Below are 144,179 nucleotides of genomic sequence, written 5' to 3' on the forward strand. Positions count from 1 at the left end.
TGTTGGTGTGCTTTTCACCCTCAGTAGCATGTCAGCTCCTTGAGGGCAGGGGGAGCCATTTCCATACAGTGCCTGGTGAATGCTGCTGGATTGTGTGGTTCACATACCCACTGAGCTGAGGCTGCTCGACACAAGCCCGGTCTTATGTCTCTATCTGCATGATGCCTTTTTCTTTGATGAAAACAGAAGCCCCTCGTATTGTGAAAGAACCTGTTCTCATCTGCTTGGCATGAAGATGGCATGATTCTCTCCTGGACTTAGGTGAGACTGGTACTCATCCGTGGAGGACAGACGAGGGGTGTGTTGGCTTAGTCATGACATGACAACGTGGAGATGAGGAGAAAGCCTAGACTTTCTCTGCTTAGTCTGGGGCCTGATTAGTGGGTCTGCGTCTTCTGGGATAAGGGCAGGTCCTGAATGACACTGGCTGGCATCTTTCCCCTCATATCCACGTTTCTTCAAGTAAGGGGCAAGCAAACATCTGCATAAGTATTATTGCACTTTTTACAATCAAATGAAGGGAATGCTGCTCTTTTTGACCTCAAACACTGCTTGACTACCAGCCTTTAACAGACTGCAACAGTGCAAAAGTCCTGATTGTCTCTTGTAAAGGACACTGTGCTTGGATGTACCTGAATTTTAGAACTGGCATTGACTACAATACACATCCATAGAAATCAGAGTTGTCATCTCTACAACTTTATTTCTTAACTCATTGATGTTTCAGTTTCCTTCATTTCCTTTGGTCCTTAGAGGGAGAAGTTGGAAGCCTGGGGCCATGGAGGAAAAAAGCATTTTACCTGGATATAGTTTCTTCTTCCAGTTCTCAGTTGAAGGAAGGCTCAGCTCTGCTCACTCCTGGTTTGGGATTCTGTTGGAGTCAAGATCCAGACCAGTTTGCACCATTCCCCTCATTTGAGCTCATCACTGGCAACACCACGTGGCTCAAGATTTGGGATGTCAAGACACAAGACAGAAGTGTCAGCTTATGGCAGGATGTCAGCTTGGTGCCTTAGACGTTGCCTGCCCAGCATGAAGGTGGTCATGTATCCCCACCTCAAGAAGACATCCTACGATTCCCACTCAAGAACATGTCTGTTCAGCAGAGCTGCCTACTTTTGGGTTATTGGGGGGAGGGGGGGGGACGTTCCCATCTGTCTGCAACACAAAGCTCCCATTTCTACCTGCTGAAAGCTGGAGGTGCTCATCAGACTAACAGCTCATGAGCAGGACCTCAGAACTACTCAGTGGTACAGGGCATGCACACCCTTGTCTTGAAGGAACAACCTGAAGAAATGATCCCAGGAAAACACATTCAGGATGTTTGTAGGTAGCAATAGGATTAGCCAGGTCCCACCTCTAAATGCAGAGCAAGAACTGTAACCATTTGGGCTCCTCATGAACACTTCTAAGTCAGTTCAGAACAGCATTGGGCCCAAGCACACCAATATGTTGTGACAAAAGCAGTCAGCTGATTGTGCAGCCTGCCTTGGATCCCTATTGACTGTAGGATGCTAGCCAAGTTAATTCACCCCTGGATGTGTTAGTTGACTCTCAAAGTCCCAGAGGTAAGAAGCAGTGGGTCAGCATCGGTAAGAGCTTCCTATGAACGAATAACGTCATGGGCCACAACACGAAATAACAAGAACAGCCTAGGGCCTGGGGAGAGAATCCTGATCGCTGCGTGGGGGAGACCAGGGTTCAAGTCCCACTCTTTGCTGTGTGACTACGGCCCAGGCAAGTAGAGGAAGACCTGAGCTCAGTCAGGGAAAGGAGGATGGATGCCATCCTGAGATACCATATTGGGATGACAGCAGGATGATTTCAGGACTGGCAAGCTGACATGGTCCACCAAGCTTTACTTCTGCTTCCTCTCACAACAGAATTCTGATTAAATTATAAAGGAGGTACAGAAGAACACAAAGACACTTAAAACAAAACTTGAATTAACTTTATTCCCCTCATCACAATGTGTCTGCTTTGAGCTTCAAAGTAACCAAGTAAAAGCAAATCTCCAAATAACAAAACAAGGTGTCAGAAATCCAGATCTATTTTGTTTTTATTTTGTGAAAATGTTACAGCCATTTTTGTTGGTCTGTAAAAGAACCATCATCAGGGTCAAAAATGAGTTTTTATAAATCGAAAACAAAACCAAAAAGCCCCCCAAAAACAAAACATTCTACACTTTGGGAAGGAAAATCAGCAGTAACATTCTCACTGAAGGTTGTAAATTACATTTTTCTTCATAAAAGGTACATACTATTCCTCATATTCCACCAAAAGCAGTGGTGTAAGTTATAATTCTTTTTAATATAGATATGTATAAAACCCCCCAAGTGGGCCAGCTTGTGGAAGGAAGCACTTTCCCTCAAGGGCTGCAGAAAATTCCACATCATCCTCCTCAAGCTGCCGGGAGCAGGTAAGGGCATGTGTCCCCTACCCGCTATGTGTGAGCGCGTGTCATCAGACAGACCTGTCACCATTTTTAAATGAAATAAGGAGCACCTCGCTGAAGTCAGAGTGTTTCATCAAATGTTGGTGCATCCAGGGGAGGATATTGACCCTGGGCCAAGTTGTGCAATGGGAGTTGCACATACAAAGGGGACGTGTGTACACTGGGCAATTTTTAGAATAGGCTTTTTTCCCCCTCTACGTTTTCTTGTGTAAAGAGTTCAATAAGGTTATTTTGCACAGCGTCCTTCGTGCAGTTTCTAGAACTGCCAAAGGATACCAATTTAGCCCTTGAATGAACAGCATGCACAGGAGCTGCTCTGTTGGGACTTAAAGAAGGTGCCACTGCCTTGATATCAATGTAAGAATGCCATGTGTGGTGGTAGCAGCAGCAGCTTTGTGGACAGAGAAAACCCTCGGAGTCATAGAAAATGCACATTTGATGAAACATTCTTTACATCGAGAAACATGGAAATAAATATTTCCAGGAGGGGCATTCCAGTTTCTAATAGCTGTTTCCAGATCTATAACTCCTTTTCTAATTATTTAAAAAGCTCATCACAATTTACAATTTGCATTGTACATATTGCTGTTTAGGAATCTCAAAGGAAGTGCAGGTCTTGTAAAAGAAGAGAAACGGACAAATTTGCATGTGCCAGGGACCAGATTCGAGGGTTCTTTGGTGCAGTTAAGTCCAAATTCTTGGCGTGGAAAGAGAATATGTACCAATAAAAAATCAATTCTGCTGCTAGACATTCACAGCAGTGCTCGGTCTGCTTCACATTACAAATCTAAAACAGCTGTTCTCAATAAGCCAATATTTTTAAATCAGACATTGCCTGAAAATTTTGTACATGAATCTGGACCAGTGATGGTTCTGTACCCTCATGTTGTTGTGAAACATGACTGGAACTAGAGGCAAAGACTGGTTATTGCAAGGACAACTGCTCGCAATCAGCGCTCGCAACAGTCTATTCTAAACAGTCTTCTTGTTGGGTCTCTTGCCTTTCTTTAGAAGTAGTTTATTTTTAATGTAGCCACGCTTCCTCTTGGTAGTCTGAAAAGAAAACAAAAATGGGGAGTTAGTATGGACTGCTTCAGATCACACAGCTTACATTCTCTCCTCCACCTTGGTAGCAACATTAAGGAACATGCGGCGGTGACAAACCTTGAGTTAACCCGGCAGACCTGTTGGGACTACAAATGGGACATCTGATCCAGCCACACAGGAAACGCCTCTCCCTTCTCTGCTCCCCCCGCTCTTAACCCTGACCTTAGGGGCTAGTCTTGCATGAGGTGGCGTCGTACAACAACCTAATCTAGGGCTTTAGACACAGGCTGTGATTCAGGCACTGTGCTATGCCCTCCAGAAGCTTAGAATTCTACTGCCTTTTAATCTGATGTCTTCAGCTGGCTCTGGTCCCACTCTTCACCTGTCATGTGAGTCTTGAGTAAGTAAGAATTGTTCAGAGCTTTGGTGGTTCTTTCTGTAAAAGGGGGACACTATGAAGGCCACATTAATATTGAATGAATGTCCCAAGAAAGCAAAGGGCTCCACCTGTGCCAACTGTGAATGTGAAGGGGGGCAGAGTCCAGGCTCTTGAGGACACAGTCAGGCATGTCTAGAGTGCCACACCCCCACTGGAGTTTCTAGCATAAGAAAGCACATTCTGCCCAACCCTGGGGGCCAGGAAGGTGACATGCAGTCATTCTCCAGGGGATAGCTGTTGGACATGTGGCTCCCAGGAAACTCCTCAAGGCATTAGGTTAGTGTGCTCATATGTTTGTTTTCTCCTTAGAATGCACTGGAAAAGGCACCACACTATGTCTACCAATGCTGTCCCAAGTTTTGTGGATCCAACTTTTCTCAGCCTAGGAATTCACTGCCCCCTAGAATTTCTCACAACCATGGTCTGATGCCATTCTATATACTCAAAAGCATCTTGTGCCCACCTGAGAAGGCTGTGTCCTGGGTGGCAAGGCATTTTACAGGTCCCGTAGTAGTGGTCGGTATTTTATCTAATGAACACTAATTACTCCTAAAGCTTTTATGGAAGAGATGGGCCGTCTTATTGGGAAGATGGTTTATGCTTTGTCCCCTAACACTGGGAACAAACACTAGCTGCTGAGCTGCCTATGTTGATTCAGGTATGATCTCCAAAGTCCCTGAGAAACTGGGGTCATCAGTGAGCAGGAAGGCGCCCTGCCTTTGCCTTCTCACAACGTGGTACCCAACATGAGGCCTGTTATCACTGTCCCTTTACTTGGGGGTGTGGGAGCTTGGCTGGGGAAAAAGCTGGAAGGAAATTTTCCAAAATAAGCACCTGAAAGTCATCAGTTCCAAATATTGCCCCCCCCCTCCCCTTTTTCCCTTTCTTAACTGGAAAGAGGTGTGAGGAGATGAGGAAGGACACTTTTAAATGTCAGTCCATCAACTACGCCAAGTTCCATTTGGAATAATTGTCCATTTTATAAGTAATTCCTTAGTAATTAAGGGAAAACACACATACAATTTTTAAATGGGGGGAGCTTTGGATTACTGATTCTTTTTCATTAAACAAAGGTCATCTTTCCTAACGTAAATGGAACATCCAAAGCCCTCCTCCCCTTTAGTAAAGTCAGATGAAGGAGCTGGAGGTCAGGCACTGCCCTCCCACCCCAGCAGCTTTCCTTGAACCCTTCTCTGTCACAGGCTTCCAAGCTGGAAGGGACTGGAGGACCCCTGGAAAGGAGAGGCTCATTAGGTGCTCATACCCCAGTGATGCTTAATAAATGCTTGCTGATGGAGACTGCTAATGCCCAGAGACGGAAAAGGGATTTTCCCCAAATCCTCTAGGCACTGCTTAGTACTAGGAAGCAGGTGTGGGTGCAAACCCAGGTGTCACCACTCTACTGCTTTTCCCACCACATCTCCGGACTCTGAAAACATGGACAGGCCTGGAAGCAGAAAGACCCAAGTTGAAATCCAGCCTAGGACCCTTAGTGTCTGCGCAACCCTGGGGAAGTCAATTAATTTCTCTTGCCTCCATTTCCTCAACCCTAAAATAGGGATGATGACAGCACCTGCCTCCCAGCATTGTTTGAAGATCAAATGAGACAGTATTTGTAAGGTGCTCAGCACAATGCTCCACACATAATAGGTGCTACTTAAATGTTCCCTATTATTTATTATCATTCTAAGGATTTGAAGGACCAGAGACCTCTCATGAGGGTTAGCATAAGTACCTGAAACCCAAGATTCTGCAAAGAAAAAAAAACCCCATGATTTTTAAAAAGTAAATAAATCCCCGGAGGACACTCATTAAAGATTGTGGCAGCTTTTGATGAATTTAGAGCTTTAGCGCCTTCACTCAAGCTGTGGGACTCGTCTGCCATGTCCGATTCCAGGAATCTTAGAGGCTGTCTACCCCATCCCTGTCACTGCACATGTAAGGAAGAGGGAGAGCACATGTGTAGAGTCGGGCCCTCTGACTCCCAAACCTGCAAGTGTCTCAGCACGTTTGCCCACGGCCCCTCCCTTCAAATGGATAACGATCTCTGCAATAATCTTATTTTGATAATATCATTGTTCATATCCCTCCTCATTATAATGAGGTTTTTCAGTAATTATGGTTCTAGCCTAGGCTTCATGAGACGCCACAGGAGAGGAAGGCCATGCCCAACACAGAACGTGCAGCACGTCACAAAGAAGGGAAGGTTTACGTTTATTTCACAATGGAGGAAGTAACCCAACACCAAAAGAACACGGGTTTAATTCACCCTTCCATACAAAATATCACTGTTTAAATGATTTGGTATTTTAACTTTAAAACAGATTCTGAAAGAGAGATCCACAGGAAAATTATGGCATGAACTGGAATTCTTGGCATGAGGTTGCCGTCACAGCCCTTAGATAGCGGGCAGAACATGAAGGTTCCCAACAGGCAAGGCTGATGCTGAACATGGAGAGTGGGCATGGAGAAATGAGTCATTTACCAGTGCCCAGACACGCCAAACCTCCCCCTTTTAGGATAATTTCCTTGGGAACCCACCTTCTTTGACAAATACTTCTGTTTGGATAAAATGTTGGTTACTCTAGGCTTGTGGTCCAGGGTCTCCCGGTTCTGCAGCTGCTTCACCTTGTATATCCTAACAAGCCAGTGCTCAGATGTAAAGGCTTCTTCCAAATGTTTGAACTTAATGTCCTTGTTGCCAATCTCGGCATTACGTGTTCGGTCAAAACCTGGGGGTGTCCGAAAATCCAGCTGCAAAATATGGCACTCATGTCAGTGACTACAAGGGGAAAACAAACACCCAGGGTTGGAAATGTACGTTACTTTTGCCTCTGTCAAATACAAATACGCACTCATTAAACTCAAAGACCAAACCTACAACGAAAAATCCAACTGGTGATTTCTGTTAGTGGCCCTATCCCAAGATGGTGCTACCTCCTTAGGGCAGAGAAGTGATGACAGAACAAGATCTCATCCAGAGGGTTTTAGCCTTTTGGGCTCAAAGACTCATCTGACATTCTGGGGAAACCAATCTTCTCCCTGGAGTAAAATGCACAGGTAAACTAAGAAAAATAACTTTTTTTTTAAATACAGAAACTGGTTTGGAGAGATTTAATAACAATCTCTCAAAAATACTTGGGTTGGGACAGGCCCCTACGCTGGACTGACCTGGTCAGGGACATGCACAGACCGAGTGTCCCATCATGAGCAAAACTGGGGCTGGCTCAGGAAATTTTCCCCATAGGACCCCGGGAGGAATATCTAAGGACACCTGAAAAAAAGACTTTCAAAGGACATACAACCGAGTGACTTGTTTGGCTTCTACCAGATTGTCAAAGCCAAAAGAAGGTGGAGAACAAAATGCAAACACACCTGAAGGCCCAGACACCATTCTGAAAATGGTTGAAATGGGGTTTTAAAGTGAAATGGATCATAACAATAGTAGTTAATTAAGATCTAATATGTTAAGTATAATGCATCCCCTCAGTGATGTGGATCATCTGCTTAGTGACTCTTCACCTTGGCTCAGTGACCTGTGCATCTGGGATGCAGAGAAGAGTCCCTGAAAAATTATCTGCTCTCCTTTTCTCTCTGGACAGCTCAAGAAGTGGCCAGCCAGGGGCCCCAGGATGCCAAAGCTTCTGCAAGAGGTCACCATGAGCCATGGTGGAGAAGCCTTGACTGCCAATGCAGGGTCCCAAAGAGTCCTACACACGGGCAGGCCTTTAAACCAAGTCCCCTTCCGCCCCCCCCACAATTAGACACTGTCTCTGGTACAGCCGTCTCCAGGAACATGTCAGCAAAGTTGGCTTGGAGAATGGATCCTTTCTCAGGAAGGTCTGACTTCTCTTCCCAATTTCAAGTAAACGACCCCCAGGGGACAGAGGTCAGAAACACACCAAGGCCCGAGGTGACCTGAACCCTACTCTGCCATGGCTTCTTCCCTAGTGCACCCAAGATCACCAAGCTAACTCCTGAGTTCTGTGTCCTAAGTCTCTGCTCCTTCCCAGTGTCCTCTAAAGTCAACACTGACAGGAAGATAAAATCACCAAGATCCCAGACAGTGGACATGACTAAGTAAGCTCTGTGCCCAAGGAAATGCCCCACCACCTGGTGGTCTGCCTTCTATGTTTCACTGAGATTGAGAGCTTTTAACATCTGAGAACGCAGCTGTAGCCCCAGCATTCTAGTGCTAATCTGGGGAGCATCTATAGCCTCACAAGAGAACAAAGTTCCTCTAAACAGGAGTCTTTGCCAGGTTTCTGCATTGACAGGAAAGACATGGATTGATATTTAAGAGCTGGACAGAGCACATCTCACAAATGACAAGCTTGACTAGGAACAGACTAATTATACCAGTATTCAGTTTGAATTTCAAAATATCCTTCTTCCCCAACTAGAGATCACAAAATAATGGACAAGCCCACTCACCTGCATTTCTCCAAATCTATAATACGACATTTTATACATGAGGCAGTTCAGTAAGGTTGGAGACCCTGCCTTGTCTACCCGAAACTCTCCCTGGGGGGTGAAGTAGTCACTTTCCTACAAGGAAGAAGAAAGCCATTTTTATGTCAGCACAGTTAAAGAAATTAAGAGACTTCTCCATGAAGTTCAGCTCTCAGAACTATCCATAAATCCCTTTAAAATACTATCTCTTCAAATACTTGATACAAGATATTGTGTAAAGATTCTAGGGGATACAACAGGTCTGTATTCACATGTGTGTGTGCGTGTACACACTCTCTGTCCCTCTCCAATCTGAGGAGAGCAACTCCCAGTGATGACGCAGGAAAGGATTTCCACAGGCCACTTTGGCCTTCTCCGTATCGCTGGGCATCAGCACTGGTAGCGTCCTTCATGTAAAATCTCATAGGCTCAAGCACCACTTTCCAGCCATGCTCATTTTCTCCCCACCAAAAATCTTATTTTTTTTTCAGTCAGTCAACTAGCATTTATTAAGCACCTACTGTGTACGTCCAAGAAGTACTCTCAGCTGCTTCTCTACCAGCTGGGAGTGGGGGGTGGGGTGATCTCACTGCATATAGTCTTAGGGCCAGATCCAGACCCTGCCTGTTTTCGTACAGTGAGGCCTACAAACAAGTTGCTTTTTACATTGTAAAATACAATTAAACATTATTTAAAAGTATAAAAAACCGTTCTTGGCTGGTGGCAGGGGAGAGAGAAGTCCGGCTGGTGGACCCTTTGGTCTTTGTCTTTCAAAGTTAAGCAGATAATCCAAGAGAGAGACCTGGGCCAGTGATACAGCATTAAGACAAAGTCCTGCTGGATCCCGGCTCTATTCCTTTGGGTTGTACCACAAAGAGGCCACTGCAAGATTCTGCTCGAAGGCAGGAAGCAACAAGGCTCTGCCTTTATTCCCAGTTACAACACTGATGCTCAGCCTCAAACAATTCTAAGATCAAGACTTCAGCCCAAGAATATGCCAAATTCTACTTCCAGAGCTAAGCTAACAGTTCAGTTGTTTTCAATTGTGTCTAACCTTTCAAGACCCCACTTGGGGTTTCATGGCAAAGATACTAGAGTGGTTGGCATTTCTCCAGCTCATTTCATAAATGGGGAAACTGAGGCAAACAGCGTGAAGTGACTTTCCCAGGGTCACACAGCTTCTGAGTGTCTGAGGCCAAACCTGAACTCATGTCCTCCTGACTCCCAGCCTGGGACTCTATCCACTGTGCCACCTAGCTGCCCTAGCCTATTAAAGCTAACAGGAGAGGAATCTAATTAAGACTAATTAGTGTGAACTCCTTTTATAGCTATAGGAGTGTCATTAGTGCTTCCTGGGGAGTAATTTATTTATGGTGTGATTATGGTGACATGTTACAGTCCACACGTATCCTCCTTCAAGTGTCTGATGCCAAAACTCAAGGCGCAGCCTGACAGACGTTCAGAGGCAGGGCCCAGACCTGCAGATCTGGAAGTCCCTCTGCCAAGGAGAGGCACCACCAGCTCTGTGACTCAGAGCACTCACAGTGAGTGACTGCTCTCACTCCCAGAATAAAGGTGATACCTTCACCTAAGGCCACTTTCTAAGCTTTCCTTTTGAGTCAGCTCTTTAAATCATCACAAAGGAGGCTGGAGGTGGTCACACTTTCTCCTTTCTGGAAAGCTGAACCAAGTGTGAAACAAGCCTAAATCAGGAGGACCTGTGGAACAGTACTCCCTCAATGGTGATGGTCAGGTGGTCACACCATCGAGATGGGGAAAAACCCAATCTAAACCATGCCCCTTAGGTTTGCTGCCACAGATAAGGAGAGACAACATTACATTACCCAGTAAAGAGAGGGTCAGGGAGCAGCACAGTACCTGGCTTTCCCAAACAGGTGTCTGTCTGTCTCTTCATTCCAAAGCTTCATGGGACTGATTTTCTGAATCAATAACTCCCATCACCCTCCTATTTTCATTAGTGCATATGAGAATCAACTGGCCTCTTGACTAAAAATGAGACCAAATACGGGGCGTGACAGGATGGAGCCTCACAGACCGAAGAGACACGTGCACTGGACATATCATCACACTTGCCCAAAGATTGCAGTGTCGTAAGAAACAGACAGAGGGACAAGACCAGGCTGTGCCATCATGGCAGCAGCAGAGAAATATGTACAAGTCGTTACAATGCAGGCTTGGTCAAGGGAAACAAAGAGGACGGTGGTGGGGATTCAGAAGAAGAGATCACTCCCCAACTGAGTGATCAGGAGAGGGCTTCCTGGAGAAGGCAGGCTCAGTGTGGGGGGGCACCAAGGCAGGAAAACATGAAGCCTGTTAAGCAGATAGTGAAGAGATCCCTCCTGCCCCTAGAGTAACAGAACCAGGCTCGGGAAGGTTAAAGCCTTGGGGCCCAATTCTGTGAGCAACGAGAAGGCAGGCAGGGTTTTTAGAGTAGGGAGAGGGGCAAGGAAGGAAAGGGGTTTGAATGCAACCATAGCACGGAGGGAGACTGACCTGGCAGGCCTAGGATGGCCGCATGAGAATGGGGCAAGAGTACAGGTGGGGAGATGGCCACATGAGGCCTGATCCTATTCCATACTTTCAATGAAATGGTCCAGGCTTGAGGTAAAATGAAGGCCCTGTGCTGGGTAGGGGAAAGACTCAGATACAAGAGATTATAGAAATTGAACAGGAATCCCATGCACGTGCATGGAGAGGAGCCCGAGAGGACTGAGGTTTCAAACCCAGGTGATGGCCAGGTCTCCTCTATGTTGGCTCTTTATTTAGTCCTGGTCCTCACACAATCCTCCAAAACAGTGCTTTGGTACACAATGGGTGCTTAATAAATACTTGCTGCCTGACTTCCCAGGAACTGCCTCCGTCTGTTTTATTTCCTATTTCTCATTTTTCCTTACCCGAATGTCTTTCGGATGCTCCCCTTCAGCGATTCTGACCATCCAGAGAAACTTATTGATATCATCACCAGAATAGCCAATGACTCCTCCAAAAATAATCAAAACATAATCTACATCCAGGCTTCTCATGATTTTATAAGCTGCTGTTTCATTTGAAGACATGGCTTTCCCAACCTAGACCACATGTTTAAAAAAAAAAAAAAGGCATTTAGACCAGCTCCAGAGGACTCCAACAGTTGTCATGTTATTGTTCAAATCTCTCATCTTTTCAGAGTCTGACAGAAACTGAGTTCTAGGTTGAGAAACAATTCAGCTGCGTTAAGACTTAGACTGTCCCTTTAGGCATCCTCTGATACTCTAGATTCCCCTAAATCAGAGAAGCCTTGTTCTGGGAGATGGGTTTACTCCTAAGGCCGCCAAACAGGGCGCTTATCCATAGGTTTGCAGCACAAGGGTAATGGCAAGTTTCTTTGCTACATTATGTAGTGAGAACACAATCATTTCCAACATGCCCATTCTGCCTGCTCCTTCCCAAACTGACAGAAGCCAAGACAGTGCTCAGCCTTCCCCTTCATGTGAAAGGACAGAGAAACACCCAGAAGCAGGGAAGCTAAGAGGACATTTCCCCAGGATTCCCATGTTTCACTGTTTCTTGGCACAGAAAACCCTTACCAGTGCAATATGGCTATTATTCCACGTATTGTTGTCGACCAGCGTTGTCCTATTGGCCATCCCGGCGATCTGATAGCCATAATCCCACCAAGACATCACTCGGGCATGTTCGTCCGTGTTCTGCCTCAGCCAATAGTATGCTTCTCGGAAATCGTCCAATATATTCCTGGTGCTGAAATGAAACGGTTGTGCGCTTTTAGACAGAGGTCAGAATGGGACGATGGCCTTGTCACAATGCCCTTCCCAGGAGCACTGGGGTGCCTCTTGAGGCCCCGGCCTCCGCAACCTTACCCGTCATGGTTGTAAGAGGCCAGCACTATGCTGGGGCTGGAGTAGGCGTTACTTGTCACCCATGTACAATGAACCGCAAACATCATCAGCAGCATGAGCATGAGCATGGTGACAATACTTTTGATGTTGGGCCCCAAGCCTTCTTCAGTTTTCTCCTGCTCAGACACATGTTTCCTCACTTTTCCCGCCTGAGAATACAAAGAAGTATTTATACAAACTTATTGTGCCTTCTTGTCTACTAGGATGTCACCTTTACTTCTATTTTTCAGAAATTAATGTCAAAATAAGGCAGCTTATCCTCTCATTTCTACCCAAATCTTTCACTCCCCTCCTATAACTTTGGCAGAAGCTCTGGATTAGCTTTAAGATATGAAGCCCCATCCCCCTCCCCCAACAGCCTCAAAGCAAGATTCTATCCCATGCTATCTCTGCAGCCATGCGCAGATCCCTTTGCGCAGGCCCCTCTGCATGAGTGCAGTGCATTTCATCCTCTTGAGGAAAGGGGCAGCTGTTCAGCATATTTTAACAAGCATATCTCCATGACCTTCACATAACCCATTCACCTCCCAATCACTGCACACCCAAACCAAAATGTGGACTTGGCATTTATGGGGGATCATCTACCAAGAAAATGAGGAGCCCAGACTCACGGGCTCCATCTGAAATGTGCAGAACGGACTCTCAAGAAGAGCAGAAACATGCGTCCCACCCCCTCCCGCTTGATACTGATGTTCTGCTGGGAAGGAAGACCGAATGTATCAGCAGTAAGCAAGTTTGCCCCAGTCAATACAAAGCTCCATCTACTTCCCCCCAGACAAGCCCAAGGATATTTTCCATTTTTTTTTTTTTTACAAAGATAAAACTGATCTGCCGCCCAGGGATGATGTGGGTTAGGACTGAGTTACATCCCTATGCCAATCTGTGTGAATGGTGTGATCTCCACTACCTGGGCATTTCTATAACAATCAGTTTCTTTTAGATGGCCTACCTTGTCATATAAGTTTCCTGGGTTTCTTTTGTCATCCTCGTCACTGCTGTCTTCCACAGGTGGATTTTCCCTTTTGAGGTCATCCCCCAGATAATGCTCAAAGACATTGGAGAAGGCAATTGCAGAGAGCATGCAGACCACCGGAGTCAAAGTCAACATCAGGCGTACCATGACCCCGGCAAAGTAGACAGCACTGATTGCATAAAGAGCCACTGGGACAAGACAGTCAGAAAGTAGGAAACTCAGCTTTTAGACATTAGTTAAAAGACCAAAAATTCCTCCAAAGCATTCTTTGTTCTTCAATCACCAACACTGGCCAATAATTAATAGCCACTGTCATAAACCACAATTTGTTATGAAATTCAATTATTAATAGGCCTATGCCGTGATTCAGATTTCAGGGCTATTACCAGGGAGAAGGAGATTCCTTTCATTCCTATTTATCAATACCAATAGATTTCCTAAGGCTGTTATGCCTTTAGAGGAAAATGCACTTATGGAAGACATCATGAGGCCCAGTAAGTAAATGTCCAATCCCCTATGAATCCTCCACAGCAAACCTCTGGAGCAAAGCCTATTCCAAGAGCAATGAACAAAGGGAAAATAATGCCATTTATTAAGTGAAATCTGTAGTGTCTCAAAGTCATTATTGAGAGATTTTTTTAAACACATTCTGGTAGGTTGGAAACACCTGGATGCCACACGAAATCACAGAAAAGTGACTTTTACGGCCCAAGGTTGATGTGCCAGGTCTATGGCACCCTCTTCTTCAGAGTCATGAGTGGAACCCACTAGGGGACTTTCCATCCCTTGTTGTAGACTTAGGTAGGATCACAAACTGGAGATCTGAGAAGCTACTAAGTCTTAGCCCCACTCCCTCCACCCTGCCCCCCTTAACTAAGGCTCAGAGAATGAATGGGACTAACCCAAAGATTACCCCCATCTTGGTTTTCCCATCACCTGTCCCTCAGTCCCCACCCTGCCCAAGGACAAGCCCAGCATCCTCTATCTTGTCCCTATATGGTCTCTTCCAGTCTTGCTGCCTTTCAATGGAAGCTCTATACATCCTGATCAGACCTCAGGGAGATGAAGGCTCCCCAACCCTTGAGTCCTCAGATGCCATGACAGGTGTGCTTCCTTTAGAAGGGCTGCCTGGACACCTGGATTCTGCTGACTTTCTGTTTAAACATCTGGTTTGGAATGACACCCAATGACTTGTTCTTCAATGTTCTGTGCTATAACTTTTGATGCTGAAAATGCCTCTGCTCTCATCTTATTCTGTGATCCTCTGACTAAGAAAGTGCTTTGCTTAAAAACAGAACTTGCTCGATTTTACACAAGTATTTTTCCCAACAAGAAAGTCCAGGGATGTGCGGTAGCCTTATTTTACAAAGTGCCTGGTAACTATCACGGGAATCTCACTCAAGTGGGCATATTCTAAGTTGTGGACAAAGGCCTGGAGATTTAAGCTGGAATCTTACTCTCAAGCAAAGACCACAGAGCAATCTGCTCAAATTTCTAACATTATTATATAAATAAAATGAAAATCTGTTATAAGCCAAGAATGAAATAATGTAAAAAAACAAGGTACTTGAGACAATACTAGAAAAATGGTTAATAAATATGTAAAACATACGCTGGTAAACCACAGCCATTATCAGTATTAAAGCCGCATTAGTCAAAAGCCGTGCGTACCATGAAATTACTTCTAAATCACATTAAAGTCATTCTCAACTTAAGATCATCTGAAATTGTCTTGATTTTTATTACTGAGAGGGGAGCCACCCGGTCACTTTATGCTTTTAGTACTCATGGATGGTAATAAATTATTAAGTAGTACCATTTGTTCAAATATTATAGAATTTACTTCCTGCTCAAGAAGGGCTATTATATTAACTTCTGTATACCAATTCAATGCTTAGCAATATAAACAGAATTATAAAAATACAACTAATTTTAACACTGGATTTTTAATTTAAAATACCCAAAATTTAAACTAACAGGGGAGAATTTTGCCTAACTGTAGAAGATAGGATTTACAAATATAAACTTCAAGAAAAAAACCCAGCCAGGCAATTACTTCTAATCAAAGTATTTCTAAACATTTCTCTTACCAAATACTCTTTCATCGTTGATATTTTTGATACAAAACCATAGGCCTGCTGGGAAGGTGCATACAAGAATATGGAGATCAAAGAAGAAGGACACCCATGTTGTAGGCTGATGTTCAGACACTGAGGCAATGATTGGAATGTGTATTTTCGCATACCTAGTTTAAAAAAAACAACGCATTCAGTTTGAAATGCTCCACATCACTTTCCTTCTAGATTAAAGTATTTCTTTTCAGAGTGTCAGTGATTTTTTCTCACCTAAATTGCTGCTGAAGCAATGCTCAACAGAGTGTAAAGAGCTGGCTTTTGAGAAAGGGTCCTGGGACCCGTCCTGCTTGGCCATTTGACCCTGGCTGGACCAGACCTTTCATGTCCCCTGAGATTCTCTACTACTTGGTGCTTTGGAGGAGCCAGCCTGACTCAGTTCCTCTATGGGAGCTGCTTCTATTCTTGATATCACAGGTTTTCCTCCCATTGTATATTAATGAGAGATGGACTGGTGAGTTCCATCCAAACTGAGGAAAATCATGGAGTGCTCTTCAGGTGTATCCGCACAAGCACCAGGCAGGGAGGGGCTCTAATGTGCAATGAACTGGACAAATAAAACCTTGCCTAAGCTCCAAGTTCTGCTCCCTCTGTCTGCCTTTGAATAAAAACTCCGCATCTTACTAAGGGTTGTCCAATGACCTTCCTGTACTTTTTACAAGTAGATGCTAGAAGGGATGTCACAGTCATGGAAGAAAAAAGGTTAAGCAAATCAGTGCTGAGATTTACAGCACTACTCCAAAAAGAGAGTGCAACATGAACTGGACATGAAATGAATTAGAATAATTTCTCTACAAAAATACAAACCCAAGACCTGGTATCTTGTGGGTCACTGCGCAAAACATGAAGTCATCAGCCATGTATGTGGCACTTCTAGCTTAATAATTCCACTTTGGTCATTAATGGTGAGGAACCACAAGGATGGAGCAGCACATTAGACATGGTGCAATCAGTTTGAGAAATACCAACAAATCCCAGGTTGCTTCACCTTTTACAGGTATATCCCATTCCTGTTTGAAATAAAACTCTGCCACAGACTTTATTTTCAAAAAGATTAGCACTGAAAGTTCAAGCTTCCTGTCTCATTCTTAATGTATCCACCACTTCATCCTTCACCCAAGGCCTGTTGAGTCACAGGCACAAGAGGAAAGCTGTTCTACACATCCCTCAGACAGGAATTGTCCCTTCATGACTGAAAATAACACAGCTGAAAAAGGAAGACAGATTCCATCAGGAAAACAAGCCTGTTTGTCGAAGAGGCACCAGATATGGAAGCAGAAAATTCAGCTTCTAGTCTTGGTTCCTTCCTGCCTCTGGGCTTCAGTTTCTCATTTGGAGAATGAGGTTGACCCAAAGGTCCCTGCCACCAAGAGACCTCTATGGATCACTGAAAGAGTCTTCCAATAGTTACTTGTCAAAGAGGATCAATGACATCACAGGGTAATGTCTTGACTCGCTCATGAAATGGATTTAAGCTAAGCAGAGCTATACAAAGCCTCTCTCTTCCAGAAACGTCCAAGTCCAGCGGCAAAACAAAAGTCAAAACGACTGACAATGGCCCTGGTTCAATCTCTGAGTGAGCTCTCAGTGCTGAGCAGCACCTGCTGCAGCTTCCTTCACAGCCATTAGGACAAATTATTCTCATCTACCCACTCCACTAAGGGAAGCCTTCACATGCTTGGGGTAGACAAGCCCTTACCTCACTAAAGGTTGTGAGGCCCATCAGTAACCCTCAACCTGATTGAGCCCATCTGCCGAGATGGTTTTACTAAGGTGTGATCACTATGCATGCTTACAGCTTCTTGGAGCTGGATTAGTCAGGTAGACACCCAAGGTGGATGAAAAGCCCTGAAAAGGGCCCAGTAAGCTCACACCAGAGATGCTAGTCCTCCATGTAACTGATATGCAAGGGTTACACAGGCACTCTAGGTACATGTCTGAACAGTGTCAATAATCCATATTTCCTATTTAATTTAAACTAGGTATTGTCCAGTAACAATGCATCAAAAGTTAAAACCATTTTCCTCATTCACTTGTATCTTCTGGAAGGCAGTGGGTGGGCACGAACGAAGAGGCAAGCAGAAAAGGCTGGAGTTATGCCACAAGCTCTTTTGTTGAAATCAATATTGTCTGAATCAGAGGAATTTGGGAAATACTGGTCTGTAAGGTCACCACTCTATCTGAACCTTGCAATATGTGCAGTTAAAGGGACATGTTATCCAAACCGATGAATAAGCCAAAAAAGATTTGCTCAACAAAGACCTGCTACCACTTCTTTCGGTCATCTTGTACAATTTACTTCATGTTTACAATCCCCTCAAAGAAACACGGTAGAGGCATGGTTTAAAAATCCAAAAATGTCAAGGCATAACTAAGTTCATGTGGAAATGCAAAGAAACTAAAAGCAGACGTCTTCAGTGGAACTGTATTTATCCTCTTCATAACCATCCACAACAGTTTTAAATACTATGAAATTGTAAGAGTCCTAGCAACTGTACAAACACTCCCCAAGTCAGGTAGTCAATAGAAGTCCACGTGGTAGGTACACGTCAGGGAAGCAAGCTGGCAGCTCTTCAGAGCACAGCTGTTACCCCACATGTTCCCCAGTTACTCAAAGACAACACTCTACAAAAAAAGCAAGCTCCTGATCTACCTGGAGGTGCTGAGTGTAGCCAAGATAAATTTTCAGTCTCTCCTTCTCTTGAGACAGTAATAACTTTCTTATATTTCTTCATAAATGCAATACCTTAACAAATATCATGACATCATTTCCCCTCATCTTTACTTACCCAGTGTCCCACAGTGAATAAAACCTGCCACTCCATGGCGCAATATAACCTAGAAGAGTGGAAAGAAGAAAAAGACCCCCCAAAATATCAGTGGCTTTGAAAATTAATTATTAATAATATGTATATTTACTTTACTTCTAGAGGGTCCTAAGTCGTATGGCTGGGACTTCAGAGTAGTCAATCCCTCCACTGATGAAGATTGCGACACTCCTCACATTCAGGTACAATCTAGGTTAACCACCTGGTGGCGGCTATCCTTTCTCCATGAGGACTCAGTGAAGGAGACAAAGAAAGAGTGGTTGCAGGAGAACCAGGAGAGAGAAGAGGTTAAAAGGAGGAGGGGGTTCATCAGCATCCATGGCTAGAGAGGTCAAGGAGAAGGAGGATGGAGAAAAGGCAGAGAGCTGTCCTGGTGCAATGCTGATACTGAAATGGGCTAAGAAGAGAACAAGAGGAGAAAGAAGGGAGGCACCTCTAGTGTGCACATGGCCTTTTGGAGGAGTGAGGCAGAGACACAAGACAGCAGTTCCTGGGGGTGGAAGGGTGGAGTGAGGGGGTTTTCTGCATGGGGGAGACTGAAGATAAATAAGTGAGGGAGTGAGCATGATGAAGGAGGGCAGCACTCCTCTCCTAATCTACACGATGTTTCAGAGATGTCCGAGAATCACCCAACAGTCATGTCTTCTAGTCCTTCAAGGCCCTTCATGACCCATCCCCACACTCAACTGCATAGCCTTGGTTCCAATGTCTTCTTTTCCTGCTGTTCTTCCTCATTCTGCTTCATCTCCCACCCCCTTCCCTATGTACTAGCTGTGCCACATGCTTGGAACACTCACTCCTCCACCTTAGTCTTACACACAAACACGTTCCTGCTCTCTCTAGATATCTGTGCCCTCTTTGCAGGAAAAAAAAATATGCTAAATCCACCATGTATATATTCTGTACGTCCCTATCCTCTTCTTTAACAGATAAGCTTCTTGGCGTTATAGTGGATGGCCTATGTAGTCAGCACTAATCCCATGACTCTGGGCTACTCTTCTCTTGAAGTCCAACTCCTGGAAGCCAACTGTCATCTTCTGTTCCCTCCCGATAGAGCCCAAGATTCTGCCTCCTTCTCTCTATGTCCTTCCATGTCCCAGAAAGAGAAGCCCCAGTCCTCCTATGAGCCTGACACACCTCTCACCCCAGCTTTCCTCAGGTTGGCCCTGGCTCTGCCTGCCCTTGATGATGCCACACCTGAGCTCTCCCTCCCTCCACTTCCTGCCCATCCTTCTATGTTGGCTCATGACAACACCTGCACACACAGCTCTTCAGACGGATCTCTTTATCCCTCCCCAGGAATGGTTTTGTTAGAATTTCATTCCTGAGGTCTTCCATTCCCTTCTGAGCTGACTCCCCCCCTACAAAATCTCACATCTTAGATTCTGCTCCTAACTTTTCTCTGCTTTCTGAAAATGTAGGGCCCATATTAGACTTTTATCGGGCTTTCCACTCTTCTATCACCAATTCTAAAAATGTATCCTCAATTTCCCTCCAACATTCCCATCCATCATTTCCACCCCACCAACTAGTTTATTCTTTGTTGTAAGAATCAGATTCTCAGAATGAGATGTCTCATTGTCAGCTTTTTTACCTTTAGAAAAATGAAATGACTATGGCAAGTCAAGAAATCACAGCTAAATGCACGTACACAAAAAGTATCAATGAAGTTAGCATAAGAAAGAAAGCCCCACTGCATTAGCCATCTCTGATGCCAGTCTGAGTGGCAATGTGGTGGTTGGCCATGTAAGGCTGGGAACCCCAAGGCCCAGGTGCAAGTCCTGCCTCTGGCTAACGTGTGCCAACACTAGTAAGACCAGAAGTTGGAGGGAAGGTGGAGACCTGGATGATTGAGAGTTCCCTCATTTGAGCAATCCATTACCAGTGAAATGACAAGTCCAGGCCCTGTCCCTGTCCTCAGTCTGATGATCAAAATGCACAAAGAATGACCCAGGCTCAGGCCCACCTCCTCTGTCCACTTCCAGCATTAGGATGGTTGGGTTCCTGGGCTGCCCTGACCCTGGAAAAGATGGTGCTGCGAGTGGCCAGGGCTGAGACCCCCAGGTCCCTGGCCTCACTCACAGCCAGCCCGGCCCAGGCTCCCCTCCCTTCCTCGCGACCACTGCCTCCCGGGGCCTCTGCACCAGTGCCCTGAGACTTGCAGTTCGAAAATTCACAGACAAGCATAAATGGATAACAACTAAAAACAGTATTGGAACAGTGGGAATCAGCAATTTTGCACAGGAAGTATTGGGAGATATAGTTTACTGTACTCTTCCAGAAGTTGGGACAAAATTGAACAAACAAGATGAGTTTGGAGCTTTGGAAAGTGTCAAAGTTGCCAGTGAACTCTACTCTCCTCTATCAGGAGAAGTAACTGAAATTAATGTAGCTCCTGCAGAAGACCCAGGACTCGTCACCAAATCTTGTTATGAACATGGTGGCGGATCAAGATGACTCTGAGCAACCCTTCAGAATCTGATGAACTGATGAGTGAGGATGCATCGAGAGATACATAACATCTACTGAGGACTGAACATTGGACCCCCAAATTAGCTTAAGAATACAGCCCAGTATAGTTTTGTCCTAAATTAGGGGTATATAGAAGATCAGCAACTTTAACACTTCTGAAACAACACCATGGCATGGAAAAAAACCTTCACTACTCAGAAATGACTGAATAAAAATGCTTTTTACTATTTGCACCTTTTGCACAACTTCTTCCTTGTAATTTCAAATTAGTGTCTTCTAGTTCTGAATTCACTGCATCATGTGTGGCAAAAATGAATTCTAAGACCACGTACTTCAGAGATAGAATTTGATCTGTAAAAAGCCTTAAATCAGTATAATGGCCAACTCCATCCATCACCAGTTTTGTTCAAAATACATTTGGCTTTCTGTCCATGGGAATAATTTACTGAGACTGGTTAGCTGGCTGGTGTCAGATGCTGTACAATACCAGCTTTAATTTTAATAAACTGCTTGGCTGAAGCTATTTTATACAGATGAGGCTTCAACCTTGCAGCAGAATAGGTAATGAAATTTAATAAACTTTTTAAAAACCTTGGGAAAAAAATGCACAAAGAAGGAATGCAAACACTTTAGGCCAAGAGTCATTCCCCAACGGATAGTCAAATTGCATAAAGCTCCCTTAGAAATGCAAACTATTGACAATTAGTTGAAAGATACGGCAAATTACTAATGAGAAATGCAGAAAATAGGGGATGGGATGTGACTGAGGACCACAACGGCTCAGGAAAAACAGATGATGCTTCTGGTACTTTAAGGTTTTCAAAGCACCTGATAGACACATTCATTCTGTTACATTAAAAATAACATTACTGACTCCATTTTGCCTTTATCCACCATTTTGTGAAGCTAAGTTTCAACTACTTGTGAGTCACCTGATTTTGGAGAAGACAAGATTACTACCCCTCCCAAGGGTCACCCAACTTAAGAAATGTCACAAAACTACACCTTTCCTTCTTACCTCAGTGTTTCCCAATACCCTTGATCCTGAAAATCCTGTTTTTTTACTCCCTCTAAATCATATATTAATTGTGTAGAAAGGTTTGGGGTCCTCAACTAGCAAAAGCCTTGTTTTGCACCCGCATGCATTGCTAAATAAATTGTCTACATGAAAATGTTTCTTTCCCCCTGAAAAACAATGCTATAAAGCAGCTCTACAGAGAGCATCTCTGCTTACAGATGAGGATTCAGGGGGCTCAGAGAGATTCAAAGACTTGTCCACTGTCATCAGGTTCTCCTCCGTCCAAATCTACTGTTCATCTGACTATTCCAATAAGACTTCAACAAGTGCAGAGTTAACCTTAGTAAAGGGGGGGGGGGGGGGCCCTTGGGATGGGGCAGAAGACAGGATGGAGGATGACCAAGAGGTTTACAATAGTAGGAGAAATTCATGTAAATCTTTTCAGTGAATTACGAATCAAAGGGGCATGCTAAGAACCAAATGAGAGGCTTGAAAAGAGAAGTTGTGGAATACCAGTTGTGGAGAATGAGACTGACTAAGAGGTAAATTAGGAGATTACTGCTGTAGCAATGAAGGAAGAGGAGATGGGAGGAATGATTTAGGACTGATAGGGAAGAGTGGAGTCACTGATGGAGAGGCAGGGAAACAAGGTGGGGGCAGGAATGCTGGGGTGGGGTAAAAGCAGCCTAAGGGCACAAGGAGGCCAAGTTCAGTAACAGGAAGAATCCTGACTGATCAAACCCAGGGACAAAAGATGTTAGCCAGAAGCCTCTGAATTGTGGGGACTGAGGGAGAGGTCACGAAGGCACTGAAGAATTGAAGTATCTGTGAACAGGAGATCTCACTGGCCTGGAAAACAACATTGTTTGCCTGTGTTTGCTAAGAAGTGACACAAATTCAGTGAGACTTCTGATCTGAATCCAGTGAGATCCTAGAGTTTTCTTCTCCCCTTTTAGAGTAATAATGTCTCAATAGTTAAGAAGGACCAGAGAAGTATTCCTGGGCAAGAAAACAGAGGGAGAAGAGACAAATGGACAGAGAAACTTGAACTGTGCGCGGGGCTGCACTCCTAACATGGTCTCTGCAGACAACCAGCACCAAACAGATACGCAGAGGGAGAATAAGTCTGGGGGATCCAGAGCCTTGACCTGAGAAGGCAAGAGGGGATATACGGCAGCCCAACTTCGCTGGATCTGCAGGGAGGCCTGAAATTACAACCTGCACAGCCTGAAAGGGGGAAATGGACTGGCGTCCAGAGGGCCAAGAGCCCAGTCATGGCATTCCTCACTTTTGGGATCCTACCTCTTCCTCCTCTTTAATCCTGCCTCCTTGGAAATTTGCCCCAGGCCCTGTCCTTTCCTAGCTGGTCACTCCTTCCCTATAGGATTACCATCCTAGGAAGTGACCAGCCATGCTTTGCACTCACTCTCTCCAGACTCTAGCTCCTATTTGCAAACTGCCCCCTTCCCACTCCCCACCTCCACATTTACTTTCCAGCCTCCCTATGTGTGTAGTCTTGCCTCATTAACATCTGGCAATGAAGGAAGAAGAGATGGGAGGAATAATTTAGGACTGATGGGGAAGAGTGGAGTCACTGATGGAGAGGCAAGGAAACAAGGTGGGGGCAGGAATGCTGGGCTAGGGTAAAAGCAGCCTAAGGGTACAAGGAGGCCAAGCTCAGCTACAGGAAGAATCCTGACTGATCAAACCCAGGGACAAAAGATGGTAGCCAGAAGCCTCTGAATTGTGGGGACTGAGGGAGAGGTCATGAAGGCACCAAAGAATTGAAGTATTCTTCAATTGAGGATACCCTGAGGGTAGGGACTGTCTTGGTTGCTTCTGTTGGTATGAACAGTGTCAGATACACAGCAAATTTAGCACTTTCCCATTTCTCTACAGACTAAGGGGGCAGCTATGTGGCACAGTGAATCGAGCATCAGGCCTGGAGTCAGGAAAAAGGGCTGCTAGGTGGTACAGTGGATGGAGCACCAAAGCAGGGGTCAGGAGGACCTGAGTTCAAATCTCATCTCAGACACTTGACACTCACTAGCTGTGTGACTTTGGGCAAGTCACTTAACCCCAACTGCCTCATCCTGGGTCATCTCCAGTCACCCTGATGAATATCTGGTCATTGGATTCAGATGGCTCTGGAGAAGTGAGGCTGGTGACCTGCATAGGCCTCCCTCACTTAAAAACAAAGTCAAGTGCAAGCCTTGTCATTATTTCTCTGATGGCATGGTCTTCTTTGGCAATGATGAGCATACAGACTAAGAAGGATCCCAGGCCTATTCCTCTTCTAGTACCATGAGTCATGTGGACTCTACATCCTCATGGGAAATGGGGCCCAGCAGTGGGGGCGAGGGCACTTGATTTAATCTGGGAAAGGACAGACACTTTTTCTGACTAGGAAAGGTCTTGGCTATGAGCAAGCCTTTTTTTGCGTTAAATAAAACCTTTTCTACACCCTCCCAACCCCTGGAAAGAAACTTTGAAATAAAAACTTCTAGGAATAAAGAAGGGCTGGGACTCCTTGAAAAGGCCCTCCCCCGCCCCCCCCACTACATCTGGCATGTTGTGTTTAGTTCTAGGGGCCACGTTTTAGGAAGGCCACCAGATGTCAAAGGCCTTCCAGTTTATAGCATATGGCAGATCAATTGGGACATCACTGCTCTCTTCCATTATCACCTGAAAGGTGTACCAGAACTGTTCTATTCTAAGAGTAAGGAGTGGGTGTAGTTTCAAAGATTCCAAGTGATGTTTCATATCAGCTAACACTTTCAGCTATCCACAACAGGACAGTGGGGGCCAAACTGAGCCTGTGAGGGCATCTATTGAATGTGCCACAGATGCGATTCTTTTCCAAGGAAAGGTAGGACCACATGGTCCATGAGATCACTTCCAGTGCTGATGCCACTCACCAGTGTAAGTCAAGTAAATCACGCTCAGGAACACAGCCCCTGCAGCAAGGGACACTCCCAGAAAGAAAAGAGTCTGAAACTCTTGTTTTGTTAGTCTGTCTCTGAGATATTGGAGGAAGGCATATGCCTGGATCAGTGCAAAGACACCTAAAGAAAAGGGAAAACATATTTATGAGCTGGTGCCATCCCAAAGATTAGCTATTTGTTTCCTAGAGTAGTTTCTAGGAAACCCATTTAAAAATAACCTTTTCACAGAGTCTATCTATGGGTTTTAAAAAATATCAAACACTTATTTTGATCAAAATGAAGACTGCCTTTGGAATATGTTAACAAGTCCAGCTCTACCAGCTAAGAGAAGGAGACATCTCGTTCACTCATTCTGACCCTGCTCTCCAGAAAATCCTCTAAGAGCCAGACAGGTTCTTTTTGCTCCTAAAATTATTCTCATACCCCTCTCTGGATGTATATAGGTTACTGTCAGCTGAAAACCAGGAAAATAAATCATGCTTTTGACTGTACCAATCCCATTCCCCACATTGAATGCTTCCCCTCCTACAACTTTCAGTGAGATGCTAGTTAAGAAAATGTATATCAGAAAACTAAGCCCCTTAGATTTGCTTTGTTTTAGTAGAAAAGAAGATGGATCTTTGACAATCTGGAGAATCCTAAAGGGCTGATAAACAATTAACATTTATAAAACAAGGAAATAGTATGTTAATTTTTTTTTTTAACTAGAAATACCTGCTCTGGAAGCTAAAGCAATATACAAAATTGACTAGAATGATTTAAAATAAAGGGGCAGGGCAATAAAAAATAAATATATAAATTCTCTTAAAGAATTAATACCTCAAATTGCATAAGAGCTGAAATTAAATCATCTCATTGAATAAAAAATAAGTGCTATCCCCCTAATTATTCTGTATATTTTGCAAAATCTAGATTATCAAAAATCTAGATGAAGAAAAAATTAGTACCAAAGTAAATGTGGCCACAATAACACACAAGCCACACTGGTTTTACTGCACTTCGATTTGTGTATTAACAAAAAAATGTCACAAAATGACCATGTGGCCAATCGCGCAGGAGTTATGCTTCCCACCAAATGGACGACAGTCCAGCTGAAGGTGTGTAAATATGGCTGGTGGGGGTGGGGCTCAATATACTGTTTATTAGATCACTTAATACTGAAAGCATTCTTCTTTTAATGAGACCACCCAAACTAAAATTACAATTAAATGCTGTAGCCAAACCCGTTAAAAATGGGAATGTTTATCGAACAATTAATAAACAGGTTACACTGTACTAAGTGTTTGTGGCTATGAAGCCAATGCCAGGTACACACTAAGCAAACCTTGGATGAGGCTTCCTGCCATCCTGTCTTTTTTTTTAAGGTAGTACTAATTATTGATCAAGGGTTCAAAATGCAATCGGACTTAATGCACAAGAGAACATCAGTAATAAAAGTAAATCAGCATTTTTAAAGAAATGCAGCTCTATATGCCAGGCAAAATTCTCTTCTGCTTCAAAGTAATGTTTCTAAGTGAGGAGAGCTATCTTTTTCATCCTCCTAGTGTTTCTGAGCACAAGAGCTCCTGATCACATGAAGGCATGTTTTAAAAATCTGCACAATGGTAAGGTTTAAAACTTTCTAAAGGTTTAACTGGCAAAAAGTATGTTTGCTTAAGATGGTCATAAAGGGCTTCATTCTCTACTCTGGGTGGACACACTCCCTTGCCTTGTGCCCAGATAAGACCATCTACATGAGTTTATCACACAGTGTTTCAGGGAGCAATCCAGGGGTGGGGCCCTAACCTTGAGAGTGGCCAGAAAATGCCCAGGGGTATTTCGACTCTTCCTTCTAATTCAAGGATTGTCCTAGATCCAGTCATTTTATAGTATCAACAACTATAGTTCAGCAACAACTGAAAATCACAGTCAAAAGTAGGGGAAAAAAACCAATTATTAGACTCCCCAACTCCCAGTCTTGGGAAATATATTGAGCAGTCACTGTACACCACCAACCGCTCCAAAGAATTCTGCATCCTGTTAGACTGACAAGAATTTGTTCTATAGGACAGGTATACATAAAATTGCATCAAATTCAAGGAATAAGGGTTGCTGGTGAGGACGTGCACACTGCAGTTCACTGAGAGCTAAAAGTCAGAAAGGTGCCTACCTGTTGTGGAAGCTTTTCCTTTACAAATCAGCCAGGATAATGAAAGGTGTCAGGTAATTTCTCCATTGACTAATTTTACTCATAATTTTTTTTCCCAATTAAGAGGAAAAATGAACCTCCTTTGCGTACCTGCGGCAGCCATGTGTTCACTTGTCCTGATTGGCTGGAATCCCACAAAAGGTATTTGCATGGACAGTATCAGACCCACGATGTAGAAAGTGCTATATGCTACAAAGACAAAATGGGAAACAAATTAAATTATACCTAATGAGCATCACCAGACTCTTAAGCAGACACTTTCATTTTTTCCTTAAATTCTGAGGTGACTGTTTAGTTTGTTCATAGGATTTCTTTATACCATTTTATGTGACTGGGAGTTACTAAACAGTTATTAAATGATACTGGCAGTTTCCTTCCCTACACCAACGAAGTCACAGTTCTGGGAAGAAAAAAATTCTTCTTGACAAATACTGTGTGATTAGTGAATACTATATTAGAGCCAAGAAAATTCCTTCTTTCCAGCAAATTCCTTTAACTCTGAATTCTTCAGGGTTACTGTTAGCTGTCCTGTGAGTGGGGAGGCCGGGGTCTCTCTTGGCTACTCTGTAACTGTTTGACTGCTCTCTACCTCGGCAGGCTGCAGCTCCATCGTAAAGAGACAGGCAAGGCTTCACGTTACCAACCTCTCAGATGCCGGTCAGCAGGTACAGGGGGCACACATCTTGTCCTTTAGGAGCTAAAGCTATGGCCTTATCAATCCTAAACACCCATGTGTTACACCATCTTCTCACTCAACAGAAGTATAAATGTATAAAGTTGCTTGATTCCAAAAACCCCAGGATACTTTCTATCCTTTCAAACAACAAGTTATAGCACAGTTTCATTTCTGAGTTAAGGAATGTCAACAAGGTGTTTCATATTTTTAAGACAAAAATCTCTACAGGACACTGACCAATACAATGGTGAGGGAAGTGGCTCCAGTCAGCACCTTTATTTCTGCACTTTTAGAAACATCTAATGGGGAGCAGGGGAGAGAGGGAGGGAGAGAATTTGTAGCTCAAAAAATCTTAAAAACAAATGTTAAAAATTGTTTTTACAGGTATTTTGGGGAAAAACAAAATATTAAAATTTTTAAAACCCAATATGGCACTGAGTACATATGTCTTATATTTATAAAAGAGGAGTTTACAAAACAGTTATGTCTGGGATAATAATAAAGGGCTCTTGGCTCTACCCCGATGTTACTAAGCAGCTACTATTACAACCGTCAGGAGGTGCCACCAATTTCAGGTTCATCTATAATGAAGAGGAAGCATCTCCGAAATTACAATGCCTCCATTTCTACACACACTTGGATTTTTAGGACTGCACCCAGTCTATGAGGCCAGGTATACCAGCACCATCAAGTGCTTGGCAAATAAACTTCTCTCCTTATTTAAAACGTGCAGTGAATGATCCTGAACAGCATGAAAAACTACTAGACCACAGAGTAACTGATCCTCATTTTAGCCAAAGTGGAGAGGAAAGAAGCAGCCAGGCACCCCCATCTCTCAGGTCCTCTCCAGCTCTAAATCTATGGCCCTATGAGCCTTAGAAAGATGGGCAGGAATCCTCTAGGATTAAAATTCATAAAAATCCACACAAGGGAGTAGCTGTGGCCAGGAAGCCATTTGAGAAAGCATTCGTTCTGCTTGTCTGAACATTTACCGAATGCCTCCTTATAGCAGACCTGATGAACTGGGGGACACAGAGAAAATGAGCCCCAATCCCACCAATGCCACACGTAAGGAAGCTGAGACTTGAGGAAGGAAGAGAGGACACAGCCACCTACAAGCAACTGCACTACCAGGTGCAATAAGGAGAACAAAAATCACCCTCTAACGTTTACGAAGCACTTTCTTCAAAGCCCAGTAACAAAGTACAAATATGATCACCTCTATTTTGCAACTGGGAAAATGAAGGCTAATTTAAAGAAGGCTGAAATTATCTTCAGCTAGATCAGGAAAGGCTCTGTGTCGTTGAGAATCAGCCAATACACACAAAGTTCAACTGATTTGAAATAGTAACATGACAGCATGTTGAAGTCAGATGAGATTTCCTAGTGACAAGTTCAAACAGAAGGGAAGAGACGGTGTCATGGTGAAGTCTAGAGACCAATGATACAGTCTTAGCCCAGAGTGCCTCCATGCAAATGGGGGATCCAGGCACTGGGGAAACCAACACCACTACCTTTGATGTTCCATGGGACACCGAGAAAAATTATGCGAAATCCCAACCCTCTAAGAGTTTAGGAGCCAAGAGAGAAGTTTCTGTGGCTTGATTGTAGACACCAAGAAATCTTCTCAAGAACTAATGAGGCTTCCTGGGCAGCAACTTCCTAATGCTTGGACGGCTCCAAACGAGGAGCAGGAGATTCTCAATCACATACTTGGCAGGCACATTATCCCCAGCAGACACTGAGCATATCTGCTGAACTGAACAGACTAAGGTGGTTTGTTCTCTAGATGCCAGAAATGAGGTGACTTCTAGTATGTGTGGGCAGCCCAAAGCAGCGAGTGTCTGCCACTGCGAGCAGGGCACAGTGCTAACGTGGTCACTCCATCCCTTTTAGCTCTCAAGGGACAGACCAAAGTCCTGGGGCCCTCTTCTCGCCTCCCTCTATACTATTTCACTTAGAGATCTCATCAGCTCCCATGAATTAAATTACCATCTCTGTGTTCTCAAATCTACCTTTCCTGACTCAACACTTAAACTCAATATGCCTCAAACAAAATTCATTATCTTTCTCCCTCAACCCTTCCCACCTTCTTTTTCCCATCCTCCCAGTCCCTCAGGCTCTCAACCTAGGAGTTGTTCTGGACTCCTCACTCCCAACATGTTGCCAAGGCCTGTTGATGTCACCTTTGCAGTATCAACCTATTCCCTTCCTGTGACATATTTCTCCACCACAGCCCAGCTACACATAGAGATGATAACCATGATAAAGAACTCTGAAACCCCTCTATCTGATCACGATTTGCTGTCATCACGTCTCTACCTTGTGGCTCCCTGAAGACTGGCTTTCATCTTCCCTGTGGCTTCCAATCCCTCTATCACTAAGTGATGTGCCCAGGACATGCCCTGGAATGGCTATCCCCTTCTTCATCTTGACTCAACCAGAGTTGTTGTGATCCAATTGTTCCCTTGTCTTGAATCCCTGACTCTCTTTCTTAAAAACGTTAAACTGACCGCCCCCTCCCCCTTTCAGTCAATTCCCCCAGGTCCCTAATGTCTCCAAAGTCAAACAGGAAATCCCTTGTTTGGGCTTTTAGAGCCTCCAAAACCGAGCCCTTCCTACCTTTCCCCATACTTTTATTCATAGCATCTGCCATCTAAAATTTATCTATTAATGTCCACTGTATCTGACCATTTCTTTAGTACCTCCCAGCTTTCCTAAGCTCTGCATATCCCATAATGCCCAGTACATGGTCAGTAAAGTGAGGAATATTGAGGAGTCGACACAGCCCCAGGCCCTCCAAGGCTAGAAATCATGCATAAAAATAATCTAACAGGCAGTACATACTAAGGGCCGCCCAGGAGCTCCCAAGGACGTATCACTGTCCCTTCTTCACACATGCACCCAACAGGAAGTTAATATTACAACTCTATTATCTGGCTGCAAAGGGCCTAACCCACCACTGACCCATCAAGATTCCTGGTCACCAACACCCTTGGCTGGGCTCCTTTTCAATGAGAGCCTTTGGAGTCCCTGAGGAAGCTGCTCTTGATGTTCAGCTATCTCTTCTCATTCTTCAAATCAAGGGAACAGGAGCTTGTTATTAAAGTTATTAACTTTAAGAAAATTCACTATGACTTTGTTGTAAATCATTCATTACCTATCATGAAAATGTTACAACACTGCCATCCTGTGGAACTAGAGTAATTGGCATTCATCACTGCATTTCTATTTAGTATTTATTGAATGCATTCTACAGAAAGCATCACAAGGAAGATGTCTGGGAGTCACATGCTAGGCTTCCGTATTGTCTATTTTTTAAATACCATTTCTCCAATTGACCACAACTCCATAAGTGTCTACTAGGAATTTGTAAACACAATAACAATTTAAAAAATCCCCCCCCCCCCCTCACATACCAACCCAATCCTACCTCCACCCCAAATCCCATTATTCCTTATCAGAAGAATAAAGGAAGGGAAAAGAAAAAACAGCTAGCTAGATAAAGCTACAGTGGAACTGCCTGGCCACCAACCCAAGTCAAATTCTGTCCTCTTGGTAGCAGAGAAGATAAAAAGTCTGCCAAGAATTAGAAGCTTTTGGTTAAAATTATTTCCTGGGAGAACATCTGGCTTTTAATGGCCTCCAGTCCATGAACACAGCTGATTTCAGAACTCCACACTGTGGAAGCCTGGGGCACAGACCACCTTCCTGGACCTTTAGGTGCTGACTCCGGCTCTCCCTTGTACATTTCAAAATCCCAGACGAATTGATTACTGAGGAAAATGAAGAGATTAACTTTAATAAACTCTCTGGACATTCCAAGGAGACAGAGGGATAGCACCAAGTTGAGCTGCAAGGGGAGGATTCTGACAGAGGGAACAGTGTGAATGGGTCTGGTCCAGGCAACAGAACAGCCCAAATCAGCTCAACGGGAGGAATAGGAAAGCTGAGGCCACTGCAGGAGGGCTCAAATAGCTGTCTAAAGTGAAGGAATTTGAACCTGTGAGCAAGAGGAAGACACGAGGTTTGAGAGCAGAAGGTAATGTGATCCAAGCAGTGTTTTAGGCAGAGTAATCTGCCAGTGGCATGGAGGCTTAGCAGGAGCATGGGGTGGATGGAGACATGACCGAAGGGTGGCGGGGAGCAGCAGAGAAGAGCGGATCTAACTAGCAGTACCAGCTCAGAGGCTGAGAGGAGTAAGGCTCATCTCCACAAAATCCACACAGTTGCAGTCGCATCTTGTCTTCCCCAGTGAGAGCAGGGACAGTCTTCTATTCTGTTGCTATTATTATTTGTATCCACAACACTGCGCACAGGGTTTGGCATACAGAAAACACTGAACAAATGCTTTTTCATTCATTCACCATTAATAATGCATAGTGTTATCCATTATAGAAGGCAGCGAGGTGGCTCAGTGGAGAGAGTTCTGGGCCTGGAGTCAGGAAGACCTGAAATCAAATCCAGCCATATCCACTTCCTCATTGTATGATCCTCAGCAGGCCACCTAACCTGTTTGAAGAAGGAAATGGCAAACCACTCCAGTATCTTTGCCAAGGAAAGCCCATGGGCAGCAATGGCATCCTATGGTCCATCAAGTCACAAGGAGTCGAATAAGCAGTAGCAGAGAAATACATACAACTTCACCTCCAGATAAAACAAACAAAAATTTTATGAGCTGAGAAGTCTGCAAATATAAAAATGAAGCTGCCACAATTGTTTACTAGGTAGTGAGCACTTGCGTTAGACTGTGCAGTGCACAGTGCAGAAAAGAATACAGATGCTGGGGCCTGCACTGGGAATTTAGCTTCAATTGTGTGCACTCATTTCAATTTCTGCAGTAAGAATGGTGACATGTCTGGGAGGAGAAATCTTCAGTCTTAAGTTTCAGCTCTGTAACTACTTAGTAAACCCTTGCTAAGCTGAGGCTTGATGAAGCCACCAGCAAGGTACTGTGGAATAATCTGTGCATTGGAGTACAAGCTCTGACCAGCGTTCATCAAGCAGTTGAAATTATCCTATACGGAAGATATGAAGATGTCCATTCTTCATTTCAATTCTACAAAGATTGGGGAAGTCCCCCTGGTGCGTGGCTATTAAAAAACCCTAAAAACCCAGGGCCAAACCCTGACTGTAAGAAGGAAACTATTTAGGGAGGATATTCTGTCAACTATCTTTCAACATTCCTCAGATCTAACTTCTATTCAGGATGGGTGAGAGGCTAAGGCTCTGTATGAAATAAGATTAATGATACCCATAAAATAATAATCAATTAACTAATTAACTATCTAATTAGCCATCAAAGGACCACTGAATCTCTATGCTAATAATGGCAAACCACAGAGTTAAAAGAATTTCATTTTTACAGTTTTAATTGCTGCAAGACATAAACTCTACATTCAATCCATGAAAAGAGAGCTATGTTGGTGACAAGTACAAAATCTTGTTATCGTGATGGTATCATTCCACAATATTGATATGGGCCAAAGGATATGAACAACCTATAAAACAATTGCAAGTACGAACAACCTTGTGAAAAAATGCTCCAAATAAATAATATGTGGAGTGCACATCAAAATCCCGAAGTTTCACCTCACAGCCTGCAACTTATCAAAGATAACAAAAGATGGGAATGGCCAATGTTGGAGGGGCTGTGGGCAGATGGGCACAGTGAGCATTGCTGATAAGAGCTGTGAATTGGTACAACCATTTTGGGAAGCCACCTGGAATTAGGCAAATCAAGTGACTAAACCATCCTTATCCTTTGACTGAGAGATTCCGTTACTGGGCTTATACTCCAAAGAAGAAAGTCCTCACTGACATCAACATATTTATAGAAGCACTTTTTGGAAAGCAAAGAATTAGCCACAATTGAGGAAATGGTCAAACACATCATGGCTCATGAATGTTATCAGAATGTTGCTGTGCTTGTGAGAAATGATGAATGGGAGGAGCACAGAGAAGCCTGGACAGAGACACGGACTGATGCAGAACTACAGAAAACAGAACACAACAGACACAGTGACAACAACCACAGAGAGACCAGATTAATTAGAAGTGAAAGCTGCAGAATCATAAAGCACAAGCACAGCTTGAAACAAAAGACGAGAAAAGACACTATCACCCCACCCCCAGCAGAGGTGAGAGGTCTGTCTATATATTGATCACGTAGGCTGATTTTATTTTTATCTTAAAAAAATATTTTGCTATGTGATGACTATGGGAAGGGGAGGGGTACTGGGAAAAATGATGGTGATATAAAAACAAAAAGTATTTTTTAAAATAAAAACTTTTCCTGTGTGTGAGGGCAGAGGGCCTGGAATTTCCCAAAATCTTTTTTTTTTTTTGGTTGAAATTTGGGACAATGGCTGCAGATAATGCAGGGTAATTTTTTCATAATCTCTTTGCAAACCTGGAATAGCTGGAAAGAACATGTGACATAGTCAAGAGTCCTGAAACTTCAAGTCAACAGGATTCCTTACAGAAAAGGACCCCAAATGTACCCAAAGACCACCGTGAGGGATCATCTGCCAAATCTTTCACACAGCTTCATTACATACACATTTTATATTTGCCTTTCTCCTACCGAATGGTTTTTTGTACTAGCTTATACTATTGGAACCCTAAGAGTGCTCTCCACAGGAATCAGGAAGACTTGAGTTCAAATCCAGCCTGAGAAACTTACTAGCTGTGTGACACCTCGGGAAGTCATTCTTACCTTCCATTTGTCTTAATCCAGTAGAGGAAGAAATGACAAACCACTCCAGTATCTTTGCCAAAAAACCCCTACATACAGAGGTCCATGGGGTCACAGGGAGTCTGACATAACTCAACGACTAATAACAATAAAAACTGACGAGGTCCCCAGCACCCGATAGGTAGTTAATGTTTGGTGAATAGATTACAAATTGGTAAACTCATATCTATTTTAACATGTGTGGAATCCTGAATAAAGCCAGCGTATTTGTGGGAGGCTTCTAATTGTAATCATCAAGACATAATGCAAGTTACCAGAGAATTCATTCAAAAACACTACTATTTTTTTCTTTTAACCAATAAAATTACATTTCTCTCAATTCTCAGAATGGGAACTGACAATGAAATCTCTGACTGGGCAAATGAAGAGCTCCCCAGAACTTGGCTGTACTGTAAATTCTAGAAGCTCTCCAATGGTGACATGTGTGGAGACACAAATGTCCTGGAGGGTCCCTCTGCTAGGCTCAGAGACAACAGCCGTGGTCTATCACAGAGCCTCCAAAGGCCTCTGGACAAGTCACACTGTGGCAGAACCAACAGAAGTTCAGGGGAGGCACGCTAAAGTCCACTGTCTGGTCCTTACAGCCACAAATGGGAGGCAAACCAAGCACACAAAGATAGGAAGGATGGCCAGAGAACATGCCAATGAGGTGGCAAATGCAAAGGGAGGTCATGTCTGGCAGGGATGGGGGCCGTGGCAGATGTGGTGATACCCTGTCCATGTCACTCAGCCTCCAAGGCCTGCATTTTCACTGCTCCCCAGTAACCCCGGAGCTAGACGGAGTCTACACAGCCCAACACATCACTGTTTCTCCAGAGGAATAAGCGGTGCCCAGCATTCCTACGATTTAATGTGCAGAACGTTCAGCGATATGCTTGCTTTCTCTTGGTTGTTGCTTTAGATCAATGATTTTATTAAGTGTAGAGAACTTGGTGGTAGAAGTCCCCTACACTGATGATGAGCAAACTGTCTGTAATTTATAGCATTAAAAAAAACTCGCCGGAGGCACCAAGAAATCAAGAGCCCTGTTCATGGCTGCAGGACCCACACACCAAGTTTCTGATGCCAAGGTGGGTCTACCCACTACCCTACCAGATCTCTGTTACTGATTACTGTGAGCTCCCAGAGACCAGAAATCATACCATGTACTCCTCTATATCTTCCCCAAAGGGCCTGACACACTGCCACATCCATAATGAATACCCAACAAACATTTGTTCAGTGTGCAAAAATTCAAACAAGTGGCAAAACTGTGATCACACCAGGAAAGGGGGGAGGAAGACACTGGTCAAGGAAGAAAGAGCAGAAACAAACTGAAAGTAGTATATTGGATCCTTGCAATAATTAAACCTGATTGAACCCCAGTCTAAAAAAGTTACTAGACCCTTTTGGTCTTTGGAAGGACCACAATCTAAAAATATTTCTTGTCTCTACAACCAAAGAATATTAGGCTGAACATTCAGCTTAGGTTATCTTGCCACATATCTTTCAATGGTGGTTTCTTTCATAAGTAAATTTTGATTTTATGTGCATTCAAAACCTATGTTAGACTTTGTATTCTCCTTTTTTCTGTCTTAGGCAAAACTGCTGCTCCATCTGTAACATGTCCAATTCCTCTCTAGTCTCTTACAATATGCTTTGCAGTTATCTTACGTCGTGACCACTCAGCTTAGTAGAAAACAAGAGACAACAAGCTGGAAATAAAATCCCCAATTATAAAGTCAGGGTGGAATGGCAAGGTGAGGAGGGAGGAGGAGAAGCCCCCACCCCAGGTTCACATTCTGTCTCTGATCTATTTTGATGCCTGAACCTGTCCAAGTTCCTTGACCTCTAGTCCAAGACCACAAGAGGCAGGGCAGTTGTTAATATCGCACACAAACAGGAAAGCATGATGTCCATATTACTGATTTGACTTTCCTATTCACTCACTAAAGGACTTTCCATATACACTAAATCCCAACAAATGTAATCACGAAGCATTAGTATGGAGTAAAGGATTGCTACACTCACTTTGTTCTTTATAATGATGGTCCTCAATTAATAATAATGATGATACTAATAATAATACCTAACATTTTATACAGCATTTACTATTTGTAAAGCTCTAAGTACTTTACAAATATTATCTCGCATTAGCCCTAGGAAGTGAGTGTTATTATTGTTCCCACTTTACAGATGAGGAAACTGAGGCAGAGCTTAAGTGACTTGCCCAGGGTCAAACACCAAGTGAGTGTCTGAGACTGGATCTGAACACAGGTCCTCTTGACTCCAGATCCAGGGCTCTATCCATGGGGCCACCTAGCTACCCCATTATGAAATGTTATTCTAGGCAATAAATTAAATTTATACTGTAGGGAGCTCAGTAGTAAAAATTAGTTGTTACTAGTCAGAATCAACAAAATGGATGAGAAAAATTAAGACTATCACTCAAAGAAGAATTTCATGAACATGGAAAATACCTCCTTTGAACCAAGAAGGAACCAATGACATGTTTTAAACCAGGCAGTGACATGGCTAGATCTGTGCCTTCAGAAGATTACTGAAGCAGGTGTGTGGAAGGCACACTGGAAGCAGGTGCTTGACAGTCCAGGCCAGAGTGCTGAGGGCTTGATCTGGAGAGGGGCTTGTATGAGTGCACAGAAGAGACGATTGATGGGCTCCAGCCCACAAACCCAGGCAGCCAAGCCAGCAGAGGGTGAGGTCAGAACATCTCTGTGGGACTCTGAAGAGGAGAAGCAGGTTAGGAGCATGGGGAGGGAGCGGGGGGGGGGGGGGGGGGGGGGGGGAGAGTGGCAGCAGGAGAGCCACCTTTGACACATTCAGTCTGAGATGAGAAGAATATGAGGATCCAGGGCCATGCAAGTCGATGGAGAGATAGAAGGAAATAACACCCCTGAAGCTGAATGGGAACTAAAGAGGACGATGAATGAACAAGAAAATGAAGATAGTGGAGGATCATTAACGCAGATGCTAAAATCCCTCAGGAGGTAGAAAGGATTCCCGGTGGGGAGGAAGAACTCTGTAGATCAGTTACCAAACTCCATGAGAAAAGGAGGAAGTCACTGGTAGATGCTGTAAAAGGATCTGGCTTCAAAGTACTAGATACTGATGAAATGAACCTCTAAGGAGGGGAAAAGGAAGAGCATCCTACACCCTGACTCCACACTGGGCTTGGGTCCTGGGGCTTTGGTATTCCACAGTTACAGAATGGTCAAGGGTTGTTGTTTTTATCCAACAGCATACAAGGTGGTGATTGAGAGGCCTCCAAACCTGGTGTCTGAGAGGAGACCCTTACAGGCTCAGGGTTGTCTCGATGGCCTTGGGCTGCCACTTCTTTCCTGGGCTTCACTTCCCCCATCTGAAAAATACCTTGGAGATGCCTTTCCAGCTCAACACCCACCATCACCAATCTAGGCACTTGGGGTGATGTGGCATACAGGCCCTGATGGATTTGGGGAGTGGCGCAGACATTCCTTCTCTTGGTGGTAGCAGGCTCCAGAGAAGGGAGACTCAAGGAGCCTCAGCCTGCGACAAAAGGAGGACAGGTGGGACAACAGGAGCTGTGGTATTAGTGGACATCCCCAATTACTGAAGGTTTGCTAGCTGAACAAGTCTGGGCATCTTCTGGTCTCTCTGCTCCACACACAGCTAACACTGTTCTTTTAACAGATTCCCCATGTGGACAGCTCCTTTAAAGAAGCCAGGCTGGAGCTACCCCCCCTCTTCTCCAGGGGTGATGATTTTGGCCCTGCACTACCTGGCCTCTGATGTGACCACAAAAACAGGAGCTTGGGACACTTCCTGTCAAGAGAGAGCCCATTTCACTTTCTTCTATTAATTCAGTGTTTGTCATATCCAGCACCTTTCAAGCTTCTTTAAGTAGTCTGCAAGCTTTTGGATCCTGGCCTGAGATTCCTCTATACTTAGGCCTGAACTACACAGGCACTAAAGATAATGCAGAGTTAAGGAGCCCAGGAAATCCTGACACAGTCATCACTAGATGTTGCCTTAGTTTGGAGCTGAGCTGCTGAAGTGATCCATGAAATGATTTGCTGTTGCCACTGGTGCACAATAAAATCAACCCTCCTAACAGCCACTGAGAAAGTAGAGTCCCATCTCTTAATGTTCCCCAGCTTTGTTTATAAGAGTGTCAATATGGAGAGGTTTTCACTTTTCCAGTTTCCAATTCACTAAACAAAAATGAGATGTTAGACCTAGTAACAAGTAAATTGATGTTCATAAACTGTTTAAGAACTAAACCAAATAATAGCCAAACATTTAATATTCTGAGGGTTGGGTTTCATGGCTGGGGAGGAGTGGTAAAGGCTTTGCTAACTAAGTCAGATATTTCATTTGTTTAGGAAGCAGCGCTCTGAAAAGGAGGTCTAAATTCAAAGAAACAATGGAAGACCTTATGAGCAAATACAGAGTAAAGTAGAACTAAGAAAACAATCCAAAGAGCAGCAATGATGTAAACTCAAAAACTAAAATGCAGCCAAAGGCTAGGTCATTCTAAGGCCCCATTTTAGCCCCAGAGATGAAGAGATGCCCCACCCTGGAGTATCTGTGCTCATGCACTGTTCCTGTCAAACCTGGGCAGTACGTTGGGTTCCTTCTGCTTAACTGTGTGACAAAGAAGGCTTCCCCTGACCCCCTGTTGGGGGTGAAGAGTGGGGAAATTGGGAAATGACTGATGTCAAATATAAAAGGCAGAAACTAGAATGGAAAGAAAGGCTGGAAATTATTCTGCATAGGGTGATGCATAAACGTCATAGTAATCCCCCTCCAAAGGAAATAGAATATATTTCTCAAAAGCTAAAGCTCTGTTTAAGTAGGTGAGTGATGTTTGTGTCACTGTTTCCAAATATGATCCAAACAGAAACTTGACTGAAGTTCATACTAAGACAGTGGATTTGGAGCACAAGCTTTCTTTCACACCTAACTAGCCAAAGACCCATCCATCTGTGTTGTAGAAGACAATCTCAAAGGATAAATCAGCTTTCATTAATCATTCAGTTTAGTTACCATACTATGAAAATGATTCTCTTCTTCATACTCTACAATGGCAAGATTCTTTAGGATGAGTCAAGGCTCAGGATATGTCACCAAAGTGGAGCTTTTCAAAGCATCATTAGGTAAAATGAATTATGCCCCTCCCCCAAAGTAGCTGAAGCAAAAATGAACAGAATGTTTTCAAGGTTACAAAGTGTTTTCTGAGAAGTAATACTGTACATATTTTCTCTATTTGACAGGTAAAGAAACTGAGGCTCTGAGAAATTGTATGCCCTCCCTGTGGCCACATGGCTAATGTGCTGGTCGATTAAATTATCATTTAAGTGAGTAGGGGAAATTGTGCACAATCTGAAAGATATTAAGGATTTTTATACTACATATGCTTTTCAAGGGGTAAGAGAAATTTAATAGGACACACTGCAAATTCAAACCCCAACTCCTCTGAAAACAAATTTAATAGTTTGCTTGGATTTTTTCCTTAATGGAAGAGGCGTAACAAATTGCCTGTGAGATGCTCACTTTAAAGGACCTCAGTAAAAAGCACACGCGAATCAATTCTTAGCTGCCAAAGGTGGTCACTTACCTATGTAGACCCTCTTGCTATATCTCTGCATCAGCAACAGCACAAAGACGTGCAGTGGAATTAGGTTTATGATAAACACATAACCACCCCATGCAGAGACCTGGGAGGAAAAACATGATAAAATAAGATGACTGCAGAGTTCACTAAAACACTCGAAAATTCTTAGTTAACTTCCTAATGCTCTAACCAAGTAGCAAACAGATTATTACGAAATACTTGAAATGTGAATATTCTGCTGAGAAGAAGTTTAAGCAGCTTTTAATGGCCTATAAGTTTTGTTGAAGGCCCACATAGTCACCCAGTACAGAAATCCAAGGTATTTTTTCTTTTGTCATTAGACAACTCAAATTATGATTCACAGGTAATCTGCTTACAGGTATATACTTGAAGGGATAAAAAGAAGTGGGAACTAAGAAAAAAGATGGCAATTATTCTCACTTAAGATGAAAGCACATGTGAATTGCTTTAAAAAAAAAACTTACAAAAAACTTGATTTGCTTTTCATTTCATGGCAGATTACTGCCAAGAATACAACACTGTTTTAGAATGCTGCTGTCAACCACTTGGTCAACAAGAAGACTGTGAGAGCTGCGAACTGCGCCCAGATTAGCATAATCGATTGTTTATCTAGGAGGTATTTCTCCACTGCTAAAAAAGCAATTGAAAGCAAGATCCTAGTTTGAGCCTGGTCTTCTCTACCATTTTCCACCTTGACTGCCGGGGAGACAGACCAGTCTAAAGGAATCCTTTATGCACTTTCAAATAAACAATTTTACTACAATCTTATAGGTACAAGAAAAGGAGAAATGTGTGGCCAAGTAGAGGTCCAACCCTTTAATGAAGAGATAAAAATAGCCTGTAACCATCTGAATGATGACTAAATGGAACTTAATTTCACAAATTATGTGGTTAACAAACTCCTTGTTCACAGATAGAATGGTCAACTTTAACTCAAGCTGTCAAACTCCCAATACTCTAATTGTGTAGTTACAATTCATTACATGTACAAAAGGACATACGTACCTCATTATTAGCAAACTGATAATGCCTCAACCTTTTTTAAAAACTCACAATTAAAACCCCTAAAACCTAAGATGAGCTAGGAATAGTTTGATTTGATCAGTAGGCAAGCATCTTTGTGTCCCATGAGCTTCTGGTCTTCAGAATGATCACTGTGATACAGGACAACCCACCACTAGAATGAATGAATCCATCCATCCATCCTTTCCTCTTCACTTACTCAAGCACCACTAGAGTCTGAACCCTCCCTGCTGATGGCACTGATGACTACAATTGCTTTCTAACTGGTTTCCCAGGCTGCCTGTTCCTCCCTTCTCCAATCCATCCTTCAAAGAACTGTCCAGTGGAGATTCTCTTAACTCTCCAGGCTCAGGAGTCTCTAGAGGGTCCTTCTTGCCTCTAGGATAAAATACAAAGCTCCCCTCTCTTTGGCTTTAAAGCCCTGCCCAATTCAGTTCTAGCTCTCCAGGGGAAGCACACCATCCTCTCATGCTCTAGCCAAACTGCCAACATGTTGGCCCCATGAATGGCCTCCCCTCCTCCATATCAAATCCTTAAAGACTGAGCTAAGGCACATGAGGTCTAGCCTGACGCTCCTGGTCACCAATGTCCTCTCCCCTTGTTCTGCACAGACTTAAATAAATACATAAATGGGTAAATAAATGGATGAATGAATAAATGAATAGATATCTGAATATACAAATAAATGCTAGAATAGCATAGGGCCATGAAAAGACCTTGGGAATATTCTCAACGCATGGGCCCTCCTACATCTCGACATTTCACTTGGCTTGTTGCCTCTAATTTCTGATCCTGCATATAGTTACCTGGAGCAGTCAGTATCTGGTATTTTTCCATCCCCTTCCCCTTACATTTTAGAAGTCCTTTTTGGTCTCTCCAGGTAAGTATAATCTAATTTAAGAAAAGCTTTACTAGCTCTTACCTAAGTGAACTTCATTTCTGTTCCTCTTAAGCTACGGTTCAATAATCCACATAAGCCAGAAAGATATCTTCTGGACAAGCCTTATTCATTTCTCCCAACTGCCTTTCTCTTCTGAAACCCTGGCTTTTGGACAGCAGCTAGGGCTAAAAAACCAAATCCAAATGACACTGTTTCTACCCCATCTTCTGTGTATTCACTACAACCTGATTATGCTCAGGAGGTCCTGCTCCACTTCTTCTGGAAGTGTCATCCATCAGGATGCTAAGCATCAAAGAGGAGCAGCAGCTACTGAGTTTGACATGCCTTGAGAAGGTTTCCATCACTTCCAGGCTTGCACTCCACTGAGATGAAAGACATCCATCTTTTCCATTTTTGGCTGATAGCAAGCTATCTGGGTACTGCCATGTACTGCTTCCATCTCCTTCTTCTGCCCTGTGCCGAGAGGACTAGGGAAAGCTCACCGATGAGCATCCCAGGCACACAAGCAGTAGCTTTCTCCTAACAAGGACTCAGGGTCCCCTCTTATGCTACACTCTGCCCCAGTGGGGTCTTCCTGTCGTTTTCCACCTCCGTCACATTCTTAATCTCCTGCTATAGCTTAGAATTCCCCTGGGCCTCTTCAGATTCTTGACACCCCAATTTAACCATTGAAAATAAGAAGGGACACTTGTCCCTGATAATATGAGGGGTGCCGGGAGATGTGCCTTCATCGCCTTTCATTTCTCTTCTAGGAGGGAGACTAGTTTACATTTCTGCTGTCATGGTCAATGACCCATTATTTTATATTCCAAACTTCCCCATCTCTGCAGTGAGTTGCCAATAAAGCAATCCCTGCGCGTTGTCATGCTGGCTAGAGAGAGGGCTCCTGGCAGTCTTCCTCTTGGAGGCCCTTGGGGCAAGGGGTAGGGCCCCAGTCTCATTTGCTCACCATTGACACTTGGCATCTGCTTTCTTTATGCTTTTCTGGATAGATGGAGACCTCTATAGTGTTTCCCCTTGATAGAAAGAAGGCAGGAAGGGGTTTCCTTTCTTTCTTGGTACCCCCCAAGCTGAGCAACGCACTGCCCAGAGCCCACAATCAATGCTCAATAACTGCTTGATTAAGGAATACCAAATACTTTCTTGGTATAGCACAGTTGCCTAAATATGCTGAGAACAAAAACATCTCCTTACAGCTTATTTGGGAGAAAATTTCACAAGAATGAAAAGATCTAAGAATAAAAAAATTCCCCCTTAATTCTTTCAAGAAGTTCAAGTCACTAGCAAAATGTCAGAAATTCCCCACTTAAGATGAATATGCCTGTTTCGTTTGCTAAGAAGATTAAAACTTCATATTGAAACTCAAATAATGTCTTACCATATAGAAGTAGGATAAGCAGCAGCATATTGTCCAAGAGACTGACCCGGTTTTTACAGATTTCACCTAAAACAAACAAATAACAGTGAATTCAAACTAGAACACAAGGAGAGAGGAACAAATTGAAAGAATTTATGAAGGGCCTACTAAATGTGAGGCACCAAAGGAAAAAAAGTGAAAATTTCTACATTCAAGCAAAGTAGGGATTAGAAAAAGCACACTTGTGCTTCCCATTCCCACGGATGGGAAAAAGTGCTAACTTTTCACTGTAGAAGACATGGGTTTAGCTAACACAGTGATGCCAGTAACGCCCCATGAGCACCTCGGAGCTCATGCACTGGAAGGTGTGGACCAATGCAGCAGGCTCAGCCAATTTTCAAAAAACCACAGAGCAATTTTCTTCAAGACACTTTGACATATTGATTTTGATATTTCAAAAAAGGCCTTTCTTTTCCCTTTCAGGACTTCATTTTAACAATTAGTGTGTTAAATCATTTTGAGAATTACAGGGGCACTTTATAAATGAATGTCAGATGAAGTACAAACCTGGAAAGTCAACCAAGAAACTTGATTTTCCTCTTCCCATGTTTCAAATATACTACACAGCACAACACATGCTGTGCATGGTAATAAATGTCTGTAAAATGAGCATCGAGCAACAAGCACTCGTTACGTTCCTACTATGAGCCAGGCAAGGAGTGAGGACCAAGCGATCTCTACTTGCAAGGGCCTTTTTCGTTGGCTGCTGTTGTTTAGCTGTTCCTGACCCTTCATGACCCCATTTAGGGTTTTCCTGGCAGAGGCACACACACACACACTCTCTCTCTGTAGTGCCAATGTCATTCTTCAGTCACACAAAAGATTATTTTCTCTGTTTCTATGTTATAGAAGTGACTATACCATCAGAAAACGACAAACTTTCTTGAGAAAGTAGAGACTGTGTCAACATATGATTAATGCTTCTATATTAATGCAGTAGCTGGAAGCAATAACAGTTTTTTCATACTGCTTATGGAATTTCAGTTAATTTTTTTTCTTATCACAACAACCTACTCCCCCCACTCCCCATCAAAATAATTATATCCAGAGAGAATGCTTACAGTTACCTATAAAAGTCACACTGAAGCAGGAAACAGATAATTTGAAATCAGAGACTCTTGGTCACTATAACACATATGTAAAGATTTTCTATGAAGATGATCATAAAAGAAGTTGCAATTTGGAAATGGGTATGGGTAAAATCCCATTACAATGAACTAAAAGATACTTCCAGCAAATCTACAGTTGAAGAAACTGAAGCTATTTGGCCTATAAGAGAGGTCTTGGGGTGGGGGAGGGGAGGGCAGAGAGCAGTGTGTTAAAGGCTATGATAGAAGGATTCCCATTGAGAAGAGGAAAGGAATCCAACAGCAGAAAGAGAGATGGATTTGGAGATGGGGAAGCCAGGTTTCAGTCCTAGAACTATGTGTGACCCAGAATGACATCCTCACGGCTGTCTGGACCTCAGCTCCATTGGCAAAATGAGCAATCTGAGTTTCCTTCCAGCTCTGCCCCTATGATAGCTTATCCTGCTGAGGATGCTGAAAAGGACAGAATCTGATGGCCTCTGAGGACCATCTACAATACCTCAATTTCTACCAAAGCTCTATTTTCATGACTCATACCAATACGGAGGAAAAAAAAGCCCTAAAGCTATGTCATTGGAGACCAAGTTTTGGCCAGTCCTATCCATGATGAAAAAGGCTCCCACGCTAGGGCCTCGTGATGAGATGTTGCCAACTCTGCTCATCTGGGTGGTTCATCACGAGGCTGGTCCTGTCTAAGGGGAGATGAGCTGTATCACCCCCGGGAGTTTGTAAACGAAAAACAGCAGGACACCATGCACATCAAACAGGACAAGGTGTCCAGGGGCTCACTATAAAGCTTCAGGAAAGTGGCTGTATGTCATTCATCTGGTTGCTAAGAATTCTCCACCCACAAAATGTTCACTCTGAGTAGCTAAAATTCCATGGTCACAAACTCCAGGGACTCTGTTCAGCAGAAAATAAGTTTGTTAAAAAGAAAAAAAGCAAGAGCCCAAAGAGGCAATGACCTACTGCCTCTCTGAAGGAAATAAGGCCCCTCCACCAGTGCGACTGGACAGATGCTTGCCCTGGCCTCAGAGGGGAATGGTAAAGGGAGAACTCCAAGGTTCTGAAATTAAAGTGTCAATGGAGGATCTTGCATGCTTTAAATGTTTTAAAGAAAAGTGGACAGAGTGAGGATTGTTTTCATTATAAAGTAATAAACCCATAGAAAGAGCTTTACAATTTACAAAACAATTCAATATTTTCTCCATGTTACAAGGAGGAAATGGCCGTATCTTCTAACTCAAATATGAGCATTCTTTCTAACACACCAGGCCTGATCCTACCAATAAGGAAAAGTGATTTTAGCTGGATGGGAAGACTTCAAAAAGCCAGGGGGACCTGACCTGTAATGACACTTTCTATGTGAGTCCAGTACTAGGATGGCCAGGTGGGGCCCCTACTTCTGGGGAGGCTGAGGCTATTGGGTCAGGTCACACTGAGATAGTGAGTCTGGTGGAGGGAAGGGTCCTGCCTCAAGGTAGACAAACCAGACCAGCTTGGGAAAACGTGGTCATGTGGCTGAAGGCTCTGTGCAGAGCACTGCTGGTACTGGGCCCATGAAGGGCCTCTGCACTTCCAGGCAGTAACAGAGAGACAGTGAAGGGAAGGAGAGGAAGCAGCAGGAGAAGGAAGGGTGGCTGCCATGGTGAGATCCCTGCAACAAGGGCCAGGCTTCATCCTCTGATGCTGTAATATCAGGGAATTCCATTTCTAGGAATGGGCTCACTGTAATTTTACAACAAATCAACTTAGAGGCAAAAGCTCTTCAGAGTTTTACCTGTATGTAATCTATAAATAAATTTCAACAAATTGGAAACTATAATGAATAATTACTTTGATAAAACTGTTTAAAACAAAACTTAAATGATGGGAAGCAGAATGAAAAATCTTGCTCTAATATGTGACAAAGACCATTATGACTGAAATTGAAATACCATTCACAAATAGTACAACTACAAAAGTTTCAGGGCTGACCCACTGAAATTCAAACCAGAAAGAGAACAAGAAGGGCTATGATGCATCCCACTACCTGGAACAAAATGAAGGAGCTGGATAAGATGGCTTCTGCAGCTCTAAAGTGAGCTGTGAAATATAACCCCAGGAAGCAGTGAGGAAGAAGCATTTTAGGGCAAATATGCCAGAAGTGACAAGGATCAGGACACACTAAAGGAGAAGAAAAGGCTGCACAGGCTGCCATCGCCTTTGCGTTTGCCTGCCCACAGGGCCTTCTCCAGCCATTTACAACTCTTCTCCTAATCTACTGATAGCTTTCATTTTCCAGTTTCACAAGGTTGGTTTTGGGGGAAGGGAGATTTGGAGAGCGGCTTCATCCTTTCACTTGTGCTCAGTTTTGGGGGACACTGGGGACCCTGGAACATCAAGATTTTATAACATGAGATTTGGGTGCAATTAAGGTTAAAAATGGCTCCCTTTAGCAAACTTCTGGCAAAGGTAAAATACACAAAATGATGCAAATCAAGAACGTTATAAAATAAAATATACCACAAGCCTGTCAAGAATTGACCCTATTCAATTCAGCCTCATAAATACAACAAATTATTTTGCATAACTGGTTATCATTGCAAGAAATATGCAATAATGTAGCTTTAGCTATATTTTGTAATCTAGGAAAAATATATCTAAGACAGTAAACGTTTTTAGTATTGCTTTGAAGTTCAGTCTATATTCATATTTTTAGTTAGAACTGGGAGAAATCAATGGAGAGTAATGGAAAACTTCTGGGTAATGAACACTGATACAGCAAAGAGAAAAGCTAGAGAGCAATGAACATGAAAAATGAAGTAATCTTCATGCCTGTATTTTGAAGTTAAAAATTACTGAATTAAAGAGGTTTAGAAAAATGACATGTTAATAAGTGTTCCTTTGAGTTTAAAATATAACATTATTACTAAGAGTTTAGTGCCCATGAATTTTCTTAGGAAACTTCAATTCAAATTTCATTGGAGTTCTGAGAAAAGAGTGATACAGTTTTTTTACTTTCTAACTGACACATGAAGTACTAAAATGCAAGTTGGAATCACAGACAGTTACAGCACCTTAAACTCATTTTATTCCTTTCTCGTTCATCATCCATTCTGACTTAGTGATCTTTACTACTGCAGGTTAAATATTTAAATTGCTAGATTCTGTCAATTAGTAGAATTGCAAAAATTCCACTTGTTTCATGTTTCTGGAGTATTACAGTTTGGAGAAAGGTAAACTAATAGTGAAAGACCCAGCTACCTTTGACCAGGCCATTTCAAGCCAACTAGGGCATTCCCTGTGCTTATACCTTCTAGTCCATTTGGAAAGATCTCATGTAACAGCATTTTAAAGAGATGTTTTCATTGGAAAAACTCAGCTTAAAACCCTGTCATCAATATTTGAAGAACAGAAATATCTTAAATCCTTACTCCTAAAAAAGTTCATCTTCACTAGAAAGCTAAAGAATCTAACATTTGCATAGTGGGCAGTATGTAAATGTTAACAGCAGTATAAGTAACCAAAACAGAAAAAGATTAAAGAGGAATTTAGTTTATTTTTATCAATTCCAATTTAAATATAACCCATATTTATTCATGCACACTGCCCTTCCTCTCCCCTCCTTGCACATATAGCCTTTATTTGGGGCACCTTCCTACCAGAAGTGGTTGTTCTAAGTAGAATTTAATTTGTCCTTGCAAAGCAGACAAGGCATTTAGATGATAAAAATTATTAGATGCCATGCAGAAATGTGAACAATAATTTTAAGAAAAAATACTAGAGGTATAAACATGATAAAGGGACAAAATGACTTTTACTTGAGGAAAACATGATGATGTGTTTAGAAAACTCCAGTGAATCAGCAAAGAAACTGAATGAAATGATCAATAATAAAAAAGCATGATATGCACCAAGTCTCAAGAATTACTAGCATTTATATACAGTACTAGCAAAAAACACCATTAAAAGGAAAAATTATGCATGAATACAAGGATTTATATGACCACATTTTATACAAAAATAAAGCAAGAACTAGTCCCTATTTATGATTGGGCCATGCCAACATAAAAAATACTTACTAAATTTACAGATTCAGTGTTATGCCAATGAGATTATGACGGCATATTTCATTAAATTATATTTTGAAAGAACAAAAGGTCTATGGTCTCAAGGGAAATGACAAGAAAAAGACTAAGTATGGTTTCTCTTTGTGACAGCAATGTCAGGCCCAGGCACGGCTTTGAGATGGTTTCCCCACCATTAGTGCCAGACACTGTGCCATACGCGTGTGTTTCAATGTTCTCTTGTCATGTTTTTAATTCTGTGGTTTTTAAGAATGGATATTAATTACTCCCAGGAAACATACAGAAGTTATAGCTCTTAAAAAGTCCATTTCAATGACTGTGAAAGATACTGAAACGGCTGCTGGCATGGGGCAGCCAAGTGTTTTCATGATCATTCAAAAGTCCACAATGAAAGAGGATCAACTATATAAAAGTTTACGGTTAAATAGGATGGAAAAGTAAACAACAAGAAGAACAGACGAACTCCTTCAGTAAAGCTGATGAATGAGGTGCCCAAAGGGATCCTGAACGTGGAGGGGTTGTTACTGAATCTTTTAGTATGTGTCTGTAAGCTTCAAGTTGAAGGAAAATGGATAAGACCAGTTAAAAAGAAAAAACTGCTAATGGTTTCTATGAAGAAACAATTCTTATCATGAGCAAGACAATACAAAGCCTAGAGAACTGAAGGCTGAGAAAAGGTCAGTTTTTAGTGACGAAATCCACTTTTTCATTTAAAACTATACTGAAACCATAAGATCGTGGCATCTTCAAAAGGTAAAGAATCCCTTTCTCCAAAATTTTAGGGATCTTTCACTTCCAGTGAGCCAGAAAGTCTCACAATCCCCACTCCCCATGACAAACTCTGAAAAATACTGATACACTGGGAAGTACGATTGTCTAGAACTAGAAGGGAAGGGAACAAGCATTTCTCTACAACCTACTAGATGCCAGGCACTGTTCCAAAAGCTTTCCAATACTGCTTCCTTTGAACCTCACAATAACCCTGAGAGTTAGGCACTGTGCACCAGTGGCCTCCAGCACAATCACAGAAGTTCCCACACTGAGACACAATAGTGCAACTATCTCACATTATTCTACAGATCAGAAAAGGCTAAGAAATTTATCCAAAATATCAATTATGCTTCGATAGCCTGGGAATTCACTTAATTTGAAGTCCTTGGAAAACTTATCAATGCAAATCTTGGGAAAAATGGATTTTTTGGCAAAAATGTGATATAAGTCTGGTTTCATGACGGAGAATGAAGGAACATGTCAAAATTTCATGAACTCACTGCTAAATTGTGAAAAGTGATAGCAAAAATAGAAAATATTGCAAAACAAAAGATGTTAAAGGTGTAAAAACTGCTTTATCTCAATTAACTGTAGAGAAGCAAGAAATGAGAGCAAGTAAAAACTGGTGATCCAATGTCTGATGACCCAAACCATTAAATACTGTTAGCAGGACTTTTTTTTTTTTTTGACAAGAACTGGTGGGAAAATGGGAAAGTAGGTTGGCACAATTCAGGTTTAGACCAGTATCTTCTACCACTCACTCACAGTAAATCCAAACGGATGAATGACCAAAAAAATCAAAGTTCACATACAAAAGCTACTACAAAGAAGAGCCCCAGAGGGGACACTGTTTGCAGCTATCACTGGGCTTTCGCTGAGTCCAAGCTAAGAGGCATTGACCAATGGAACAAAGTTGGAAAGCTTCCAAAAAGGACTTAAGGTGGGTCTTGATGGAGGGGTAAGATGTGGTAAGGCCATGAGAAGATTATGGACAAAAGCTTGAGGAAAAACTGCCTATATTGGGCAATACTGGTTCAATCCACTTGATGCAAACAGAGAGTTCACAGAAGGCAACAGCAAAAGATAAGGCTGAGAAGCTTAAGTCATCGTGGGTCACTGAGCATCCTGAATGCCAGGGCAAGGAGCTTCATTTCCTTGGAAGGGACAGTGGCAGATTTCTGAGCTGGGAAGTAATGTGATCAAGGTGGTCCTTTAGCAGGTTGTTGTTGTTGTTGCTGTGTTTGTCCTTCATGCTCGAAGAGGACCCTGACATCAAGATGATGACATGACTTGCAGCTGACTTTGATTTGAGTGAGGGAGGGCTGAGCAAGGTCACCAACCTCACCTTTTTCTCCAGAGCCATCTGGATCCAGTGACATGATATTCATCAGGACAACTGGAGCTGGCCCAGAAAGATGGTCCTTTTGCAAGATTAAAACTCACAGTACTGTGCATGATGGAATGGATTAAAGGCTATATGGAAAAGGAAACCAGGTAGGATACTTCCACAATCAGATGTGAAGCAAGGATTGGAATGAGTTTGGGTTGGTAAGGCTAATGGAAAAAAATCAATCAATGCAAGTGGCACTGCAAAAAAGCAAGCTATGGGACATGGTGAAATGAGAGAGACATTAGTCAATGATGATTCTGGAGTGAGGATTCTATAAAGAGAAGGCGAATCAGAAGCAGTGCTGGCTTTGGCCCTAAAGACGAATTAGGATTTGATGTGTTGAGTTTCGAGGGGGAAACTTAGTAGCCAATGAGAAGTGCCAAACTGGCACTTGGGAGAAAGATCAAAGCTACAGATTCAGAACTGTTATCTCCAGAGAAGGGACAGATAAAACCATAAAACTGGATAATAAAGAAGGGAAAAGAGAGAAGAGACAACTGTGGACTCAAAAATGTCCAAATACACAGTCTTGGAGGAGTTAAGAATAATCATATCTAGTACTAACAGAAATATGAATTTTAGGAAGGGGATGTATAGTTTATAATAGCGGTTCTCAAACTTTTTGGTCTAAAGACATGTTTTCCACTCTTTAAAATCAAGAATCTCAAAGAGCTTTTGTTTACATGAGTTATGTCATTGACATTTATTATATTAAAAATTAAAGCATCTCAGTAACACTGTACAAATAGTTTTGAGCTCTCAGATCCCCTTAAAGGAATCTCAAGGATTTCCAGGAATCCTTGGACTACACTTTGAGAACATTCATCTACAAATCAAAAGTGGAAAAGAGGTCAAGGAGTATGAGGATTAAGAAAAGGCTTTGGCCATGATGGGGCTACTGGCCTTCTTAGAGAATGGGTATAATTTAAATATCAGTTAGAAGTGGTGAAGAAATAGAGAAAGCCAACCTGCAGAAAACAAGCTAACGGGAGAACAGGACAACCTGCAGGTTTTATTCTGTGCACGTCTATATAGGTAGAAGAGCAAGAACCAGTAGAGACTACAGAAATACTTAAAGAATTGAGACTGAGATCGAAAGAGAAAACGGAGGTGATAAAAGTGGTAAAAGGGATAAAAACTGTGATTAAGGCCACAACTAGAATAGTCAACCTTTTATAAACACAGCTCTTAACTAAATACAGGAAGGTACATGCTTCCTAGCAAATAGAATCCACCTCCTTGGCTGTTAGATAACAAAGTACAATAGAACAAAGTCACTTAGGCTTTTCTGTTTCCGCACAGACAAGCTGTGTAGTCAGTTTAAATTATTTGTTTAGTACCACTGCCACTATAATTGAATACTGAGATTATATCTACATTTAAGAAAACCCAAAGAACTTCTACATAAAATGAAGGAAGTGAAATACCATTTAGAAGGCTTGATAATTTCCCTGTGTCACTTCAGTGATATGAATTTTACCTGCATTAACTAGTTAGTACCTTTCTCCTGAAAAGACAGAACATGACAGTAGAAGAACCTCCACCAAAAACACACACCGAGGGCTGCAAATCTGTCTTTCTGATCATACATTTTAAAAATAAAAAAAAAGTAATACCTAAAAATACTCAAGTAAAAACCTTATTTTTGTGGTCTGAACATCTAAGCTATTACCATTTGACCACTAAATTTGTGGCAGCATGTTTAGTACTCAATACATGTAGTACATTTTCTTCAAAAAGCCAGTTTTCCCCAGTTTACTCCCACTACCTGAAGCAGTACCTAAAGGCCGCCTACCAGAAGTAGAAGAGCAGGCTCTACCTTGGGTCTGCCACTAAGCAGACAGCTGCCTCAATGAACTCATGTGCTAATCCTGGCTTCTGGGAAGGCTGAGGCATTCAGGACTTCTGAGCTCCCCTAAGGCTAAAGCCAATCAGGCATCCAGAATGGAGGGCCACTAGGTAGGTAGGTGGGAAAAATGGAGTAGCCAATGCACTCCCAGAGTGAGCTGGGTAAGGAAACAATCTCAATTAATGTATTAATCCAGGACCTTTTTTTCTTTTAATTTCAAAAATATTTCATTGTTTACTATTTGCTCCACTCATAGAGTACTTTCTGTTACACCAGCTAGTGTTTCAGGCCTTCAGCCACAAAGACTATGATGCCAAACTGCCCCGGTGGGATGTCAGGAATTTATGGACTGGTAGTAGATAGGGAAAAACTCCCTAAAATGGAACCCTCAAAGGGAGGTTGGAATGCCTCTAAATTTTACCACATCCAGTTTGAAAGAACAAGTTTTATCCTTCTAGAAAGTCCAAGAGAAGGGGAAAATGACACCTGACTATCTGAAGCTGACTCTTGGGAATAATTAATTCAGTCATTACCAAGTGTGAGTGTGAAATGAACGCAGCGCTCATGCTCATATAATACATATACATGTGAGCCCCTAAACTCTGAAGCCAAGCTCATGTTCTGAGGGGAAGTATCCAACTCTGGAGGATCCACACCTTGGTGATACTGGCATCATTTTCCCCTAAGCAGTGACTGAGGAACCAAGGAACAGAAGGATTCACAGGTTTTTACAGCGAGTTCAGGGCTACAGTCCCCTAACAGATAAGTTTTCCAAACAAACTTCAATACATCACTTCCAAATACCATAGCCAATACTTCTTGCAATTACTTCAGAACGGACTCAAAAAAAGCACCCAGAATCACCTAGATATGGATAAAGATCACTCTAATGACCCGCTTGGCAGTCTATATTACAAAGAAATGCGTGATAGCTGACACAGATGTTGCTACCGAAAAGAACTACCAGTTTTTCCTTAAAGACAAACACTTTTAACACCAAATCACTCTCACCAGGAAAGTACTGATCTTGAACACCAATTATGAAAAATTTAATTCAGATTTCAATACCGCTATGCCAGGGGTGAGGAACCTGCGACCTCAAGGCCACATATGGCCCTCTAATTCCTCAAGTGTAGCCCTTTGACTGAATCCAAACTTCACAGAACAAATCCCCTTAATAAAAGGATTTGTTTGGTAAAACTTGTATTCCGTCAAAACACCGCACCCAAAGACCTAGAAGGTCACATGTGACCTCAAAGACACAGGTTCCACACCCCTGGATGGCAGTATCAGCAAGGCAACAGCAAAACCAGGACTTCTGGGCCAACAGGGAGGGGAGTATTTAAAATAACTCCATGTCTACCCAACACGTATAAAATGCAAGAAGCCAACAATGCGTGTACAACTCTGAAAAATGTTTTCTCTGACACCCTTGAACAGTGTTGCTCTTCCACATCTAGATTCAGAAAGTATTCTACCACCCCACCATGTTCTCCCTACTGACAACTGTGGAACCTTCAAAGACATAATGAAATCATCAGAATGTAACTTCCTAAATTCAAAATTAATGTGTGTGTACCTGTTCATTTAACACCTAAGTTTTGTTTTACTCTCATAAAACTTGTTTAAAAGTGTTTTAACAGAAATTACAGAGCTGAAGGATAAGTCCAGACTATGATCAATTAATCAGCAAGTTTTTATTCACTACCTACATGAGAGGTACTAAGCTCATTGTTGTGTCAACACAAAAGCCAAACCTTGCCTATGCCCAAGGAATTTACATTGAAGACAAGCATGAGACACATGCACTGAGGAGGCTTCTGATGAAGGTGAGGAAAGGGAGTATTCCTAGTATGGGGAACAGCCAGTGCCAAAGCATGCGGATGACCAGGAGACTAAGGGTCAAGGGCAAGGCATGGCAAGCAGGCCATTCCTGGTGGACTTGTGCGTGCAGGCAGAGGAGCAGTGCTGAACACTGGAGAAGTGGTCAGCTGAGGAATGACACATCAACAGCTGGCCTTTTTTGATCTAATCATGCAGCCGTGACCCAAGAGGCTCCTGGTAAGCTCTCAAGCACATAGGGTCTGGCTCTAACCTCTTTTTCTTCAATACTAAATGCAGTGCCCAGCACATAGAAGGCTTAACAAATGCTTACTTAACATATGCGCTGGCTGATCTAGTCATACACTAGTTAGCCCATCACAAACATCTAACAAGCAGTACTTTGGTAAATGGACAAAACAACCATTTTAAAGAAATGCCATTCTTTCATAGTTCACTAGGGAAACATTTCAGTGCATGTATGTAAGTGCTGAAACCAAGAATTACAAGTCTTTAACAGAGACTTCTATTTCTGGAAAGGCATTTTATATGTCATTCTATGTAAAGAATATATAGTTGAAAGTTAAATAAATGCCACAAAGAGGAACTAAAGTAATCTGAACGAGCACTATTACTTGCAATGTTAGAAAACCTAAGAGATCAACTTCATTTCAATAACTGTTCTAGGCTAACAGCAAAACAAGTAGTGCTAGTTTCAAGAAAATGATCTGGAATTTAGACTCTGAGTCCCTGGCTCAAATCAGTGGCTATCTGACTACAGACCCCCCTTCGTGGACTATTATCAGCTAAGACACCCATCTTTTCCATTCCAAGACGATGGTGCAGGTAGAGTCCAACAGCACCAACAGGCCACTTTCTCTTCCTGAGCATTCATCAATAAACTTGGCTGACAGAAAAAAGAGACAGGGCTTGTGGGCATAAAACAAAGCATCAGGGATTACTTACCCATAAGTAGTACGTGAACTGCAGGGCAAAAATGGCTATGCCCTCATTATCAAAGGACCCAGCTACCGAACGAGAGATGTAGCCTGGCACAATCGCAATGAAGCAGGCCGCTAAAAGCCCCGCTCCTTGGTTCCACAGTTCTCTGGTGAGCAGGAAAGTAGAAATAGATGTAAGGCCGCTAAAAATTGGTGCGAGGAACACACACACATCTCTTATGTGAACAGTTATATTCAGCATATTTAAAATCCAATGAATAAGGCCAGCTGTCACCATCAACCCTGGGTAGACCTAGGGAGGAAAAAAACCCAATTAAGTAAAAAACAAAAACACAAAATAACTACAAATGAATCTATGTAGCTCCCTATTATTGTATTTTTATTTTATTGTTCTGAACTTTAAAAAGTTTTTTCATGTACACAGCAAAACACAAAGAGGACTATATATGAAACCATAAATCTCCATTCTATACAAGCTAGTTTTTTAAATTAATAGTTAACATTTCTATAACACTTTAAAGTTTACAAAACGCTTACAATTATTATCTCATTTTATTTTCCCAACAACCCAGGAAAGTATTATTATCCCAATTTTACAGCTAAAGAAACTGAGGCCAACAGAGGTTAAGTGAACTTGCCCAGGGTAATACAAAAGACAACAGATCATACAGAAGTGCATGAGGCTGAATTTGAACTCAGGTCTTCCTGACTCCAGGTTTAGCATATGCTGCCTCAGGGTTTCTTGTTTTTGTTTTTAATATTTCAAAGTACGTCAAATTACACAAATTACTTTTCAAAGCTGTCATGGTTGTCTAGGCTTCCTTCTGAACCTCTTCTGGTAAAAGCAATGTTTGCTGATCCCTTCTGGGGAGACGTCCCTACTGCTCACCTCCCATTTCTAAACCAAAGACAACACCTTTGTAATAAATGAACACAGCCAAGCAAGATGAATTTGCCCAGGGGCTACTGAGCCTCTGTCAGGAGGAAGGCAGCACTCTCTACCAGAAATGCTCCGGAGACATAACTGGCCCCCATTGTCCTTCCTGACACTGTGGCTGTTCCACATCTCCCTAGGATTCTCTCAACTTGTCTTTGGTCATTTCTAATGGTGTGAGACCCTCCGTGACGCTCGCAGACCACAATTTTTTCAGCTGTTCCCCAGGGTTTTTCTACTCCCCACTGCACCCTTTATCTTCCCCTGAGGATCAGGAAGGTTATGATCCTCCTGGTCTGGCTTACCTACTGAGCTCCATGTATTCTGCCCCAGTCTGTTAGGGGTTTCACCCTCCCCCAACCACTCAGAGGCAGAGCCATCCAAAGCCCAATCTACCCAATTGTCTTTTCATGTTTGCACACTGTCTACTTGAACCCCAATAATGAGACACAGCAATGTACACTCCCTTCTTCCCTTCTCCATTAATGTATTCCTTTTACCTTCATTTCTCCTTCTGTTCTTTAAAACTCTCCAAATAGAGCCAGGCCAGAACCAGGTCACCTTATTAACCTCTCCATCAAGACATTAAGGTTCTGAAGAGATATCTGTTTCTCTTCAGCCTACTGAAATGTTATTACCACTAATTATTATCATACATCCCTTTCCAAATCTGCCTTGCCAGGTTTCTTCCAAATCTGGTGTTCTTATTTCAAAATTCTGGTCCTTTCGTTAAAAAATGCTTCAAAGCCCAGGCCTGACAGTATTGGTATGGCCTCCCTCCTCCAGTGTCAGTTAGTTATTAGTGTCCCACTACACTGCTCTGTGGTCTGGTCAATCATCTTCACAATGGGAGAGTGGGGCCTCCTACAACACTTCTGTCTCTTTCAGAACTCGCTACTTCCCAATCAGCTCTTCCCTTTCCGGAGCAGTAAATGCTGAACCAGCCCAGCCCAGCCCACTGACAAGGGCTCATTCCAGTCCTCTTAGGCGCTAGCCCCAGGTGGCTCATGGTACACTGGCAGCCTCCGACCATTTCCAGACACTGCTGCAAGGCCACATGTTATCACATCTCTCCAGCTCTTCCCCAAGAACATGAAACACTTAACTCTTTGCTAAAAGATCTGCTAAAATCTAGGCAAGCTAGAGCTATAGCATTTCCCTCATCACTCTTACATAGTAAATCTGAATAACAGACACCTTCTGAATTTGAGTGGTCAATTCTTAATTACAGTAATAAAAGAACAGAAATTCAAAAATGTTACATCTGCTTCCTTTCAGTTAAGTTTTTCAGGAAAGCTGCTATCCAAGACAACACACAAATTCCCACTACGTGTATTTTCCTCAACTACATTGTACTAGAAATACTAAGAAGTAATATAGAAAACACAGGAATATAAGGCTAATATAATCAGCAAACTATATCATTGAAAAAAACATTTATGATACAAGTACTGTAATACTTATTGTACCCATACTTTCCCAAAAGACAGATTTAATAAAATAATTAATTGCTAATTTATAAACTTAACAAAAATTAATAAAAATTTTCTCATATATACTTACAGTCCCACCTACTATTCTTCCTAGTGGATACCATGCCCTTTCATCAAACCAATTTAAAAATTCATAGAACCCATGGGATGCAAGATGATGAGTTGATCTATAGTTGAACCTACAGAAAGAAGAGGAAAAGGCACATTATTTTCTTTTCATCAAAATATTAAATAGTTAAACACAGGAACACTAATCTTTATGCTCACTGAAGGGGGAAAATGCATCTATCTGATCAGGAGTTCTTAATCCAGCATCCATGAACTTGGGTTGTTTTTGTTGTTGTTTTTAATTTTCTTGAAAACTATTTCATCCTATTCTCTGCATTTAAAAACCATCTTCTCAGAAGGGGTCCACAGTCTTCACCAGAGTGACTGCACCAAAGGGGTCCAGGATATAAAAAAGATCAAGAAGCCCTGATCGAATACATAAACTTCATGTATCATTCTCAGTAGCCTGTGTTGGTCTCTGTTAGTCTCCAGTGTTTGGGGGTGGGGGAAAATGGGACAACAAGCCTATTCATCTATCTCAATTTATTAACAGGGAAATTTCATGAGAACCAGCTAATCATTTCTTCATTTCACCAGACTACATTAAACTACTCCCCACTTTAAGACAGATTTGCAAAGAAGTATGCAGTCGGCATACATAATAAATTTACAAAATTCTTTCAGTGAATGTCTTCAAAGGTTTAAAAAGATTTATGTTGTAGGTATCTTAAAAATGCAAAATCCTCAGACTTATTTACCAAAACCTTGTAAGAAAGACTTGTGTTTATTTTGTTCTATCCTCTAATCGTACAGTAGATAACAGAGATACAAGCATTAATCTCTTTGGCAAGTTAAACATGGCAGATAAATCAGATAAGAATCAAAGAATTTCAGAGCTAAAAAGGATTACAGATCACTCAGTACTCCTACTCCATCATTTTACAGATAAAGAAATTGAAGCAAAGAGGAAAAAATTAAGTTCTCTCCTTTTTAAGGAATGAAACTCATCTTTAATGAGTTCCATTCATTCAACAAAAAAATACCTAGTTTTGTTTTGAATGGGTCTGGGCATGGGGCGGAGACCAGAGAGTGAGACAAATATAAGTACACTTTAAGATTTATTTACTAAGGCAATATAATCAGTCCTCGTACTCTGTATATCACACACACACAATTCCATACAGACTACAGCAATTTAGACCTTGAAAAAGGCATCTGATTATAGCTCCCTGCCCTTCATAAAGATGAGAAAAAATGAAATTCAGAGAATTATAGAGTTGGAGATGCTGTTCAGGATCTGGTCCTATAGAAGGTTCATCTTGTGCAGAGAGCTCCTCACTTGGCAGCCGGCCAACTCCTTCACTCTCCTCTTACCTGCTCCCCTTTCAGCTTCTTTTTTGGTGTTATCTTCCCCCAACAGACAGTAAGCTCCTTGAGGATAGGGAATGCATTTCTTTTTCAGATTTTTATCTTCTACTTTAGCTTGGTACCTGGCACAAAGCAGGCTTTTAACAAAAACTCACTGACTACTGCTGGGGTACTAAAAATTAGAAAACAACCTCAGCTTTTCTAGACCTTTCTTCTGATTAATCAATTCACCAACATTTATGAAACACCTATGTTCCAGGATCGAGAGAGCCTATGGCTTGACACATAGACCTGCAAGTGATCTGCATAGCTACTTCAATCCACAGGATCTGATAAGGTTATCACATGGGAGAGAATCCCAGTGAAAAGGCCAATGGACACATCCTCAGTTAAAGGACGGAGAGAGATGATATCCCAGCAAAACTGTCTCATATAAAATACCTGTAAAAAACCACTTAAGTTACCAAGGGAAGAGCAGAACTGAGGATTTTCCTCCTAATGTCAGTGTCACCAAAAGCCAAGCAAGCACAGTTTCAAGTGAGCTGCTCATCTAGGGTGAGAGCTTTGAGACAGTCACTGATCTGAACGCTAGGAAATTCTCTGCTGCCTTTAGTTGGCAGTGACAGTGACAGCGCAAATGAGCTGGTGAGTAAGGAAGAACTAAAGAAACACGGACACCTGGAACTCAGTAAGTCCCTCATCTTCTGCCCTCCTCCCTTGCCCCTTCCCTACTGTAGAGAGGACCACCAACCTCGAGCGCATCCTGGGCTCCTCCCTCCTTCCTGGCGGTTGCCAAGGCCATTTCCGCTAGCTGTTGCCAAGGCCATCTCTGCTAGTTTGCACCTTGGTAGCATCTCTCCAATACGTCCCTTTCTCACCTGACACTGGCCCACCATGGTCTAGGTCCTCATCACCTCCCACCTTGATAACTGTGATAACCTGCTGGGGAGGAAAGTGGGGGCACAGAGTAGTCTGCCTGCCCCAAGTCTCTGCCCATTCCAGTCCATCCTCCACTCAGTCACTAAAGGGACTTTCCCTAAAGCGAAGGTCTGATTAGGTCATAGCCCTGCACCCCAATAAACTCCAGGAAATGCTCTGCTTGGTATTCAAAGCCCTTTATAGCCTTGTGTTAGTTCCTGTGCCCACCCCCAACCAGACCTGACATACTCTTTATTCAAGTGACACCTCCCACAAGATATTCCATCTTCTGACTGGGCATTTTCCCTGGCTTTCTCCTCTTGATTAGAATTCTCTTTCTCATCTCCACCTCCTGGCTTCCCTCAACTTGCAGCTAAAATCTCATATTCTACAAGCCTTTCTTGACTCTCCTTAATGCTCTACTATCTCCCCTGTGTTGATTAGCTCCAATTTATTGTTTGCACAAAGTTGTTTTCATGGTCTCTTTCATTAAACTGGGAACTTCCTAAGGACAGGGACTGTCTTGGGGGAGAGGGGCTTCTTTGTATTCCCAGCAGTTAGGGCAGTACCTGGCACATGGCAGATCCACAATTAATGTTTACTGAGTCGTTCAGATGTTAAATAGTAAAGAGGAGGAGAAAAACAAAACAAGAATCCAAAGAGATAAGCAGAGTCTAAGGCAGGCATCTTAGGACTAAGAAGCCCTAGCTTGTTATTTTAGCCAAGAAGCCAGGAAAAATTCCAAAGGCCCCTCAGAAAGGGAATTATGGGTAGAACCTGATCCTGAAGAAGGCCAAGTGTGATTACCCTGGGAAAGGACATAGGATACTTCTCTCTAAACTTGGTATAATGAGTGCCTGGGGCCTAGCCAAGTGATCTGTCCACAAGACAATTTAACAAGGACCGTTGAAGATGAAGTAACAAGAGGATAAAAAGAGACTGTGAAATGGGAAGAAAGTCCTGTAGGGGAGCTCAAGGAAGACAAGACTCAAGTAAAGGACAAGGTATTTTCCAAAGACTGGAGGAGGCTAGGAACCAGCACTGGGAGCTTGCAAATAATTACAGACAACCATCATGAAGAAAAAATGGAATGCTAATAACCACAACTCCCTTAAAGACATCAATGTGCCATGGGAAAGGCACACCAATTCTTAAGTAACGAAGCCTTTACAACTGCATTAATAAAAGAAGCAAAACAGACTGCATTAACTTTATAGCAGAAATACCTGTGAAAGATTCTGTCAGCAAGGCTGTGCAAACCTCACAAGTCAAAAAAAAACAGCACGTGCAGAAAATCGGAAAGAGAAGGCCATGGATCTGCACATGCTAATGAGGACAACACTGAGGCACTGACGAGACCAACTATTCCCACTCTTTGAAGGTTCTGAGTTATGGAACAGCATTCCAGATCATCCTTCCCTAAATTAAACTAAGACCATTCTTGGTGTTAAGAAGCTTTCAATCGAATGATGTTGGTGCCTCATCTCTTATCTCTATACTCACTGCAAAGGCAATAGAGAGTTTGGCAAAGACATGCATTTGCCAGGTTGACTATAAATGGGAGGTGGTGTGATGGAGTGGACAGAGGGCTGGGTCTTTGTGTCAGAGGACTTGGGTCTCAATCTTATTAGACTCTAGCCCCTACCCACAATCCAGAAAAATAACATCTCTAAAATTCAGTTTCCTAATGGGAGTTTTAATAATATTAATTCATAATTAAATAATTAATAATCAAATGTTAATTAACTAATATTAGGAATAATATTCCTAATATTACTAAGCACATAAGGTTGTAAGCAAAACACTTCTGCAAACCTCAAACAGCTAAAGAAATTCAAGTTATCTACCTCCCATAGAATTGAGTAGAATGAGACTTAGCTGGCTTCCTGAATATTACAAACTGATTTACACACACACACACACACACACACGTTAATACAAGGACAAAGAAATGTTGTCTAACTGGTTCTATCTTCAATGAAAGAACTGTTTCAGAACTATGTTTTCCTAACCAACTGGAAAGCAGTAAAAACTCTTCTCTTGGTGGACAATTACAGTCATCCATCAACCACCTCCCCACTGAGATACTATTGGAGTATGAAACTATTAGAGAAGAGACATTTAATAATTTTTGTGTTCAATAAAGTGCCAAACATGTGCAACATCTTGAGTTCAGTGTTTGGGGGTGTGATCCTCATTCTCAAAAACGTTAAGGCCTAACATGAGCAACTTCCAATTTCCAACTACCAAAGGTTTAGCTTGTAAGTGTTGCTTGCATGTAGAATTATGTTTAAAGAAAACACTAAGGGAGAAGTTGTGCCCTGACCTTCTCCCACAGTGGGAACAGAGCCCTCACATCCCAGAAAAACAAAGGTCATCTTTTCCTGATGAAGAACTTTGCAGGCTTTGGATTACTTCTTCCCCTTTCAATGTTCCCCCAAACACCCTGTTATAGGTCCTAGGAATTGGCTGGGAGAAACTCCTTCATAGCCCATGGACAAAAAGGATAAGTGAGCTGGAAGGATAGGTTTAACCTTACAAGAAAATACTGTGGTCCATTGTGAAACTAAAAAGAAAAATTAGAGTGTTAACAGACAGCGTAGTTTAACGGTGTTTACAAATCAATAGTGAACAACAGTGAAAATGATTTCCCTGAAGCCCAGAATACCACTACAAAATAGGTTACAGAATTTTCTAATGAATATTTTTGGAGAAAACGATCCTTCATTCTACTTTTCTAAGAAAGAGAAACAAATGACAAAGAAGCATACTCTCACCCTGTTTTCACTCAAGAAAGCAAGTGCTGGGGGTCAGATGAAGCCTGAAGGGGCGCTGGAGACCACTAAACCCCTCAGTTTTCAAATGATCGTGCTGAGGCCCAAGGAGGTAACAATGACAGCGGAGAGCTGCATAGGTGCTCAACAGCTGGAGGGACCCCATGCCTTATACCATTTGCCACTAGAACTACAGTTACTTCAACACAAACACAATTCCCCAAGATTAAGTATTACTTTATGTACCTCTCAAGAAAGCAGAGGGTAAAGTATATATGAAAAGATTTTTTTCTTTTACAAAGTTATATTAAGAGGCTTTTTGACAATTAAAGTGTTCATCTTCAGCAAGCTGGAAAGTTTAGCTCTCCAGAATGATTCATTCCCCAAAGCTTTCGAATAGCTAACATCTGAATGTATTATATGCCTGCAATAATTCAGCTTATTTAACAGATTCCAAAGTGAAAATGACAATAGGAAGCTTATAAAAAGTTCACAGGGCCTCTCACATGAAGGAAGGGAACCTTAGGTCACATCGACCCATTCCTCGTTTATGGATGAGACCAAGTACGATTCGTTGGGCCACTGGCTGCCTCTAACCAGAAAACATTCAGGTTAGTTCTCTCTTGGCTTGCAGCTGTTCCCACTTAAGCACGATTTCTAAATGGACTGATTTCTGAGAGGCACAGAACCTGAGGGATCCCGAACATTCTCTCTTCTCTTTTTCTTTGCCTCTGACCTTCTGATCCAGGTCAGTCCAGTCTATTAAATACTGACTAGTCTGCTCTCCAGGAGGGTCTCCAAAAAGGGATTTCAAATGGAATTAAAACAAAACAAAACAAAAACTAACAAACTAACAACAGATTTCCTACAAAAAACCCAGCTGGCACTTTTGAAACAAATGTTCTCCAGCTTTAATGAATGTGGTATTAATACACATATTCTTATCTAGAAACCCTCTACAGTTAAACTAATGAATTTCAATCTAAACCTCAAATCCTCAGAAATATTTCCTATTTTCTAAAGGGGCAAGGTTTCAAACAAAGTAGATTTACAAAAAAGAATCAGATTGCTTTTTCATAAAATGAATTATCTCAGGACTCTTCTGTATGGAAAGTTTCCATTGTGCATTTAAAATGAGATTCCATTTATATATACCTTTTAAAGAAGACACTGAAGTAAAGACCTTTAAACGTTATTAACTAGGTCATTCGCTACCATTCAGCCTCCTCTACTCTAGTTTCATGAATCCTTATTTGCAACTATCAGAAACATCCAGTAGAACAAGCAGCCACAGCACTTATAAGGCAACAACTACATGCCAGGTACAGTGCTAGGCGCTGGGAATACAAATATGATGAAAAAAATCTCTAAGATTACATTGTAATGAAGAAGACAAGAAGGCAAAGAGATGGTAAATAGATGATAGATCTCTAGCCAGATAAATCTATGTGTATATCATATCCACAGACCATGGTGCTCTGTGTGTGAGGGCCAGTTTGGCTGGATCTCAGAGAAGCTGGGGACACATAAAGAATGCTAGCTAGCAGGAATGGTACAGTCAGGTGAAGGCTCTTCAGAGTGAGAGGTGACATGGGCATATCTGTCAGCAGCAGGGAATGAGCAAGTAAATGAGGAAAGATGTAAGATTTGAGAGTAGGGATGAAAGTGGGGGCAATCTACTGGAAAAGATAGAAGGTGATAGGACTGAGGATGCATAGAGTGGGGTTTGCTCAGCAAGGAGAAGGGCCACCTTGTCAAAGACAGGAGTGAAGTAGAGAGTGAAAAAAGATGTCTAAGTGAGGTGAGATCATAGAACTCCAGGTAAAGAAGCTTAATTTTCAGTAAATTATGAGCTGCAGTTCTCAGCTGAGAGGATGGGGAAAGTGGTACAGTTGGAGACTTGAGGAGGAATGCTGGGAAGTGTTGGAAGAACTCTCACGGTGAGTGGGATAATGGACTGATTATGGAGGAATATCAGGATTTCCTTGCTGCAGCGAGGATTCATTTGAATTTATGTAATATAAATTTGTAGTGAAGCTATTCAAAAAAATTTTGTGATTTTCTCCAGCTTTGTTCTCATTAAGCTTTCTATAAATTTGCTCTTCCTTCCATGTCTGGCTCTTTGATGAGGTAATGATGTTGACAATTATCTTCAGCATAAGCTTTTAAAAAGAGTGAGTCTGATGAATACAGCAGGTTTTTAGGCTCTTCTGGCCTCCTCATTATGGCAAATGATTCATATCAGTTAAATTTCTATATGAAATTGTTGTAATTGGCATTATTCATTTCCCCTTTTTCAGCATCAATCACCTATTTTTGGAAGGTCATGACAAAGGTTAAACTGCACACCATTTTTTTTTTTATTCCTTCTAGAAATATCAATTACGATCTTTATTCAAGCAAGGTGGTGGTATGCCTGAAGAAAAGAAAAGGTGGACGGTTCAAAAACTGAGTCCCACAATCAATCCTAAGCCCTTTGAAATGTTATCAATTTCATTTCCTGGGATGCTATTGGGTATTCAGCATGTCCACAGCACAATCTTCTGCTTCTTTTCCTGAAGAAGGAATTCATGAGGCCTAGGAGCAGAGAGTAGTAGGAAGTGTAGTGCATTCAAACCACTGATCTTTCCCGCCTGAGCCATATTTACCAACGTATGTTTTACCATCCTCAGCTATTTGCATTTAAGTCACTATGTATCAAAGTGTACATATCAATTTAATCCAATAGATCTTTGACTTCATGGAATTTTTCTACTTCACCTTCTTAAACAGATGTTGGCACAGAAAGCACAATTATTGTCACAGTGCACTTAAAAAAAGCCTTATCCTGAGTACTGCAATGTGATACGAGTAACTGTCCAAGAAATTTAAGTTGCTTGTTGCCTTTGAGCATGCAATTAAAAAACTCTGCCTACTCCTTTACTTACTTTTCCCAGGAGAACCCAAAAACCTCTAAGTCATTCTTCCACTTAGTTGCAACAACACTATCAAAATTGATACTGCTCAGTTCTTCCAACAGAATAGCCAGTGACCAATAGTGGGCAGAGAGCTCATGTAAACCATGTACAACTGCGTCTGAGAACTCGACTTCTTTTCCCACAACTTGGTCACCAGCGCTGCAGAAGAAAGATTCCCATCCAAGACTGAGGACCATTTTTTATTTTTCTGCTTCCTGGGATGCTATGACCAAAAATTCATCACAATTAGGTATGAGTAAGGCTCTATTAAAAGTATTTGTCATAAGGGATTTTAATTACATAAATACTTGACACTCCCCTAACCAAGATGCCTTTGTGGATTTGTTCTTAAATCTTTACAATCCTCTTCAATTTTAAAAATGGTAACTGTGGCAAAACAAAGCAAAAAAAAATACATATAATCACAAGAATCACAGACTATTAAAATAACCAGGTTAAGGTGCCTTTTAAAAAATGTTACCTCTGACATGGATAAGCTTAAATGTTAGAAAACCAAAAGTTTAGGAGTCTAAAAGCCAATTAAAGTGACTCATTACCCAAGATCAGTCTATGTGTCCTATTTTTTTTTAGTCAACAACTCACCATAAGGCTGAAAAGAGAAATTTGTATACAGTAACAGCAATTTTAAGAACAATTTTGAGTAAGTCATTTTGACCGTTATAAATACCCAAATTAACTACAAAGGATGTATGAAGGAAGATATTATCTGCTTCCAGAGAAAGAACTGAGAAACGGATGCAGAGAATAATTTTACATATAGACATATTTGTGTCTAATGGTAGCCATCTATAAGGGGGTGGAAGGAAAAAAAAATTTACATGAAAACTTTTGCATATATTTAAAAGCAATCAAGTTATACGTAACAGATTTGCCATTTCACATGCAATCATCTTTTTTAAATTATACTATGTTATAGAAATGATTGCTTTATTTCATAAACTAAAAAAAGACAGATTGAAATTGAAAAAAAAAAGGCTGAATTATTCTCAAACTTGGACAATGCCATTAATAAAACAGATTTTAAAAAACAATTTCATTTTCTCTTTCAATCTATCCATTTTCCCCCTTTGCTGGTATTTCCCAGTGTGCTCAGTTCCCTTTCACCTTCCACAGCCAATCTCTTAGAAAAGGCTCTGTCCATTTCTGCCTCTACTTTTTCTCATCTCACTCCTCAACTCCTTCCAACCTGGTTTGGAAACCCACTTCTCTTCACTGAAAGTGCCTTCACGAACATCCCTGCCTCATTATGCTAAACCTTTTCTGTTTTCCAGCTTCCATTCTTCTCAGAACAGTCAAGTCAACAAGCATTTATTAAGCACTTCCTGTGTGTCAGGAACTGCTCTAAGTGTTAGAAATATAGCACAAGCAAAGCTAGCTCTTCTCCTCAAGGACATCCTAAGGGGGGAATGCATGAATGGAAGCTGAAAAGTGTGTGGGCCCAGATTTCTTCTCCATGGTTACTTCACTCCAGAGTTTACAGAATTTTGACCCCAACCACCAATTCTTCCTCCCTGTTTATAAGATCAGATCCTGGATAGAATTTCCTCCATGCTAGTTCCTCCATCTTTTATAAGAAGAAATAATCATTAATCAAATGAAGCAGTTATTAGTTGCTCTGCTTTTGCCAGGGAGACAGCTAGTTACTTGAAGTCCCCTGGAACTACATATCATGCAAGGCAAGGTTTGTGCTCTATGTTCCATCTTCATCTCTTTCTTCCTTCTAGCCAAGCTACTTTCCTACAATGACAAACTCAATTCTGGTTCTTACTCCAATGACCTTCAACTAAACACACTCCACCATGCATTCTCTCTGGGTCTGGATCGCCTCATGTGTAAAGCATCACTCTTCATCTTGAGCTCACTCTTTTCTAGGGAGCCTTTCCTGAACCTCCCTCACCCAAGACCATCTCACTTGTGTGACCTCAGAAGAGTCACTTAGCTTCTCTGGGCTGAAATCTTTCATCTGCTTTAAAAACAAAGGGATTAGACCTGGTCCCCACAAACTCAGTCTCTCTAGTGAGATGGAATTACTCTTTCTACACTCAGATTTTACTCTGCCTTGACTGATCCGCTGCTGCCATTATACATCAACTTGCTGAAGACTTCTCATATCCATCCCAACTCCTCCCGATAGAACACAAGGTCCTAAGGGCAGGGACTATGGCATTTTATTTTTGTATTCCTAGCAGAATGCCTTGGACATAGTAGGCCTTGGACAATGTTTGTTAAATCTGTTCAAATGGAATCCAACCTCAATAGCACAGGAAAGACCAAGACCTTCAGTACTTATGCCCATGTTCACCACAGGGAAATTTATATTAAGGAATGAAGCCAAGCAAACATTTCTGAAGCAACTCCTCAATAAGACATGATGGGGGGATGCCAGGGGAAGAGTCTGTTTTAAATAGTAACATTAGAAGAATGCTTTAAAATATTCTAAGTAAAAGGATGTCTGGTATTAGGGAAGGGAGACAGACAACTATATATAAAACAAGGTTTTGGAAAGCGTATTTCTATATGGCTTTATTTGGGGCACAAAGTATACACCAAATGTTTCCTCGAAGATACCCATCAAAGCATACTCGAAGCTCTTCTGAATTTCACAATCTCTGATGGGGTGTTGTTTTACTTTCTGAATGAAATTCTAATAAACAGAGGATTCATGCTGTATAGTACACTATAATATCTGATAGCCAACTATGACTGGTTGCTATACTGCCCACTCTACCTAACCTACCAATACACACATCTGAAAACTTCCTACTGTAGTCACAAGGAAAAGAATTTATTGTTGAACAAGTCTGGTGTTTGCAATTTCTGTCACAATCATGGAACCAAAGCCCATGATTTGGCACATATGCACACACACACATACACCCCTATGACATATTATCTCTGTGGGAAAGTGAAGTTTTAAGCTCAGTCAGATTGGTGTTTTGTGCTTCACTGTGTGTGACAGTGACACAAGTCACTTTCCCTTTCAGCTTCCATTTCCTCATCTGTAAATGAAGATCTCGCCTTGCTAGTTCAGTGTTGTTACGAAGCTCAAATGGGCACCTCTGTACAGTACTTTGCAGACCTTACAAAAACTCTTTACTGGCTAAAAGTATTATTAAAAGCAATGAAAGAATGGCAGAATAATCTAATTTTTAAAATTTAAGATGAAAAAAATCAGATAAAAAAGGTCCAAAATGAAAATATGTCTAGATTATAGGTATTCCTAAGGACAATTTTGGTGACAATCACACAGGAGGACATAATAACCATCTGGAAAAATAGGAGAGATTAAATGGATACTATGAAACAGGGACTTCATTTTAAAAATTCACAATAGGTCCACATTCATTGCTCATAGTAAAAATAAACTATAAGATATTTTGGTCAAAATATAATTAGTTAAAAATGCAAAGACCTAACATGGAATCAGATGCTATCATCCAGAGAGTAAAAGATCTCTCTAAAACTGAAACAGGTTACACAGTTGAATGTGAACAGTGTTTTGTTTAAGCATTTTCTCCTAAAACTGAAAGCTTGTGAGAATTGACTATAACGTTGTAAGAACTACCGAAGCAGGGGAACTGAGCCACCTGTGGGAATTCCTTTATAAAAAAGAAAAACTGGATTTCTAACTTGGGGATTCCTCAAGTTTTCTTAAAGCCAGAAACATTTTCATTAACTTAGATACAAACCGACAAGAGTAATCAACAGCATTATTTTATATTTTAAACCAGCGGTATCAAATGCTAATACAGAGGCCACAAAGCAGTACATAAGGATCCCCAAGAGGCTTATATTGACTTAGAAAATCATCTATTACCATTACCTCTGGTTTGCCAATCACATTTTGATTCAGTTTGGGCCCACTTAGGACTATTATAAGCTGTGTGTCTGACACCTCTGCTTTCAACTATTCCTTTTCATTTATCAATTAAGAAAATGCAAGACAAATTTTTTTTAAAAGGGTCTGAGTACCTATTATATGCAAGGCAAAGCTGGATAGGAGACAGACTAAGCAATGTATAAAATGATACCTGTAAACAATATAGGAATAAAGGCAAAAAAGGACAAGAAAGATCAAGTAAAGAAGGACAAGGGAAAAATCCCCAGCAGGTACATACTCTGGTGCCCATAGGCTGCTGTCCCCTCCCTCCTCTTTCACTGTGTGTCTCTAGGGAAATTGGGAGACCATGTACACTAGGACTAAATGGCTCCTGTGGCAGAACCTCTCCAAAACATCTTGTGCTTGGAGCCATAGTTGAAGCAGTCCTGAGAACTACGACAAGAAACACAACCGCACTGGCTAAATTATCAGTAACTAAAGTAAAGTAAAGCAATTGTGCTTCCTTAAACTGACACATTTTTACAAGATATTCAGCAATGGACAGAACAGAGAAAGTATTCAGGAAAGGGTGGGCTGCATGAAGGGAGGCCAAGAAGGATGGTCATCAGATTTGGCAATTGAGAAATTGTCTGTGACTTTCAAGAGGGAGGTTTCAGTGAGGAAAATGATGCCCTTGGCAGAAATGGACAAGTCTAGAGAAAGATGATATAATATCCCAGTGAAAAAAGAGCTGAATTAAGAATCTGAAGTCTTGTGTTCAAAGTCCATCTCTGCCACTAGATAGGCTCCCTTCCTGACTGAAATCTGTGCTCCTGTGAGGTCTGGATCCACAACCCAAGCCATCTAAGCCTGCTCACTCTGCTTCCAACCCTCCAGGATCCTGCCCCTAGCCCTGGGGCACCTGCCACAGGCCATAGGTGAAATGGGAAGGACAGAGTAGGCTGGACGCAGAGATGCTTTGCCTGGGCTGCTAGCAGGGGAACCTCATACCAGTGTGGGCACAGAAGAAAACAGGGGCTTGCAAAGACACAAAGAGCCAACCAGAGGCTATGTGCACCTATGGAGTGCTATAAGCAACTCCAGAAGTGCTGCTTGTTAATGGCGAAAGGGGATGGTGTGGATGGACAGGAATTAAGTCCCACAACTGGCTATCCAGACAAAAATGAATCCCCTTCTTGTCCTTGGATTGGTTAGTTATCCCACCCACTGGAGGGCCAGAGACCCTACTTTGGAAGTCACTGATACAAATGATTTTCTTTCTCTCTCCTATTAAAATGTTTAGTTCTTTTTTAAAAAATTTATTTTCAGTTCCAAATTCCCCCTCCCCCACTTACTGAGAAAGAAAAACAAAACTGATACAAATATTCTAGCGAAGCATTTTATTTACACTCCTCTCCTGGAGAGCTTCTCCCTGCCCTCTGGGCCTGGGACCTCTCTATGTGGAGGTGGGCAGAATGCTGCAGAGTCTTCCAGAGCTGTGTTGGTTCCCCTGAGCTGGCCAGTGGTCTTAAGCTTTTCCAGGTTGCTTGTGTTTACGATATTGTTTTACCTACTTCTGCTCACTTCACAGAAGTCTCCCCAGGTCCTTCCTTCATCATTTCTTATGATACTTTTTATTTTTTCCATCACATACACATTTCCTCCCTTGCTTAACCTACCTCAATTGATGGACATCACTCAGTTTCTAATTTTCTGCCACCAGGAAAAGAACTGTTATAAATATTTTTAAATTTTGTTTATGGGTCCTTTTCCTCTTTCTTTGATGTCGCTGGGGTTTAGACCTAGTATTAGTATCACTGGCCTAATAATTAACATCAAGAAAACAGAGGTGCTCCATCAGACACCCCCACACCATCCGTATGTGGAACCATCTGTTACAACAAATGGAGAAGTTGTGAATGCTGTGGATAAGTTCAATTACCTTGGTAGTGTACTTTCCAGGGATATACACATTGACAATGAAGTTGATGCATACATTGCCAGAACTAGCTTAGTGTTTGGGAGGCTCCCAAGAAAAGTACGAGAGGGAAGAGGTATTAGACTGACTCCCAAATAGAGCCGCTGTGCTGACCTCATTGTTGTATGCCCGTGAAACATGGACAGTCTAGCATACAGTCTACTATGGTAGTGCCACACTAGGAAACTGAATCACTTCCACTGGAACTGTTTTAGGAATATTCTGAATATCACCTGGCAGGATAAGGTACCAGACACTGAAGTGCTTGCTTGAGTTGAACTGCCAAGCATTCAAACTATGCTTCAGAGAGCGTAACTCCAATGGGCTGGCCATATTGTTTGAATGCAAAATATACACTTGCCAAAAAGATCATTTTATGGAGAACTCACATGGGGCAGGCAATCACATGGTGGCCAGATGAAGCGATACAAGGACACTCTCAACGTCTTTCTCAAGAACTTTGTATCTGACTATGCAACATAGGAGACACTGGCACAGCACCACTTAGCATGGTGTACCCACATCAGAAAGGGAGCTGCACTATAGCACAAAGTAAACTTAGTAGGATGTGCAAATTTGGAGTATCTACCCCAAATATTCACAGACTATCTGTGCACAACCTGTGGTAGAGCATTCTGAGATCATATTGGTCTGATCAGCCACAGTTGAACACAATGAAACTTTACTTTATCATGGTGATGTCATTTTGGTCCTCTTCGAAAACAAAGAACAACCAACCAACCAACCAACCAGTATCACTGGTTTAAAGGCTATGCACTGTTTAATAACTTTGTGGGTTTAGTTCCAGACTGTCTTTCAGAATGGCTGCACCAATTTCCCATAACCTTTCTCGCATGTACCATTTTCCTTTTTTTGTCAACTACAGGTGTAAATCAGTGTTGCTTTAATTTGCATTTACTAGCTATTGATCTCTTGGATTTCTTCCTCTAAAAACTATCTATTCATACCCTTATTTATCGATTGAGAAACTGAATCAGTTTCCTACATATTTTAGAAATGAGACATTTATCAAAGAAACTCGTTACTAAGACCCCTTCCCCCATTTTCTCCTCTTCTAGTTTTAGCTGCATTGGTTTTGTTTGTATAAAACCTTTTGAATTTTATATAATCAAAATTATCCATTTACCTCCTATGAACAACTTAATTTCTTGTTTGGCCAAAAACTCTTTTCCAGTCCTTGCTCCTCTGACTTGTTTATGTCCTAAGCAGTGTTTTTCAGACCATGGGGCTGGTGCAGCACTAATGGCACTGGAGAAAGCAAAGTGGTCAGATGCTGTGCATGCCTGCATGGCCCTCACCCCTCACTGTGCCTCTTAGATGTATCCTTAGTATCCTTCAGGATTCAAAGCAAAGACACAGCACCTTCCCCTGAGGTGAAGGTCTTTCCAATCCTTCCCCTTGTTCCCCTCCCATTACCTCCTATTTCTTTGGTATACACTTAAATACTTGGGTCCATACGTATATATGTGCCATCTCCCCTTTTAGACTCTTAAGTCCTTGAAGGCAAGGTTTGTCTCACTCCTGTCTGTGAATCCCACATACCTAGCACAGTGTCTGGAAGACATTTCACAAATGCTTGCAGATTGATTTCTATCTGGAAATATATCAATGATCTGTGTCACTCCTCCCACTCCATGAACTCCAGTTGCTCCCTATGACCTCCAGGATCAAATACAAAGTGCTCTGTTTGGTGTTTATTCACAACCCTTGATGACCTTGCCCCCTTGTACCCCTTATTTGCCATCCCCAACCCACCCAATGATTTCATGATGCTGGCTCTTCCTCCTCTGTACCAAACCCTCTAAGAGGCCTGGTATGCTCTCCCTCCAGCCTTCAGGGTTCTTTCCAGGTCCAGGTACCACACAGCCTCCTACAAAAAGCCTTTCTTGATGCCCCTTAAATACAAGGGTCTTTCCCTACTGAGTGCCGGGAATAATGTAGAAATGCTCAGGGCTTTTCAAAGAGAAGCATGATCTGTACAGTGACTCCCACAATGTCAATGCAAATAGGTGTGCGCTGAAATAATAAAGGCAGTGGTCTAGAGTACAATGGTCTCCAAACTTTTCTCATCACTATAGGGAAAAAAATTGAGCATGCACCCCAAAATATTTTTGTGACACATACAGCATAAAACAAGAAAAATATTAAATGAGATCATACAAATATTGTGTAATAATTTATTAGTTATTCAAATATATTCTCACACCACTACTAAAATATTACCAATAACATTTTTAGTAACAGCGTAACTGAAAGGATTCATTAACTTTTCAAAATCTTGGTTTACTTGTGTGCAAAACACAAATAAGCTGCACAGGATCACAGTTAATGAGCAGGCGAACAGTTGTCACTGTGGGAACTCCCCCGCCATGCCCGCAGGGCAGTCCAAGCATCACATTTAGCCCCTAACTTTTAATCTGTAAATATTAGTCAACTTTAATTTAAAAAAAAATTTCCAACCGCTGTGTCTATAACACCGATCATACCTCATTCTTGTCACAACCTGTCAATCAGGAGCATTTGACTTACTGTAAACAAATGTTGGGGGCTAAGGCACAAGGATTTTCTTGTTGGCGGGTGTGTGGGACGGCATCCCATCTGCTCCAAGAATTCGAGCTATTACAATTCTAGGCTAGAAAAAAAGAGTGGTTGGAATGGGCATCTTCATTTATTTCAACGATTTTCTGAAAGAGGTGGGTAGATACCGCCAGGCCCCGCATCCTTCCTGAGTCACCCCCCCGCTTCAGTGCTCCCCTCTTTGAAATCTTTCCCAGCCAGTCACTCTGTAAGCTTTTGTATGTATTGGTAACTGTCCAAATCCCAAACTTTTCTTTGGTTCCAGCTCTGGAGGATCCTTTTTCACTTGGTCCACATGATCCTGGCCTTTCTTGGATTTGGGTTCCTCAGATATCTGAGCTCTTTGTCTTATCTGCCTCTTTTATAGAAGCATCTAAATTTAGAAGCAGATCTAATTCTTTATCCATATGGTCCACAGCTAGCTGCAATAGGAAGGCAATGTTTTGGGCCTAAGCCCCTTTTTACCTGCGAGCATGGCATAAAAACGATCCATAATGCACAATCATCATATAAATATGTGCAGAGAAAAGTGACCATTTGACAAAGCACGTAAAATTTTAAGTCACTGAAATTACCTCACATAGGTGACTTATTTTACAGGCCCGAATCTTAATGATGTTTTGAAGGACAAAGTAAATACCTCTCTGAACCTTTAACCCCTGTACCTCGAATGCTGAGGGGCACACATTTTCCAACTGGGGGGGGGGCAGTGGAGGAAGACTATCACCATTTCTGATTACACACCTTGCATATAATTGACTGAAACAGAAATTGTAATGAACAATTCCACATTCTTTAGAACCTTTATTAAGCAAATAATCCCACTATGGCTAGGCAATGATCTAGACACAACTTCTGTCCTCTTGAGTGTACAATCTGGGTGAGGAATACACATTTGGGTATGTCCTATAGTAACACATACATATGTATAAGATATATACAACACAGACTCCTAAGAGTATGAGACGATGAGTAAAGGTTAGAGAAGTAAAGATCATTTTCAAAGGGGGTTAATCAGAGAAGACATCATAGAAGAGGTGGCACCTGAGGTCAGACCTGAAGGACAGATATCCTGCCCACTTGCAGGTGAGGTGTGAGGAGACTGCAGCCAAAGCAAGGGTGACAAAAGACACTGAGACTGCCCAAAAACGTGAGGGCAACGACGCTGAGTGCCCAACATGCACCATGCCATTCACGCAGCATGGGATGGGCAGCTCTGATGCTGGCCAAGTTAGGAAGTACTGATCAGGTGTAAAACAGATATAATCAGCAAAAACCTCTAGAGGAAAAGCAGTATTTCTGGAATGCTTTGTTACAGCAATGAAGTTAAGAAGGACTAGAACTTAAAAGACTTTGAATGATCAAGCTTCATCTATTGACACAGGGGAGTTTTTTTTAATCCATAAAGAAAATGAAGATTTTTATTTCAAAATAAAAAAATTATGGTGTCAATTAATGTACCTGGCCTTTCCAGTATTAAACAGGAAAAAGAAATCTAATTGGAGGAATGACTGACAAGATAATTAGAACTCTATGTTTCTACCATTTCATATCTATGTGCTCATGTTTATGTAAATCCATTCATTTGCAAGAACTATTTTAAAGTTCTAACTATAGGGGTGACCTGGTGATAATGCTATTTTCAGAGTCTCGGCTTAAATCAGAAGCTTGCCCTATAGGTGAGAGAGCCTTATGATATCCTGTAACTGATGCTGTCCTGGACAAGGCTTGGATCCACTGTATAGGAGGGTCATCACTATAAGGCTAATGCACAATAATAATACTTGTTAAACTGGAAAAAACAAAGCCAATAAATTAGTGATAAAACACTAGAGAAATGTTCAGGCTGCCCCATTGCAAACTGGTGTGATGTGCTAAGCTGGTTTAAAAAAACCACAAATGAACCAGAAGAGGAATTAAAACAGAAATTCTAGGAGCACAGATGAAAGCTGTGGCAGGGAGTTTTGTTTCTCCACTAGCCCACCCTGACTTCTACTTCCACTCCCTTGCCTCCCCATCCCTTACCACAAAGAAAAATTCAAAAGACAATGACCCTCAAAAGCAGACTTGACAACCACAACTAAGAAGGCGCACTTTTTTCTTCCCAATACCCATCTAATATTTCCTAGGAACAGTATAGATTAATATACATATAGATGCTATTATAAATTTATATTTAATTAAATATAACTAAAAACACAATCTCAGTAACTATTCTTTTAAATTAATATTAAATTGGTGACAAAAATAAATTAAAAATCTATTATATTAATTGTTAGTATCTTTAAATACTCTTATCCTGTATTATATTTACAAGATTTATCTCCAAGTAATTACACAATTCTCAATGCTTTAACAATTGAATAAATGAAGGTTGAAAAGTTTGAAGGCAAAAATATGCATTCTATCTCCAGAGATAAAAAGGATACAATATTCTGAATAAAAAAATCTTTCACTTCCTGATACTGCTATAAGCGAAGCTAACATGGAATTATTTTAGAAACAGAAAAATCCAGAGTAAATACAATCAACTTGACTGTCCCTAATATAGTCTACCAGAGCAGAGACCATATGTGGCCCTCTAGGTCCTCGGGTGTGGCCTTTTGACTGTGGCCAAGTTTTATAGAACAAATTCTTTTACGAAGGGGATTTGTTCTGTGAAGTTTGGATTCAGTCAAAGGGCTGCACTTGAGGGCACAGAGGGGCCTCATGTGGCCTTGAGGCTGCAGGTTCTGCACTCCTGCATACTGCTTCGTTAAGTGTAAAGGCTTAATGATATGGCCTCTATGTCATAATGTCTTCAGTTTTTACAAAATGACAAAGGTTAAGAATGACTGGAAAGTAAAATGACTCATGAAACGCTTTCACTACTCCCAACATTACCACAAAGGTAATGCAAACTAAAGTAAATGCACAGGTCACGTGAGGAATGAATGGCAAAGATATTTGGAAAGTTCAGAGCTAAGCCATCCATAACTCTTCTTAGCATGAGCAACACCTATCACAGTGGATAGAGTCCCAGCCTGAAGGCAGGAAGACTCAAGTTCAGATCTGGCCTCAGACTAGTTGTGGTTCCTGTGTCTGCCTTCATTTCCTCAACCATCAAACGGCCATAATGACAACACCTACTCCCAGGTCATAGGCAGTGGCTTATCCAATCTACTTCTACTCCTTTCATTCTCCAGGTGAGAAAACTGGGGTCCACAGTGACTATGAGGTGACTTGTCCAAGGTCACACAGGAGCTCCAGAGGTGGAATATGGACCCAAGTTCAGAGTTTCCTGGACAAGCAAAGATTGAATTCTGGGCATTGGCACATGTCAGAGGTTTTGGGAAAACTGTTTTCAAAGAGTTCAGGAAAAGGACCATCAGGAGCCCACAGCTGGAACAAGTTAGTACTAGCAGGATGCTCTAAAGAAATAAATACTATTGAAACCAATTGGTCTAATGAGGAAGAAGAGGTGATGCCTAAAGATGTTGATGTACGGGTGACTCACTTTTTAAAGATATGAAGCAGATAGAAGCAAAAAAGGACGAGTAACAGAGAACAAAGATGAAGGAGTAGCAAGGCTTTCTAAACAACGTCAGAGTGGCTGAGAACATCCCAAATGTTATCATGATGAAAGCTGACAAGATGAGTAGGTCAATCGGGAGAATGCCAGACATCCCATATACTTGGATTACAGCAAAAACACGCCCAAGTTTCTGATGCTTGTCTCATGTAAAATACTGAGAACAACGGGCTAGACAGGTAACAGGCTCGCTGGCTGAACTCAAAGAGCAGTTAATGCAAATTTGGTTTCTCCAAGGGCACCTTCAGCCCCATGCTACTCAACCTTAGGTAGAGGTATGGGTGGCCTACTCAGCAACTTGATACATGATACAAAACAAGGAAAGAGAGTTTTATACCAGAAAATAACCAGAATCCAAAAGGGGAAACACAATGGAAAAACCACCCAACTCCATGTAAGACTACATCTGTTCCCTAGGAATCTCAAGATCTACATTAATGTTCCAAAAAAAATCAATTCCATAAATCCAATTGGGCAAAGTATGGTTAGACAAAAGTTTTCATAAGAAAAATGTGAAGTGACAAATTAAATAAAAAACATTAAGAGGTATAGTATCCAGAACAGGTGGTAAGACTTGACTGTGGAGAGCCATGTGCAAGCTTGGCAGGGTGGAATCCACAAGGACAGCCAGTCACCAAACCAGCGGAGGCAACAAAGACCCTCTCTCAAGACCAATATATGGGAAGTGAGGACTTCGGGCCTGATCACAAGAAGGCAAAGGTTGGCCAAGCAGGGGAAAGGTGGCTTCCTTTGCTCTGTTCTGGTCCAGGGAGCAGAATTAGGAATAAAATCACCAAGCAGCACACTCAAAAGTGATTTAAGCAAGAGTCCCTTGACCCCAAGGGCCATCTCACAGTAGGGGCAATCTCAGGATGTCTCCAAGCAGAGAAGATTCTTGTGTCTGTGCAGGTAGGGCAGGGGGAGTGGGGAGGGGTGCTCTGAGCTCCCTCCCAAATCAAACTGTCCATATTAAAGTGGCTTTGCCTTGGAGACAAGAGACAGGGGAACCAACTGCCTAGAAGTACACTGAAATAAAAAATGGCACCAAGGCAAGGGAGGTGGACTGGAAAGTGAGCAAGCCTGGTTCGCATCATGACTCTACTGGTTAATACTTTAGTTTTCTTGTCCCCAGTTTCCTCATCTACAAAATGAAGGGATTGGACAAGGTGGCCTCAAAGGCTCCTCTCAGCTCGAAGTCAATCCCATGAGAACACCCGATGGTGCTCAAAGCACTCAAGGGGTGGAAATTTCAGAGGAATCAGAGGGCCTGGAATCTGGGGATAGCCTGAAAAACTACACACTTTAGAGACTGGCATGGATTCCTGCTAAGACCCTTAAAAATTCTTATAAGAGAGAATTGGTGAGCACTCAGAGAGGGGACTTGCCACAACAACCTGGTTAAGCTGGAAAATGCTGTTTCCTCCCTCAAACCAACTCTCATGGACAGAGTTTAGCAGTATATACCCCAGGATTATGTCTCTTCCTTCACCCAATCACCAAATAACCATCATCATTTCTCAAGGTTATCTGGAGAAGCCAATATCTCCTCCAAGGAAAAGTGATTTGGGACCACATCAGACAAGACACTAGTCTATTTGACTTTTTTTATCTACCATAACCAACAGAATAAAGATCAATGAAAAGAGGCAATAATAGCAAAATTTCAGCTCAATACAAGGAAAAAATTCCCATCAATTAGAGCTATTTAAAGCAAAGGAACAGGCCACCCTGGGGAGTAGAAAATTCCTTAGCTATGGAATTCTTTAAGTAGTAGGCAAGATAAATGCTTGTTGGGGATACTATTAATGAGAGATTCTTGATTCAAGTAAAATATCCCAGAAGATCACTGACATTCCTCCTCACTTTAAGATTTTATGACATTATGACTACCCTGTCTCAGTGTTTCTCAGTCTGGTTCACCTAAAATTGCCAACTCCAGGGTCTGCAAGTGCAAGAAGGAGGAAAGCCATCTATCTCCCTTTTACGGTCAACAAGCCTAAGAGGACTTTCCTGTGCCACTTTGACAGCCAGCCTCCACAAACCCATCTGTACAAATGGGTACATCCCTCTGGATAAAGCTATCATCTTCCTCCTAATGCTCTTCCAGAGATGATGCTTGCAGTTGGACTTTAACCCATTACAGTGGGCAGGGATTTAACAGGCAGAGAAAGAAGAAGGACATTCTAGGCCTAAAAGGCAGAGAATGCAGAGCTGCAATGAGGAATGGCTGGAGGTAGAGTTAGAGTACCAACATGGGAAGAGGCCTGCATTTCAGGGAAAGGCTTCTGAATGTCTATCTCAGGGAGGAACAGATAGCAAGGAGTACTTTTGTACAGGTCCCAACATACTACATCTATGAGTAAGAATGGCTACTCTGGCAGTGCCATTAAAAATGGAAGCTGTGTTAGGAGGCTACTAGAATTACTTCTGGGTTATGAAACCAATAAGATACAGGATGAGACATTTTGTTTGGTCTCCATGAACTTGCAAACCCCTCCCCCCACAAAAAAAACCCCAAGAGTAATTACGCACCAGAGGTAGTGCAATTACAAATGTTTCCATAAGACAAGAAATCAAGAAGGCCAAAGAATGAAGAGTGGAGAAAGCTAATCTACTAAGCCTTCTCAGGCTCCCTCCCTGTCCAGCAGTCTGCATGCTCCAGGATACACAAACCAACCCAACTTGTACTTTGAGACCCACTCAGGGATTTCCTTCCTGTTTCAAAGACTCCTGGGGCACTCCACCCTTGCTCTTTCCCCATCATCCAGTTTCAACAAGCGGCTGATAAGACTCTACCAAGCCAGAAAGAGGGATGACTAGGGGGAGAAATCGAAATCCCTTCAGCCTGGTTAGGGAATCCCCAAGGCTGTAGAGGATCCTCCTAGACCATCCAGCCTTCATTTCCCCAACCCTACAAAAGCACAAGTCAATGCAGCCTGGCAAGGGAATTAAAAAACAGGGAGACCTGGGGCCCAGCATACAAGACTGAGTCTAGCCTGAAAGGGAAGGAACTAGAGTCCAGCTGGGACCAGTCTTGTGCCACTGAAAGCTACCTGGGACAGAATAGAAAGTGAGCAACAGGAAAATCTAAGCCAAAAAAAAAAAAAAAAAGCGAAATGCACCAAATATTTCAATAAGAAAAAATTTCAATTAAACCTAAGGCATAATCAGATAAATCAACAGATCATACTAAAATATGAAGGGAAAATGAAGACAAAATCATACAAGAGATTAAAAACCTCTCTAAATAAATTCTGAAAGAGCAAGGAGATGCCTAGCCAGCACATAACATGGAACCCTCCTCCTTTCAGGATGGTCCTGAATGGATCAAGAGAGAGACCAGAATCTTGAGGGAAATGCAGAGAACAAAGGGCAGGACTCATAGCCTGAACAGCAGAAATAACGAGCAGAGCAGAACAGAAAACTTGACTTGACCATGGGGAGGAAGTGGGAGAAAGAACAACAGAACGGACTGAGGGAAGGATAATCTGGGAGAGAAGCAAAAAGAAACACTGGTAAAACAGAGGTTCAAGACAAGGAAAAGACACTGATCTAAAAGATGGGATAAGTAAGAGGCATGCCAGTATCCCCCAAAACACAGGTCAAGTTAAAAAAAATGATCTGAATACCATTCTTCAAGAAACTTTTAAAAAATGACTAGAATTTCTGTAGCTAGAAGACAAAGCACACATTTTAAAACCCACAGAATATTGTCACAAAATTACACTATGCTTCAACTCCAAGATATTGTGGTGGGATTGAATAATTTCAAAGACAAACAACAAATTCTGCAAGGACCAGGAGAAATATCTTCAAATATGAAGGATAGGAATCTGGAGTAACACAAAACTATCTTTTACCCCACCTGAAGTCACCAAAAAGAATAGAATACTACCTTACAAAAAGCAAAGGACCTTATGATGCAATTCAAAATGACATATCTGGCAAACTTGAGCCTAATCATCCATAAAAAGGATGAACAACATTTAATAAAAGAGTTATTTATTGAGACCTATTTTTGGACACAGTCAATGTTTAGATTAGGGCAGCTAGGTGACACAGTAAATGGAGTTTTAAGTTTGGAATCAGAAAGGCTCAAGTCTTCCTTCATGAGTACAAATCCAGCCTCAGACCTGTACTAGCTGCGTGATCCTGGGCAAGTCACTTAACCCTGTTTGTCTGTTTCTTCATCTACACAATGAGCTGAAGAAGGAAATGGCAAACCATTCCAGTATCTTTGCCCAGAAAACCTCAATTGGAGGTCATGAAGAGTTGAACAAGCCTAAATCAACTGTCTATGTTTGACTCTGTATATGTTACAAGTATTTTGGCTTTTTTCATTCCAATGAGAGGGGAAGAGGGAAGGTAGAAGAAAGAAATACTAGTGAATTAAAAAAAAAAACAAAAAACAAAGAAGCATTCCTGTAAAAAGAAAAAAATGTAAACAAATTATTTACTTTGCAAATATCTCCAAACAATAAAAGCACAAGAAAGGTAATGAAATAAGTTATCCCATTTCTAGACACTATTAAAAAAAAGGGTGGGGGGGAGATACCAGGAAGCCATTAAGAGGATGGGCATTATTAAGAGGTTTGTTTTTTTTGAAGGTACACAATGAAAAAAAAAAACTCAGAATATAAAGAGAAAGAAGAAGTGATGGTGAAGGATCAGGCCTGAAACACTAGAGACTAAAGGCCACAATCACTCCTACAAACAAATCAGTGTATTATTGGGTGATGAAAATGAATAGAAGAGGAGAAAGAGGGAAGGTAGAAGACAGGGGACAGTAAATGTATCCTAATCAAGTCCATGGGTAAACAATGAAGGAAGATGACTCATATGGTCTCTCAGAAAGAAAAGGGGCCAACAGGAGAAAGGAAGAGGAAGCAAAGGGAGAGAATCAAACAGGTACAAAGAAAGTAGAACATCTCCACTCAATGGGAGAGAGGATGCACTCTCATAGGGAAAGACAGCAGGGCTCTTAAATGGGAATAGTGTGCCAAGAAGTGATGCTAAGGGAGACCATTTCCTCTGAGAGTTGTCTCTGTGGCCAACATCCTGTCTCAGACAGAAGGGAAATAAATGTGAGGTCCTGGCTGAACCCTACACCCCCAAGAAGGAATGGACCCAGAAAGGTAACTGGTCCTGGCAAATGGGAGGGAGGATGGTACAACCAGACCAAACTGATCACACAACAGCCAATACTTCTTTCCTTATTATTTCCCTGATGAATTGTTACTTACTTCTGAGTGTGAAGAAAAACAGAAAAGAAGCATGAAGGGACAAGATCCACAAGGCAATAACAAAATTGAATGGGAAAGGAATTCAAACTTGGAACTCTAGAACCTTTAATTTAATAAGGAATAAAAAAAGGCTGATAATAAATCATACAGACCACAAATCAAAGAACATAAGGTCAGAAGGAGAAGAGAATTTAGCGCAGAAGGCAAAGAAATTCTTTTTGTAAAAAGATGCAAGAAAAAAAGCCACTAAAAAGTTGGAGGGGAAGAAAAGATTTTTTAAATTAATCCTTTAGCTGAGATGGTGAAAAAAAGAGAAGGATTACATAACTAAGTGAAAGAAAGAAAAACGTCAAAACTAGGTAGAGAAAGAGTTATCTTAAAATTAAAATAAGCAAAACTAATCATTATACAGGCAAAGTACTCACTTAAAGGAGGATGAGAAACAAAAAAAAATTAATTCAGAAAAAATACTAAAGACACAAATGGAAGAACACAAATTCTCATAACGCTGAATAGGAATTGATTAAACAATCCAATAAAAGAAAGTGACAGATTTAATAAGACAGCAAAACTCTATAATCTATTGCTTACAAGCAACACTGCTAAAAAGCAAAGAATAAAAATGAGAGGTTGCAACAAAATCTACTATGCATCAGGTGAATCCAGAAAAGCAGGATTTACAGTTGTGCTCTCAGACAAAGGAAAAAAAAGAATCGACAATAACTAGAGAAAACAAACCAACGTTGATTTAAAAACCTAATATGCTCCAAAAGGCATAGCATATAAGTACTTAAAAAAAAATTAATGAACTGCAAAAAAAACCCCAAAAAACTGGTTATAACACAACAGTATGAGACTTTAACTGCCTTTCCCAGAGTTGGACAAATTAATCAAAGATTAAAACAAAAGGAAAATAGAGAACTGAACAAATTGCTGGCGTAAATAGAGCTAAAAGATCTATGGCATCTTCTGATGGGAACCATCAAAGAATAAGCATATTTCTCAGTACCACATGGAAAAAAATGACCTCATACTAGGACAATGATGATTGGCTTATTATCCATAATCTTCATCCTCAAAATCCTCTATTTCCCTTACCCCACATATCCAAATGTGTGCCAACTCCTGCAATTTCTCCCTCCATAATATCTGTCTCATTCATTTCCCTTCTCACTACTGAAACAGATTCTATTGCTTCCACACTTTATTCATCCTCAGATAACTGCAAAAGTGACTTTCCTTAAGCATAGTAACTCTACTACTCAACCAAGTTGGTTTTCTACATTTCTTTACTTCTAAAAGGCCTTTGAAAAAAGGATTAAATATCAGTTAGAAGGCTTCTGGCCAAGACAGGTGTCTGAACAAGAGACAGACCACCTAGCTTTTACCTACTATAGCAAAATCCTGAAATTCACAAGAAATCAAGACACCCCAGGGGAAATTATTGCACTGATCTTTTCCAAACCAGAACTAAAGGGTTCAGACAGAAGCTCAAAATCAATAAATAGGCAAGAGGGTCCTGCCAGCACAGAGGAGCCTCTTAACATGACCTGGTAATGCTAGGGTCATAAATAGTTTGCAAGGCATTATGTCTATAAACAAGAACAAAGGGCTCCTGGAGAAAGTCCCCATGGTCAGAGCACTCCTGAGTAAGGACCTGAGGAGTACTGGCAGCGGGTCAGCTGAAGTGTAGCAGGGACTTCAAAGTCCCGAGGGGCCCTGTCTTGAGACACCAGAGCAAGCTCTGAAGAGAAGCCTGGTCCTGGTGCAGAGCCCCAAATCAGGAACTAAAGCTTGAAGAGATGAGTGAGTATAAAAAAGTACTGCAAACCTAAAAAAAAAAACCTGCACAATTCATAACAAAAGATGGTTCCAGCAAAGATTATATGAAGCCCTAGAAAAAATGAAGCAACAGAGAAAAAAATGAAAAATAAAAACTCTGGAGGGAAGAACTGAAAGTGGTAAACCTTACCCAAGTAATAGAATCTCTGATAACAAGAATAAATCAAACAAAAATAAATGATTTCATGAACACAAAATCAAAATATTGGAAAGAGCATGAAATGGAAGCTATCTGTGATCAAAAACCAATGAACTGGAAAACAGGTCAAGAAAACACCAGTCAAAAGCCACTGAACTTCCTGAAAACCATGATTTAAAGAAAAGACAACCTAAATGAAAACTGCCCTGATGTAGTGGAAACTGAGGGCAAAGTCAGCTGATACACATTTAGCAAGGGGCCTGGCATTGGGCTACATGCTGGGTATGCAAACAAGGGCAGAAGGCACTGGTGTCCTTGAGGAACTCATAGTCCAACTGGGAACCTCATGGACAAATAAGCTCCAAAACAGACTGAGGAGGAAGTAATCAACAGAGGCCAGCACCAGAGGCAACTGAGAAAGGATTCCTGTGGAAAGTGGATTGTAGCTGGAGCTGGAGGGAAACTCAAATCACATCCCAGGCATGGGGAATAGCCAGTGAAAATGCCAGGAGGTATTTACCAAGAGACAGAATGTCTGTCTGAGGCATACACAGCAAGGTCACCAAGAATGGGGCTGAGATGCTAATAAGATGTATTGGTGTAGGGGGTAAGTTAGGAGGAGTTTTGAACATCAAAGAGAGGATTTTATACTTGATCCTGGAGATGACAGGGTGCCCCAGTTTATTGGGGGAGGAGATAGAGGCCTGGGAAAATCGCTCAGATGGGTGAGTGGCAAGAGAAGCATAGCAGTTTGACTAAGCAGGAGAAGGGCCTAAACCAGGTGGGTAGCAGTATCAAAGAAGAGAGGGGGCATATATTACTATGGTAAAATCGACATGTCTTGGTAACACATTAGATATGCAGGGAAGGGTGAGAGTGAGGAGTTAAAGAGTTTGTCTTGATTTCAAGGCTAAAGGGATGTGCTACCCTCAACAGAAATACGAAAGTGTGGAAGGAGGAAGGTTTCGAGATAAATTTAATTCGTTTTGGACATGCTGAGCATAAGACAGTTATAGAAAACCTGTGGCCTCCAGGCCACATGTGGCCCTCTAGGTCCTCAGGTGTGGCCCTCTGATTGAATCCAAACTTCACAGAACAAATCTCCTTAATAAGAGGATGTGTTCTGTAAAACTTGGACCTAACTGAAGTTAGGCCATGTGACTTCAAAGCTGTGCAGGTTCCCCACCCTTCGATGGAGCAGTGGATAGAACACTGGCCCTGGAGTCAGGAGGACCTGGGTTCAAATTCAGCTTCAGGCACTTGACACTTAGTAGCTATGTGACCCTAAGCAAGTCACTTAACCCCAACTGCCTCACACACACACAAAAGTTATCTATGGGACAGTCAATTCAAGATGCCCCATGGAGGTCAAAGTCAGGTAAGAAAGTCTGAGAATCATCCTCACAGAGATCATAAATGAATGTATGGGAGCCAATGAAGATCCCCAAGTGAAATAATGGAGAAGGCCCAGGACAGTCCTTTGGGACACTCATCGAGAAGGGGAGTGGTCAGTAGGTAGGAGGAGAGAATATCGAAGACTGAGTATTCAAGAGTGAATAGTCATGAACCCAGAAACAGGAGTATCAAGGAGAAGACAGTGTCAAAGGCTGTTGTGAAGGATAAGGACTGAGAATAGATTTTTTTGACAATTAAGGGAACATTAGTAACTCTGAAGAGAGTACTTTCCCTTGATGAGAAGGTCAGAAACCAAACTGTGAAAGTTAAGAAGAGATACAAAGAATCTTCCAAATATCTTCTGAAAGAAACTCTAAAAAGAAAATTCCCAGAAATGTCACAGCCAAAACCCAGAGTTCCTACGTCAAAGAAAAGATACTTCTATAAAAGCAGTACAAGTATGACAAAACTAGTCAGGATTATGCAAGATGTGGCAGCTTCTACTACAAATTAAAGATCTCAGAATACAATATTCCAAAAAGTTTAAACTCAAGAATAACAACATACAAAGCAACAAACCTTTCATGTAAGAGAACTTTCAAGCATTTCTGGATAAAAAGAAAAGGGCTGAGTAGGAACTCTGAAATGTGAACACAAACACAGAGAGAAATCAAGAAAGGAAGACTTATTTGGTCAATTGGAAAAAGATGTATGATGAGGTCATATGATGAGGTAGTGGTACTATTATTCTAATAGGGTGAGAAGAAAAAATATTCTTAAGGACTTCATTATCTTTAAAGGTTATAGTGAGAGTGAAGACATAGAGGGCCTAGGAGAAGACTGGTTGTGTTCTAAGTATATGAGATGGGGAAAGAAAAGGGACTGGGTAAAAAGCATATATGACTACAGAAAGGAGGAAGATGGGTGGAACTTGCTGCTTCTCATATTTGGGGTGAGAAGAGCAAACAAATATGAAGGGGTGGGGAAGTCAGCATCGGAAGATTCTTCCTTTTATTTGAAACAAACTGGGATGAGGGTAGGTAGGACAGAAAGGAGGATAATACTGGGATGGGAATAAAAATAAACTTTCTGGTCCTAAAGAAGGCATTAAAGGGGAAAAAATGTAAAGCAAAGAATTAGCATTTGAGGTTCCTTCTTAGACAACTATGAAATAGCTGCACAAATTGTAGTATTGTGACAGTAATGGATTAGAATTGCACCGTAAGAAATGACATTTCTGAAAATCCTGGTTATTATGAACTAAGATAGAGTGAAGGAAGCAGAGTCAGTTGCACGATTTATACAAGAACAAAAAAAAAAAAATCAAAAAACTTTGAAAGACTTTAGAAGTCTAAAAAATGCAAAGATCAAACCATGTCTCCAGAGCCAAAAAGAGATAAAATGTCTTTTTGGACAGGACCACTGTAACGGATTCACTTTTGCTCAACCAGGCTTTACAAGGATTTTCCTGGTTCCTTTCTCTTAGTTCACTGGGATGAGGGAGTGAGGAAGGGCCACTGAAATTTTTCAAAAAATATATAGAAGACAGCACTGAATAGCACAATTAATCAAGCAGCATGAAATGAAGACTTGTAGTTTCAAGGAAAATACTCTTTTTGTGTTCTACTAAGTACATGGAAATGCTTTCTTGGGGTGTTAAACTTAAGAATTATAAAAATTTTTTTTGGTAAAAATGATATGATTTAATTACAAAGAATCTGTAGGTCAAAGAACAAACTATAGAAAAACACAAAATTTCATCAAAGAAAATAACAATAAAACAACATCACAAAATTCATGGAAAAATTTGTTTCTGAATACTTATCAATAGAGAAAAAACTTTAATGAACTGGGCATGCAATTTAAAAAACTTGGAAAGCTACAAATAAAAATAAGGAAAATAAATAGCAAGATAAAAACTGTAAAGAGATAAAATTGAGAACAAAAAAGTTAAATACACCAGGAGATTTTTTTTAAACAGTTCGGAAGTCTGATTAAAAGAACCAAATTGTTTCTATCAAAAATGAACGGAGAATTCACAATTAGAAATAAAATAAAGGAAACAACCAAAAACTCCTCATTTATATTCCAACAGAACTGCTAACTTAGATTAAATGGTTTAAAATGGAGAGGACCATTGTTCCAATATCCATTCCCCATCCCACTCCAAAATATCAAGAGAAGAAACAAAATAAATTTAAGTAACCCAAAACCTAAAAAAGTAATTGAACAGAGCAAACTTTTCACCAAAAACCAGGTACATTTGCATGCAGATTATATTCAACATTAAAAAAACCAAACAAACAGAAAGGAAAGGAAACTTCTAAACTCCTTCAATGACACAAATATTGTATTGATACTGTTACTAGGGAGAAACAAACTTAAAGACCAAATACACCTAACGAACGTAAACAAGAGCTTAGCAAAAAGGCTACATCACAACACATTAAAATTATAAGCTATGTCTGGGTTGGTCTTATGCCAGTAATGCAGGGTTGGATAAATAAGAAAAAATTACTAACATAATGGACTATAATAAAACTATAACTCACATTTTATACATGCATACTTCAATAAAATGTGTGCATATGTATATGTACTGTACATACGTTCATATACGGAAAACGTTTAAAAACAAACTCTAGTATGCGTTTCTGTTTAAAACATTAGAAAGTTTAAGAATAAATGGCTGTGGTCAGTAGTATCCATCTAAAAGCAAGAGCCAACATCACAAAACATCTTTCTAGTAAGATCAGGGTTAAAGCAAGGGAGTCCACTATCACTACTACTATTTGACTCATAGGTAGAAATGCTACATAGTAAGTCAATTTAAAAAATCACGAGAATGAAAAGGAAAAAACAAAATTATGCTTGCCTTTCTTCAACTGGTGAGCTCCTCCTGGAGCTTTCTAGGCTAGTCTGCCTTCATTTCCTACCAACTGGTGTTCCTGACTCTTTAGCCCATGCCAGCTACCTCCATTCCCTTCCTTCTCATTTCAGCTGCCTTTTACGAGCCATCTTCCCCAAGTAAAATGTAAGCTCCTCAGTGGCTAAAAGTGTACTCCTAGGACTTAGCACGATGCCTGGCACTTAAGTGCTATGACAAATGCATGTGTATTTCAAAAGGCAATAAAAAATTTAATTAAAACAATCACATCAGCCATGCTGAAGGACATAAAATCCACACCAATCATCAGCATATTACCAATAAAATCTAAGAGGAAGAGAAAAATTCATTCAAAATAAAGAATATATAAAGTATTTAGAAGTTTATGTATCCAGATACACATAAGAACTCTAAGACAACTACAAAATACTCTACAGAAATAAAGGCAGATCTAAATAATTAGAGAATTATTTATTGTTCAGGTTGGGTCATGCCAACGTAATAAAAATGACAATACTATCAAATTTAATTTATTCAGTGCCATACCAACCAAACTACCAAAGGGCTATTTAGGAGAATTAAAAAAAATTTTTTTAAATTTTATTTGTTGGAACAAAAGGACAAAAATCTCAAGAGAAACAATGGGGAGGTGGGGGAGGGGCCCATGGCACCCTCATGGCAGCACAGAAGCAAGCCAAGCCGTACCAGATCTCAGACCATACTATACGAAAAGCAGGAATTATAACAGCTATTTGGCAATGGTTAATAAACAGAGGCCAATCAGTGGAGCAGATTAGGGACACAGCAGAAAAAACAAATTAACAGAGTAGCACAATATTTGATAATCCCAAAGCTTCCAACTACTGGGATATGGTCACACTATTTGACTAAAGCTGCTGAGAAAACGGGACAGCAGTATGGCAGAAATTAGATACAGACAAATACCTCACAACATAAGACAAGTGAGCTCCCTCTCTCTCTCTCCATCTATTTGGAGACGTGAGATAAAAGATCTTCACACAGAGATCACAAGAGATAAAAAGCAAGCAAATTAATCAAAGGAAATACTTTTCACATATTTTATGGATAGAAGAACCTATGAGCAAAGAACAGAGAGGATCCACATACGACAGAATAGATAATTTTGATTATGTAAAATTTTAAAGTTTTTAAATAAAAGCAATAGTTAAAATTAGAAGGGAAATGGGGAAAAATCATTGCAAGTTTCTCTGCCAAGTTTCATATCTAAAGAACTGGTTCAAAATGTCTAAGAGTTATTTCTCAATGGATAGGGATATGAATAGGCAAGTTCTCAAAAGAAAAAATTTAAACTTAACAATAATTATATGAAAATAAAACAAATCACTAGTAGTTAGAAAAATGCAAATACAAGCAACTCTGAGGTTCCATCTTACAATCACCAAATTGGCTTAGAAAAATTACAAATTATTAGAGGGGTCAAGGGAAAACTACATGTCCAAATGCAATGTTGGTAACACTATGAATTGGTTTGGCCATTCTGGAAAACAATCTGGAACTATAATAAGTCATTCAATTGTGTATACCCTGTGACCCAGAAATACTACTACAAGGCCTATGCCTCAAAGATGTCCAAAAAAGGAAAAAAGGGATTCATATTTGGAAAAAAAACCCCAACAACAAAGCAGTTCTTTTTGTCTGTAACTGAAATTTGAGAGGGTGTCCATCAACTTGAACAGCTGAATAAATTACAGTACATGAATCCTATTGTGATAAGAAATGAAGAAAGGAACAGTTTCAAAAAACTGGGATAAAGTGGGGAATAAAGTAAAAAGTTTATGTAACAACATTATAAATAAAAGTCTGAAATACTGAATTCCTCTCAATACCACGACCAGCTGGGTTCCAGAGGACTCTGATGAAGCACGCTCCCTATACCTCCTGGGAGGGGACGGACTCAGATGGGAATTGTGAGTCTTCCTTGAGTGTTCCTATTTGTTCTAAGGGCTCTGGACTTGGGTTTTAGTTTTCTTTTTCGGAGAGGATGAGGAAGATGGAGGGAAAAAATGTGGGGCAAAGGGAGTAGAGACAGGGAAGCTGATAAGGAAACAAAAGAAAAAGAGATTATTTAAGATTTTTTAAACAGGCCAAAAAGAATCAGACAAGTTTGAAAGTTACGTATTTTAGAAGGCAAACTGTACATAATATGAAATCTTCAGTTTCATGTGGAAATGAGCATTTACTTGCTATTTGTTGTTTAGAATACAACCAAAGAATTTTTTACAAATAACTTACATCAAGTAAAGAGAACCCACAGAAAGGAAAGAGAAAGGTTTTTGTGGCAGGGACAGATTAATCTTTCTGAAAAACTAAAATAAAATAATCCAGGAGAGGCAGTATTATTTAGTGGGCAAAGAACTGGGTTCAAATCTTAACTCTGACTTGTGCAAACTAGGTGACCCTGAGCAAGCCACTTAACATCTTAGAATCTTAAACAATTCACTGTAAAGACTCTACGGTTCCTGTAAGACTGTAAATTGTAATTTGCAGTAGGAAATGACATCTCCTGATCAAAGGCCCTACAGTAATGAAGTTAAAAATTGTAGACAAAAAAAAATAATCCATAGTGTTAAGTCCTCTAGTTGGATAAATAGCTCAAACAGCTAAGTCAATTGTATCCATCTGGGCACAGTATTGCTAAGAATATATATTTTAATGGAAAATACCATGCAGAAACTAGGCATAGATCAACATTTCACACTGTTTACCAAGATAAGGTCAAAATGGGTACATGATTTAGACATTAATGGTGATACCATAAGCAAATCAGGGTAACATGGAATAGCTTACCTGTCAGATTTATGGATAAGGGAAGAATTCAGGACCAAATAATAGACAGAGACCATTATGAAATGTAAAATGGATAATTTTGATTATATTAAATTTATAGTTTTTGCACAAACAAAACCGATGCAGAAAATTAGGAAATATTTTTTTTTTTTTTTACAGAATCTCTGATAAAGGCCTCATTTCTCAAATATTAATTCAATTCAGTTCCCTATATAAGAATACAAGTCATTCCCCAATCGATAAATGATCAAAGAATATGGACAGACAGTTTTCACATAAAAAAAAAAATCAAAGCTACCTATTAAGTCATATAAAAATGCTCTAAATCACTATTCATCAGAGAAATGCAAATTAAAACAACACTCTTAACAATACTACCTCACACCTATCGGATTGGCTCATATGACAGAAAAGGAAAACCTTGGAGGGAATGTGGGAAAACTGGGACACTAAAGCACTGTTGGTGGAGTTGTGAACTGAGCCAACCATTCCAGGAGAGCAATTTGGAACCATGTCCAAAGGGCTACAAAATCATGCATACTGTTTGACTCAGCAATACTATAACTATGTCTGGATCCCAAAGAGATTTTTACAAAAAGGGTAAAGGACCTATTTGTACAAGGGTATTTAAAGCAGCTCTTCGTGTGGTGGCAAAGAATTGGAAATTGAGGGAACGCCCATCACTTGGGGAACAGCTGAACAAGTTGTGGTATAAAAATGTAACTGAATACCACTGGGCTGTAAGAAACGATGAGGAGGATGATTTCGGACTTACATGAACAAATGCAGAGTGAAGTGAACAGAACCAGGACAACACTGTACACACTAATGGCAACATTGTTACAATGAAAAATAATCATGAATGACTTAGCTATTCTCAAAGGACTCATGATGAAAAATGCTATCCACCTCCAGAAAAAGAACTGATGGGAGCCTGAATGAAGACCAAAGACTATTTTTCACTTCTTCTGGGTTTTTTTGGTCTGAGTGTTCTTCCACAAAATGATTAATATAGAAGTATGTTTTACATGACTGCACATGTATAACATATCAAATTGCATGCCGTCTCAGGGAGGGAGGAGGGAAAGAAACTGGTACTCAAAATAAAAAAATGCAAAAATGGTTTTTACATGTAACTGGGTAAAAACATTTTTAACAAAAATAAAACCTACAAAGGTCAGGGGGAAAAAGTATACTTTACTACCCTCAGCTGAAGTAATGTCTCTGTCATTTATGAAATTTTTTATCACCTGGCCCCTTCCTGCCTTCCCAGACTTCTTGCCATATCCAGCTCCCCCTGGCCCATCTGTTATTCCTCCAATTCAGTGCTCCCTCCCCTTGTCCCAGTCTCACATTCCTTAGCTGGCTCTCATTCCTGAAAGGTATTACTTGTCTCCCCTTCTCCCTCTCACCTTTTAGATTCCCTGGCTTTCTCCTCAGCTCAAATACTGTCTTCTGTCAAGAGGCTTCTCAGTCCCTCCCAGCAGCCTGGACCTTTCCCTCGGAGATTATTGTCCTGCTCTGTACATGTCCAGTATATACCTGGTTATGTACATCTTTGTCATCTCCCCTTCCACCCTGACATGAACTCCTTGGATTCAAGGAATGCTTCTTCCCCAGTAAAAAAAACTTCTTACTGACTGTCTGCCCCAAACCCAATTCTGCTCTCCTACAAACAACAGCAAACACTTCGCAAAAACTAAGTGCAATGGCCTGAGAGCCAGGAAACCCAAGGTCTAGTCTCAGGTCAGGCTGCCATCAATTTCCAATGTGACCCCTTAATGGTCAATCAGGCCCAACTGAGGCTCAATGGACCTTAGTTTTGTCTGAGGTCTCTAAGGGCCCTTCTGAAAGAAAAATAAGAGCTAATAAAAAAAAATAACAATACTTTGTGGAGGGGGAGAGGGATATAGGCTAATTAACAGACTTTTAATACAATCCAATGCTTCAGAGTATTTCCAGTTTTATAATTCATTATAAATTCATGGATATTTGTAGAATCATAATCTGGTTTTCTACATTTAAAAAACCTGACTTTAATCTGACTAAACTGCTCTAACTTTTTTGGTAACCGGTTCAACATTACACAACAAACACCAAGTCACACTTTAAACACTTTCTTTGGGGAAACTCTCCTAATTGAAGAGTCTTACTATAGCCAGGGCTTCACAACTGCAGCTGGCTATGTGGCTTTCTTTACCCCAAACCCTATATGGTTACACAAGCCATTGGAAGGGACTGAGTCAATGTAAAGATGAAAGCAACTTTCCCGATCGCTGGACACATCCAAGTAGATTCTCTTTGCTTCATCTTCTCTGGATTCTTAAGCTTCCTTGCAGGATTTAGCTTAGGCAGCTCTGGCTGCCGCCACCCCCGCCTCCCGCAGGAAGCCCTGCCCGAGGCCCAGAGTGGCTAACATGTTCTCCTTGCCCAAATGATCATTTTTAGACTGGTGCATTTTCCAACAGAACACACACTGTTTTTCAGTTTGTTTTTGTATCCTTGGAACCAAGCATCTTGCAAACAGTAGGCATGTAATGCTTATTAAGAATACTGAGAAAGAACCACAAAGAAGTATAATTTATCCAATTGGTTACATCTTAAAATTTAGCTATTTCTAAATGCTATGACTATGAAGATTTTAACTTGTGCTCAAATTCCAGGAGGCTGACACCACATGAACATATTCTCTCCTGTATGCCAGCTGAGTTCAGAAAACTGCACCACCCCATCTAAGCACCTGAACAAAATTTAAAAAAGCAAAGATTATCTTCCCCACAGAGGAATTCCAAGACCATCTAAAACAGGGGATCTTTACCTTTTGGGTGTCTTACACATCCCTTTTGATAGTTTTGGTGAAGCCAGAATAATGTTCTAAAATGTAAAATATATGCAGGATTGCAAAGGAAATCAGTATTGAGTTGTTAATATGTAAAAAATAAAACAGCCCAGTTCCTGGACCCTGATTCTAGAGGTTGTTTTAGGACCAACAGGAAACAAACTCCCGACACCCACATCCCACCTCTCTGTTCCTAGCCCATGCTAACTCTGAAAATCTGTGGCTTTTCCAGGATACCCTTGGTACTCATATCCGTAGTGAATTTGGGCCCCCTGACACCATCCCCTTCACTGAAGAGCTCTCTAGCTAGAAAGGAGCCACTCCAATTTTAGGGCTCCCCACTGGAAAACTTGTTCCAGCGGTGTTTTCAGGATCAGTGACCTGTTCGGGCCCCAAGTCCTTGCCGAGCCGTTGATACAATAATCCATAAACTCCAAGTGACTTGAGTTCCAATTTTTCTTCTGATGCCAAGACGCTGACCAATGGCATCCGATGATTCCTCTATAAAATGAAGCCCCCAATGGCTTTCAAAATTGTCCTTCTTACGTCAAGAAATCAGATTTCATTTTCCCACAGAAATAAATGTTATACATTGTAACTGGGATGCCAAGACATCTACAAAAAGTCTGTTAAACCCCCAAAGAACACGGAGTGTGGCCCCCAAACAGCTGACGACAACTGATAAGGAGGGGAGGATGGTCTGTCAGGGATCCTGTAAGAATCCCACTCCCTCTGTAACCTACAGGAGGTTGAGCATCAGGAAGGTGGAGAAAATCATTAACTACTACCAACTTCAAGGGAAGTTATCAAAATATTTAGAAAAGTGATAATAGGACACAGCATGTGCTAACTGTGACAGAGACTGACTTGGATTAAGGGAAGACGGGTTCAAATCGTGCCTCAAATACTAGCTAGCTATGTGGTCCTGGGCAAATATCTAAACTCTCTTCTTTCAGAGTAGAAATAGATAATAATAGCAAATACTTGAGAGTCATAGTGAGACTTTGATGAAATAAACATATGTAAAGTCTCATGCAAAATTTAGATTATTGTATAAATGCAAGTGAATTTTTATTGACAATCATCTCAAAATGAGTAAGAAGAATTTTCCCAGATTAAAGCCAATACAAAGCAGCGCAGTTAAACTGGCTTGGCAATGAAAGGTAAATGTCTAGCAAGTACTGAAAATATTTTCTCCACGAGCTACTTTTCTGTCGCTATCAATAATTGAAAACCACAACTCCAAGTCAAATAAAAAAATGGAAAAACAACATTGCACGCTGTCTCTCGAATCTATAAACACATGCACCCGCGTCCAATGCACCAGACACAGCCCTCGTATGTGCCGGCAGGAACGAAACAGACAAAACGAGCATTTCGACGTATTAAAAAACACCCGTGAAACTGTGGCAATGATCGCGTCTGCCCACTTAATTCTCCCCAAATTTAAGACCTACTCTTTGTCTACAATATAAAGAAAAACGTGAAAAGCACTTGAGGACAAAGGAAATAAATCAACTCAAAATGCTCCCGACGGGAAACTTCTCCTGGGGAGGAGCGAGGAGCCGGAGGAGCCCAGCCCGGCGAGCGCCAGCACGAGCCCCGGAGCTCCCGGACTGTCTGGAGGTCCCTGCCCGGGGCCGGAGAGAGGCCCCCGCGGGGCGGCGGGAGGGTAGCCCACTCGGAGAAGCCCAGGGACAGGCGTCCCAAGGAGCGACGCCGGCCCGGGGCTCCGACCTCCCCCGCAGACACCCCCCACCAGCCGGGGGCCGAGCGCGGGGTCGGGGTTGGGGGAGCGAAAGCTCGCCCCGGGCCAACAGGTGCGTCCACGCCCCGAGCCGCCGGACTCCCGGGGCCCCGCGCTGGCCGTCCGGGCCCGGACTGGGGGAAGCGGCCGGGGGGGGGGGCGCGCCGCCTCCCGGCCCGAGGGGCACGGGGCTACAGGGACCCCGGCCCCGGGTCCGGGCCGCAGCGGAGCAGGTGCGGACCGGCCTTGGGGAAGGGTCCTCCCCGGCCGAGCAGCCCAGGAGTCCTCTGGGGGTCCCTCTGCCCCCCCAGCCCCTCCGAGCCCGCGGGTAGGGGCTGGTCACTTTCAGGATCCACACGCCCCCCCCGCCTGCCCCCCGCCCCCGGGGGCCCCGGACCCCTCCCCCTCCCCCTCCGCCCCGCGGGGGGGGGGGCCGGCAAAGTTCGCGGCGGGGGAGGGGCGGGGGGCCGGAGCTCGCGGGGACTTCTCGGAGCCTTGGGGTCGTCCTCCTCTGCCGCAGGCCCGGGAGGGGGAGGCGGCGGCCGCCCCACGCGCGCCCTCGCCCCCGCCCCACGCGCGGCCGCTCGCTCACCAGGGGTCGAACTCGTGGATGATGCTCTCGAAGCGGATGACCGCGAAGAGGCGCGAGCTGAAGCCGGCCAGCCAGGCCAGGAAGAGGATGGTGAAGGAGAGCAGCGACTGCCAGCCGGCCGGCTGCGACAGCCCGCCCGCCAGCGGCGCGGGGCCCGGCCCCGGCCCGCCCGCCTTGGAGCCGGCCCGCCCGCCGCCGCCGCCGCCCGCCGCCTTGGGCTTGCTCTCCAGCGCCGAGGGCTCCGCCATGTTGTCGCCCGGCGGCGGGTCTCGCTCGCAGCCGCCGCCGCCGGAGCCGCCGCCGCCGCCTGGTGTGTGGGGCGCTCGCTGGGCGGGGCCGCCCGGGAGGAAGGGGAAGGCCGGCGGCGAGGCCGAGGGGGCGGGGCTCCGGCGCGGGGGCGCGCGCGCGGCCCCCGGGAGGCTCGGGGCTGCTGAGCCGGAGCCGCAGCGGGAGCGAGCGCGGCCGCGCCGCCAGGTCTGAGACGAAGCGGAGGCGCGCGCTCGGCAGCAAGGACAACCCCCTCGCCCCCTCACACGCACGCGTGAACCCCCTCCCGCTGGAGTAGGGGCGGAGCACTAACAGACAAGCCCCGCCTCGCGTCCCGACAGGAACTCGCCCCTCCGCCTGTCAGAGAGCGACAGGTCCGTCACGGGGCGGGCATTAGCCCGCCGCCGTAGCCAATGGGGAAAGGGATCCCGCCGGGGAGGCGGGGGGCGGGGCTGCAGGTCGCTCCCGCCGCCTCCGTCGTCCCGGACTGCGCGGTTACGCTCTCATTGTCACTTTAAAGACGCAGCTTCGCACGTAGGTCCTCCTGGGAAGGCGGAAGCGCTTTCGGATGCCGCTCCGTCAGCTGCCCGAGCCGGGAGCTCGGAACCTCCGATGTAGGAAGCCACGGGACAGGGCCAAACGCGCCGGGCGGCGTGACATCTAACCCACTTCGTGCGGCCCGCCTGAGGCACCACGCGATGGAGAGGGGAGAGGGAGCGAGGGCAAGGTGCGCAGGCGCGGAGCGCTCGCCGGTAGGGAGCGCGTGGGTCCTGCTAACGGCAGCTTCCCCTGCCCACGTGCCGAGGGGGGCGGGGTGGCTCCGGCGGCGCGCGCAGCCTGCCCTCCTCCTCCCCGATCCCCCGCCGCGCGCGTGAGCGCGCGCAGCTCCCGACGGTTGCCGGGCTCGTATCCTGCCGTGGCCGGGGCGCCTAGATCGGCTGTGACCCTCCGCCGTGGGGTCTCCGACGGGCCCTCCTGACAACCCGCATGTTTTAGGCTCTTAAGGTTTGCAAACACTTGGCGCACGTGCTCCAACAGGTCATCATCTGGCCCACTCTACCCATTTTACAGAGGGGAGAAACTGAGGCCCGGAGGGGGGACTACACCTAAAGACTCGAATTTGGAGCCCACGCCCCCGGTTCAAAGCCACCCCACTCTCAGCTACCCTGCCCTCTCCCCCTGTTTTATAGGTGGGGAAAGTCTGAGCCGTCTAGGGAGCCTCGGACCCCAGGATCCGCGAGGAAGCCCGGGCAGCCGGAATAGCCCGCGGTGCCAGCCCGCCGCGGGGCCGGTCACTCAGGGTCCCCCTCATCCTGCCCCTGCCGGGCCGAGGCCACACTGGGAGGGCACGGTGGCCGCTGCTCGAGGTCCTCTGTCTCGGCCGGGACTCCCCCGAGGTCATCAGGCCGTGCCCCTTGGGGTCTAGGTGCCCTCTCCAACCCAGCGCCCGCCCGCACTAGCTGGCACTTAATAAGGATCTCGGCAGCCTTCAGTCTCAACAGAACCGCTCGGTCCGGGTTAGACTTTCAGGGCCCCGAAGTTCTTCAGGTCTGCCCCATTGGCTCAGAGGAGCGAAATCCGGTCTTTAAAGTAGCTGGGATTTGAACATTGATTTTTATCTTTGCTACTGAGGGTCTGGCTCCTCTTAAAATGCACATCTACTTCTGCAGCCTTTTGGTGCCTCTTCTCCCTAGTCCTGTTTGCCTGTTCTACGTCAGTAAGAACCGCTGAAGCAGCCCCCTCTGCCTGTATGGGGAAAGCGGAGGAAGGACGGACAGATGACCTTCCAGAAGGAGCTCATCCCGAAGTGCAGCTTTGAACATTGAAGAGCCACAGTTGGCATCTGTGAAAGGGAGTGATAATTCCGGACGACCTTCCGTAGAAGAGCGTGAGGAAGAAGGCTCTTTACAAAGCTCCCAAGAACTAGAGTATATAAATGTGAATTGTTACTGCTTCTTTATACCTAAACCCAAATTAGGTCGTTAACAGTTTATATTGTATGTTCTTGTTATTCATGCCTGATAATAAACATGGAGCTTGCTAGCAAATTGCAAGTCTGAGAAACCTGAGGTCCCTCCTATGAATTCCTCCACTATCTCTCCATGGTTTCTGGGATGCTGTGTTCTCCTGGTCCTCTGACGTCTGCTCTTCCTGCCCCCCCTGACTCTTTCCCCTCTTGCAGGTGACTCCCAAGGATCCATCCTGGACCCTCTTCTCTCATTCACTCCCTCTGCTTCCAAGTATCACCACCACAAGGATGTTTCCCAAATTGTTTTGTCCAACCCTAAGCTCTTTGAAAGATCATATTCACATTTCCAGCTGCTAAATTCTGTCTCTCTGTCCTTGGCCATCCCGCAAGCACTTCCTTGTCAACATGTCCAAAAAATGAATTTATTTTCTCCCTCCAAACCTGCTCCTCTCTTTGATGTTTAAAAATTTGTCAGTGCCATGGCCATGTTCTAGAGCTGGTTGTCATCTTTAACTTCCCTTCGCCCTCACTCCTCAAAGACAATGACTGATTCCTACCCTTTTCTTCCTTTATCCATCCATCATCTGTCTGTTAGTCTGTCCATCCCTTCCACTCTCCCAAGGCCCCAACCTCAGTCCAAAGCCCTATTACCACTTTAAGCAGATGCCTCACCTCCTAGAGAGGTCTTTCTCTACTCTCCCCTCCAATTCATGCTCCACACTCCTGCCAAACTGATCTTTATTCATAGGTCTGCTCATATTACTCTCAGCTCAGAACCAGTCAGTGAGTCACCATTGCCTATTAACTCAGGTTCAGACTCATTAGCCAACTACGTTCCACGAGCCTTTCTACTTTTCCAGCCTTGAGCTTCTTACATACTCTTTTCCCCCTCCACGCTGCTTTGGGCATTATTCCCATACCTAGAATGCCTTCTTCTGTAACCTAACCCCCTCCCCAATGAAATCTATGGATCCTGTAAAATTGAATTCCACAGCGGAGCCTCCAGGAAGCCTCATGGATTGCCTAGTCAGTAATGGTATCCCCTCAGGCCTCCCATAGAGCTCTGCTTACATCTCACATACTTACCAAGTGTTGTTTCATATGGTAGTTTTATGTCCATATGTCTGAGCCCTCATTAAACTGTAAACCCTATGGGGGCAGAATTATTTATCTAAATTTTATATTTGCCCACCCCCTGCTTAGCACCATCAGGTACTGTAGACAGTAAGGGCTTAATGAATGTTCAATTGTCTTCCCTTCCACTCAAACTCATCTTCCTTAAGCTTCCCAGGATTCAATTATTTCTAAGAATAGTAGGTTACGATGGGCTACTTTCTGTACTCTGAGTACAGTACAAGTATTACCTGTCCCTTTTCCCAATGTTCTTAATGATTTCTGTGAAAATATGAAATCAGTGAAAGAATGTTATAAATGATCTCTTCCTGAGCAGCCAAAATTCAGTCTAGAAACCCTTAAATTTGGTGTTGAGATCCACAGTTACATCATCATTATTACTGTGATGCTTACTTATCCCTTAGGCAGCCGGAGAAGTGTTTCTCATTTGGCAGTTGGAACAAGGGGAAGTCTATCCCTATGGGAGGTGGGGAGAGGGTTTGGTCTGTGGTATCTCCCTAATGTAACCTTGTATCTGACAGACTCTCCCACCTTTGTTGTCCATAGATGTCCGTCAGTGCTATATTCTGGGCCATCTTGTCTATATGTTATCTCTTGATCAATTCCTATGAGCTATCAACTCCATGCATATTAACTCCCAGATCTCTACCTCCCATCATAATCTCTTTCCTCAATTCCATTCCTACTTTGCCAGTTGCCAACTGGTCAGCATCTCCACCAGGCTATCTCATTAACACTTAACATCTAACAGAACTTTCCCCTCAGCCCCCATATCTCTTCCATACTTTGCTGTTTCTTCTGAGGGTACCATCCAGTCACCCAGTTTTGCAACCTCAGAGTAACCCTTAACTCCTTTTTCTTTATCCCCTAAATTCAAAAATTTACTAAATCTTGTCAATTTAACCACATCCATCCTCTCCTTTCCCTAGTTCAGGACCTCATCACCTTTTACTTGCAAAAGCCTCCTCACTAGTATCCCTACATCTAGTTTCTCCCCTTTCCCAGCCATCCTCCTTCACAGAGTTTCCAAATTAATATTCGTAAGACAGGTTTCACCATGTCACTTTCCCATCAAAATATTCAAGGGCTCTCTATTATAGTTGAGTTGTTTCAGTCATGTCCAACTCTTTGTGACTCCACTTGGGGCTTTCTTGGCAGAGGTAATGGAGTGACTTGCCATTTCCTTCTCCAACTCATTTTACAGATGCGGAACTGAGGCAAACAGGGTTAAGTGATTTGCCCAACTTCATAGCTAGTAAGTGTCTGAAGGATAAATATCTGTCCTGGCATTTAAAACCCATAAATATCAGCCTGGCATTTAAAGTCTTCACAGCCTGGCTCCCACTTACCTATGAGACTTTTTAGAATGTTTGCCACATCCAACTTTCTTCCAAATTACCTGGCATCTTAGCTCTCCTGAACTCAACATTCCATTTCCTATTCCCATGGCTTTAATTGACCATCTTCCTTTCCTAGAATGCATTATTGCCATAGCTTTGTCTCTTTGAGTCCCTACCTTCCCAGCTCAGGTACTGTATCCAAAGTAAAGTCCTTCTTCATCCCCCTCCCCATCCACCAGGAATTAGTTTATATTATCCAGTTGTCTACATGTATCTCCCAGGAGAGTGCCAACTTCTTGAGTACAGAGGTTGCTTTGTTTCTGATTTTGTATCCCCAATGCCTCTCTATCCCTAGGCACTGAATGAATGTTTATTGAGGTGAATCCTGAGTTAGAGCTGCCCCTCTTTTCGCACCCTCCACTGACTCTTTAGTTAAAAACCTGCAGCAGCACTAGCAGCAGACCTGACATTTACACAGCATGGTGTCATGGAAATACTTGGACTTGGAATTAGGAAACCTGGATATGAATCATGGCACCATAAGACATGGCACGTGTCTAACCCCTGAGTAAGTCAATAAAGCTCTTCAGCCTCAGTTTGCTCATTTATAAAATAAAAATCACAATATCTGCATTATTTACTTGACAGGTCAATTGTGAAAAAAGCATTTTGAAAACCTTGAAATATTTAACACATTGTGTGTTATTATCATTATAACACTTTAAGGTTATAAGGTAGTTTGCATGCATTATCGCATTTGATCACAGTATCTCAAAGCTGTAAGGGGTCTCTAGAGAGTATTCTTTCCAACCCTCTCCTTTCTCAGAGGCAGAACTCAGGGCCAGAGAGATCAAGTGAATTATTGTTCATCTTATTAGATTGTTGGGAATGTATTGGATCTAAAAGTGTATTTCCTTTGAAAGTTAAAAAAATAACCTATAATTTACAATATGAAATCAGGACATTAATTCTCAAGATATTTAATTCTATGTTATTCTACATTATTAAGATAATTCTATATTAAATTTGTAGAAACTAACATGCCACAAACCTAATATTTGCCTCTTTAACACATAATATTTTTTCATGATCCTTCTATCTGTGACAAACACATTTTGGGGGATATGAGGATATGTTCTTCATGGTGGCATCTTAGAATGAGAGCTTCTTGTCAAGGAATTTGAAATACCTCACTCTAGATGAGGTTTTATAGATATGGAGGGAAAATTTAAAGCTTTTCAGTAAGGTTTTGAAGCTTGGTATATAAATACAGGTGTTTCTATTTATATTTTTTGGAATAGATATTTCTACATGCTGTTTTATAAAAATAATGTCTGTACAATGAATCTTCTTTTCCCCATTGACATTAAATTAGAAATGTATTCCCTTAACAAAAATGCTCCCACTAAGTTGAATTGAAAGCTTTTGGGATAGGTCTTAGCTGTTGTTGTTTTTTTCCCCCTTACTCTGGGATCTGATCTAAATTTGGCCATCCCAAAACACACTGCCACCACCAAAGGGTCTCATGTCTTGGGATATTGTTGAGTTCTGCCTTGTAGGTGTCAAGATATTAGGAGACCCCCTGTTTTCCAGAGCTAAGGCCCACCAAGCAAACTGTGCCCTGAGCTTGGTATAACAACAATCCTTTGTGCTCACCCTCTGGATGATCTCACTTTCTGGCAAAATCATTGTTTTGACCAGCATCCGGTGTTCTCTGAACTCAGACAAGTTCTGGTGATGAAGCTGTGCTATGAACCAAAATTGTCACCCCTCATTGTCAAGGCTAAAGCTCCCTGCACATCCATTGGTATAAGTATTGAGATCTCTCCATACTACTTTGAGTTCCCCACCTCTACCTCACCCCACCCCCACCCCCACCCCCACCCCCCCACCCCCACCCCCCCCCGACTAGGGGCGGGACCCTGGCACATAATTCCTTGCTTGCAAACTATTTTCCTCACTTTTAAATTAAACTTCTGTTTGATTCCTGACTCTCCTGTCTCTGGCCTGCTCTGTTCTGATCCAGTCACTCACAGTAACCTGAGGCAGGTTCTGTCCAGCTGACATTAATTGGTATCAGAAATGGGATTTGACATGGAACCAGGTCATTGGACTGTCCAGTACCAGTGGTAATGTTCTAGGTTTCACTAGTGATTTATTTTTCCAGAGTCTCTTTTGACCAGAGTTCTTCAGGGTCTTTCTGGTCAGGATATCTTTTCTGCACATTCTGTTCCCCTAACCAACTATTCCTGCCCACTCTATTTGGCTCCAGCCTCCATAAGCCAGAAGGCTCTTACCTACTTTATTCTGACTTGGCATGTCCCACCCCTCATGGGCTAAGAGAAAGTTTGGTTAGCTCTGTAAACATGCCCACCTCTAGACTGTAACTGCATGTTTTGTTCTGTTTGTATCTGGCTTGTTTTGCCTGTGTCTCTGTCTTTGTAAAATGTGAAGTGTTTCTGTCACATTTGTGTTGCTTGTAGATTCTGTTACTTGGAAAGATTTAAAATACAGTCAGCCAGAAAAACTACTGAGGGCTGTAGCCAGAGAGTCTAAAACAATGGGAAAGATTAATGAACTTGCATACTTGAAGCAATTGTCCCAGTAAGCAGGACTAACTCCCACTTTAGGCTTTCCACAGGAGATTAGCTGATGAGAAAAGAGAAATAAACCAACGGGACATCTTTTTTTCTGTCATTTCAGCTTTGGATGTGTTGGAATTACAGAAATAAGTCAGATAAAGTTTGTAGACCCACTAAAAACAGCAGATTCTGAGGTTTGAAGAGTAATCATCTTAAAATTATAGGGGAGAACTCCTGGTATTTGGGGGTAATTCCAGGAACTCCCTTCTGAAATAGTTTTGTGGGTACCACTCTGTAGAATTTGTTTTAAGGAAAAATAAGAATTAAAGTATAAAAGTTTTAAAAGTAAACATCAAGACTAATAGCTTCGTTGTTTACAGCAATAAAAGAAAGCAGCTAGTTTGGAAGGAATCCTAGAGTGCAGAAAGAAAAAAATAGATAAACAGTTTGTACTTTATAGCAACCTCTTGTTAACCCTTCCTCTGATTGTTTAAACCAGAGATCCCTTGTGACTCCCCGGTTCAGAGGCCTTCTCCCTTTCCTTGTGAATCCCTTTCATCTCAGATCAGATTCCCAAATACAGGTGTTAAAAAAAAATTCTGGAAAAATACAAGAAGCTTGAATTACATTTTAGTTGTAGAACACTGTAATCTTAGGCAAGTTATCATCTCTATTTACCCCAGTTTCCTGATCTGTAAAGAGAAAAAGAATAATGGCACTTACCTCCTGTGGCTGTTGTGAGATCAAAATGACATAATGATTGTACAGTGCTTAACACAGTGACTGGCATATGCTACGCCCTACGTTATTATTATTTCTTTAATTAAATGTAATTGTTCCATACCTGGTAACACTTAAAGTGGTTTTAAGATGCCAAAGGTGTTAAGGTCAATGATTTTTATACATGATAATTTGGAAATGCAATGAATTTCATCTGAAGTTCTATTTCATGTTTTAAATACGTGATGATTGTATTTCTAAATTATATTGTGAAATTTGAGAGACCATTGTAACAGAAATCCTTTTAGACAAAACAGCTTCTTAATCTGGAGGTTGTTACACATGAATTTGGCTTTTTAAAGGATATGATAAAAAAACAGATATTTGAAAATTGTTAAATATTTAATGAGGTATATTTTACCATAAAACAGATGATGATGATAATATTACATTTACTATAATAGCAAATTTCATTTGAAAATTCTTCGCTGTTATGAAAGTGTATAGGATGGTTTAAAGATGTAGCTTCAACATATTAATGATGAGTCAGCTATCAGGTATTTGCTGTATGTCTGGTCTGAGGCCCCAGGATATATGGAGAAGTTTTAATATATAAGTAAAGGATAAATGAAATGTTAACTATTAGGGAAATAACATGAAGGATATTCAAACTTTAAGTGGGGGTCAGTAAAATTTTGCTATTTAAGGGAAAAAAATTCTTGAGATTATAATTTACTATTTTTCTGAGCTTTGATTACAGTGATAGTTGTCCGAATATTTTATGAAGTCAATAGTAGAAAATGGCGCGTGCCATTTTGGTGGATATCTGTGCCTGGGATAAGTTTGGGGGACAATTGAGGCATGGCCTAGGCAGGATCCTCTTGACTCTATTTCCCCATTGTGCTGTTTCCTTTCAGAAAGGAAAATTCAGACCTGGTTAATCCTGAGTCTTGCTTTTGATACTCTGTGACTGCATGATTGGCTATCAGATATGACTCATGCCTGGAATCAAACAGATGTAAGGGAGTTTTTCCTCCTGTTATGATTTACCATTGTCATAACTATGTCCTTCTTTTTCCTTTTATAGCAAATTTCTATAATCAATAAGTTTTGTAAGTATAGTACTAAATCTCTTAAATAATAGATTGATATTGGAACATTTCTGAGTTACTATGATAGGCTGCAAGTATGAACATCTTACAATTTTAACCTGTATTTATGATTAAACTATAATTTAGGGATGATATCCTTCTAAGAGGGAAATGATTAGATAAAGTAAGAAGATAAAGATGTAATGTAAAAAGTTTTCTAAATAAGTGGAAGAGGAACAGGATTACACAGTTTTCTCTAAGAGAACATATGATTGGCTTCCAAACTTATTTGAGTTCTGAGTATGTTTTAGTAATAAATTCTCAAAATTGAATTAAAGATTTATTAATTAAGACTCATGGAAGTTACACATAAATTGTATAAATAATGGTAAAGAAAGTGAAATTATTTTCCCATTTTAAAGTATCTGTCTGATAATCTTAAAGAGCAGAAGAGTTCTTTTTGCAGTGGGACCCTTATAAATTTTTAAAAGATTCTTATATCAGATACAGGATTTAGGTAAGGACAGGAACAACAAATGGTGTATGGCAGAAATTCTCTGAAGGTTCCAAATGGGAGAACCAAATGTAAATGATGTTACCAGCAGAATTCTCTAGGAACCTCTAGATTTGGGACCAGAGAAGCAGAATCTTTTTTGGAACTATCTGGAGAAGAAGTGTGTTGTCCTGGAGAAGATATCTAGGGACCAGATGATAGCTGCATGAGATATCTGAGACTCAAAGTGTGCTGATTAAGTGGATATCTAGGATGGGTTACTAGGATACAAGGTGACAATATTAATTAATATTGGTGATAACTATTGTATCGCTTTGGTCTTTTGTTTTAAGGTGTTTGTGTTTAAGTTTTCTTGGTTACCTTGGTGACATGTAAATCTCCCTTCTCAGAACTAGTCCATTGTGAGACCTCCAAGTAGTTTGATCTGTACCTGACTTCATGTAATTTTGCAATTATGGGAACTGTGAGAAAAATTTTATTGCACTGTTTGAACCCAGTCCTGCGTGGCTGGGAAACTGCAACATCTCTATATGCTGTTTAGAGACTCTTAACTAAGGCTCTCTGCTACGTTGACCAGAAACTCAAATTCAAAGATTATGCAAGGAATTTTCTCTGAAGGCCTCTACCAGGTCCTTCTGAGGACTTCCATAGCTGCCAAACTTGTGGTTGTGGACCCTTGGATCATCTTGAACAGCCGAACCCTTGGGAGATCTCAAGGTTTGTCTAGTACAGACCCAGAAGCAGCCGACAGCCAGATGAGACAGCTGTTCCCAGATTTCCGATGAGGGTTGAATATACTGTTCTAGATTTTTTTCCCTCTTCCCTTTTGTTAACTGTCCAGCCATCAATGCCCTGATTCAAGTGTATGTTGGCATTCCCCCCCTATATTCTTGCCACTCTCACGCTTCACCTCCTGGCTTTTTCTGCTTGCAAGCAAACAATGGCTACCACTGATACCTGGGACACTCTTCCTCAGTAGGCCCCCTCAAAGAATTGACCACCTGGGATAAAAATGCAACTGGCCTCTCATGTCATCTTGGCTTATACCTGCCTCTCCTTTATTGGCCAGAAGGGTAGGGGTTCTTTCAGACCCCCTTCCTTGGGCTAAAAGGGGAAAATGTCAAGATAGGAAGAGACACCCTGTTTTCTAGAACTAAGGCCCAGCAAGCAAGCTGTGCCCTGAGCTTGGCATAACAACAATCCTCTGCACTTACACTCTGGCAAAATCATTGTTTTGACCTGTACCAGGTGTTCCCTGAGTTCAGAACTCTGGTCAGGAAGCCCTGCTATGAATCAAACTTACCACATCGTTGCTGTTAGCCTTCATTGTCAGGGCTACAGCTCACTGCACAACCTCTGGTGTAAGTATTGACATCTCTGCACACTGTCTCAGGTCCCCCCAGCTGGGAGCACATTTCCTTGCTTGCAAGCTGCTTCTCTCACTTTGAAATTAAACTTGTTTGATTTCTAACTCTTCTGTCTCTGACCTGCTCTGTTTGGATCCAGCCACCCACAGGTTAAAGGCTGGTTCTGTTCAGTTGACGTAGGATTCTAGGACTTTGTTCCTTCCCATGATAGAACTGGAATCAGCATGAATATATGCTTGTTCACTCCTCCAATTGAGTCCACAGACCCCTGTTTTAAAAATTCATTATGTATCCTTTATTCCTCAAAAGATCTACCAAATACTTCAAGGGATACTTCCATGCTTTCCATTTCCATTCATCATCTGCAGACCATTGACTCATCCTATCTGTTTGCAGATCTAATTGTTATTTGCTTTCTTTACTTCACAAAATTCAAGCAATACTGGCATTTTTAAGGGTGGAACTTGTTAATATAAATGGTGGAACAAGGACCAGGTATGTAGATTTCACTGGTATAAGGCACTCCCAGATGAGGGGACTCTGAAAGGTTAATGCTAATGTCTTCCCTCAGTGGCTACCTCCAAGTCATCCTGTCTATCTCGTTTGTATATAGTTTGCATATTGTCTCTCCAGTTAGAATGTGACCTCCTGAGAGTGGGAACTATCCTTTTCCTTTCTTTGTCTTCTAAACACTTAGCACAAAGCCTGGCACATAGTAAGTACTTAATACATGTTTATTGACTTGACATACATGACCTGCCAGGGTCAAAAGACCTGTGTGTACCAGAGGCAGAACCCCAGTTCTGTTGGTTTAAGGTTTGGTTTAACCATTACACCAAGCTGTAACAAAGTATTATTGGATGAGCGTGACTTCCCCGCCCTTTGCTGTCCATGGTCAGATCTGATAATCCTTACTCCTTTCCACCCCATGGCGTAGAGCAAAAGCAGAAGCCCTACTATCATGCCATGCGTTGGGGAGATATTTTCCCTCCTATCCCTCTGAAGAATCTGTTGTTGTGGAGAATTGATTTCTCCAAGAGTGTGGATGCACATATGATATCCCTTTGAGCTTTGAAAACCAGCCTGTCTCAGTCAACAAGAGAATGGGACTCCCCCTTATGTATACTGTTAGATCTGGTTTAGCTCAGAGCATTTAAATGAATAGAATTTACATTTTGACTTGCTCGTTGTCTTTGAATTAGGCCACATTTATTGAAATAAAGGAGAATAACTCAGATGTGTTCGTTTTTGTTCAACCTTTTGTTGTTAAATGTGACACATTATCTATAGCTCATTCAAGATCAGGCTGTTCAAAAATGTCATGAGAATTAATGAACTGGGGTTAGGTTGGGTTGTTTCTTTTTTAAAAAATGCATTAACTAAAGTAGGTGGAAAAATTTTTAAAGATAAAATGGACTTGTTCTAAAAGAATTCCCACTATTAAAACCTTTTAAAAGAATTTCCCATGCTCCAATAGTGCTGTATCCTACAGATTTGTAGTCTAAATAACTCTTTCTTGTTGGAAGCCTTGAAGGAAGAGACATGAAAATTAGCTTCTTCACCAGATTCAATAACACAAGATTCAGGGACTGTTAATACTATTTCAAGGGATCATTGTATCAATAACTATATCACATCTGCAAGAGAATTCCTTCGATTATTTTATTACATGAATTATGTGAATGACACAGTAAGGCACAGTAAAGAGCAGACCAGAAGTTTTGAAAGATTTTGGGCATCATGAAATATGGAAGCTTTTGAAATGGAAACTTCTTTTTTAATGTCTCTTGTTTGCAAAGAAAATGTGAAAGGGACTGAGATTCATAGTTGGTGCTTTTTCTTTTTGGGTAATAAAATTTTTTATTATCTGAAATTGTTGGCACCTGAAATGCCTAACTTTAACATTAGATATTATTCTGGAGAAATGAATCTCATTTAATAACTCTACAGAACAAACTCATTATCATAGGAATTAGAAAGTAATTTTGTTTATTAAATTAGTCATGATATGAAGAATGGAGGCCACATTAGCTGTATATGAATACAAAACCATGCTTAATACTACATAGCCAATAAATGCAAAACATAAAGCTAAGAAGGAGGGATATCTTGCTTTGCCACCAACATCGTTATGTCAATGAAAATAAATGGTCAAAACCCCTGCATACATACTTAAGTTTTGACCATTTAATTACATTGTCATAATTATCTTTTATATTAGTATATAATAACATTATTATGATCATTTTTAAAAGAAATCAAGAACATTGTTAAGAGTAGCATTTATCCTGTGGCCTTGGGTTTGAGAGGAAAAGAAGGGAAACACTAAAACGAATGTTAGCTACTGAGAAGCAGTTCAGATTTGAGGGTTCCAGGGAGGTTCCACAGGATGACACATTGTGATGTCATTGGACTTCTTTTAAAATGAAGGATGGGCACCCACTTTGGCAGAGGGCCTGAACTGAGAATTTTATTGGTAGGAAACACTTCCAGGTAAGGAAACTCCCTCTGCATAGGAATTCCTTTCTGTAATGGGATGATTTTAGTCTCCTAGAGGAATGAGAAACTGAGACTTGTTGAGTGTCAGAGGCAGGGCATTCCTGGCCCCTAGGCTAGCAGGCTAGTTTTCAGGCGTCACTTAATATCATCCAAATCTGCCTGTAAACTTGATTCTCAAAGGAACAAATATACTAAGAAAGATTTCCCCCCATGAGTGTTGGTTATTATCAGAAACAAAGCTTTCTTTATTGTACAAATGAAAATATGGTTTTCTGATAACGTTTCCAAAATGTGAGATTATAGTATGAATATATATAGTATGACTATAATGAATATAGTATGAATATAATGTAGTATGAATGAAATGGAATATTAGCATAAGAAATGACAGATATGGAGAATTCATAGAAACATAGGAAGACTTACGTGAACTGATCCAGAGTAAAATAAGGAGATTCAGGAAAAAAATACACACAATGACTATGGTAATGTAATTAAGGAGAAATAAATTGAAGCCAAACACTGTGTAATTATAAGAACTATTGGCTTCAAAAAGAGGAAAGAAAATGTCCAACCCTACTGTCACTGGAGAGGTAGTAGACTATGGGTATGGAATTTGCCACATTACAAGGTTGTTGAAGAAGTCAATCAAGAAATAATTGTGCTATCAAAAAACATCCATCAAATTTTTTAAAAAAGGAAGTTAGGCTGTAGAGGCATCTTCACACACAAAGCAAATCTATGTATAAAACTTATCCAATCAGTATCTGAAGGAATGAATGAAAATCATTTTACCGGTGCTGATCCTTTCATATCAATTCTTTCAATTTGCATTTCAGAGCAAAGTTCTTGATGCCTCATAATAACTCAGAACAATTTAAACATACTGTGATTTAAGAATCAACCAATTTAGACCATTTTTTCCCATATATAGTTTTTAACTATAGGCAGTGTTCCATTTGGATAACATAAAATCAAAATCTGAATTTATATGCAGTGGAAACAATTTGAAGTAAATATGGGATAATGTAATCACATCCCCAGGAATATGCCATGCAAAGGGCCAACATGAATATAAGTACAAGGTGTGATTTTTGAAAATAACACAATTTACTCTACCAGGCATATGAAGAAATCAATCTTGTTACTTCCCAATCTCACTGTCTATGTTATGTATACAACTGGCTACAGGAGATGTGTCTATGAATTATTAAATTTAAATTACAATACAGATCTTTTCACTTAACCCTCTATTCTTTGCAGAAGAAAGACAGATCTCTCTGTCCATGACTACCTAAGCTGTCATGACAGTATTCCAAAGTCGCTTCAGCCTCCTCCTCTTTACTCTCTCCCAGACAAAATCTTTAGGGTACATCATTTTTTGTACTTCCCTTGCAGGATTAATGAATAGCATTAGCCATAGTCGCCCACTTCTAGGAGCCAAAGGTTGAAAATAAGGGAGTCCAGTATTCCACCATGGCATTCTCCTGAGACCTGTTAAAGACCTTGGCTTCAAAAGGCCAAGGTCCCTCATTGCATCCTGGGTCATCCCCAGTCATCCTGATCCACTAGACCCAGATGGCTCTGGAGGAGAAAGTGAGGCTGGTGACTTTGCACAGTCCTCCCTCACTCAAATCCAGTTGACTCACATGTCATGGCATCACCTCCCTGATGTCATGATTCTCTTCAAGCATGAAGGACAAACAACATGGCATCTTCCTACCTCCCAGCTCCCACCAAAAGCACATAGACCTCTCATGAATTCAAATAGTGACTGCTACTTCCTGGTACATCTCAGATCCAACCAAAGTTATAGGATTTTAATCCTAATGGTTGATTTTGTCAACCTTATCACTTTTCTTTAAAATCAGTTTGAGATTTTTGTATTAGATAAAAGTCAAATGGGCCAAGACATTTTTTATCCAAAAACTGCTCTTAGCTGACCTCGCCCTAAAATCATAACAATGTAGAGAAATTCAAAAGGGATAAAAGATTTCCCACTAGGTCTTCTAATGTATAGAAAACCTTTCCTTTACTGCACACTACCACTTAGATAACAATCTTTGGTTAGAAACGTGACCCTGGGGTTGGGGGATGATACTGTCTTTACATTTTACTTGTGGGATATATAGATCTATCTGTAGATCTTTCCTTAATCCTCATCTTTCTTGACCCTATAGACCACCTTGGTTCTCCTACTTGTTCCACCACTCCTCAGGTACCTTTGCTAGCTTGTCATCCCCATATACACTATCTCCTCCTTGCAAATGTAATTCTGTGCTGAATCTTCTTTCCTAACACACTCTCTTGGTGACCTCCTTTGCTCCCATGGGTTCAATTATCTCTATGTAGATGATTCCCAAACCTATATATTTGGTCCTAGTCTTCCTGAGTTCCAATCCCACATTGCCAACTGCCTACTGGACATTTTAAAGTGCATTTCCAGTAGGCATGGAAACATAACTCTATCTCTTTTCCTCCAATTCCATTCTTTTTCTGAACTTCCCTCTTTCTGTTGAGGTTACCACTACCACTAGTCACACAGGTTCAAAACCTCAGAGGCATCTTTGATTTTTCACTACATGTTCCATCAGTTGCGGGTTTTGTCATTTTTTATCACCCCTACATCTTTTACATCCATCCCCTTGTCTCCACTCACACAGCTACTGCTCTAATTCCGGTCTTCATCCCTTTTGCCTAGACAACCATAGCAGGTTCCTAATTAATCTCCTTGCATCATGTCTCTCCCCTCTCCAATCTATCCTTTGCAGAGTTAGTTGCCAAAGTGATTTCCCTAAAGTGCAAATCTGACCCTGGTACTTCATTGCTTAATCAATCCCAAAGGCTCTCTATTACCTCTAGGTTCAAAATTCAGATACCTCTTTCTGGCCTTTAGAGTCTTTCACAACCTGGCTCCAACCCACCTTTCTAGCCTTGTTATGCATTACTCTCCTTCATGGGCTTTAGCACTCAGGCAAATGGACCTTCTTACTGTTCCTCTTTGCCTCTGTGCATATGTACAAGTTTCCCCACATCTGCAATGTGTGCCCCACTCGCCTTTGCCTTAGAGTCCCAAGTTTTCTTCAAAGCACAATCTGATTCCCCTTTGTGAAGCTTCTCTGGTTTCCTTAGCTGCTATTGTTTTCTCCCCTAAAACTACCTTTCCAAAATGTATATTTATTTATATTTCTATACGTTGCCTCCCCTGATATGGGAGCTCCTTGATAGCAGGGGTTATTTTATTTTTGTCTTTGTATTTCCAGCACCTAGTACAGTATGTGGCCCATGATGGGTAATTAATAAATGTTTGTTGATTGATTGATTGGTATGTGAGGCAAATTTCTCTCACCTTGTGGCTTGGTGAGTCCTGCAGAAGTAGAACTGAAAATCAGAATCAGGGAGTTTTAGCACTCATGGGTCTGCAAGAGGCAGGGACGCCTTCACAAGTGAATGACATAGAGACTCTATACCTTTCCAAGGGCATCCAGAACTTTATGCAACACTGGCTGCTTTGGCCAGGAATCAAACCGTATTCCAGTACCATAGTTTCTACCACAGATTAACTCTTTTAAAAAATGATCCAAGAAGACAGGAAGTAGAAAAAACATTGGATTGGGAGTTGAGATCTAAATTGTGGCCTTGATGATGCCACTAGATAGCTTTGAAATCTATACCTGAACCTTTCCAAGATGTAGTTCCTTCTGTAAATATATCAGGTCACTAGTAATTCATTAGGACTAAATCCCGTTGAATAAGGAGGAAGCTGGAAAGATTTGTTGACCAGTTTCCTCCAACAACTACTTCAGAGCATACTTAATAGTCTATACCAGGTGTGGGGAACCTGTGACCTCAAGGTCACATGTGACCCCCTAGGTGCTCAAGTGCAGCCTTTTGACTGAGTCCAAATTTTACAGAACAAATCCTTGATTAAGAGGATTTGTTTTGTGAAGTTTGGACTCAGGCAAAGGGCCATCTACCATCTTTTCTAGCCAGATCATTTCCTTGAATGTAGAAGGGTAAGATGAAGACTGCTTGGACAAGGTTCTTTTCCATAATAAACTCCCTAAATTAACTGAGCTAAAAGCAGACCCTTTGTTAAAAATTGTAGAGTCTGGTAACCCAAGCGACCAGCCATCCAATGATACATTAATGTGGATTATTTTTGTGATTGACAGCAACAATAATAAGTGGGGAGGCGGAGCTGTGATTATTACAACAGAGGTTAAGGGATGGGAGGAGGAAGCAGTTGAAGCTGATCTGAGAAGAAATCAGCCACGTAAGCTCTTTGGATTAGTGCTGCATCATCAATGTAGAACCTTGACCTTTTGGTGTTATTCCCCTTGGGAAAATGGAAGCCTTTGTTGGGTTATGCTGAGTCACGTGGCAGGTACTTGTGACTTTTGGAGTATTTTCAATGTTGAAATAAATTTTGGAACACTAGACAGAGCTTTCAGCCATGCTTCCCACATGTAATGCATGTTGTATGACTAAGATAATGAAGTAACCACCTCTTGGAGTAATGACTTAATTTCCCAGGGATAGGTTACATATAAGGATGAAGTAAAGAGAGGAGTCAAAGATAGTCTTCAGTGAGTGACTAAGTGACTGAGTGACTAAGAAAATGATGGCACCATTAACGGAGGATAAGGACTGGACCTATGATTTCGCTAGTACAGGGAACTCCAAGAGGTGCGAACTACCTCTAATGATGCAAATCACTACTTACTTTCTAATTTACTTTATACTCTGAGAAAGTATGGCATTTAAAGGTTAAGTGACTTATGCAAGGTCACACAACTTGTATATCCCAGAGGCAGAATTCCAACTGAGGTCTTCCTGGCTATGAGGCAATCTATTGATAAAAATCTGAAAAATCGGGGAGAGGCAGTGGGTTGCCTTTAGAGGGAAAATTCTTCTTTCCTAGTCAGAAACTAATTACAGAGAATACTGCTCTGTTTCTTCAAGCTCCCTCTCACCCCCAGACTTGAAAGATGATCAGCATGTCTTTTTCTCAGTACATTCTACATTAAGCTATGTCTTTAAAAATCTATTTCCTTTTAGTGCAAGTATGTGGGAATTCACTCAGGTCATTTAGAGCCTTACTTCTTGAATCTGATGACAATGAGGAGACTTGTCAGTTTTTTGTTCTTTGCTAAAAATCCACGTGCTATATTTTTCAGATCTTCTTGGACAGAGGCTATGACTTCATGCGGAGCAACTATCTTTTGATATTCTTTTCTATTCCCCTAAATTTTAATGTTAAAATAGTTGGATTATACACACAGTCTCTTCTTCCTCAGTTATGTCTTTTATAAACATTAAAAGCATGTTTAGGAATTAGCAGCTTAATGGATTGTTTTCCTGTTGATCTGAGAATCCTGCAATAATAACCTCAATTTAAAAGGTTCCAAACAATTGGTCAGCAGTACTGCTTTTTAAAAAAGCAACTTTGCTAATAGTCTCAATTTACTTATTAACCTATTCCCTTGACATTTTTCTTTTTTCTATATCTTTCCTTTTAAGTAGAGGATGCAAATTGAAAAGCTGGGTAGAGTTTTCTTTGGTTTTGCTTTCCCTGTTACAAATTGAAGACATGATTTTCATCTGAACTCTTCCTCCTCCTCCTCCTCTTCCTCCTTATTCTTGTCATATATTTAAAGGGGTGAGTCATGTCTAACAGGGACCCTTCCAGATTTTCAAAAGAGAGAACAATGGGGACTCCAGAAACCATAGACTGGAGAGTTTAACACTGATCCCTGACAAAATTCCAGAATAAGTTATTAAACAAGTTATTTGTGAGCATTCAGAAAAGGACAGGATGATTGCTAGAGGCCATCATGGACTCATTAAGAAGGGTGCCAGATTAACCTCATTTCCTTTTTAACAGGTTCATTATATCAGCAGAATGCTAGACACAGTATATCTGAATTTCAGCAAGGCACTTGATAACATCTCCAACAAAATCACCGTGGGCAAGATGGAGGGATATGAGCTGTTTGATGGAGCTGTTAGGTAGAGTTGGAATTAACTGAAACATCACACCCGAAGTGCCATTAGTGGGTTGATGTCAACCCTTAGGAAAATCTCTAAAGTTGTTCTATAGGGCTCTGACCTTTGTCTTATTGGCAGAATAGGAAAAACCCAATCACTTTATGTGTCAACAAGCATTCATTAAGCACCTACTATGTGCCAGGTATTAAACTAAAATCTGAGGCTACAAAGATAAAAAAGAAACAATCTCTTCCCTCACAAAGGCAGGAAGGAGCGGTATAATCATACCAGCAAGTAGTTGTGGGTTTCAGCTTTTGTGACAGTAGCATTAAACAATATTCAAGCTGCAAAGGAGCAACTCACATAGCTGATCATAAGCCTTTGCTTGTTTACATATATGTATATGTATTTATGTATATATGTATATAGATAGATATGGAGGGTTATATAAAGATATATGTTTATACATATATACAAATCTACATATGTAAATGTACATAAGTATAAATATATATCAGTTATGAATATATACACATATGTATGTATCTGTATTTCTCATTGGTGTCCTAGCAGCAGCATTCTGTCACTTTTGCTAATAGAGCGGTTTCTTAAGAGTGAGACTAGAACTTGGGTGGGACTCCAATGTTAACAAGACGGATTCAGGTGCTAGCTTGCCCAGACTCAACCACTCTACACCCACAGGCCTTTCTTTAGGAAGGAACTGGAAGCAACCTTCCCAGACATGACTAAAATAAACAAGTTCAGACCAGATCGAATGTCATAGTCTTACAGTAGTTGCTTACTACCATGCTGATGTAGTCTAAGTAGAGCTACTAGAGCACTAAGCAATGAACCTCAACAACGAAATGTCTATACCCTATAGACATCAGGATGGTGATATAAGAAGAAAGACGTATCAAGCATCCTGTGGCTCAGCTTCTTTGCCTTCTTCCCAGATCTTCTCCTAGCTTCCCCTTCTCATTCTAATCCTTTCCACCTTAAGGCCTGGCCTCATCTTCATTACCTTTTGCCAATCACTGTCCATCTATCAATTGGTGCAAGCACATCTACCATATGCCTTGGTATTGTTGAATGGGCACTGGGATGTTTATTCTGGAAAAGAAAAGATGAGAAGAAGGGGAGAATATAATAGTTATCTTCAAGTATTTGAAAAGCTGTGCTTTGGAAGAGGATTAGATATGTTCTCTTTGGTTCCAAAGGACAGAACCAGGAGGAAGAGTTGAAATTGCAAAGAAGTAGATTTATGCTTGGGGTGGGGAAACATTTCCTACCACCTCAGTTGTCCCAAAGTCAGCTGAATAGCCTCAGGAGAGGATGAGCTTTCCCTCACTGAAGGTCTTCAAGCAAAGGCTTTAGGACTACTTGCTATATACACTGCAATAGAGATTTTTGGGGGGCCTGAGTGGGACTAGATAGTCACTGAGGCTCCTTCAGCTCTTCAATTCTATGATTATCTAAAGCCCATTTGTTAATTTGTTAATTCCCATTGTTAATTCCATTAGTCTATTACACTGTGGAATTTGGGCTTTTGAATTTAGACAAGTGCCAGGTCACAGTGTGGTGGGAGAGGAAGGAGGGTCTATTTCTTTTAGGGTAAAGAGTTCATCTCAAGCAAGGAGGACTGCTGTTCTAATCCAGGTTTCTCCCTCCTTCTAAAACTCTGAGCTAAATGCTATCTCCCCAAACTCAGACATTCAGGATTTCCTTAAGTCACAACCAAAAAAAAAAAAAGTTGCTACAACAATGACAGATGAGAATAGATCCTAGGTATTCCCTGCCATATAACTGGCTACCATGGTAGCCATGAACACCTGGTACTGAGGATAAGAGAAGCATGAATACCTTTAACTTCTACTACTACTACTACTACTACTACTACTACTACTACTACTACTACTACTACTACTACTACTATGATGATGACGATGACGACAACAACGACGACGACTACTACTACTATTGCTGCTGTTGCTGCTACTGCTACTACTACTACTGCTACCACCACCACCACCACCACTACTACAACATTACTACTACTATTATTTAAGTGGAGACAGAGCTATGATACAAAAATCCAGCCAGTCTCTCTAGAGCATTATAAGTACTTGCTGTCAGTACAATAAAATTATATTCTGGGGGCACCACTGAGACTCCTAAAACTCCTGAAATCCAAGTGTCCAGGCATACAGGGCAAGAGGATACTAATATATGATTATGGGGACTCTTCTATGTTTCTCTCTGTCACAAATTAAAGGAATTCAGGGACAACAGATCCTCTTTAGGATTATAAATGGATTCTTGACATTTTAGCTCCTTTGCTACCATAGTGCCTAATTACCCTCTCACTCTTGAAGTCCACATTATGTGACACCTTGTCTCTTGATGATAAAGCAGGCTTCTACTTGACTCACCTGAAGTAGATGCCAGGGTTGCTCTGAAACACAGTGCATGGGAAGGATGTGTGTGCATGTAGTGGGGGAGAGGGAGCCAGTCTTTTGATTCCTTTCATGTATCAGGTGTTTCTCTTGAGGGGCATTTATTATAACCTGACACTGACTTACCTTGCTTGTCTCCTCTCTCTTTTTTCTCCAGAATTCTTAATGGCATAGAGCATCTGAGGATGTGAAAGGGAGCCTTAGGTTGTCCCAGAATCATCATGGATCTGCTATACCCCAAGATTTTGATCTCTCAAGATTTTGGTCAAGTCTTGTCTACAAGGCACCAAAGTAACCTGCTTCAAAGTGTGAAAAAATTAGTTGGATTGGATATTTAGAACTACAAAGACACAGTAAGAATGATGATTATTTTCTTTTTGTTGACTTCAACCTTTAAGGGAATAAAAAGGAACATGGTAGTGAAAAGAGCTTTGGATTTAGAGATCAGAGACATCATTTTAAATACCTGCTTAAACCTGCCCACGCCCCATTAGCTGTGTGACTGTAGGTGATTTCCTGAACCTCTCAGAGTCACCATTTCCTCATCTCTTGTAGGGATCAGAGCTCCAAGTTTGGAGTCAAAGGACTTGAATCCAATCTTGACCCTCCAGCTTGCTCCCTCTGTGGCCTGGGACCAGTCATTTTACATCTGTAGGCTCGACCTTTCTCATCTGCAAAATGGAGGAGATGGGTGAGATGACCTTTAAGGTTTTTCCCAGCTCTAAACCTGATTGTAAAGTGGGGATAATGGTATAGGTAAACCCAAATCACAGGGTTGTTAGGGGGATTAAATGAGGTAATGGATAGAAAGCGCTTTATAAGCATAAAGGGATACATTCATTTGAACTATTTAATTAATCTGAGGGGACTGGACCTGGGATTTTGTTGATGCAGACAGTTTCTAGTTAGTGCACTCCTTCTACCAAGACAGATAGACACCTTTAATTGATGCATCCAGGGTGTGTCAGAGGCCATAACTGTACTCAAATCATGCTGAATTAGCTCCCTCTCATTTAGAAAAATACTCAGTTTAATAGCTATCAATAAAAATGGTGAAATACATAAATAAACGACCTTTTCATTGCTTGTGCTATCATCTGTCTCTGCCTGGTGATCTCCAATCTATCCTTCAGGGACCACATCAGATGCCACCTCCTTCTTAAAGCCTTTCCTACCTCCCTTCCTTCACTGGAAGTGTTGCCTCTCACATATGGTCTTACAGAATCTTGTTCTCCTCTTATACATACACCATATTATAGCTTTGTGGTCATGGGCCAATCATTTACCTCCCTGTACATAGACAACTCTAAAAGTTTAGGTCTGGTATGGTGAATAGAACCCTGGATTTTCCAATCAGAGAACCTAGGTTCAAATGTCACCTTTATCCCTTTCTCAAGTGGAACAAGGGCAGTGTCGTATGTCCTTCAGAGCTTTAAGATCCTGCAGGTCCTGTCTTTCTGGTATGTTTACTTCCCCCTGATAGTCTCTTAAGTATTTGAGGCTGAAAAACCTATCTCTTTCATGTTTATTGTAGAACGTGAAGATTATCAGCTATCAGGCAAGTAATGAAGGCTCAATATGCATTTTTAATAATAATTATCAAAGTATGCTCTTTGTTACTGCCATTGAGACAAAACCTAATGTTGAAGGCATTTTAAGAGCTCCCTCAAAGGTGACATTAGTCTATCCTCCAAGGTAAGTGCAGTTTAACTTAGTCATCCTTGCATAGTTAAAAAAATGCAATGCACTATACTGATGAACCCTGTGAGTGTGTGATAAGTTTGGAGTTGTGTTTGGTGCAAACTGAGCATCTTCAGGAATATCTGAACTATTTTTCAAATTTATCTCTTGACATAAAGACCCTAGATGGAAAGGACAGCAATGGCTGACTGTCGTTCCATTAGACAACTCCCTGATCTTGTCAAAGATCCATCATGGTTGTGTGTTTGCATGTACACTTCATGGAACTACTGGATGCCAACAACTTTATAGACTCTTGGACATAGACCGAAATCAAATATAATTGTCATATCGTTCAATGGTAGGAAGTAGATTGAAATTGAGATTCTGTGCTTTTCTTCAGTTTGGCATCAATGTGATTTTAAAATACAGTGTGATTTTAAAATAAAAAACTTTGAGGCTTGATTCTGGTGATTAAAATTTATGTTTAATATAAATGTGTGTGTGTGTGTGTGTGTGTGTGTGTGTAGGCTTAATGAATCGAATGCTAGTCTTAGAAATGGGGGGCAGGTTCCCATCTTACTTGTGACATTCACTAGCCAGGCAACACTAGGCAGGTCACTCACCCTTTCTCTAGGACCAGCCATAGTCGGACACACTGAAATTTCACTTTACAATGGTGATTTCATTTTAGTCCTCTTTGAAATCGAAGGACAACAACCAACCAACCAACCAACCAAGGATCTGCTCTATCATGGAAGGGTTGAGATCTGTATGGATGGAGTTCCCACTCATATAGGAAAATATATCTATATTAGATTAAAATAAAATTCCTCTCTGTAGGCATGTCAGAGGGTGCTGTGACCCTGTGCTATATTATGATGCTTTTGTGACATTTGAGGTCCTTAATACTTTTGCCCTTTGAATTCATTAAATCAGAGATCTAGAGCAAGAAGGGACATTGGCCATCCAGTTCAGTGCCTGGCATATACTAGGTGCTTAATAAGTGTTTATTAACTGTTGATTACAAATGAGGAAACTGAGGCCCAGAGAGGTGGGCCTTGCCCAAAGCAGTGAATCAGAAACAGGACTTGAACCCAGGTCCCCAGATGATAATAAATCTTACATAGTTCTTCCTATGAGCCAGCTTTTGACAATAAGCTCACAACAACCCTGGGAAATCAGTGCTGTTATTATCCCAATTTTACAGTTGAGGAAACTGAGTTAGAAGATGAAACAACCTGCCCAGGGTCACACAGGTAGTAAGTATCTGAGACTAGATTTGAACTCAGGCCTTCCTGACTCCAGGCCTGGAGCTCTACCCACTGCCCCACCTAGCTGCCCCTGTTTCCAAGGCCGCTCCTCTTTGGTTGCCTTCCTGAAGTGGTTTAGAAGCAAAGAATTTCGGTCATGATGAAGTCCTTACCGATTTCCTAATATCTGATTCATCATTATGCTGGAGAAGAGGACTGGCGACGCTCTCTATCCTGGACCCTCTAGGCCGGACGACGGCCCTGGCCTCCTCGGTTCTCTGGGGCTCCAGTAACCATTATGCAGGGATTTAAGGTTCCCACGCCCAGTCAGTCACGGGCTCCTCAGCTACTACTTAGCGAAACCATCTGCTACAAAGTCAGCGGCGGATGCTTTCATTGCTACTTAGTTGCTGAGCAGAGCCATCTGTTACAATGCCGCGACTCTGGGGATTCCTTGGCTGGAACCTGGCTGGATGCTTCCACGCTGAGCCCTGTCCGATGGTGCCTCTTGACTATCCAATTGGAGGTACCCAGCGGCCCGAGACCGGGAGGAAGCCGTCACCATGTGTCATGGAAATTCAAGCTGCGTCTCCCCACCTCCCTGTCGTCTGTCACATGCACGAGAGGAGGCAGGCCCGTGCCCTCAACAACTGCGGATGCTTATGCTAAGGCTCTGTCTCCAATTAAGTGGTAATAGGAAAAAAGCAGCGAAAGGCCCTCATGACTCTCCCTTTTCTCAGGGCTTGGCATTCGTGGTTCCCATATTAGCTGGAAGCAACAAGGAAAACAGGAGGCCACCTGCTGCCGCCTGCTGGGAGCCATGGGGAGCTGAGGAAGGCGCTATCTCCAGAGCTCTCCGAGGAAGCAGGAGGTGGGCAACACTTCCTCCCTGAAGCTATACGGGGAGAGAAGCCCTTGTGGAGATAGATAGCAAGTGACTGGGAACTCAATCGCTGGCTTCACTTTTAGTTTTCTCTTTTTAATCCAATCAGATAATCAGGAACTGCACGCTTGCAAGTGGAGAATAAGCAAGGTGCCTTGAGTCCCACCTGTGCCTCTACCTTGGGCAAGTTGCTTCCCTTCAGGGGCCTCAGTTTTCTTTTTTGTAAATGGACAAAATGCCCTCTTGGGCCCCGGTGGGCTCTGATCATCTCCAATCCTCTACCGAGCTTCTTGAGATTTGAGGTGACTGCCTTTTAGGCACCACTTCCTATAATGCCTTTCCACCCTCCCCTTGGATCATGGTGGAAGTCCTCTAGACTCCATGGGCCCCCCAAATGACATCCCAGCAGCCACAAACAATCATGGGCTTTAACAGAAGTGTTATCAATTTTTAAAGTATGGTTATCTCCAGCATGGGCCCTCTGGGTCTCTAACTGTTGTTTTGATTTGCTTTGTCTGACAACTGCCACTCAGGAAGCGTTTCACTAGAATATGTCAGCCAGAGAACAAATGTCTTTCTGTCCTTGTAAGGCAAAAGTGTTTCTGCTTTATGTAGACAGAGGTTCTTATGGGTCAGGGATTCCAAACTGACTTTGGCCCTCTGGTGAAGCCTAGGTTCCCCATCTCTTTCCGAATGATGCTTTTAAATGCGTAAAATATGTAGGATTGTAAAAGAATTAATTATTTTGAAACGCAGCTATCAAAATACGTGTTTTTTTTTCATGGAATCCAACTTGAGGACCTCTAGCTGAAGACTTTGTTCAAGACCTTGTTCAAGGGCGTGGACCCAGCTTGCGGGTAATACATCCATATTGGCATTGGAGAGACTCTTACTCTAATAGTTTTACCACATCGTGGTGTAGTGGGAGGAGAGCTGGATTTGGAGTTCAATGACCAAGGTTTGACTCAAGGCTACCAGTCTCCCTGGGGTACTTTGGGCTGAGTGCCTGGCCTCTCTCTTTAATCTCTCACTTTCCTCTTCTTAGCATAGGAGTTGGACCAGATGGCCTGTGAGGTCTCTTCCAGCTCAAAATCTCTGTCTCTATGACCTCATGGTTCCCTCTTCCCTAGGAAAGTCAATGCAATCAAGACTGCCGTGGCTGGAGGAGAGAGTTTTATGATCATTTGCCATTTGCTTGTGTTCATGAGCATCTGTCTAGGAAATTGTGCAGGCTTCAGAGCTTTGGGAAAGAGCCCAGGGCAACACTGAGTATCGCAGTGGATAGGGTGCCAGGCATGGAATCAGGAAGGCCTGAGTTTAAATCCTGCCTCAGATACTTACTAACTAGCTATATGACCTGGGCAAGTCACCACTTCTCTGTGGCCTCAGTTTCTCCTGTGTAAAATAGAGATAACGATGGCACCCACTTCACAGGGTTACTGTAAGGATCAAATGAACTAACATACATAAAGCAGCTTGCTAGAATCTACAAGACTATGTAGATACTATCACTGTTAATATCATCCTTATTATGATCATTTCTTCACAGTTCCTCCAACGTTTTGTGCTGTCCTCAACTCGAATCAACAAGCATTATTTAGTGCCTGCTATTTTCCCAGCATCATGCTAGAAGCTGTCAATACAAAGGAATAAATGAGCTTACATTCTGCTGGGGGAGATACAACATTTACACAGAACAACAAGTACAAGAGATATAAAATAAATTAAAAGCAGTTTTCTAGGAGAGAACGCTAACAGCTAAGGGAATCAGGAACAGCCCTTGGTTGGCAGGAGCACTGGAGTGACCTTTGGAGAAAAATTAGGGTTTCTTAGTGGGAGATGTAAGGAGGGAGGTATGCCAGCCATGGCAGACAGGTCTGGAGGCTGGAGATAGAAAGAGCAAGTAGGTCAGTTTGGTTGGAACACAGTAAGTGAGGCGCAGGAATAATGCATAATCAGCCTGGAAAAATAGGTTGAGCCAGACTATAAAGGATTTTAACTGCTGAACTGAGCTCTTGTTTTATTGGAAATAATCTGCAGTCTCTTTTCCAGTATTGCCTTCATCATCACAGGTTAGTGCAATTCCCTGAACCAAGAGCACTTTTCATGCACTGGTCCTCTGACAAGAAGGAAAGAAGCCATCCCTGTAGCCCACACTCATGAGACTGTGCTCATTAGGAGCATGTCTCCCCTTGTGCTTGCAAGGGATGCAGTTCAACCTATTGCTAATGATCCCAGACTAGCCACCAAAATTTCGCTCTCATGTTGGAGACTGATGACACAAAGGTCCTGTGCTGACTTTGTTTTTTTTGCCCTCATTTCTCTTGGCTCTGATCTCTGAGACATTCCACTGCAGATATTCTGCAAAGTTGACATTAAGCCATTAATGAAACTTTTTGAGTGAACCATTCAGGCAGCTCTGAATCTAATTGTACTGCTGTTTAATGTATATTTCTGCAGATATTTTCTGGGGAGATCTTGGTATCTCCAAGCACAGTAAGGCCAGCACCCTACTTTTACGCGTATTTGGTTCATGTTTGTTTTAGAAGAGTTTAAAATATTATGCCCAAGTGTTATTAAATTTCCTATACCTTTTGACCCAGCAATACCACTACTAGGTCTATTTCCAAAGAAGGTTAGGGTAAAAGGAAAAGAACTTATATGTTCTAAAATATTTATTGCAGCTCTATTTGTGGTGGCAAAGAATTGGAAATTGCATGGATGTCTGTCAATTGGGGAATGGTTGAACAACTTGGAGGATATAATTGTGATGGAATACTACTATGGTATAAGAAATGGTGAGCTTGATGATCTTAGAAAAACATGGAAAGACTTCAGTGAAATAAAGAGAGTGAAAGGAACGGAACCGAGAAAATATTGTATCCAGTAACAGCAATATTGTTTTAAGAACAACTTCGAGTGAGTAATTTTGAATATTACAAAAATCCAAATTAATTATAAAGGACATATTAAGAAAGATGCTATCTACATCCAGAGAAAGAACTGATAAAAAGGAGTATATATAGAATGATACAAATATATGTCTGATGGTAGCGATATCTGGGGATAGGGAAAGAAGAAAAGAAATTCCATGATAACTTTATTATATATTTAAAAGGAATGGCAAATTGAACGTAATAGATTTGCAGTTTCAAATGCAATCATCTTTTTAAAAATTATATTATGTTATGAAACTGCTTGTATTATTCTATAAATTAAAATTTTAAAAAAGAAAAAAAGAGGGGGAAAAGTGAAACCCATCAATGAGTTTGACCCAAAGATTCATGTTCTCAGTGTTATTCATAGATCTAAGAATAAGGGTCCCTTTCCTACTGTAGTTCCCAGAACTTTGGGAGTTACATACGGTCTCTGGTTCTCACTCCCACCCCTGCTACTTCCTCCATCATTAGATAAGGTTTTTATCATTAAGGAGAGAAAACCTCAAGACCTGTCTTCTAACAGGATGCATGGCATTTCCTCTATTACTAGTACTGCTATTTAGCCCACCTCTCTCCAAATCCTTCCACAACAGTAACATGAGAGACTTTAAAAAATCTTTTCCTAAGATCTGAGTAAACCATGTCAGCAGCATTGCCTGGTCTAAAGAAGATCACTGCTTCCTTTGTGAGATGTTCGTTTACCATCTCTTTAGGAACGCATTCTGTACTGCTCACTTCAGCAAAACCTATGCCAAAAGCAGAACAATGCGAAGAAGATTCACATGTCCCCAGCCCAAGAATGATGTGCAAATTCTGAAAACTTTCCAGATTTTAACATTATGGTACATGAATGTAATACAATACTACTGCTCCCAGATGCAATGGTGAAAAGGATAAATTCAGAGAAACCTGGGAAGACTTATAAGAGCTGGTATTGAACACAGAACCATATGTTTACAATGACTCTAGTTTTGTGAAGAAACAACAACTGTGAAACCTTAAGAACCAGAATCAACGAGCGTCATGACCAGTGAGGACTCCATATCTTCAGCACTAATGTGCCACACTACAGGGTGCTGAATGCAGATGTGGTCAATGTGTGAATTGGTTATTTGTTACAAGGGAGGGCTTTTCTTTTTCTTTTGGGGGAAGAAGAGTGGGAAATAGGGATGGTGATACTAAAATAAAAAAGGAAGGTAAGATCATCGATGAATCAAAACAAAAGTAAACAGGACAGTAGAAAAAAGTTCTGAAAGCATCACAGACAAGGAGGGGCAGTGTTTTAGCTATGGTATCCTCTAGGTAACTTAGTGGATAGAGTGCTGAACCTAGAGTTGGGAACACCTGAGTTTAAATCTGGCCCCCAAAAGATAGCTGTGTGACCCTAGGCAAGTCACTTACGCTGTTTGCCTCAGTTTCTTGATCTGTAAAATGGGAACAATAATAATATCCACCTCACAGGGGTGTTGTGAGGATCAAATATTGTGAGGACCAAATGAGAAAATAATTGCTTATTCACTTAGCATAATGAAGTCTGTTTTCTTAGTCGTTCTCAAGCAGCACGGTCCCAGGGAGACACCACTTCTTCTCCCAAGCTGTTCATTGGGAGAGGAGAATGAAGGAATGACCTTAGAAACCATAGCCCTTGTTTCTTCCTCCACTCATGTGGGTGGAGTCTTGCTTAGCCAGTCGCAAAGAACCAATTTCTCACTAAAATGAACCAAAATAATTTACAGACTGAAACGCAACACAAAAGACTGGAAATGGGGCCTTGCTGTTACTGCAGCAGAATAGAAATCCTACAACTGCTTTTGTAGCTCTGCCTTTGAAAAACACATAGAAGTATTTAGAAATAACTACATTTCCTATAATGTTGTGAGTCAATGGCTTGCGGCAAGGAAATAAAAGAACCAGGAGCAAAGAGGGAGAAAGAACTTTTTTCTCCCTGGAAAATGATGGACGCAGGGCATTTTCTGTCTGAAGAATCTGTAGAAGTGCCTAAACTTGGACTAGGTAGGAAGCTGAATTGGCAGCAGTGAGGGAATTTCTGTGCCATGACAATCTTTTGGACCCAGCAGAGTGACCAGGGCAAGATTCCAAGGGCAGCCAGTGGCAGGAGGATTGGGACTGAGGGAGTGTGCCAACATGGTCTATATTGAAGAGTTCTACCTTGTTATCAAATCTGCTGTACCCTAAATGTGATGGGAGCCAGTCTTCTGGGAAGCTTCTAGGCCCTGACCATGAGAGCCCCTAGAATCAGAACTCCACCAAATACAGATGGTATCTCATGATCAAGAAAGAGAAATAGAGAGACAGAGACCATTCGAGACCATTCGAGACCATTCTCCTCATTGTCAGGAATGGAGAAGAGGAGGACAGAGTTGGCATCTTGTCTGAGCTTACTTGTGGCTTCCTCAGTTCCTTCTCTTGGCCTCAAGTTATGCAGGGTAGTTTGTGTGTTTCAGATGTTATCTATTGCTTAGTCCTTGTGGTCTGTGGGGCTGAAATGTTCTCATGGGGGGCTGGGCCTGCTCCTATGCTAGAATCAGAGGGCCTGGTTCTACTACGTTCTACTGGTGTGACTTTGCCCAAGTCACTTAACCACTCTGAGGCATATTTCCTCATCTGTAAAGTGGAGAAGGGAAGTGGTGAACTCAAGATGCAGAATAAAATGTATATTATTAGACATAAGCCAAAGTGGGGAATTTGTTTTGTTAGACTATGTATATTTGTTACAAGGGTGTACAAGGGTGGGAGAGGACAAAGGGTATAGGCATAGAGTAGAAAAAAATGAAATGAAAGAAAAAGGGGAGGTCATTGAGGTATCTTTTTGTTTTCTTTTTTTAAGGCAGAGAAAAGAACAGAAGGAAGACCAGGCAAATAGGACGGCTTTGAAAGCTACAGGTCAGTTTATTATAAGCTTAAAAAGAAAAGCAGAGTAGGCCCTGTAATTTCATATACAATCCTCTTTTTCTGTTCTATTCTGTAACTGCAAATGCAAATACCCATTCTATTTGGCGTTTGATAATTTCCAAATAAGGATAAAAATTAATTTAAAATAAATAAAATAAAATAAGGAGTTTGGGGTAGATACTTCCAGCTCTAAGTCCATAATCTATAATCTTCAACTTTTGCCCTTGAATATAGGGCCTTGTCTTGGGTTGCCCTTGCTCTAGGACTGGGCTGGTTAACAGCCAAGGGATGGATCTTTTCCTCAGTTTCCTTTTCTGTGTCTCTATCTTCATTTCCCTTACAATTACATTAGCTGAGAAGGAATACCACAGTGCAATTTAGGGATTTTATTCTCCTTCTAGCAACTTATTTTATACCTTTGAATTTCTGTGATGATATACTAAGGAGATTTCTAGAGGGACTTTTGCAACAAGGAAGCTCAGGTCTCTTGAAGGCTGGGCACATCACCTGCCTCTTTACCTATATTTGCTATCCTTGCCTTTATTACTGCAGCTAACTAAGAAGTGAAGAACGTCGATGGAATAGCCAGGGTTTCCATAAATAACTCAGTAGTCTTTCCTAGAGCAGAACAGTCAAATCTAAGATGATGTCAAAGCCTCGCTGTCAATGGGATGTTTATGGACCTAATGAAATTGTATAGGTTTGCTCCAACCAATATCAGAAGTCATTATTCACTGTCCCAGACCATACTGCATTGCATTCAGTTGCCCTCATAGATTTTCTATGCATTTCTCTAGGAGCAAGATTATAGAATAAAACATTTTGTATCTCCTGGGATGTGCTCAGCTGAACAAAATCTATCATCACCAATGACTGAAGGAAGAGGAAAAGTTAAAGATGAGGAAATAGGATATTTTTTAAGTCATAAATGAGGTAGAGTGACATTTCAAATTGTAGCAAATTTCAGTTTTAATATATGTTCCCTATTAATTTAAAAAATAAAATAAATGCATTTTGGCAAAGCTGAAAAATAAGCTAATGGTGGAGTGGTGAAAATTCTTGAGACAACTACAATTATCTCTTAATTACACACAGCAGGCTTCAAATATGTATCTCTTGTTGGGAAGAGACTTAAAGAGAAACAAGGAATCTCAAACAAGCTAATTAGGAGGCCCATGCAGGTTTCTTGATGGAAATTTAACTTTTGAAATGATATGGAGTAAAATACAATAAAGCCTGAGTAGGGGCCTTGACCAGATCAAGAGAACACCTACTGCCAACTAGGGCTTTCCAGTCCTTTGAATGTATTGGCTCAGATCAGAGATTTGGAACTGGCAGGTTCCTTTGAGCTCATCTAGTCCAATTCCCGAATTTTTCAAAGGACGAAACTGAAGCCAAAGAAAAAAAATCAAAATAAGATCACCTTGGTACCCAATAGCAGATCCGGCACCTAGAGGAGCCAGGTCTTTGAACGCCAAGTCCTTTGCTCTTTTTACAATACCATGGGCTAATTATGAAACAAAGCAATTGAGATCAGTCCTTTGACAACTGTGCATTAGGAAGTAAAGATGTTTAAGGGGTGTGTGTCACCTCCTGTTCTGTGAAATGAAGGGGTTGGGCTATATGGCCTCTAGGGTCTCTTCTAACTTTCAATCTATAACTCTGTCATCCTGAAAACCAACAGTTCTTTCTTTTTCCTTTAAGAAAGAATCAGCAGCAAGCTAAGCTGCTACAGGATCCCATAGTTAGTTAAGGAAATGTTTTAATACCGGCACCTAATGTGTAGGACCAAAAATCTAAAGCTAGATGGGACCTCAGGGTCTATCCAGGCTAACCCCCTTATTTTACAGATAAAGAAACTGAGGTTCAGGGAAGTTATTTGATCACATTCACAGGTAATTATTATCAGGTAATAAAGTGAAATTTGAACCCACATCCCCTGACTCCAGAATGAGTGCTTTGTTCAATGTACAAATGACTCAATGTCAAAAGCCTCAATTTTCTTCTTAGCTAAGTTTAATAAAATCGAAAAATCTCATCAACAAATTAATCAAATATTCAATAAATGCCTATTGTAAATCTAGCACTTTGCTAGGTACTGCCAATAATACCTTGGACTGTTATGAGTCTTCTTTTAAGTATATTCCTTGAGTTCCATAAAGTGAGCTAACATTGTCAATGAGATGTGAGCGAGAGCCTGAAGAAGTGTGCCCCTGACAAATTGCCACAGCAATTCAGGTTAGGTCCTCAAAGTACATTGGGTCTAAGGCAGAAGGAGGGAGGGGAAGCTGGGAATGGACCTAGAGGTGTGTTTTCCCATTAGGACTTTGAAATAGCATTTAGTTGAAATCATCAGCACACCCATCAATTCAGATATACCTAATGACTTCTATGAGCCCAGAATTGTGCTGTGGACTAGGAATGAACATAAATTGATCTGCTTTCTAGCCTTTTAAGCAGAAGAATTAGAAGCGAACATTGTTTAACACAAAGTTCAGTTTTTTCTGAAGGAAGCAGAAGATACTGGAAGGATGTGGCCATCTTTTAATGTTAAAGAGAAGACTCTTACCTTTTCAGTTCTTGAAAACTCATTCTTTTTGACAGTGAATATCCCATTCTAGAATTTCCTGTAGGAGGAAACAACCTGTTTTGGTTCTTATTGCCTAATCTAGTACCTTCTTAATTGTCTTAGATCAAGGATAGGAAGGTATAATATAGGTGATCTAACATGGTAGCTACCCCATAAGCATTCAGTTGAATTTTGAAGTCTCTGTGTACCAACATTTGATTATATCTAATGTTATGGCAATTTTGAGATTATATAAAGAAGCCGTGTTGATCTGAGCCAGGAAGAAGGAAAATTGCCTCGGCTTCCTCATTCTATCTTAGCTGGAATGATATGCTGGAAATGCCTAACATTGTTGAAAAGGTAGACAGTGAGTTTTAGGGAAATATCTCCCCAGAAAAAGTAGCCTTACAAAATAAAGAAAAAGAACTACAGGCTTGTATAAGGCTGGCAAGGGCAGAATGAGCTTTACTGATTTCAATCAAGGAGGGCTCCACCGAGATACTCTGATAAGACCCACTTTAGAGAAGTGCATCATCCCATTGAAACAAATCTGATCTTTGGTAAATCCTGAGAACCCAAGAATATCATGTGCTAACACCAAGGTTAACACGTTCTAACACCAAGATTAACATGTTCTAACACCAAGGTTAACATGTTCTAACACCAAGGTTAACACAGTCTAACACTATGTTCTCCCCAAACCATCTGCCTTTCCATCCTCTCCTTATTCCTCATTCTCCCAAATAAGGAATGTGGCTGAGAAACCTCACTTGATAGCTTCTTTTGCTACTGGTAATGTCACATCCTTGAGGCTGTGTAAGAACCCTACATATCTGTGTGTCTTCATTTTTTTGTTGTACGTTGCTGTCCATCTGTCAATTGCCCTTTAGCTTATGCTAATACAATTTTTTCTTTTCTAGTTGTTGCTCCTGATTTATTGACCTCCAGTCAAAAAGAGCAAGGTGGGAGGAATTATTCTCCAGGAGGATCTTTGGTTTTCTGACTCGAGGAATTCCCCAGCAACATCATCTCTAGCACATGGTTGAAGTAGACTTTCAGGGTGTATGGGTGTCTGAGGAGGATGAGCAATCTGGTGAGAGGGTTTTCTGAGCTGCTCATCCACCTTTGGTGTCTACCTGGCACTCAATCCTCACCTATGACTTCAAGAAGCTGTAGCTTGTGCAGTAACCACACCCTAGTAAACCATCTCAGCAAAAAGGCTTGACCAGTTTGAGGGTAACTGATGGGCCACAAACCCATTGCTGAATTAGGAGGGGTGACTACCCCAAACATGTGAAGACTTCCTCCAGTGGAAGGAGTGGATGAGAATAATTTATTCCAACAGCTGTGAAGATGGCTGCAGCAGGTGCTGTGGAGCACTTAGAACTTGGTCAGACATTGAAGATGCCAAGATCATCCACTGCATCCTGGTCCATGGCCAATTATTCTGTCTGTTATCCTGCCATTGGACTTCAATGACTCTGGAAAAGAGAGTGAGGCTGACCACTTTGTACAACTCCTTCACTTAAATCCAACTCAGGCACAAGTCAAGATATCACCTTTTGATGTCATTGGTTTTCTCTGAAAATGAAGGACAAAGAACACTATTTGTTGATTTAGACCTTCTGTGATATAGGAAGATAATTATACATTTTGATAATCCAGAGTCCAAATCCAGCCTCAGACACTTACTAGCTGTGTGACCCTGGACAAGTCACTTCACCCTGTTTGCGTCAGTTCCACACCTGTAAAATGAGTTGGAGAAGGAAATGGCACCACTCTAGTGTCTTTATTGCTTATTGGACTCATAAAACTAAAAATACTTCTTAAGCCAATTTATTTCAAGGATACATATAGTTATGATATAGGTACCTTCTCTACCAATGCGGATGCCAACTGTTTCCCCTCAGTAGACAGTCTTTGGGAGTTGCTATGGATGAAGGAAAAAAACATGCTATGGAGAAAAAAAAGTCACCTTGGGTACAATTGGTGATGAGCTTCTCCAACGTTACCTTTACTGGTCCTCAGATGTCTATCCATCCCTGAGCTCATACTTGCAGCCATTGCAGCTGGAGAGGACCCACCAGAACACATGTGTGTTCCATTAGGTTGACCTTCAAGAAGCAGGGGTCATCTCCACACTAAGTAAGGCACTGAAGTATGTACCCTTTATGTCAACAAATTATTTAATTGAGCTGAATGGCTGACATCAACAATAGCTTGGATAATCATGACTTGACTGCAGCTAATTACTTTAAATATAACCTCAATCTATAATCTGTACACATCAAAACACCAGTGCAAAGTACAACTTGTTTCTATGAGATTAGAATGAAAAACAGTTATGGCGCCCCCCAGGTAATTAGCATCGAGAACAAATAGCGTTCTTCTCCTGGAGCTTATATTGAGTAGTTTGGAGTTCAAGGGTAGCAGAGGGAAGGATAGAACACTTTGAGTTTCAAACATGGGAAGTTATTACAGTATTGATTATTTTCAGCTTGCTGAGCTGCTTACAGTTATTCACGGCTGTATTGTCTTTTCCCCCTTTCTTTTAAAGAAGTGCTATCACACGTCTGTAAACATCTGTTCTGGTGACTAAGCACCAGCTCAGGGTGTAGAATGACAAGAGAGGATGAACAATGCATCTTACCATCACAAGAAAACATTTTTAAGGTTCAGACTCAACAACAAACATCTATTAAACACCTGCCAGATGTCAGGCACTGTCCTAGGCAATGGGGAATCAAAGAGAAAAACCAGACAGACAACCCTTGTTGTCAAGGGTCTTACATTCTATTGGGGAGGAATGGGAAAAGGGAGGAGGATATATAACATGAATGTAGAATACAGGGTTACTTGAGGAGTTATTAATATCAGTTAGAAAGACAGGAAGGTTCATAGAGGAGGTATTCCCTGAGGTGAACTTTGAAGGATAGTAAGAATCCCCAAAGGCAGAGATTAGAAGGGAGTGCATGAAGGCAAGTAGTGTGAATGACTGCACTAAAGAAAAGATGGGGTCATGTCTCAGAGAGCCTTGACTGGATTTTATCCCAAAGGCAGTAGAGATCCATCTGAGGATTTTGAGCAGAGGAGTGGCATGATCATGACTATGTCTTAGGAAAGTTATTTTGACAGCTGTGTGGATGATGGTTTGGAGAGGATAGACTAGCAAAAGGAGGACTCACTGGAAAGCTGTTTCAGTGGTCCAATTGAAAGGTGTCCAGGCCTTGAATTAGAGTGGTGGCCATGTGAGTGGAATATTTGTTGAACTGAATCTTTTATTCCATGAGACGTTATCAGATTTACAGTTTGTTAAGTACTGTATTAGCAAGTTGGTTATTTGCATATTGACTGCTGCGTTATACAGTGGTTAGTGTTGGACTTGGAAGATCTGAGTTTGAATCCTGCCTTAGACACTTAAGTCATTCAACCTCTCTGTGCCTGAGTTTCCTCATCTGTCAAATGACAATAATAATAAAGCACCTCTCTCCTAGGGTTACTGGGAGGATCAAAGACAATATGAGCATATATATAGTAAGTACAATGCAAATTGATTTGCAATCACAACCTTTAATGCTACATCAATACTTACTATAATTGTTATTACTGTTGCTATTGTTACCCCAGTGAAGGGTTGAAAGTCCACTGGTGTGACTGAGGCAAAATATGCTGAGAGATTGATCTGGTGAGAAAAAAAATTCACTGAAAATAATAATTACATTTTATATTGAGGTTCACAAGTAGTATTCAGGCAATTCACGTGTATTTGATTTGTAGACTGCCCCCTTGTCCATATTTTGGACTGTGGGAATCAGTGGAACTGACTTTTCTCAAGATACATTTTAAGAGTCTGGACCCATTTTTTTACTTGATTTCAGGATTGCTTTTCTTCCTAATACACAAAGTCTGCTGGCTGCCCAGTAACTCCTGAGATTACTAGGGTGAATGATGTGGGTTCAGCCAGCTCCAGATGGAATTGTGAAGCAGATGAAATATGTCTGGCTCCCTTCCATTGCAAGGTCTGACTCTGCCTTCATTGCTTCCCCTCTGGACCTGCTCTGTCTTTGGATATTTAGTGCATCGATTTTATTAGGGAACCCTAATCAGGCTGGCCTCCCTCAGGCTGTGCCCTGAAATCTAGCTCTTTCTTCCTATTCCAGCCAATATATACCATTGACGGTCCATGAGCTAGACAAATGAAAAGCTGATAAATGAAACCTACTGTATGGTTCATGACTGATAATGACTTCATACATTGCCCATTAAATGGGGCAATCCCTCAAAGGGATATCTCTTGGATCATAGATTTTCATTCAGTAGCACCAAGTGGTGGCGCTACAACTACCCAGTCTACCTGTTGGCCTGGGAATCAGGAAGATCTGAGTTCAAATGCTGCTTCTGACATTCACTAGTTATTTTCCCATCAGCCTTGGTGCTGTGTCTCATCATTACTCTCCTCTCTCAGTCCCTCTGAATGGAGGGTGGAGCTTTACTCTAAAACCTTTATTTAAGGTAGGAGTTCAGCTCAGAACATCTCCTCATTCCTCATCTGCCTGCATTACTTTGGGACTTCTCTGACCATTCCACCATTCTCCTGAATTGGGTACCTGTTTCTCCCCTCCCTCTCTCACTCCGTTTCACTTTTCCACTTCCTTTTGTGTAATACCCCCCTCCATTAGATTGTAAATGGAGGGCAGCGACTGTCTTTCCCTTTTTGTATTTGTATCCCCAGAACTTAACATGGTTTCTGGTACATAGTTGGTATGATAAACATTGATCAATGTTTATTGACTGACTGACTCCCTGTGTGACCCAGAACAAAGCTCTCAACCACTCTCAGCCTCAGTTTCCTCATCTTTAAAAAGGGAATAATGATAGCACCTACCTCTCAGGGTTATTGTGAGACTCAAATGTGATAATATATGTAAAATACATTGTAAACCTTAAAACAAAATAAAAGTTTATTAACATCAACATCAGCATCACCACCAAGGTTTCATGGCAGACCTAGTCTAGGTATAGGAGTAGCAATCTGAACCTTCTGTTACCTCAGTTTACTTGGACTGTGCATCTTTAGAGACTGTGCAGAAATGTCAGGCTTGGACAAAACCTTTTTCAGATTTTTGACTGAGCACCCCTGCATATGAAAGGCCAGGCATGTGGTTAGGCTGTGTAAAGATATTTGGAGACACCCTCTTTCCCAGAGCTAAGGCCCAGCAAGCAGGCTGTTCCCTGAGCTTGGTATAACAACAATCCTTTGCACTCTGGATGATCTCAACCTCTGGAAAAGTATATTGCTTTGATCCGCACCAGGTGTCCATTGAGGAATTTATGACTTTCATATTACTCAATAACTGTTTAGATTTATTGGAGCTCCCCCTATTTCCTAGGAACCTGAGAGCTGGAGGCAGGTAACATGCTACAGCCTAAAGCAATCCATCATATTTTTTGACATGTTTATAATTCCTGTTTCTTGTAACTGCAAAGTGAACCAAACTAGGTACTGCTCTCCTGTTCCTGTCATGCTAACTCTGGTTCTGTTCCCTCCTGAATGATCACAAGGCTCCACAACCCTTAGGAATTGAAACAATCAACCTGGAGATTGTTCCCGCAGGACGAAGAATGCCTGCATTGTCCCTGCATAAGCCTGCCATGGGAACTGCTACTCAACACCTAAGAATGATTGGATGTGGTCCATCCTCCTTGTGGTTTTTTATGTATATAAGCCCTGTCTTTGTCCCAGCACATTAAGTCTTACTTTTCAGGAGGATGGGTTTCCACTTGCAGGTATTTTCCTCACTCTGAAATAAGTTAAGCTGCTGTTTGATTCCTGACTCTCCTGTCTTTGCCTGCTCTGTTTGGCTCTGGCCAACTCAGATTAGAGGCAGGTTCTGGTTCTGGTACAGTTGACAGCTGTTAACAATGACAAAGACCCTCTGGGTTTAACTAGTCTCCACACCACTCTTTGACCCCAATTTGATTGTTGAACTGGATAGTTACTAAGCAAATAATCCTTACTTGGCTTATAGCCCAACCATCAGTGATTGAAAGTTGGGAAACATATGGAATAATTGCCATAAATTATCATGTAGTCTCCAATTGAGGAACATGAACCCCTCACCAGGAAGAAGAATCCAAAGAAAAGACCAATGAGATTAGTTATCTGGATTGGCCTTGTTCTTTCTCTTTTTTTTCCCCTACAGATCTTGGCCTCTGGGCCTGAGAATTACTTGATCAGGAGAAGAGAACTGGTGCAGTGAAGACCTGAGGGAGCAAGACTAGGAACCTTCTGGCCGATTTTCAGGCAAGGATTTCTTCAGTTTTTAATGTAGGCCTCCTGGGAGGACTCTGAAAGGGTCACAGAGACTTTGGAGAATCCAAAATCATAGAGATATGATGAGCTGGAATATGTGTGGACTATCTATTTCCCAGATTCGTCAGTTTTCCAAGTCCTTTGGCCTGTAAGGAACTTCCACTCTGCACTTGGTGCCTGTGCTGAGGAGGAAGGAAAAATCAAGGTTTTCAGCTAAACTATGAGCTGGTTTCAATGGAGTACAGCATTCAGTAGATGTCAGTGAGTGACATTGAACAGAGAGCATTGTGCAGGGACCAGCATCCCAGAGGATCTGTTTGACAGTATCTAGTGGAGACTATCAAATTAGAAGGATGAGGCCCAAAGAGGGGAGACTAGAAGACCAGTGGGTCCTGGCAAGAGCAGTGTCACCAGCAGCTTTGCAACTTCTGAGGTCTAAGTTACCCTCCAGTTGTGTTCCCAGGTCACCTATATTTTCTAAATGTACAGCCCTTATATGTGTGCCCCTTACATGTCTCCAGTCTTCCTGCTGATGCTGTATGTATATCTGAGAAAAAGTGTGTCCCATTTTATGGGGAAATGTTTTATTGTACTTTTTTAAAATGCCATTTTATTAAAGACTTTTGCTTTGAACTAATTGTGTCCTCTGTCTAATAACAAAAGGTAAGTATATCAATGGGGGCTTGTGAGCTATGATTTTTTTTTAGGTGCAGACCCAAAGAATGCCTATAGCTTTGGGTAGCCATCTGCAGGGGACCTTACCCAACACAATGAGGAGATGCCTTCAGGTGCATAAGAGGGCACATCCAAACAGCCAGGGATGGAGTCAATAGTCCTGAGTTCAAGCCTAAGCTTTGCAACTTGGAAACTATGTGATGATAAAAAATTTGATTAACTTTCCTGAGCCTCTCCTTCATCATTGTAAAGTTAATCTTTATTACTGTTAATCTTTATTACCACATACTCTCAGTCATCCAAGATCATAGCCTAGGTGACATCCTCAGCTCCTCATTCTTTCTCACTCCCCGTGTCCAATCTGTTGCCAAATTCTGCTGCTTCTACCTTCATAACATTTTTCATGTGCTCTCCCTTCTCTCTTCTGCCATTGTAACCATCCTGGTGTAAGCCCCCTTCACCTGACTCAAGAACTCTTGAAATAGCCTGCTGGTTGGTCTCCCTCCCCACTCCAACCTATCCTTCACTCAGCAGTCAGCTCAGGTCCAACCATCTCATTCTTGTTTGACAGATTCCAGTGGCACCATATTACCTGTAGGATCAAAAATGAAACCTTCTATCTAGCTTTTAAAGGTCTTTATAGCCTGGTTCCATCTTAACCTTCCAATCTTCTTTATTCCTCTCTATGTCCTCTACAATCCATTGATACCTGTCACATTGCACTCCTTTTCCTTACTCTGCATTTTCAGTGGCTGTCCCCAATGACTAGAATTCTCTCCTTTCTCTTCTTTCCCTCTTGGCTTCCTTCAAGTCTCAGCTCAAATCCTACCTTCCATAAGAAAGCTGCCCTTCACTACTAGGGCCTTACTTCTGGTATTGATTATCTCTCATTTATTTTTGCATATATCTTGTTATTATATAGTTCTTTGCATCCTGTTCCCACCATTAGATTGTAAACTCCTCAAGGACAGGTACTATTTTTGGCACTCTTTGCATCCCCAGTGCTTTTTGGCATAGTGCCAGGCACATAGTAATTCTGTCACTGAATAAATGTTTGCTGACTTCTATTTACTGCCCATCTCACCAGAGAGTTGTGACCCTCTGGGAATTGATTCTGTGTAGATTTGTCTCTGTGTTAGAATTCTCCTGAGCAGAATCTAAGCTCTCTAAGGACTGGGGCATTTTTTGCCTTTGTTTCCTTAGCAGCTAGTAAAGTATCTGTTATGTAGTTGGTGCAGTATACGCAGTATAAATGTGAGTTATTTCTACTTGCAAAACATTAACCTACAGTAAGGCAGGCCTCCACTTTTCCACCAAAGTTAGGAGAAATGGAATTCTGGATAATCCTCATTGCTTTACTTATTGATCTTTTGTTTAGTCATTCATCTTTTCCAATATTGTTTTAGGTAAAGAAGAATAGCTATAAGGTAATTTTTACCAAAAAGCTCATTCTAAACATGGAAAGTCAATGACATCTTCCTCCTAGGCAGATTGAGCATACTCCAACCAAGTCTGCTCAGGAATTTCGCTACTCATTTGTTATAGAACTTGATTGGTAAAATTATTACAAAAAAAATTCCATGGAGGCTTTAAAGGCTCAACCTCAGAGGGTTTTCTTTTCAATCTACAAAGAGATTATCCAAACACAGTCGCATCCAGCTTGAGACCGGATTCTGCTTCAAAATTTCATGACCTGAATTCCTTGGGTCTGTGTATCCACCATACTATCTTGAATGGAAGCACATGTGATTGGAGGGTCATACCAAAAGCTCAGCAACCAATGACTAGGCAAGTTTGGGAAAGACAGGGAACATCATTCAATCCTACACTTATTAAATATCTACTCTATGCCAGTCACAGTAGTAGGTGCTGAGAATTCAAAGGAAAAAAGCCACTTCTTACCTTCAGAAAGCTTACATTCTCCTGGGAGAGGCAGGTGATATGTACATATAATAAGTACAGTAAAGGAGTGGTGAATACTAACAAGTAGAGGAATCAGGAAAGGCCTTTTGTGACACAGCAGGTGAGTCCTGGAAGAAGCAAGTGATTCTAAGAGGTGGAGAGAGGTAAAGTGAGAAGGCATTCCAGGCGTGGTGGGTAGAGGCACAGTGAATAAAGATGGGGGCAAGATGCCATATTGTTGATGTACCATATTGATTATAAAGGGCTGGAAGAAAGTTGTACCAGTTTTCCAACAGTGCCCCTATCAAAACATAAGAGGTAGTAGTCAGAGAAGAGTCACTGGAGAAATAAGAAAAGAAATGTCAGGGGTTAAGCCAGAGGCTGGCATGCATAATTTAGATGATAGGTCTAAATAGCTGGTTTAGTCCTATCATCTAAATTACAGTTTATTTCCTCTTTTTAAAAATGAAAATAACATTTGGGATGGGATGAAAAGACTCACCCCAAAGCCTCGAAGCTCTTGTGTTTTCTTTGGTTCATTCTAACCTGTATAACATCTCTGAGTTCTGTTTACTGCTTACTTTGAAAAAGAAATGTTCTAGCTCTATTCACAGTGGTCTTTTGTGTAATCGTTGTTGGGTGAGAGGGAACTAAGATGACAATATTAAGCTTCTCTCTCCTTGAGAGTGACCAGGGCAAGTAGCTCTGATCCTGAAACCTTAAAATACTATACCTCTCTTGGAGAGAGGAGAGAAAAGGAGCACAGTTACAGTGCTCCTCCCCTGCACTCCCATCCCCCCCAGCTCTCACAAAGGCAGAAATTATAGTCTCCCTTGAAGGAGGGGAGGGGAAGATCTCAGACTAGATAGCTATCCCTCCCATAAGTAAGTCACACCTTGCTCATTTTTTGACAGCTACTAATCACAATACATACATATTAAAACAATAAACAAATACTTGTATATCTGCATATACAGACTAATGTGACTGTACAGCTATTCATCTCTAAATGCACCTATAAAGCTGTATGTTTATACCTATGTCTTTCATTTACATCACCTATTTACAACTCCATCTCTGGTCCACCCCCACTCCCATCCCTCACCACCGGCGTAATCCTCGGCAAATCCCTAGACTACTCTGGGTAGGCTTCAGTTTCCTTATCGATTATCCTTGCTTCCCAGGGTGAGGCAGATCATGAGATCATACACATAGAGGACTTTGCGCAAATAAAGTGGCATACAAATGTGAAGCATTATTTGGCCGCAGATTTCTCATCTGTAAAATGGGGAAGACTAGAATGACTCTCTATAGCTCCACTCCAGCTCTACAGCCCTGTGATTATATGAAACCAGCCCTCTTTAATGTTCATCAAAAGGAAGGTGATTCAGATTATCTAAAATATTTGTTGTTTTTGCTGTCATTTACTCATTTTTCATTCGTTTCTGACTCTTTTGATCTTATTTGAGGTTTTGTTGGTAAAGATACTGGAGTGGTTTACCATTTCCTTCTGCAGCTCGTTTTATAAATGAGGAAACTGAGGCAAACAGGGGGAAGTGACTTGCCTGGGATCACACAACTTGTAAGAATCTGATCCAAAAAATTAGATAACATCAAAAAATTATTTGCATTTGGAAAACTCAATTTTTGGGCATAGAGAGGTCTACAATCCTGGGAGTTCATAGAATTTTAAACCAAGTAGTCAAGCTTCACTGGGAAAAACTATTTGAGGGGGATCAGGAAAATGGTATAATTCTGCAGGGCTACTATCTAGCTTAGCTCTTCCATATTCTTCCTTCTATTCCAGGAATGGACACTATTACCACTCGGGTGAAAGGATCACAACAATAACAGAAATAGCTTTCCATTTCTCTAAGGTAGAGGGACCCCACAGTTAGGGAATGTACAGCAATGGAAGTGTGAAATGGAAGGAATGTTGACAAGGAAATCCTGACAACAAGGCATGGGGCCCAGTTCACAGCAATAGCCCAGATTCAATTTGATCAACAGACGTTTATTGTGTGCAGGGAGCTGGTGAGGCAAATTTGAAAAACAGTGCAGTTCCTACCTTCCAGAAGCTCCCATTCTAACAGGCTGCATGCATGCATTTATTGAAAGTTGGGTAATTATCACCCTTGAACAGCAAAAGTACTAATTTCTAATTTACTAATAGGAAATTGAATTTTTCTGATATTCCCATCCCTCCCCCTCCAACACAAATCTTCAATCTGCTAATTGGTGATCGTATTAAAGTGAAGTGGATTTGATGCTGCCCTCCTGGTTATTCAACAACAAAATCTTCTATCTCTTGGCTCCTGACGTTCTCTTTGACTGTCTCCCACGTTTGGGATGCTCTCTCTCTTCTGCTCTGGTTACTGACCTCCCTGGCTTCCTCTAAATTCCAACTAAAATCTGGCCTCAGAAACTTACTAGCTTAGCTGTATGTCTTGTCAGGTCACTTCACTGTTTACCTCAGTTTCCTCATCTACAAAATGATCTGGAGAAGGAAATGGCAAACCACTCCAGTGTTTTTGCCAAGAAAACCCCAAATAGGTTCATGAAGAGTCAGATATAATTGAAAAAATGACTCAATAACAACAACAAAAATCCCATCCTCTAAAGGAAGCCCTTCCCAAACTCTCTTCATTTCAGTGCCTTTCCTGTGTTTATTATATCCGTAGATCCGTAGATGTTTGTTTGCTTCTTAGTTCTACCATGAGATTGGAATTTGCTTGAAGGCACCGACAGTCTTTTGCCTCTTTTTGTTATTCCCCAGGGCTTAGCACAGTGCCTGGTACATAGTAGGTGCTTACTAAATGTTTGCTTCTCATTAAAGCTGCCCAATACCCAGCTCACAGTTTCTGGAAGGACGATTCTTGTCACATTTGAATATGTAATCACTATCCTTACCATGCTTTTCTAACCCTGAGAACACTATTTGGCTGGGACTACAGGGCTAGACTCATTGTCCACACCCTGTTCCGTACTCAGAACTGATCAGACTGGATTCAGTGCAGGCTAACCTGTCCTTAGGTGAGAGGGGCTCTCTTCTCTTATACTCATTGGCTTGTTAAATCCCCTACCCTAGCCCTTGGGGCTGATTTCAATAATGATCACTATCTAGTCAATTACATAGGCTCACAATTTCAATGTCATCCTTGACTGCTCCCTTTCAATACCTCTATTCATTCTGCTGTTACAGTCAAATTGACCTTTGGGAATTTTTTCCCTCATCATCCTTCTGCCTCTTTGCTTACCTGGCTTCTTTGAAGTCCCAGCTAAAATGCCACCTTCTACAGGAATCCTTCCCCTCTCCCCCTTCATTCTAGAGCTCTTCCTCTATTGATTTTCTCCAGTGTATCCTGCCTAGATTTTTTAACACATAGTTGTCTGTATATTGTTTTCTCCATTAGACAGTGAATGCAATGAGGGTAGTGAGTGTTTTTTGGCTTTATTTGTATCTCTAGTGCTTAGCATGGTATCTCACACACAGTAGGCATTTAATAGATGTTTATTGACTAATATCTATAAGTTTCCTAAAAGAGAGATTTTTAAAAAGTTCTCAAAATTTGATAATAATCAGGAATATAAACACACAAAAGACTTTAACTTATATGCAGGTATTAACAGAATAGGTTCGGTAACTTCACTTATAACTAATGTTACATTCTACTGGGAGGCTAATATTTAAATCTCAGAACCAAATGTAGATTTTCAAGACTGCTAATTTACCATTTTTACACTTTACATTTGCCTGGCATTATACTTACAACTCTATTGGTAAGGCAGCTAGACTCAGGCCAGTCCTTTTGTTGATGGATGTCCTCTATAACACAAAAACTTCCTCTCCAATTGGACAGGACTCACAGTTTCTGGACTCTGGAATTCACAAGATGACTTGCAATCGTGGACACATCTACCATG

At 41.6% G+C, this 144,179-nt stretch overlaps 1 protein-coding gene and 1 long non-coding RNA gene across 2 annotated transcripts; one reads left to right on the plus strand and one right to left on the minus strand.

The window, feature by feature from the left end:
- Positions 1–1,929: 1,929 nt before the first annotated feature.
- On the minus strand, positions 1,930–97,510 carry STT3B (STT3 oligosaccharyltransferase complex catalytic subunit B). Its single transcript, XM_072651113.1, has 16 exons — positions 97,199–97,510; positions 57,703–57,811; positions 55,210–55,497; positions 43,216–43,281; positions 39,896–39,995; positions 26,957–27,055; positions 24,652–24,798; positions 18,205–18,253; positions 15,374–15,528; positions 13,260–13,471; positions 12,272–12,459; positions 11,981–12,152; positions 11,309–11,482; positions 8,376–8,489; positions 6,483–6,695; positions 1,930–3,508 (listed from the first exon to the last, which is right to left on the minus strand). The coding sequence occupies exons 1-16, from the start codon at positions 97,444–97,446 to the stop codon at positions 3,428–3,430; spliced, it is 2,415 nt and encodes an 804-aa protein (XP_072507214.1). The 5' UTR covers positions 97,447–97,510; the 3' UTR covers positions 1,930–3,427.
- Positions 97,511–97,906: 396 nt separating this feature from the next.
- LOC140532553 (uncharacterized) lies at positions 97,907–99,529 on the plus strand. The gene is made up of 2 exons (XR_011976572.1): positions 97,907–98,192; positions 98,656–99,529. It is a non-coding gene; the product is annotated as an uncharacterized lncRNA (long non-coding RNA).
- Positions 99,530–144,179: the final 44,650 nt, after the last annotated feature.

Source organism: Notamacropus eugenii, chromosome 3 (assembly GCF_028372415.1).
Source record: "Notamacropus eugenii isolate mMacEug1 chromosome 3, mMacEug1.pri_v2, whole genome shotgun sequence".
NCBI lineage: Eukaryota > Metazoa > Chordata > Mammalia > Diprotodontia > Macropodidae > Notamacropus > Notamacropus eugenii.

Bases quoted from the DNA above. Each gene is read 5' to 3' on its own strand.
- STT3B (XM_072651113.1), bottom strand. From the start codon at position 97,446: ATGGCGGAGCCCTCGGCGCTGGAGAGCAAGCCCAAGGCGGCGGGCGGC. The intron at 43,282-55,209 runs GTAAGTAATCCC...TGTTTGTTTTAG, and splicing joins AGTTCACGTACTACTTATGG to GTGAAATCTGTAAAAACCGG. The intron at 27,056-39,895 runs GTAAGTGACCAC...TTGTCTTTGTAG, and splicing joins TAGCAAGAGGGTCTACATAG to CATATAGCACTTTCTACATC.